At 34.0% G+C, this 144,179-nt stretch overlaps 1 protein-coding gene and 1 non-coding gene across 2 annotated transcripts; both read left to right on the top strand.

Annotated features, from left to right (window-relative positions):
- Nucleotides 1-34,160: 34,160 nt before the first annotated feature.
- sli (slit guidance ligand) lies at nt 34,161-143,949 on the top strand (the record flags this gene model as incomplete). Its single annotated transcript, XM_074173140.1, has 31 exons — nt 34,161-34,174; nt 107,185-107,256; nt 109,339-109,410; nt 109,468-109,539; nt 113,306-113,377; nt 114,427-114,498; nt 118,491-118,726; nt 120,425-120,569; nt 122,686-122,757; nt 122,815-122,886; nt 122,944-123,015; nt 123,073-123,144; nt 123,196-123,267; nt 123,318-123,481; nt 125,528-125,678; nt 125,732-125,878; nt 125,929-126,072; nt 126,133-126,296; nt 126,349-126,553; nt 126,610-126,753; nt 127,498-127,569; nt 127,632-127,795; nt 127,874-128,090; nt 131,455-131,764; nt 131,956-132,163; nt 133,358-133,592; nt 133,660-133,883; nt 138,428-138,715; nt 138,953-139,092; nt 139,503-139,870; nt 141,386-143,949. Coding segments are annotated over 30 exons (4,179 nt in total), but the record flags the coding sequence as incomplete, so codon positions are not given.
- LOC111511410 (U11 spliceosomal RNA) lies at nt 120,759-120,888 on the top strand. The gene has a single exon (XR_002722921.2). It is a non-coding gene; the product is annotated as a U11 spliceosomal RNA (small nuclear RNA).
- Nucleotides 143,950-144,179: the final 230 nt, after the last annotated feature.

Here is a 144,179-nt window from a genome sequence, read left to right as displayed (position 1 = left end):
TTTTAAGATATCAATTTTTCGTTTGAAAATCAAACAATAATTGGCAAGATTCTCAAACAAAAGTTGTGATAAGGTTTTATTGTTGAATAATAATTTTCGAAATGTTTCATATTGTCAAATAATTGAACATTAATTCAAATGACTATGGTTATATGTCGCGTTGAAATATCACTCTCCAGAAAAGAGTTTAACGAAGTAAAACTGTATTCAAAACTTCATACTAATTTTTTAATATTCGTCGGAAACTCTTTGAAATCCATTCAGCTGGCATCTGTCCGACTAGCAATTAAAATTCAAGAACCTAATTAAATTAGCGCAGCGTTCATGAATTAGCTCGAGTTTTAGACATAATTATAATTGGCATAGGATGACCGTTGGTTGCACAGGAGGCCATGCGCTGGCGCTTCGTGACATTCGAAACACGGCAATTAACAAGAGATAAAGTGATTACAAACGGCGGCTTACAGCATCCGGACCATTGCCACACCGAGATGTGCAACAGTGCGCCGAAACCGCAATCTAACAGACTGCATGTCTAATTTCCTGCATTTCCCGTCTCCATAAGCGAGAAATGGGGCAGGTTCTAGCAACAATGAGGTAAGGTATCTGCATAAAAAATACATATCAGGTAACTAGATCAATAAACCAGAATCAATTGTCAACCATTTGAAAAACTTTAAGATTAATCATGGATCTTTCATAGATCTTTATGATGGATCAATAAAAAATAATTTGTCATGTCATTTTCGAGAATGTTAAAAAAATATCTGCTCTTCATATAATAATTGTCCCAAAACATTCCTTCATATTTTTCCTATTAGAAGTTATTTTGAGTAGGTACGCAACATATTTCTTGTTTAGGTTAGGTTAGATGCAAACTGAGTGTATCTGTTCGACCTTTCACCGAAATCCCAGAGAGATTATCATGGCTCCCGTCATTTCGGTTAATAATATTTCAGGTTAGATATCAGTGAAACTCTGGCAAATGCTGACGGTGGGCATGAATGACAGTAGGCCTGTTAGACAACGAAGGTCAATTCTGCTATTTGGTGACAGCAGGTATTCAGTCTAAAATGATGCCAATAACTACTTGCAGCACTCTTCTTTGCAAGGGATTCAGTAGTTTCTTGGTAGTATGACCAGGAATACATATCAGAAACAATTTTTAGGTCTTCCTGTTGAGGAGAGTCCGTTTTGATTTCCACCTGGAATATGACCACATAGGCAAGTATATATATATTTCTGTCCTACACCTACACCTTAAGGTGTTTTTGATCCATGTATAAACCAACAGCTTCCTTCTGTTAGTAGTTTCGTCTCCCGCCGGAGTTCTTCCCACTCGGGATTAAGACTGTATAAAACAGGTCGTAGTTGATGTTTGGAGACTTCAAGTCAGAGCTCATTCTTTTAATGACAATTACTTTTAGTGTTTGACGAGTGCACCGTGTACTATTCAGAATGTATAAAGACATTTGTGGTCCAACCTTAATATCTTCATAAAAACGTTCAATGCTTATTGAATTCGATATTAAATGCAACCTAACTTCTCTTTACGTTAGCTCAAAACCTGTTAGTTTCAGATATGAAACGATTTACAGACGACGACGTTTTATAGAATCAAGACGTATACAGATGATACATTCTGAATATTTAACTGCTATTGAAAGTTATGGTTTAGCAGAGGCAATTTAGGATTACAATTCTATATGATGAGTTCATAGGTGATTGGATTCCTAATTATCAGATATCTGATGAAAAAATTTAGGATTCATCACAAGAGTATCATAAAGATACCGATGGAAATTTATTCAAAAACTGGTTCACAAGAAAACTGATTTTGAATATACCGACCAATGATGTCATAGTCGATAGTTATCAAGAGTCCCTGACGTTTGAAGTTCTAACACAGAAATTGGAATTAAGAATCTATTGTTGACCAATGGTGATATATTTTCCGAATAGCTAATTGAAATAGTAACAACTTTCGATTGTCAGAAGGATGTTTTGTGATAATTCAGCAGCAGAACAGGAACATGTGGTAGTAAGGCTTCATCTATAGTATTGTATATTTTATGCAATTAAGTTCCTCACTATAATCTATATCAATTTAGCCTCGAAGATGAGCCCCGAAGTGGTTCACAATCAGTAATTCAGAACGAGGATTTGAGGACCCTGGTGGAGACTGACCCATCACCAACGGTGCATGGAATGGCGGAAGAACTGGGCGTTAGCTCCCATGCGGTTTTTGATATTTTGAAACGTATTGGAAAAGTAAAAAAACTCGAAGAGTGGGTGACCTATCATTCGAACAGTCGACAGTGTTTGTCAAGTTTCGAGGTCTATTGGGCAACCAAAACGATATTTTTTGGGTCGGATCGTCACATGTGATGAACAGTGGATCCTCTACGACAACAGAAGACGTCCAGGACAGTGATTAGACACCAAGTAACCACCCAGGCACTTCCCAAAGACGAAAACTCATCAAAAAAAGACCATGGTTACTGTATGGTTGTCAGCGGTTGGTGTGATCCACTACAACTTTCTGCAACCGGGCCATACCATCACAGCAGACGCCTATTGTGAAGAAATCGACGAAATTTACCGAAATTCATTGCAGCCCATACTAGCGAATAGAAGAGGTCCGATCCTGCTTCACGACAACACCCGTCCGCACGTTTCACAAATCACCGTCCGAAAATTAAACGAATTGGGCGTCGACGTTCTGCTCGCCAACGTTCTTCTCGCCAACCGACTACCATCTTTTCGGGCGCTTCGATAACTTTCTCACCTTCGCCAATCAGAACCAGGCCAAAACAGACTTCAACGAATCCCGAGCACTCGACTTTTTTGCTGACGGAATTGATTGACTTGTGTTACGTTGGCAAAAGTGCACTAATTCAAATGGCGCTCATTTTGATTATTGAATGAGTATTCACTAATATATTACAGTTTGAATACATTAAAACGGACAAAACTTTTGAAACAACCTTATACCAAACGTTTCGTCTGTCACAGAGGCACTACAGTTTGTACCAAAAGAACTCAATTGCATTAAAAATACCAAAGTAATGGGAAAAGTTTGTTATGCAGTTGAATTAACACCATAATGAAACTTCTAACAATTGATAGTCTGTTCTGTTTCTGTTTAGAATCTGTTTTTCCGTTAATCAGCTGTCGCCCACATACGAACGACAACTCTCAGAAGTTGAGAAACTCGTGCAAGCTAAGGACTAACGAGGTCTTACCTTTTTACGTGTGATCCCTAACACGTTCGAAGTAAGTGTTCACTTACTTCGAAAAATTTATCTTTGATCAACATAAAATTCTAAATTTCTCTTTTCGTGCTTGAAATGCCAGAAACTGTTGCTAATTGTCGACTGTGGTGAGGAGCATTATCTTTAACTATGACACTAATATTAAGATCAATATTTTTACTTGCAAAGCCATTCAAAATCCGAAATAATATGTACAAATGTCAACCTAGGCAGGGCGTACCTACACCTTCTTCTACAAATTGTCTAACAATTATCTACTCCAATCACTGTTGAGTATCCACTAGCTACTTTTACTATTCATGTTTGAATTACCAATTAAGTATATCTCTGAAAACGTTTTACCCTTCAAAACATACCACAAATACCTCATTCTGAATTATGTTCGTTCTTATCCTCTTTTCGCATGAACGTAGATAGTCGCAGCACGAATACTCAGCAATATAATAATACCAAAACAAAAAACTAGCGGCAAAAAGGGTTTCGACGTCATCGCGGTCACACGTGAATTTTTGGCACGCAACCGAACAACACGTGACATGATTAAAAACGACTCAAAAGTGTGTTCGGAGCAATAAAATTCCGTAACTATGGCGAATATGAGCGTTTCAGAAACCCTTTTCATGTTAATTCAGATCGAATGGGCGTTCAGTGTAATTTATGGTACGTTTGATTGTATTTGCGCGAGCTATGGTGTTTTTCTTTAAGGAGAGTGGTTTGAATTTGAATTGACTCTTCGGTAATATAAAATTTTATGGTTTCTCATAGAGGATTGTGGTTTTCTCACAAGTCTCTATTTAATTTCACGTATAAATTCTTTGAATGGAACGTTAAGTTTATGATTATTTAGTATTCATTGATATTTTCAGTCAGACTTCAAATACATGATTAGGTTGTTTCAAAAGTTTTATCCGTTTAAATGTCAAGTGTTTTTGTAGCTCCATATCTCCATGAATACTTATTCTACTGGGCCGTGATATATACTGATTGATAAAGAATTTTGTGTTGTACTCTATACATTGATGATATTCATTTTTTCCAAAATTTGGATTGCTACAGTATATGGCGGTATCACTTCTAGGGTCTTTGATCCATTTGGGGTTACTCCCAGTCAATGATTTGTTTGGTTCTTGCACCAGTATGATATCGATTTCCTTTTCAACCATCGTTTTTTGTAGAAGGTGGTGTGCTTGCCTTCTCCTGTCTGTATTTAATTGTAGGACTTTCATGGCCATGAATTCGGTTTCAGTTACGGTATTGAGCTCATCCCTGAGCCTGTAGTGTCATCTTGGACTACTGTAATTTTTGGTGTTTTTGCCTCTGACAGGGAAGTGATTCCTACCATTTGAGCTATAATCTACGATGAGGTTTCCTCTACGCCATAGTCCTCTTCTTTTTCCTTTTCCATGTCGACTTCTCCTTTTTCTTCAGAGCGTTTTTTAATATGGTTCCTAGAGTGCTGTTGCCTTTGAAATTTCCTATGACTCTTTCTCTTTGCCTTGCCATCATGTGCTTGTGCTTCCTTGAATTCGCGGCATTTGGCTGACCCCATATTATGCCCTTGTTCTTCGCAGATTGGACAGTACTTCTCCCCTCTACATTCACTTTGGTTGTGGTTGGTCTCTCCACATTTGAAGCAGTTTGTTCTCCTGTTCGGTCCATCGCATTTGCTTACATTGTGTTTGTGCGACCAGCATTTCGGAAAACTTAACCTAACCTAAACTAACATCACTTTCCCATTATGGTACACGACGTTTTTACACGCTTTATATTAGCTTCACCTGTATGTTTATTTGTATGTATGTGTGTTTGTAACTCTCTAGCTCGGGATCTTGATATTGCTTGATCAATTGATCGGGATATTACTTGATCAATTCGCAGGCAGATGACGCTGTACGTAACTTAGTTGATCTGTTTGCGGGCAGATGGTTGCTGTACGTAAATATCAATTATTGCTTGAGCTATTCGCGGGCAGATGCCGCTATAAGTAACCTCCTTGATAGGTTGTTCAAAAGAAAATGAAAATGAAAAACATTTCAAGAATTATAAGTATTAGCGAAATTTTCTACTACAGATGAAATATTCAAAAATATTTATAATTACCCGTGATTCAGTACAAAAAAGTATTGAACAAACGGAAGGCCTTAGAAATATCTAGGGCAACAGCTCTTGATTCTTCATGTTTCTCGATTTCGTTATTCCAAAAGTGGGTGACATACGATAGAAGTTCGCCTGTTGAACTTTGTTTCCGAAAGCCATATTGATGATCGCTCAAGATGTTGAAGTCTTCCAAATATTCGAGGATATGATGGTTTACGGCTTTCTCCATGATTTTTGATATCATTGATAGCAAAGCGACTGGTCTATAGTTATTTGGAAGATTTTTCTTGTCCTTTTTGGAAATAGGCTGAACTCGAGCAATATTCGAACAAGAAGGAAACACTCCTTTCTTTAAGAAAAGTCTGCAAAATACTGGTACTAGTTCATTTGCGCACTTCTTATGTATGATGACGGGCACTTCAACAGGGCCGGACGCCTTTTTGATATCAAGCTGTTTCAAAATTCCCCTGACGAAACGCTGTCGAAGAGTAATTTCCGGCATTGTGGATTCCAGAGTGGGAATAGTGGGTAGTGCCTTTCCCAGAAAATCGACCATGGAGTGGGACGCAAATTGTTCAGCTAGTAGATTTGCTTTTTCTATGGCTATCGTTGCAATTGAACTATCCGCTTGTGTTAGTTGTGGAATTCTGGATTTTGTAAAAATCTGATTAACAGATCGTTGGGATTGGCAATCAGTTTATCCCTAATTCTCTTTCTAATTCTTTGCTTCCATTCATACTATGTTCGCAGCTGTTGCGGGCATTAACAAACCTAGCTTGGTTTTCGGCAGTGGGATTTTAGAGCCACTGCCGGTAGGCGAGATTTTTGGAGGCGACAGCTTGCTAGCAATTTTTCTTGCCGTTATGAACAAAATCAAAGAATATCACCTTGCGAGCCGCTACATTTATATTTTCTTTTGATTGTATGACTCTCAAAACCCTCAGATGAAACATAGAGAATTAAAAAACTAGAATTTTGGTTTTTCCAAAATTGTTACAGGTATATGAATGAACTGCGATCTCAACATTTTATAAATACTTGAAATGGAAGAAATCACAAAACATTATGCTCATCACCAATATGTAGTTGAAGAGATGATATTCCCGTGCAAACATATTCTTTCATAAGAAAATTAATTTTTCTGGGATACAAACTAGACGATCCCAAGGTATGTGTCTAATATATAATTTAAATCGTACAGTATTCATTCTTGTTGAATTTTCATCTCACGAGAGATCCATTTCAGAGCTGACTCTTTGCAAAATATTTCAAGGATATGGAAAAAAGATAGAAATTCAGACAACCTCAAGCTGCAAAACCATTCATGGCGTCCTAAGGATTTTTCAGATTCTATCATTACTCATTGCACTGTTTGGAAGTGTTGATATAATGATTTTCTTAAAGTGCGTTATAGGAAGTTATATGATATTTTTTGAAGTTTGAAGTCATGTAATTTTGCTCTTTCTTTGAAGAGAATCCCATGGACTATATGGTGCCCTATAAAAGTACCACCTTGTCGAAAACGAAAAAAGTATCAATGAAAATATGTGCCATTAGGAGACTTCCTAACTATACTAAAATATCAGTAGGTCAGAAGTATCTTATTCCATCACAAAATTGGTAGAATTATCAATATCACGACCTAATGTGATATTTTCTGAATGTGTCCTGAAAATCTAGAGAAGAAAATTGGATTGGATGATTTAGGAAACACTTGTTACATGAATAGCATTTTACAAGTGTTGTTCATGACGAAGACTTTCAAGAACGAAGTTTTAATGATGAACGAGAACGGGAATGTTTCCTGCTTATTCATCAAACTCAAACAACTGTTCATGCAGCTGCAGTTTCGTAAGAAGGTATCATCTTTCCCTCCAACCGATTTCCTGGAGTCTTTGAAGTCCACTAGATACTCGTTAGGACAACAAGAGGATTGTTCCGAATTCTTGGGGTTCTTGTTGAATACTCTTCGTGAGCAAAACAATAGCAAAATCAATACTCCCAGCCGCTCTGGACTGAATGATTCCGTACAACCCATCTCGTCTTGTGTTTGTAAATCTTTTGCTGGAAAAATCCTCACTTGTTTACTTTGTGGTAAATGTTCAAGAAGTACTGAAAACTTATGTGAATTTCTGGAACTTCATCTAGCTTTTCCTAATACGACTAATTACCAGTCCGTGCAAAGCTTATTGTTAAATCATCTGAAAATGGAATTTTTAACAGGTGATGATCGACTATATTGTCATACATGCGCCAAACTAACTGACTGTTATAAGGAAACAAGTATATCTGAGGCACCAGTCAATCTAATAATAACACTGATGATTTTCAAACAAGACTCAACCTCTAACGGAAGCAAGAAACACTTTGGAAGGTTCGAAATAGATGAACATTTCAACCTAGCAGACCACTGTTATAATATTCATGCAGTCATTGTTCACTGTGGTTCTGGCGTTGAATGTGGTCATTATTACGCCTTGGTCAAAGAAGAAACGGACTGGTTTAAGTTTGACGATAGTCGTGTCACGAAGTGTTCTGGCGATGCATTGAATTTATTGGAGCCTCTGGAGACACCCTACATTTTGTTTTATGAGAGAGAGGACATTGTTAGATCAAGATCTTCAAATGATGTGGTGCTGCAGGTTTTTCCGGGTTTTCCTGCAGCTGAAAAAGCAAATGCGCCACTGGAATCAATGAAGTCGCCCCGGAGCGCCAATTAATTTTTATTGTTGTATTTATTTTATTTTTATCGTTGTTTTAACACATTGTAAAATTTATTGTTTCTTATTTCTTATAATTGCATTATTTTCGTTATAGTTGCATAATTTGCTTGAAATTATAATCAGAAATATCCGGTAAAGAAATAATCATAGTAAATTATTCATGAAAGAAGACATTTATCTTATCTTCCCCACCTACAAACATGGCAGGTAAGAAATGAGCGGCTATTCAAATTTGTTTTTCATACATAAAATTTTCAAAACGTCAGCTGCTCGTTCATCAAAATAAAACAATACCCATTTAGCAAACAAGTCGTCCTCATACATACTAATTGATAATTATGCAGATTTATCCCGCCTCCAAAATAACTCTTTGAGTGAAATATTGCGACACTTCCCAAAAATCTATTAATTATCGCAGAGGCAATTCTTGAGTATGAAGGTACGTTATTCAGCCGATGTCAGCGGTCGTATAAAACAATTTTAATTTCATCCGATGGCGACATGGGCGTAAATTGGCCATAGAAATTTTATCTTTGCCATCTTTTCTTTCATAATTGGACTGCAACTGGTTTTATCTATCTCTTTATTGATCTTCGAGATGAGAAATTACATGGTTTTGCTTGTTTTATAACAAGTTTATAGTTAAGTGGCATTATATTGTGTGTATCTTCTTCATCTGTGGGCTGGACGTTGTCTTAAGGCCATGCACGGTCCGGTGGCATGTAAACTACAATTACGAAATGACTAGCAGTAATAATAATTGATATCTTATTATTCCTACCCGTTTCAAATGTACTAGGTATCACATTAAATTCAGATAATTTGTATATATTTCCCATAACTGCAGAGTATTTTAAACTAGGAGAGTGTGGAAGTCATAATCTAGACTGATAAGATGATCGAACTTGATGATGAAGAGCTTAGCTACTCAAAAATATTCATCCCCACAGCCGTGGTATAATAATCATCCTAATGTTGAGTACATTTCATCTAGTAGTAGGTTTCTTTTGATGACTATTGAAAAATGTGTCAATTATATGAAAAGTTTCTTGTTGGGTAATGAACTCTATACTCTGTCAACAGGAGCTAACCGCACATTTGTGGTGACACCGTGCATATGTGAAGTTTTTCATTTGTATACATGTTAACTTTTACGTCAATTTATATCTTCAATTTATTGTTTTTCACTCATTTTTACTGTAAGTATGATTTGAAATGTTATTCAAAGGCGAAAATATTCAGAAATCATTAAATTATAGGCCCTGAAGAAGCTTCCCATTAGAAGCGAAAGCTTGGCAAAGTAAAACAGAGTTTGATTTCTGATTTTTTGATATATATATATATATATATATATATATATATATATATATATATATATATATATGCCCAATAGGCTGAAACAGATGTATATATATATATATATATATATATATATATATATATATATATATATATATATATATATATATATATATATATATATATATATATATACTATACTATATATATATATACTATACTTTATCCATGACGAATAAAAATTTTTGTTGAAGTTTTTTTGATGGAAAATTTTGTTACATCACATACATATTTTTAGAAATACTTTTATTTTATTGTAATGAACTCTATACTCTGTCAACAGGAGCTAACCGCACATTTGTGGTGACACCGTGCATATGTGAAGTTTTTCATTTGTATACATGTTAACTTTTACGTCAATTTATATCTTCAATTTATTGTTTTTCACTCATTTTTACTGTAAGTATGATTTGAAATGTTATTCAAAGGCGAAAATATTCAGAAATCATTAAATTATAGGCCCTGAAGAAGCTTCCCATTAGAAGCGAAAGCTTGGCAAAGTAAAACAGAGTTTGATTTCTGATTTTTTGATATATATATATATATATATATATATATATATATATATATATATATATATATATATATATATATATATACATTATATATATATATATATATATATATATATATATATATATATATATATATATATATATATATATATATATGCCCAATAGGCTGAAACAGATGTATATATATATATATATATATACTATACTATATATATATACTATACTTTATCCATGACGAATAAAAATTTTTGTTGAAGTTTTTTTGATGGAAAATTTTGTTACATCACATACATATTTTTAGAAATACTTTTATTTTATTGTAACAAATATGGAAAATTTTGTTACATCACATACATATTTTTAGAAATACTTTTATTTTATTGTAACAAATATTTCATACAATACATTATTGGTTATCTATACACAGTATATAGTTATCAAAAATTATAATAATCAAATTAATCGAGCTTAAATTACAGATTGTAATGAAATAAGTATGTGAAAGATTTACTCAAAATCTTACCTTTATTGCTAGGAATTTGTCATCAGATGCTTTAGGTAAAAAGTTATTGATATCTTTGCTAAAAAAAATGTTCGTTTTTTTAGTTCGAAAACCTAATTATTGTTTTAGTAATGCTGGTAATTTTTTATAATTTTCTTAATTTGTACCTTGATGTAAGGTGATCGTACTTCTAAACATGGAATAAAAGGTCCATATTGTTGAAGATTAATATTTTGTGGATAATGCAGTGAAGTATACTAACAAAGTCGACTCAGAAAATGAAGAGGTTTTCTTTCCCTTTTCCCAGCCAAAAAAGATTCATAGGCCATATTATATACTTTTTCGGCAATACATTTCTGGTGGTGTTGAAGAAAAGTCATTTTCATTTTCTATATCCATTTTTAGTTCGTTTTTCAACACAATTTAACACAGAATATCAAAACACCGAGAAATCTACGCACACAAACAATAATGATGACAGGTTTGATTCAAATTTGTTTTGTTTCAAAAAGCTATTTGGATGTATAAAATGTTTCGAAAAACATGGTATGTTAATAAACAGATATGACACGAATATTCAAAGTCGTTGATAGTTCAGTGTACGTGTTCGAACCACGGTTCCTAGTATAGGAAAATTCACTTCTTCAATTTTTTTCATTTGTAGGTACAGAACTGAATTGAAAATATTTGGTGGTTTACAAATGATATTTTAAAAACCGATTGTTTGTAGCAAAACAATGTAATATTTTAGCTTAATCAAGGAAACACGTGACAGCAGTGATTGACTCAATAATCACTACCGTGATTAATGGGTATTATCAAGGTTGAGCAAACAGACGTATAATTGGTACATTTTACAATAGTCGTCGATAAAAGAACTTTATGGTACCTTCAACAATGTTCTTGTAAATATAGAATGTATAGTTAATTAACATACATGAGACGTCGTACTTAAGCCGTTTCTGGAATAATTAGGTACTACATAGCTCCATGGTTCATAAGATAAGATTGCAGGCTTTTGAATTACAAATTGACTGGTTTGCCAGTTTCTCAGATGGACTAGAAATGACATTTCAAAGATATACTATACGTTCAAGCAATCGTCACGACTTTCTGGGATTTGAAGTTGAAACCATCAAAATATTCGTCAACAATCTAAATTTTTCTCACTATATTTATATTTTATCCCTTGGAAAATTAGGGACTTCCTTTGATGAAGTACCATTTCAGATAGATATACCTACACAGATATATTTCTGTTCATCAAGTCTGAAATATCACTGGAGATTTACCTTCACACCGTAGAAAGAGACAGTTACTGAAATAGTGACTAATGATGTGCTGGCTTCACATTTCAACGATCTCATTCTGCGACAGTGGCAATACGTCCTTATAACGGATTTTCACCCACTTCAACCCCCAAGATCCGCTAATAACCAAGTTGGGAACAACAAAAGGCTACCTATCTGTAACTCACGTACAATCCGTCTCCGCAACTTCCGAGGTGATAAACGTCTCTCAAATCATACCTCACCAGTTTCATTCGAGTAAATCCATTGTCTCGGCTCGTGAATGAAACGAGACAAATAAGACACCAGGCAAATATTTGACGACATTTGTAAGTTTGAATCCTTACAAAGGCGGGTAAGAGTGAGTGCAAAGGACGAGGTCGACCCCAGGGCTTCGTTTCCAAACCACAATAAGCAATCAAAGATCCCTCGTCCTCCTCAGTTCGTAATAAGACCTCAAAAGAGGATTAATAAAGCTATGTTGGAAGTTCTGCGCGATCGATACGGTGGGACTTTAACAAGTTCATGACGGGAGAATTCTTCGGGGAATATAATTGTACATTGGAAATATTTCAGAAACATAAAGGATGAGATGAAGGAATATGGCGTAGCTTTCACACCGATTCGAAATTGCATTTCATCAGTTTATAATAGAATGGCGGTTGCCAGCGGCATTAATTTAGTTTCAAGTTCAAGATATCGAACATCGGTTTAAAAAAGCAATAGAGGTGAGAAAGAAAAATTACATGCAGATAGACTCAACGAAAAATATTCCTCTGATAAAACTTTGATCTAAACTTTGAGAGTGTTAATACTCTCAGCGAAAACGTTAAAAAATGAACCAAATTATATTGAAACTTAGGTTTGAAGATGTTATGTAGCTTTTGGTCCTTATGAAACCATGAAAGAATGAAAAAAATAGTTATTAACATCAAAATAAAATTAAACTACCATCCGACATAAAAAAGCAGGGAACTTCTATTGAAGAAATTACGGAATGATAATATCGACTTTCTAGTTATCATAATATTGTTACTTTTTTCCCGTGGATTGACCAATAATACACTACACTGAACAAACTCTTCAACTAAAACTTCAACTATCATTCGAATGTCTGTCACCTTACTAGATTACTTCGCGTACCGCACTGTAACTTCCACTTGACTGTCTCGATATGCTCGTGGCTAGCGTTTATATATTGTAGTCGAATGCAGAAGAAATTCCGCCGGAATTCCATCGAAATCGGTAGTATTATTCTCGCTACATCTAGAGCGACAGCGAACATCGTACATTCGTGCGCTCTTAGATACGTCACAATTGGTTTACGACTAGCATTGATTAACTTTTTTAAACCTTCCCAAGACAAACAGCAAAACTTTTCCTGGATGGATTTTTCCTGGCAATACTTACTCTCTTTCGTACCACCTCAATGAACATAAATCATTCATATGTATTCCACGTAAATGCGATAGAACGGGAATAGTGGAAAGCTAATTGAATCAACCTGTAATGAAGTTCGTAGCGAAATAATGCTTTATGAAATATGACCCAGCTGACGTACAGTTATATTTATTCGAATGCGGTGTCCAGTAGTGGAAAATTAATATTATATGATGTAGGTGGAGTTATTGCTCATTAATAACTGCACAAATCTGTCTGCGTCCTCGCATAATTCAATCACAATAAACAAAACGCACCAAACGAATCCGTATAGATTGTCACATTTAGTCGGCCACGTCGGTGTATAATTAACCGCCTATTGTGCGTCTAGATGAACATATTTTATGGTCTGGTGAGAATATATCATGGAGGTACCTCAAAAAGTTTTCTCATATATAAATGACCAACCTTTTAACTGGATGCATATTATCACCTCGAATGTGTAATGTATGTTCAACAAATTGTTTAGTGATTAAATGTTTGTCAGTTCAATTTGCTAACTAAAACTTTTGGCAGGTCCCCAAGTAGATAATTTTATTGAAAACTTTACATTATGAGTAACCTTGTCTAATAAAAGGTCATTCATAACAGCTATTCGTGAAGAGAAAGAGAGAGAGAGAGAGAGAGAGAAGAATTTAGTTTACAGGTGAATAGCAAATGGAAGAAGAGACAAATAAAATCATTACCATTTTATACATTAGCTGAAATTACTGAGGCACTTTTTACCAAATGAAATTTCTACTTTTAAGAGATCATATGAAAGCTCTTAACGAGTTAGGAAGGAAGAATTGCTTATCTGGGTAATATGTCAGGACAGGATTTTGAAGAAATCATCTTTTCATGATTTTTTTTTTCGAAGTAGGCTTATTCGAAAAGTCAAAAAAATGTGGGAAAGACAGGACGAATGAAATAGCTACAATCGAAACACTTTATATGGAGATATGAAGATGTGTATGATATTCATACCTTTATAGTTTTCATTTGTAGTTATTTTCTTTCCTCCTTTCTTTTGAAACTTCCCATATTTTTTTGTTTAATGATGGAGATGTAGAAATCCGGGAAGTTTTTTTTCCAAAAAAACTCATTTCTACAGGATTTTTTTTCAATTTGATTGAAATGACAATTGTTGAAATCTACAATAGATATTTATTCAAAATCAAGGGGTTTATTTTAATGAGAAGTGTTTTTTTGGCCTTCTACTTCTCCACACAATACAAACAATTTGGGAATCTTCTAAAAAAAGAAAGTAATCAATCAATTGCAAAAATTAACTCTATACAAAGATGTATAGATCATGCAAAGATGTAACTTTCTGACACAAACTGGAAAAAAATACCCTCTCGAAACAGCTATTTTCATATAAACATTGAGTTACACGAAAGAAAAATACTTTTGGAACAAATACTTTTATATGAACGCTGAATAATAACTTTTCACTATTCCTTTTGTATATTCCAAACATCAGTAATGGAATCGAATCAGATATCATTTATAGGATTCCTACACAATATTAATAATGAAAGACGTAAAATTTCACTTACATAGACAATATCATCGTCGCTTCTAGACATCTGATATTTCGCCGTAAGACACTTGCCTTATCGGCTCTTCAGCAGCAAATATAGATTATAAGAAAAAACACTCGATTCGTTCATAATTGAGACTTTTCGTCATGGAATGGGTTAAATCCACCCATGTATTCGATGACAGTACGTAAATAACATTCATTCGCTTATTTGATTAAATCCCAGCCATAGGAATCTTGTTTAAATTGAAAGGGTACATTTCTAGAAGGGATTGATTTTTGAGAAATAAAGTTTTTAGCCTTCTACTTCTCCATCTTGATACATACTTACTAGGATTTATGATGGTAGCGCGGAATATGTTGAGTCGGAAAAATCATGCAAAAAACAAACCATTTGTCCCAAATGATTAATCTGATAATCACCCATATTCAAAGGAAGAAAAAATCCATACCGTAATATGCAAGAAAATCGAGACAAAAAAAAAATTATGAAACGACAAAAAATCATTAAGTTATATTCATTTATATGATATTCATACCCATTTTTAATTTTTTTTTTATTTTCAGGTAAGTTATCTATTGATCCCATGTTTGTAGTTGGTAAGTTCAATGAAATTTTCAAATCCGTGTTTGTGAGTCTTATAAGTTTGGAATTTTGATATGTGATGTGAAACACTACACCTGATGATGTACTATCAGATCTAACGATATTTTATGTACATTTCAGTGAAAGAACTTTTTTCTCTAGAACATCAAAAAAAGGTTTCAGCTTTCTTCATTTTTCACCGACCTAGCTCCACACGGGTGGCAGAACATATATGTCTACATGTATCTTATCAGCTCGTCCATGAAGAAAGTTCTCGTTTTTACCTTAAGGTCGTGCTTTGACGATATAAGGGCTGGAAGATTCGACCTCTAGAAAGTTCTAAAACATTCCAGAAAATTCGAGCATCCGACATAATATGACAGGCAATACTTGAAAATGTTTTTTTTTTATTTTCCTGTTATGCACATTTCATTCTTTATTCGATTTGCATTTTATTTTGATTAACATTATTTGCATATTATTGACATTTCACTTGACATTATTCATCTCATTCATCAGTTCGTTTCAACTCGAGGTCACAATCTGCTTCCTCTACAAATATTATTGTGATATCTTTCAAATTCATATTCATTGTTGTTTTTTCACATTTTTCTACACATGAATATTTCGGTTCTGGTTTTTCAATATTTTAAAGTTTGGAATCATTTTCATTTCATTTTCCTGCTCATAGATTCCGGAACTATTAACAACTTATTAGGCAATGAAATAATCCATAAATTATTCACAAATCTTCATCATATTAGAAATGGTAGATACTTCAATCGGAGGAGTAGATAATATCTGCTTCCAATTTTTTCAAAGAACCAGAAATGATTGCTTTGATAATATTTCTGTAAATAAATCGAGTTCACTGATTTTTTTCATAAAAATCATAGGGCTGAATTGTGATGTTCTGAAGGGGTCAGTCATTTATATTCAGTTCAGCAAATTCCCTTTATGTTTTAACAATAATTGCTGATGTCCCGCCAATGGTCTAATTTCGGAAATTATTCGAGCGCATCAAAATCAAACATAAACGCGAATGAAATCCGTGTTCATTTAAACAACGTTAATTTTTTTAATTCCATTACAAAGCATCGCCCGCATATAAATTCAGGAAGGACGACGCCCAATACAAAACGAATCGTTCACATGCATATTAATATCTTTTAATATTCCATATGGCATAACGAAAATGGATATAGGCACGCATTTTGTTCAGAGACATAATGAATACAAAATGGATAATGCCCAATATAACCAGAGGTATTTGTAAATGGTCGAACACGGGGCCTTTGAAAATTATTGTTCGGGATCGCTCTTGTGTGATAAATCCCGGCCTGTAAAACATTCCGAACATTATGTAAAGTCTGGTGGAGATGAAAGTGGAATACAAACTCTGAATAGTGGAAATTTTCAATAATTTAAATTATATTTAAATATAAAGTTCAAATATGGTATTCATTAAAGGGTATTACAATTTCCTGAGAGCGCTCGCTATATGCTTCGGGGCCAAAAAGTCATAGGTAAATTTTCTTCTACAGTTTCTACTTCTTTATCTATGTATAAAGAGAGGAAACTTTTAAAAATAGTAAAAAACAAAAATTATCAGTATCATTGAAATATTCTCAAAGATGTATACTTCATGCACAAAAGTTTCTTTCATATACAAACTGGAAGAGAAAAATTCATCTGAAAAGACTGCTTTCGTTTATGAACATTTAATTTCTCAGAAATTGATTTTTCTTTAATCATCATTTTATAATGGAACTGGTACAGATATATATTTTTCAAATAATATGAAATTAATAATACCTAAATATAAAAAAGTTATACAAATTATGAAATTATAAAACTGCAACAAAAATTAAATGGTGCTCCGAGGCGGCTTGATTGATTCCAGTGGCGCATTTGGTTTTACAGCTGCAGGAAAACCCGAAAAAACCTGCATCATCACATCATCTGATGATCTTGATCTGCCAATGTCCTCTCTTGCATAAAATAAAATGTAGGGTGTCTCCAGAGGCTCCAATGAATTTAATATATCGCCAGAATATTTGGTGACAAGACTATCGCCAAACCTAAACCAATCCGTTTCGTCTATATATAAATCAAAAGGGAAACTTTGTGGACAGAACACTCAAAAAAGGGGCAAACCGCGGACACGTGTTTCTGGCTATTGGCCTCATCAGCGCGGTGCAGCCAATTGCAAAGATGGACAACAACTGCACGGTATCATACATATATCGGTATCATACACACTCAATTACATCTTTATCTCTGTATTTATATCCTGGACCCGGAAGTCACGCAGGTAGCTATAGCTGCCTACGTGGTGATGTTAGATGATGCCTGGGAATGCTAGGTCTTCTAATTGAAACCACAAATGTACGGTTAGCTCCTATTGGTGACACCGTGTATATGTGAAGTTAAATTTCACAAAAAGATTTGAAGCTTTATATCTTCTATTGATTTATCTGCGAGCGCTTTCGACAGCTGGTCGCACTGTCATCTTCTAGGCACTCCTCCAACTGAACTTTTCATCCTGTCGTCTGCCTCTTTATACGGTCCGAACGTCTCAACTCAGGTATTTCAGGTACTTTAGGTAAATTTGCCTGTATTTGTACTGCATCAGGTACTATTCTCTGTGTTAGATCTTCTCTAGGAATGTGTATGGTTTTGTTTAATATATTGAATGTGAGGACTTGTTGTGTTTTGATTTGTACTTGTTCCTCGATAAGTGATTTATGACTGTTAAATTTATGAATGTTCAAGTTTTCCCAAATGTCCATGCGGTTTCCCTTGTTGACTTGTTTCATGAGTTTTATGTTTTCTGGTGGGGGGAAATTATGTTTATTTTGTATGACGTGTGTTGCGCTTTGATTTATATACTATTGGATTTATGTATGCCTTTTTGTGCTCATTGTACCTTTGGATCAGTTTTTTCTTGGTTTGGCCGATATAGAATTTGTTGCAGTCCGAGCATTGTATACTGTATATCCCGTTTTGGTCTTTGTCTTCTTCTTTTTCATAAATGTTTATTTTCTGATTAACGGAAAAACAGATTTTAAACAGATTTTTTTGTGTTATCTTCGTGTTTGGCTTGTATGTGATGTTGATTTTCAGTGGTTTGAAGACGTTTGTTAGTTTTTTGGTTTGGTGTCCTACGTACGTAAATGCTGTCCATCGTTGTGTTGTTTTGTCTGTTGGGGTGGCTTGATACTTGTTCTGTATTTTTTGTTTGATTCTGTTTTCTAGTTGTTGGGTGTATCCGTTTTCGTTCGCTATTTGGTATATGACTTTCCGTTCTTTGTATCGGGCTTCATTACTGAGTGGTATCCTTAACATTCTATATACGAATGCGTTATAGGCAGCCATTTTGTGTGATTGTGAATGGTTTGAACTTGCGGGTATGGTGGAGCTTGTTTGTGTAGGTTTCCTGTATATTGCCATTTGTATATTGCCACAACAAAACACAATTTCATTATGTTTCATTATGTTAGTGTCCTTTAAATGGAAAACTGTTAGGCAAAGAACTATTATTATTATTAGAGTAATAAAAATTTTGAAAACTGGACGATATGAAAAAATCATAATCAATAATTAAAGCACAGACCACCTTCCATGATTTCAAAGTTTGAAAATTTCTCTTAGGGGCCATTGGAATTCGGATTCGTCTTACGTAATATGAAACGCATAAATTGAAACGTCCATTCCTAAATCGTCCTTAAAATTATCATTTGTGAAAATACCAGAGGCGGCTTCAAATTAGTGAATTGGGTTCTGTCTATTGATTACAAAGCGGCGCGTTGAGTTTTGCCTCTAGCGCCGACATTAAAAGTTTAATTTCTGCTGTGTAGGCCTACCGAAAATTCAACGAATAAAGGTATACTCAGTAACTATTAGTTACTGAGTATATAGGTAGGCAGTAATAAATGAGCCTCTCATGGTATGTAATATATTTGTTATCACCACACTAATTGAATCGAAGAATACCAAAGTTGATGAGACAAAATTTTGGGAAAATTCAGAAACATGTGCACTGTTTAATAAATAAGTCACAAAACTATGTTCAGCCGTCTGTAGTAAGCGGTTGAATATTGGACTTATTTTTGTTCGTGGTATAAAGAAAAATGATTTAAACATATGCAAAAACCTTTTAGTTTACTTGGAAGTTTTTTAGTGAAAATTGATGTTTTAAATAGTTCTATTGAAAAATTTGTTAAACAAGGGTAGTATTACAAAAAATGAAGAAAGTTTTATGAAAACTCAATCACGGAAATGGAAATTGAGTTCTTCTGGGTTTGAACATAACAAAAGTGAAGTATGAAGCTTGTAAAAACATAGCTAACAAAAAGTTTTTCATTCAATATCATATTCCCCTTCACCATTACGTACGTCACCAGTTGGCCATTCCATCAAGGCATTATACATAAGTCTAATAACTCTTTCCCAAATGGGTTCTTTGTGGCTACCGTTTAGCTTAATTTTTATTTACCTGGCACTACTAATTGATGGATCTACCATTTTTATTCTATTTTTTCCAAATTATAGAACAGTAATTAATTCTCAAAAACAAATACTGACTCTTGTCACAATAAAAACAAAGATACAACATGTCAACAAAACAAAAACAGTCAATGCCAGTAATTCGGAAGGTTTTTGTTGTTTCACAGATTGGCGGGTTACTCAAAACCTATTCAGGGACTACGGACTTGAAAGGTTTTTGTCTCTAACTGCATCCAAATAATGTCGCAACTCAGTACTCGCTTAGCTTATTAACGAGAGGATTTTATTCGCTGTTTCACCCATCCATCATTCATCCAGATAATGAAAGAATTCATTCAAAAACTTAATTAAATATTTATTGTAAAGAAACGGAGAAAATACTTCAGGAATGAACTCACACTGAAATGTTGATCAAAAATACAATAAACATTATACTGCCACCCAGAAGGATCGAAGGAAAGAAGATGTGCTGCATTGCTGGAACCTTGTCTGAAGATCAATAGATACTGAATAAATTTCTCAATACCGCCTGTCTTTGATCTTGACCCTTCAATATTTATGAAGATTTATACGCTGACATTGCAACTTTCATTCGGTCACTGTACTAAGGTAAAATGCTCAGTATGCAATCTGTCCAGAGTTTGCGTATTTGGAGATTGTTTTATATTTCTATATCCTGTGATCGTATCAATTTTGATATCTATGAACTTGGAATATTAACATATGGAATTCTGAATAGTGAGTGTTTTTGTTTTAGAATATTGAAGTTGAGGTTGGAACATCTTTCAATTCATGTATTCGCTTGAATGAATTTTAAATTATTTCATGATTATTTTCCATATTTGACAATAATAAATTGAGAAAAACAGCAAACTTTTGTTAGAGTAACCCTCAACTCTCAGAGAAAAACTAACCCTCAGAGAAAAAGAATCGATATGGTTAAATCTAGTCTTGTGAATAACCCAATGAAAAAAATAATCAATAGGCTTGAATATGGTGATCTTAATGGCCATTCAATGGGTTCTCGTCTGCTAATCTACCGATTAGGAAATATTTGACCGAGGTATTCCCGAGCAAAAGCATAATATGATTGCAGGATGTAGTTTTGTGATATGGTAGACTTTGCTAGAAAAGTAAATAATTCTTCTCTCTCAAAGCTCAGATATTTTTTATCTTTTAGTGTTCCGTCGAATAATCATGCTCCAATAATTCTAGTAGGCACTAAACCAGCCCTCACATTAAGATTTTGAAAACGGTACCACATTAATGATGGAATCATTGAACCAATAATAGTACAGTCAAATGAAACAATTCTTCTTCGCAAATTCTGATGTTTCTGAAACACACATTCATGGTTTTCCATATTTTGAGTTTTTTTGGTATATTATTAATTTTTAAATATGAAAATGATGCGATGAAAGTGAGTGAATATCTCCGAATATTTTCCTGAAGAGTTTTCGTCAACAATTTCGTAAACTTGACCGTTACTTCTGAGTATACTGGTGATTGTAAATTATTTTTTATTTTGTGTTGAGCTTACGCGGCCACAGTCCATTTACGTTACTTGTGTTGCGTTTGAAGGCCGTCGTATTGTGAAATTTTTTCCTGACGTTCCTGACAGTTCAGATGTGTCCGTATTCAACATTTGAAGTGGAGGTTCCTGAAAATTCCAGCCACTCGCGCCTTCAAACTCGAAACAAGTTTTCAAAAGAATGTTATTGAATAATTCACTTGTTATTCAATTTCTAGAATTCAATTTGAATCAAATATATTCCAAAATTTATCACTATAGCATCAGCCAGTAAATGTAACGGTTAATGGAATGTATGTCTAAGTAAGAAAAATTACTTGCATGATTAAAAGTGTAAGATAATCTGTGAGGTCTATTACCAAGAAAAATCATAATTGAACCAATACATAACCGTCAAAACCAACACTTTGTATCGTTCAGAATCCAGAGTGCGGTCATTTATAATGTTTAATTGGTTATATGTTGAAAATAGTTGCTAGCGGCAGCGAATTATGTAATACAGGGGCCTACATTTGCTTCCTGAATAGCAGTTTTAATTTGTTTACGCATGTCAATTTCAAGAACGTTCCTTTTGTAGTCAGTATAAAAAATATCAGTGTAATTGCAACTCGTCCATTTTCAGGTTCAATGGATTGCTGCTATCTTGTTCACTTCAAAACTATTCGAAAAAGACTTCTTTCAATTTTTTTGGTCACGTAATTGTGTAACCTCCTGGAATTTATTCCGAATCCTTATACAAGTTTATAAATGTTTATAATGTTTATAAACATAGACATAACAAACATTTTACTCATTCACTAGCTTTTAATCGCGGCTTCGCTCGCATTTATGCCATTAAATAAGTGTCAGTACAATAGAAATGAATCAGTATGAGAACTATATTTTAATGCTTGGCTGGGATTATCAATTTTTTTAAATTATTACATACGATGAAGTTTCGAAAATTTAAAATATGCTTTATTGAATTGCAACACCAAATGTTAAAATATATTTCACTGTAACAAAAATAAAAAAATTTGTATTTTTACAATTTAAAAAGATAAAATGAATATTATTAATTCAGGATGTTTTTTTAGATTATGTTAAAAGTTTTTCTTAACCTAACCTAACCTAATCTAACCTAACCTGAAGCAGCGTTTCAGCTGCTCTCACAGCACTTTGTCGTGTGCTTGCTGTTGTCTTCTCAGCTCACCTTCTAACCTAACCTAATCTAACCTAACCTAACATAGCATAACCTAACCTAACCTAACCTAAAAATGACAAGAAAATAACAATAAATATAGAAAAATTTCAAACAGGTGCAACTATAGTCAATTGGATGGATTGGATTGGATTGGATATTGTCGTGACTGTAAATTATACAGTGTGACGGTATTACGGTACTAAGGGTTGGAACTTCATTACTGGAATGCCTCCTTTTTCATTACTTGGCACAATATTTCGGCAAGACATGAAGTTTTCTTTTTAGTCTATATATATAAAAATGGATGTTTGTTGGTTAGTTGGTAAGTGATAAACTTCTACATCGCTCAACCAATCGTGATGAAACTTGACATGTATTAGTAATTTTTCATGGACAAAGTTTTTAGACTATCAATTTTTCTGTAACTCGCTGTCACTAGATGGCGCTGTAGAACAATTTTTTGAAAGCACTGTTCTATAACGCTGTGCTCGCCTAAGTTCGTTGAATCTGATTCTGTCAAAACATTGGAACAGCAACGATACAGCAACATAGTACTAGTAATTTAAAAAATGTACCTATTTTTCATCTATTCTCAAAAATGTACATTGTCACTGCGTTTTTCCACCCACCATTTATTCGAAACAGAGATTTTTGAACATATATTCATAAGAACTTTCTGCCATAAAAATATCACAAGTAATCGTTTCCTGGAATTAATGACAGTACTCGAGAAACACCCTGTAAGTTTACAAATCACACCCACAAAACATGGGCGTACCAATTCAATTAACGTCAAAAAATCTGCTCTAATACATCTTTTCGCCTGAAACATCAACCAAAATTATATGGCGTGACATATTTTTCGACGTTTACAAATGATTTCGCTTTCAGAAATAAACACTCCACATTTACATTCATGTTCAACATGAGAGGTTCGAAAAACAAAAAAGACACAAAAATTATTGCTACGTGAGTGCATGGTCTGGCGCGTCACTGATTGTCATTTTTTTAATGAGAAAGGCTCGGTCAGGTCATAATTATAAATTTAATGTTGAATGAGATTCAAATGGATGTCGCCCGCGTACAGTGACGTAACCAGGGAACGGTCTAGAAAGTCATTTTCGATATACAATTACATGTATATATTTTCGGAATATCAATGGTCATCTGTACATATTTGTTGTGTTATCAACTAGATAAGTGCCTGTCATATATTTTTCTTGTTTCTTATATTATAGCACCATCCATGATAACAATTTAACAATTTTTTTATATTCTAGACGCGTTTCGCTAATACCGTAACTTTCTCGGTAGAAATTTTACCAAGGAAGTTATCAGCTATAATATCCCAAGGACATTGATAACTAACGAAATAATTTTATCACAGTTTTCGAAAGCACGTTATTTGGTAACATCCCGACGCCGAAGGCGGAGGGATGTTACCTAAAATAACGTGCTTGAGGAAGTTGTGATAAAATTATGAGTTATTTATCAATGTTCGAGGGATATTCGGTGAGAAAATTTTTTGCAATTCGAACAAAATTATTTATTGAACACACAGTTATTAAAAGAACAATTCGTATAATGATATTCCGTTGATATTGCTGTATTTGCCTCGGTTACTGCATAGGTGTTTCCACGCATACTTTTGATTATTTGGTTATGATGTTCCTGATCAATATTCAAATAAGGTTTTATGGAATTTCCATTATTGTGCCCAGTAATTTTCAACAATTGCTGTTCTTGAACTCCACTCTTAGCTAGTTGACTGAGTGCAGTTGCTCTATTAGAGTGATTGGTTATTTTCCTCTGTTTCGTATCCAAGCCAATTGATTCAGCAGAAGATTTCGTCCATCCGTTGATTATATTTCTACCCAGAGGCATATTGTCATACCAGTTATCGCTTCCTGTCTTCCAGTGACGATTTGGCCTTAAAAATAGTCTATTTGTCTTGATATTTGTGCCTCGTTTTGATAATAATTTAATGAATAATCTGACAGGACAAGCATTGTTATCACTATTTTGAACTAACCATTTGCTAGAGGCGCAGTTCTTTGAACCCCCTTGGCAGGTTTTACTGAAAATTGGATTATATTCTATCCTATTAGTTGGAGATCCATTGTTGTCCTTTTCGATATGAAAATAATCAACTAAGCAAGCAGCACCTTCACCACCTCTCCAAGCCAATTCCACCGCTGCTATGTGATAAAATTTGCGTAGGGGTCCTATAGGGGTATTTTCATCCCAAAAGTTTATAATTTTACTCATTTCATTTGAAGTCAATGGTACTGAGCTTGTTTTGCGTTTAGTGGGATCTGTTTGTAAATTTCTTCGTGCTGCGTCGCGTGCATTCCGCGCTTGGGTAAATTTTCGTTATGTGGACACCCGGCGATTTTGAAAAAATTTTTGACTGTACTTACGTATTTTGATGCGTAGATTACAAATCCGAAAGAAAAAAGCGGCGCTCTCCCTTATTTAAAAAGTTACGGCCCTTCAAAGTTCAGAAAAGGGCAACTTTTCAGCCTTCTTTTTCACTAAATAAACTATTTAAAAACACAAGCATTTATTCACTAGGTCACCTTTATACCTTATTCCTCCTTCTTCAACACTTTTCACTTCAATAATCAACATTTTTCTTATAAAAAACTTAATTTAAAAACGAATGCTTCTCCTGGTGACATTATTCTATTTTTAGGTTAGTTACTAGTAACATTTCAGAAAAAAGCGGTTGGTATTTGCCGTCGCCTACTATTTCAAATTCGTAATAGACCACCAAAAACCAATTTACGATCTAAAGAATGAAGGTAAAAAACATTTGAATCACTTCAGGAATATGGACTGCATCAGTCGTACCAACCATATCATTAACCTTAAAAACGTAAAATACAGTGATATGTAACCAAAAAGCAGCTCCGTACATTTTTTAACATTTTTATAAGAAAAATGTTGATTATTGAAGTGGAAAGTGTTAAAGAAGGAAGAATAAGGTGTAAAGGTGACCTAGTGAATAGATGCTTGTGTTTTTAAATAGTTCATTTAGTGAAAAAGAAGGCTGAAAAGTTGCCCTTTTCAGAACTTTGAAGGGCCGTAACTTTTTAAATAAGGGAGAGCGCCGCTTTTTTCTTTCGGATTCGTAATCTACGCATCAAAATACGTAAGTACAGTCAAAAATTTTTTCAAAATCGCCGGGTGTCCACATAACGAAAATTTACCCGCGCTTGTTTGAATGCAACACTTTTAAAGGGGTCTAGCATGATATTATACTCCTTGTAATACTTTTCTTGTAATAATTTGCTTGTTATATTCCATACGGTTTTAACAGTAGCCTCCTTAAACTCTGTGCTATCCTTTTTTCTCATATTAATCGCCCAATCCTTGAGTATTAATGCAAGCTCTTCGAGAGTACGATTTCCATCCAATTCATATTTTCTGGCGTCACAAAACTCCATAAATATTTTCCAAGTGTATTTTTTACTATTGACAGTATTTTTTGGTGTATTTCCTTCAATGATTTTGTCAATTGCCGCATCATTGTGAACACCAAAGCGAGGAAGTGACATTTTCGAAATAAATTGAATTACTGAAATGTCAAACAACTTTATTGTGTTGGTTGCTTAGCAATGTCATGACATAAGTGATAACTACCCGTGAAAACTATCCATGGGTAGTTATCAGTGTAATGATGGTTTCATTGGTTATTTCGACACACATGACTAGAAATAGACAAATTTGATAGGATAATTTTTTTGGCAAAAAATTTTCATGGCAACTATCATTAATTTTCATCAAGTAACGGGTCAGTCCATTCATAATTAACACGTGGGGGAAAAGTCCCGGGTCTGAGAAAAAAAACCGCGTTTTTTTTGTCAAAATTGGCTTTATCCATCAAAGTTATCTTCATCAAGAGCCACACAATCATTCCCAAATAATACCATTTTTGTTGAACGATTTATCTTTTGCTTCTTAAAAGAACTCAGTTTCAACAATAACCTCTTCATTCGAGCGAAATTTCTTATCGGTGTGCATTTTTTTGAGGTCTGGGAACAGCCGTAGTCGCTGGGAGCCAAATCTGGCGAATACGTTGTATGTGGGAGCAACTCGAAGTTCAATTCATGTAGTTTTGGCATTGTTTTCATTGGCCTGTGACACGGTGTGTTTGTTGTCTTGATGAAACTGATTTTTTTTCTTTGTCATATGTGGTCGTTTCTTTGCAATTTCGGCCTTCAAATGCTCCAATAACGCTAAATAATATTCACTGTTAATGGTATTTCTCTTCACAAGATAATCGATGAATATTACACCTCGCACATCCCTAAAGACTAAGACCATAACGTTTCCAGCCGATTTTTGTGCTTTCGGGTACTTTGTACGAGCTTAACCGGTTGCTTTCCACTCAGATGACGATCATTTTGATTCCGGAGTGAAGTGGATCCATGTTTCACACATCGACGCAAAAATTCCGGTTTGTTATGTTTGAACATTGCCAAACACTGCTCAGAATCATCAACACATTCTTATTTTTGGCCACCATTGAGCTCGCGTGGCACCCACTTTGAAAAAGCGTTTTCATAGTCAAATGCTCATGCAATATATATCTTTTGATATCCTTGCAATCTTTTGATATCTTTGCAATGTCAGCTAACTCATTCAAAAGGTTTTTGTAGATTTTTTTATGTTTTCTGGTGTTACGGCCTCATTTGGACGTCCACTGCGTTCTGCATCATCGGTATCTCTACGACCACGTTTGAAATCAGCAAACCAACGTTTAATTGTTGTTTCTGATGGAGCCGAGCCATTGTTTTGCTGGGACGGTATTTTTTTCCATCAAGAAGCAGTGTAAAATTAAAACACGAAATTGTTTTTGATCCTTTGTTTTGAAAATAACAAAAGTAGTATCACCTGTGAAATTTCAACAGCTTTCTTTAGAAGGTTATTACTGACTGAAAAAGTGGTGAATGCAATAATACTAGCTCCATCTATATGTTAGGCCCGAGACTTTTCGGCCCAGGTAATAGAACTAACTCCCATTTCGATTTGTTTTTTCTTTGTTCACATTAAAATCTTTTGCTTCAATATAGATGAAAGAAGAGTGGAATGTACTTTTTTATAAAACTATTAGTTATAAACTATTAGCTACCATTATTATATGTAGATAGTATTTAGGCCAACAGTGATTATTGCAGTACTTAATGGACTATGAAATACAATACAATAAATATTGAATGGTACACAACATAGATCATAAGCGCGACGAATCAACAAATACGTGTTAACCATATTACAAAAATAAAGTAATTTAGATCATTCCTGAAAAGGTCATTTTTTATTTAGAATGTGATGGAGACAATAACGAGTACTTTTCAAATATAGTCAGTGGGCATACTTGAAGACTGGCTATAAATCAAATAATCTAAATGAACAATTCGTTCAGGCCAGTCTCAACTCCCCACACTGTTGGTCAATGGACAGAAAACAACTACTCCCCTGGCTAATGCCACGAAGGGCGTTGGATTATATTCGACAGGTGTCAGTGCAGGATTCTTCACTGAAGTTATTCTTGCATATGCTTCTAGCGATACAACTGCCGGAATAGATTTTCAATTATTGGAACACACTCGCAGACCGGTTTCGAGCTGTTTGGCTACTCGTTAGTACAAGGTAGTGTCTATCATCAACATAAAGTCGATGATTTTCGATAATTGAAAATCGAATTTCTTCAGAGTATTATTCCTAGCCTGAACAAATTGTTCTTTCAGTTAATTTGATTCACAGCCAGTCTTCAAGTATGCCCACTGAATATATGTGAAGATTTTTTCCTTATATAACGAATTGGGCCAATTTTGGATAATTTTGCGGTTGGTTAGTACCTCGTTTACTAAATGGAGCGATGACAAATTTGTTGTTTGTCGTTCGCTTCAGCTTCGTTAGAGAAATGATACTCTGAACAGAATTCGTATTTTAATTATGGAATATCATCAACTTCAGGTTGATGATGGCCACTACCTTGCACTGGCGAGAGGCCAAATAGCCAGAAACCGGTCTGCAAGTGTGCCCGTTCCTATAATTGAAAATCGATTCCAGCAGTTGTATCGCCAACATCATATGCAGGAAATACTTCTGTGGAGATTTATGTACCGACATCTGTTGGATATAATCCAACGCCCTTCGTGATATTAGCCAGGGGAATAGTTGTTTTCTGATAGGTGTCAGTCCATCCATTAAGTCGAGACTAGCCTGAACAAATTGTTCTTTTAGTTTATTTTAATTTTTTCATTTTCTGAATACTTGCAAAATGATATTTGGATTGTTCCTGAAATAAATTGCTAAAAAAAATGAACTCATTTATAACCAAATACGAATAAATTTCAGATAGACAATTTGGCTTCAAAGAAAAAACATCAACCGAAGACGCGATTCTTGAACTGACAGAATTGATACATAAATCCTTGGAGAAAGGAAAACCTTCTTTATGTCTATTTATAGACCTAACGAAAGCTTTCGATACTGTCGATCATCAACTACTCCTACAAACTTTAGATAATAATCCAAACTGCCAAACTGCCAAACGCTTTTTGAAAGCTATCTTCGAAATAGAATGCAAGTTGTGCGAATTGTAGATACAATTAGCGATCAAAAACAAATAGAATGTGGAGTCCCACAAGGTATGATACTGGGTCCTCTGCTTTTCAATTTATATCAAAATTAATTATTCAATTTGGACAGCGTTGGGAAAATAATTGGATACGCAGATGATACTGCGATATTCTATGAGGCAAATACTTGGCTTGATTTGAAAAAGAACGTAGAAACAGATTTCCACTTGCTTAAAAAATGGTTTGACCAAAGGCTCCTGACAGTGAATTTGAAAAAAAAACTAATTTTCTTCCTTTTAGCTGCAATATATCCAATGATTGTCCATTTGGAACCCTTGATGTCGGCGAACAAGGAAAAACACTAAAAATAGATTCCCTGAGAAAAATCAAATACTTAGGCGTCTACATAGAGAGAAACTTAAGGTGAGACTCTCATATAAAATACATAATAAAAAAACTGCAAACAATTCTTTAAAATTCCGTTTCTTGAAAAATTACTCACCTTACAAAGAACTTAAACAATTATATACTTCCCTAGTGGAGAGCAATTTGAGATATGGTATAACAGCATGGGGATCAGTTCTGCGTGTACACCTCAATCTCTTAGAGGTATTACAAAGGAGATTCATGGAGTTGATCATGTCTAGAAATTCACGTTTCTCTTCAGATCTCCTGTATAAAGAGTGTGAAGTTATGGATATGAGACAATTATATTACTATTATACAAACGTGAAGCATAAAGCATCATCACGAAACCACGACTATAACACACGACATCGCGACTAACTAACCTATCCTACTGTTGAAACGTCAATTTCACAAAGAGCATATTTTTTCATGACAACTAAATTATATAACACTGAACAAAATAAAAAATTCTTATTCCAAACCAATATTCAAAAAACAGATAAGAAAACATATTCTCGAAAAAGATAGACAATTAAAAAAAATCTATTAGAGTGAAATAAATTAGTCGTAGTTAAATTTATCCCAAAGTTGTGTCATACTTAATTGTAAGTAGCGTTATTGTATCTATATTGCCTAAGATTTTATCTATTTGTACATTAATATTTTATTCTTATAGAACATGTAATATTTGTCCAAAGTTTTATCTATTTTTCTTATTTTTTGTTTGTCTAGTATTTAATCGGCATATTTCACCTCAAGCCGGAATATAGTGTGTTTAACTATTACAGCAAATTCACAAAATGTAATATAATGTTTTGTAGTTTCTACTCTATGAACGCAATACTTTCTTTTATGCAAATATGTATAAACTTACATATTCTTTATAACTTCTTGCGAAACAAGAGCTCTGCTCTTATCGCCAAACCTAACCTAACCTGAGCAAACGCGGCACCCAACGCACGGACAGCTTTCTCATGCATAAATGTTGATTTATCATGTGACAAACACGTTCTTTTGGTATGTTCGTAATCTCTGCTATCTCTCTCACTTAAATTTGGCGGTCGTCTAGCACCATTTGGTGTATTTCGGCGATGTTTTCGTCGGTAGTTGCAGTTTTTGGACGTTCCGAACGATAATCGTCTCCCAAGCTCTTACGCCCACGTTTGAATTCAGCTGCCCAAAATTTCACTGTGGTGAATGATGGTGCAGAGTCCTCATACACAGAATCCAACTCGTATTTGATTTGCGAAGGCGTGCTGCCTTTCAAAAACAAATATTTATTGACAGCTCGATACTTGATTTTGTCCATTATCGTAAAAACACTCACATCAACCCACTCAAACGACTGTTACACAACAACTGCTCGTCTAAAATGTCTGAAACTTTGGTGAGTAACTGTCAACAGATGAACAACGAAATTCACTAGCTTGTATTTACAAGTGCTGCTATCTTCATATTGAGTTCGTAAACTTTTCAGATCACCCTCGTAGTTATTTTGAAAATGCATTTGCAATATTCACTTACGTGAATGAATATCATGCAGTGTGACTATCACCTTTCTCTCTCTCCTCAAATTCTATTGATCATTAAGCACTCAAAGATATGCAGAGCATTTTGGACGCGTTAAAAGAACCCCGAAGAGCTGCACTCCAGAAACAAAAGTGCATCATCACAAATTTCATATTCATTCGTTCCATCTAGACCCTTTCATTCCGAAAGAGCTCGCATCATCGAGTTCTAATACCCATCACGGATAATCCATCTCCTCCAAAACCATATTGATTGTTTGTATCATGCAGATAAGATCTCGGGGTAATTATAGTACTATGGGAGAACGAAAAGGGTCAATGAAACGAAATGTGATTAAAAGGACCAGTAGAATTTCATTTCAAGGGTGACCACACACCCTTCTAATTTATGTCTGATTATATGGCGTGGTAGATAGTGTGTATATAATTTGAACAAGTGGACCGAGAATAACTTGTATGTATGATGTAAATTTGTTTTGGAGTAACTAGTTGTATACTAAGGGTTGCCTGTTCGAGGTTTTTGGTGGATGGTGTTTGGATTCAGAAATGGATCAAATAACAGTTCACGTAAAAGTGTAGGTGAACAATGTTTTGGTTGGTTTCCGGATTTTTGCCGTAGTCTTCTTTGGTTACAATATCCAAACGTTTCAACTGCAACTGTCATCTTCAGTGGCCTGGTCGAAGTACTCTTCTTGACTTATCAACAAAAATTTCAGACTGTCGTAGTTGCAGTTGAAACGTTTTGGGATTATAACTGAAGAAGACAATGGCAAAACACGGAATTCAAACCACGAAAGCAGTGAAAGCCTACATTCCTATATGTAGGTATACAGCACGTGGAGATCCAAATTTCCATCGTTTCAACATTACGAAAATTTTGTTTCAATCTCCTCAGTTTTTCACTGTTTTACCACTAAATCCGCTTATTGGTACAACCTCACGTTTGATATTTTATATATTTTTTTTTAACCCTGATAACCAGTAAATTTTTGTGTTTTATTGAAAACTCACAGGTTCTAGGGCAGATTGTGTATGAAAGCGCCAGGCTTTGAAAGAGTCGATTTGATTTTCTACCACCTACCAAAATCCTACCATGATTTATAATGATGATAATAATAATAATAATACCAGTTTATTTTAATCAATAAGGTTGTACACAATGATACAAATAGGTTTAATGTACACTATGACAAAATTATTGTGAAAGACGTCAATAGGCGCATTACATAACATATTATATATAGCTGTATATACACAAAAAGTAATAAATAAATGATGTACAAACAGTCACACAGATTTAAAAAAAACTTTAAAATCTAGTTGAGGAATTCTTCAAAAATGTAACAATTTTTTTGTAATATGAATTGTTTTGTCATTTTTTAAACACATATATGTTTTTACAATTTTTCACAGTCACGGGTGAAATATTAAAAAATTTGCATCCATTCACTTCATAACTTTTGTGAAAAAGAGCAATACGATGACGTACTGGTAGTAGCAACTGTTTTCCTCTAGTGTTATAGTTATGTAAACGTTCAGCCATATTGCTAGACTTTTTTTTAAAAACGTGAACACAGGCTTCTAGGATATATGTCCCTGCCACTGTTAAAATATTTAATTCTTTAAAAAAATGTCTGCACGAATTTCCAGAGCCTAGTTTTGCTAGTATTCGTATGGCATATTTCTGAAGAGTAAACACTCCATTTACAGAGGAACAATTTCCTCAGTTTAAAATGCCATATTTCAGGTGGGAGTGGAAATTAGCATGATACAGGATCAGCAGCATCTCTTCACTACAATGATTTGTCATAAACCTCAAGGAGTAGCACGATTTTAATGTTTGTATGGCAACACTGAGTAGCTGTCATCCACAAAATTTGACAATTTTGCGAAAACGATTGGCGTCGGTACACCACATCAAAGATTTTAGTACCATAAAGTATGTTTGTTTGCGTTTACTCAATTTGTGTTACAAAGAAAATGCATCTTGAATTGATAAAATTGATATGTTGTATTGTTACGCATATACTTAGCATTATTTTACGATAACATTGATATCATAAGGTTTAAGCGAAATAGCTGTATTTTGAGGTTACAACTTGAATGACAAAATGTTTTGAAAGAACCACTTGTGGATGCTTTGAAAGAGCCGGCTCTTTCATGGCACGAAAATTGACTCTTTCAATACATTATAAACTACAAAATTGCACACTTTTTTAGAAATGCTCATTTAGCAGCTTTCAACTTAAAAAATGTTACTCAAGAATTCATCAAAACTGGCATATCCCTTAAATTCTAACATATTTTCTGACGATGCGTTCCTTGCATCATATGTGACTGACAGACCTAATCCAGCTTCAGAAAAGAATAAAACGAGGATAAAGAGACGAAAAAAACCTAGAAAAGTTGGTGATAAGAAACAAAACAAAATTTAAAAAACGAAGTTCCAAGGCACATGACGAGTCCTGTGATTCCAGCGCCAACATATCTTTGCACAATGGTTCCTCATTAACAAGCTCAGATGATGAAGTTAATATTTTGGAATCGAAAACCAAGCAGATTACTTCACAGCAAGATGAAAATTATTGTATTGTGTGTATTGGTGATTATTCTAAGAGCAAAGTATAATGGTACCAGTGTAAGATTTGTGATGATTGGGCACATGAGTCTTGTGGCATTGAAGGTGTTACAAATTTATTTTGCCAAAAATGTTTCTAGTTAATCATTTCATAAGGAGACTTATTTGAAAAACAAATATAATTGTATTAAGATGCTCAAGAATATTGTAAGATTTGAAACTGATGATTTTAATAGAAATGAGCAATGTTCAAGTCTGATTAGGGTTTTTATAAGAGATGAATAGTTTAAAAGATTGTTATTGCTAAAAGACTGTTTTTTGTGAAGAGGAGCCTTGTGGCATTACAAAATTTTTAGTTAATCAATTATTTCATAATGGAGACTGAGTAGTGAAAAAATATAAATTATATTGCTTGAGATTGTTGGAAGATTGTGATTTGAGACTGATTTTCACAGAAATAAGCAATTTCACAGTTTGATTGAATTTATATAACATATACATAGTTTAAGTAATTTTTATTTGCTGAAAGACTGTTTTTTTTGTAAAGAGGAACCCGGCTCTTTCATAGCACATGCCCAGCTCTTTCATACACATGTTGCTTTGAAAGAACAGATTTCCCGTCTTTTTTTAAAGTTGCCATTTTACTAATTTTTGTCATTGTATATCATTTTAATATTGAAAGGGATAACCATGACTATTAAACTAATTATTTACAATAACCATCACCTGACGTCAACTTTTGTTATCTTTTTCGAAACTGGCTCTTTCATACACACTCTCTCCTACTTCATCTCTATTTCAGGAGAACTTTTAGAAATATTTCTTCATTTTCATTGAACGGTCGGTATTCCTTTCTGCAGCAGCTGCGATAATTCGATCCTACCTCTAGTTGGCAAATAATCTACCCAAAGGTCGTGAACGTAATTGAAATTCATACTGAACTACAGTTTTTTGAGAAAAGAATACAAAAAAAATCAAAATTTTGCTAAAAATGTTTCTTTTATGATTGAGGCCACTGGCATCAAAAAGAATAGATGTAGTTCAATGATAATACATTGGATTGATCGAGGCAATCTTATCGACTCACCCTGTAGCATTTTTTTTTAAAACGGAGTGTAAACGAACATTTTATATATCTAGAGTTTCTTCAATTGTGAAGCCATTTTGTTCTGATTTTTTTATTCAGTAATACATTCTCGATCAGCTACATACACCCATTCATTTTCCAAAACCCCGCGTGGTCGTAACTTCAACGACATTTTCGACAAAGTTAAAACTCCCGACCACGCACCGTCTTGTTCTTCTATCCGTCGTTAATAAAGAAATAATTCAGAGTGACAGGGCATTGTTAAAATACAAAATCCGGGATCGAAATCCGCCGAGACAATATGTAATAAATAAAATGAGATCAAGTCGGGCCACCTTCGCGATCAGCCAACTTTCAAAATAATGTAATAAATCCACCGCGGTGTGACTTACCTGCGCGGATTCCTCTAGCGGCGGAATCTGAGCGGACTGGAGGTGTGAAATATAGCAGTATTCACACCTGTTACGAGGTACACGCTCGATTTTGGTAAATCGGGCGGTATTTTTATCATTATTAGCAGTTTTACCGGAGCGTAAGCGTCGGCGAATAAGCACAGTTATTTTATTCGATTTTTAGAATCGATGTTTTATGGTCAGAAACAAAATTTATAATAATAGTATTGTATGTGATGGAATTAGTCCATATTTGATGAAAATCCTTAACGTATTCAAGTAACACATTATTATTAAATGAAGTTTGAATACTCTGTCGTTCTGGTAAGTGCCTGCCGGAAAACAACTTCCCTGGCTAATACCACGCTGAATATTGAATTATATCCGACAGACATTTATGCATGATACCTTACAGAGGTTATATGATGTAATCGGCCGATACTTGATGAAAATCCATAACTAACGTATTCTAAAAACACTTTATTGTGTGATTTTCACTAGACAGTTTTACAAAAACGCAACATGTGTTTCGCCATACAATGGCTTCCTCTGGCGTATCTTAATAACTAATTATACACATGCATATATATATATATATATATATATATATATATATATATATATATATATATATATAGTGTCACCATTAAAGTGCGCACCATATGGAAAACTTTTTTTTCGAAAAGTTTCAATGAAGTTTAACTTCGGCACTTGTTTGTGCTTTAAATTTAACTTAAAATGATGCGGCCAACTGCGACCCACTGACGTTCAGTGTTTGTCAAATTCAACTTTTTTTGAAAAAAATTGAAAAAGTGCATTTCTAGATCGAATTTAACAAAAAATTACTACGGCAATTTTATATCCATATGCCAAATTTTATGCAACAAGGATAAAGTTAACGTTTTGCTTATTTTTGACAGATATCCCCTTTATTTCAAAAAACAATTTCGGTTAATTGTCATCAATTCATGTATACATAACAAACTCATCATGGAGTTTAACTTTTCTGATACATTTTTACTTATACGGACATTTTTAGAGAGAAATTAAAAATTTGCTATAAAAATTTTAACATGACTGGTACAAAGTTTCAATCACTTGGCTATTTTCTTGAACAAACCTTTGATTTCAGAAAAGCAGAGGCAACAAAAAAAAATGCAAATAATTTCGATAGAACTATTATTATTATTATTATAAATTTTAAACAACAATAATATTATAGAAAATACAAATGGGTACGAAAAATTACTTATTGATCTAAATGAAGTTATCAAACACTTATAACCTACATTTCAGTATGTCGTCCTTCACGTTCAATATAAATTATAGTCCTTCTACTGACATCTGCAACTGCATTTTTAATAAATCGGGGATTTATATTTGCACAGCACTCGCGAATGGTATTTTCCAGATGTTATATGTCAGTGAATGGTCTACTTCGGTACACTTTTTGTTCAGGTATCCCTACAAGAAAAAGTCTAAAGGCGTCAAGTCGGGTGATCTAGGTGGCCAATAATGTTCCCAGTTACGTCCAATAACTTTGCCTCTGAACATTTGTTGGAGAGACTGTTTTACAGCAACCGTGTGATGTATTGGTGCGCCATCAAGCTGATACCATAGGTCGTATTAATTATTCAAAGGCATATTATGTAAAACTTCACTAACCTCATTATTTAAAAGGTTGAGATAACCGACGGATGATAAATTTTTCCTAAAGAAAAATGGACCAATTATTTGGTCGTTAAGTATCCCACACCATACATTAGTTTTAAAGGAATACTGATCACTACATTCAACTGTGAAATTGGGATTTTCTTGGGCCCACCATCGGCAATTTTGAGAACTTACCGTTCCATTTGAAGAGAACGTTGCCTCATCTGTCCATAAAATTTTATTCAGAAACTTTACATTTTCTTCTCTCTCTCCTTGAAACCAGAATGAAAACCCCAAACGGACATCAAAATCTCTTTCTTTTAATGTGTTAATAAATTTTGGCTTGTATGGCCAAAATTTATTCTTTAATAAAATTTTTCCAACAATTTCTCTCTTGTAACCGGTATTTTTTATAATATCGGTTATGCTCGTTTGCCCGTGTTCAATAACTTTTAAACAAATGTTAAGTTGGGCCTCCTCATCATATTTACTTGGAGTGTGCTTTTTCTTAAATTGGTTTGCTACGGATCCTGTTTCTTGTGTTATTTTCAATTACAAGTAAACCATGAGTGTATATCTACCACAAACATAATAAATAAATATATAGTTTGTGAAATGATAATAGTTTGAAACTCAAATATTTCCTTATTGAATCAATAAGTATAAAATTTTGGGGTGTAGTTGGTAGAACGGGCGACTTTTATAACAGAGGTCTGGGTTAAAAGCTCACTGATGGACAAGGTATTTTTAAACAATTTGAATTTGAATATTATATCAATAATAGAAAATATTTTTGAGTACTTCCAAAATACAAATCATGAAATTATAAAACAACAAAAATTAATTGGCGCTCCGTGACGACTTCATCATTGATTAAAGTGGCGTATTTGCTTTTTCAGCTGCAGGAAAACCCAGAAAAACCAGCAGCACTACATCATATGAAATATTTCTGATATAAGTCATAGAAAACTTCAGTATTCTACTGGAGAGTGGATGATGTGTAAACGAGTAATCATTCATTCATTTCATTATTTTGCAAATTTGTATATTTTAAATATTTAATTTCGTTGATGTTGTTAACATTTCTTTTCACAATATATATTTGTCATTTTCACTTCATTCCTATATTAACTCATCCTAATATTTTCTTTATAATTAAAATCACATTCAATTTTCTACTCTTAGATTTCAAATCTAGTACCATATTTAGTCAAGGAAGTTTTCAAAGAAAGTATAAATGAATAAAACATCAATTGTTAGTTAGAAATTATATCACTCAATGAAAGCTTACACTCATCATCATTCTCTCTAGTCTTCATTCAATTTAACCAAGATTCAAAAACATTGGCGCATTCGACCATTTCTCTTCAATACGTTCAACACTCGACAAAAATGATTCTTTTCAATACGTTCAACACATTAACTGTGATTGAAATAAAATTGTTCAACAATAAACTGCATTACAATATTTATAGCATACACGTAATACTGAATCTCGACTTTTATTAAAGATTTAACTGGCATTTTGTATCCGACGATATGAAATTGAATAGGAATTGAATCCGAATTTTTGACGGCGTTAGAGTTTACTGCAAACTCTTTCCTTTACAACCTTATAACTTTTCTATATAACTAGCTCAATTTTACGCCTGAATACGAATTTATTGCAGAATATTTTTACGCCAATAAGAGTAACGTTATGTAACAAGAATTATCATTCTGGATCATTCCTACACGTAACATGAAGTCTTTCAAGTATTTATATTAAAAGCATTTTCATCATATGATCCATATTTGTTGGAGAGTTTATGACTTTCTGAACTGTGTGCTTCGAATATATCTTTATCAATATTTCCAGATACGTGCTTTCCAGGTTTTCAATATGTGAAGTATAACAAAAGTACTTGTCCTATTGAGAACAATTCAACATCCAGCTGAAGCGTTATTTGTGAAATTTGTCAATAAATTGACACAATTCCTCAGTAATACCAAAATTGAATATATTGAATTGTTTGTATATTTACTGGTTACCTGATCTTTATACTTTGCATCAAAAACATTTCTTGATATTTTTAGAGCACAATATCAATTTTCAATAATAATGAATTAGGTTTTAATCATTTTCACAATTGTTTTCGATAGGCAAAATTAAATACAAGTTACTGATAAATGTAAAAGTTTTCATTGTGAAAAGGATTTTCAATTTACGCAGTAACTTATCCAAATTTGGAAGGTGAAAAAATCCAAAAAAGGTCGATAAAGAACTCTGGTTTCCTGTACAAAAAATGACTTGAGTTCAATATTCGATTTAAATTTGAATTGGAAGGTGTATATTTTCTTTTGGAAAGAAACTTTTTGGCTTTCACTTCTCCATCTTTGTGGAAAAAATTGTGAAGAATTATTTACAAAGATGTGTCAAATAGATTCAAATTATTGTTTTATAATTTCTCAAATTATCCAAAATAATCTTCAGAAAATCAATGAGTTTGTTCCAATACCTATTTTATTTCGATGTTTCTTGATTTGATATTATTGAATATTAAGTTCTTGTTACAATACTGCATTTTGAGTAATTATTGTTTTACATCGGCTGAAAATTTATTTTTCGGCTCGATTTTTAGAACAACTCTAAATATTCGGTTCCAAGTACATGATAACGTTCAAAATTGGTATACAAGGAAATGACAAATTTTCTGTTGAGAAAATAATTTATTATTTGTTTAGAATAGCTTCAATTCTTTTTTTAAATATTGAAAAACTAAACATATTCATGATAGTATTCTAGTTATTACTAGTAGTTCCTTAGCAATATTAATTTTCAACTTCCAAAGTTTAAAAGAATATAATTTTTTCAATACTGCATCCACATTATCAGTCCAAGTGAGAAAATTTTTCATTAAAATTATCAAGGTTTGAATAGTATGTCAGGTTTATATCTACTCAAAACGACAATTTTATTTTCACAAAAAATATAAAGGAAACAATTGCATCATTGCCGAATGCTGTTACATTACATAATGATATGAAAACGAGTGTACAATTTACAACTGAACAAGGTACTTTCAATTATGAAGAAGACAAAAAGTGGAAGGTTTCCCAGTGCCTCTTTTTCATAATAATAATTATAATAATAATAAAGAGGAGGAAAAACGGATCAAATATCGAGATTTTCTCTTCGAACTCCGCAGATTCTATCCAGATCACTCGTCAAAATGGTTGTTCTGATTATTAGAATCGTTGGTGGAATGATGCTCTACCTACTCTCAAATCTTAAAATTATACCGGCTTGCCGCAGTGAGGCAGAAATCTTAGCCGGACAGATGCAGAAGACTGCCATTCTGGGCTCACTGCGCTTTCTCAGAGCACATGATTTTCGGACCCAATGATCACTTACCCCACGGTGTGGGGAGTGATCGTTGGTTGATAATGCTGGCGCGCCCTCCTGAATGTATCGGGGCTTCGGGGGATAGGGCCTGACCAGCGCACACTACGGTGATAAAACCCTATATTGGTTTCAAAGACAAACAAGTCAAACAAGTCAAAAGAAATTTGAACATATAAAAGGCAAACAATACATGTACGTATCTACGAAGATAAGAACTCGCCCTTTTTCAGTAAGCGTTTTTCTGAATTTGAAGTAAGATACCTCCAGATCGATTTTTGTCAATACGTGGTTGTAAACCCTAATTTTATTGGAAACAGAGCCATACAGGTATGTTCAACTGATATTTTGGTGTGTAAATATGATGACTGAATCATGTTGCCTAATTGTGGATGTCATTATGACAGAGAATTTTGTTTCTGTTTTTATGTATATAACAGGAAACTTCCCAATATATACAAGCAGAAAAGTGGGAGTATATTGATTTTTTTTAAGAGATTTGAATGATTCTCTCTGATTTTCGTTTTACATTGGACGTATGCATTTTTTTTTGTACTAGGAATTGTTTTTGTGCTGAAGACGACATGCCTCATAATAGAATTCTATATGATAGTCGGAAAATGTGCAAAACCATTTTTTTACCTAGGAAGTGTGGTTGCAAACTAATCGTGATTCAAAAAGTACTCAATCAATGAGCTTATAACCATATTTATTCTGTAAACTGGATCAATAATTTCAGACTGCCTCGAAATAAAGAATTGAATTATTGCACTTCAGATTCGCCTATAAGCCAATAAACATTTTTAGCTGATAATTTAAATTTTTACGTGATAATTTAAATTTTTGACAAAGCTCTTTCCAACAAATCCTTCGCCAAAATGATAATTGTTCAGTACAAAGCATTCGCCAGAATATGTTATTGTATACCTGAAAAAATATATTTATTCGACAATAGACCAGAACTTTTTTCAAACAGTTTTATTTAGCTTGCCCTCTTTGTTTGTTTTTTGGCTCAAATTTAGTAATTGAAGTTTGACGCCCTTCCTGTTGACAGCTTTATCTGATATTTGATGACAATACAATTTAATAAATTCAGTATCATTGTAAATCAAAAATGGTGGCAGCTACAAAATGGCGGATTACATTATATTTTACAACTACCTCTATATGGGTATCAAATGATAGGGCTTGACTTGTGGAATAGTAGAACACTTTGAAAAAGATGCAAATTCAAGATGTCCGCAGCTACAAAATGGTGTATTACATATTACCTGGTAATACTGAAGCACTAAATGAACTGAACAGAATAAGATGAATTGAGTAACAAAATCAGAAACTAAAAATTTGAAAATGAAATAAGTGAAAAAAAAAATTCATGTTGAATGGTTTTATAAAAAAACAGACAATAGTGATTAGATAATGTATTGAAAATTTAAAAATAATTCGGAAGGTCCTAGGTAGCAGCTATCACACCACTCTCCTCAGCAATCTTCGGTATTGATCAGATAGAATAATTTTAAAAAATGGTTTACATATTCACTCAGATTACCCAACGCCCAACAATTTTATTATTTATTCACCTGATCAATATCGTAGAGTGGTATGATGACTGCTACCTAGGACCTTCCAAACATTTTTTTAGATTCAGTACATAATCTACATCATTATTATCTTTTTTTTTTAATAAAAACATTCAACATATTTTTTTAAATTATTTTTTTCTTGAACTACTATTCATATTGATGAGTCGAATACTACATATTGACTTAAATTTTTCATTTCCTAGTATTCAGAAAATTATCAATTACTTGCTATGAGGTTGACTTTATTTTACTTTAGTTAGATCTCAGATCACATCAAATTCGTTTATATAAATGTTCTACTTTGTTGACTGAATAATCGGAATAGAAATATGTAAATACAAAAACATGTTGTTATACTTCTCTCAGTCTGGTGATTAAACTCGACCTTTTTTTTGAAATTATTGATACAATTATGAGTTTTAACCTTTTCTGGGTTCATATTTTCTATATATCTATTATCACTGTGTAGCTGATTGATGTCCTGTTTTTTCTTTTTGCTCTATCTGTGTGAATTTCTTGGATAATACTTCCATTTCAAAAAATTACTAGCTTCTATAACTAGTGGGTAGTAGTTGAGACAAAGCATCTCCTGAGGACGCTAACTTGGTTAGCGAAACGCGCGTCGAGAGACGTAATTTTGTTCTGGTGTTGAGAAAGTGTTACAAAATTTCACTTATAGGAAACACTCTCATGATGATATGAGTAATTTTTTTTTCCAGTGACACGGAGTCGTAGTGTTATGAATGAAAGGATTGCTTCGTCTTTAAATGTCATCCAAAAGCATATTCATAGTTTATTATCGATTCATTGTTGATATGTTCATTAAATTTCATAAAACTGTATAAACATTAAAATTTCATTCCAAAGTAATTACAGGTTTTATTATTATCTAAGCATCTCGCCAATCGATAACGGTCCTTATAATTACATGTGAGTGGTAAATTCCTTAATATCCTCAAATCATCGAATCAATATTTTATATATGGACGTTATTACTTGCTGAAAACATATAATTTATGGCTAAGAGGCGATTAGACGAGTAGTTCTATGAAATATTGGGCACAATTATACTCAAGTAGCAACGTTAAAAGTTAATCAAGAAAATAACATGGTTGTTTCTAGTCAATTTCGTTAAGTGTTCTATCGGTTTACCTAATTAGCTATATTACTGTTGAAATTGTGTAATTACCAAGGGTGTGGAAAGTGGTAGTAGGTGGAGGTTATATTATTGTATGACCTAATCTTTAAACCTTATTACAAACATTATGATTGAGAATATGTTATACGGCTGCGGTTTATATAATATATACATACTACATAACAACTTGAAAACTTGCAGTCAAGTTCAATTCCAGAGCGATAATATCAACAAATCAAAGAAATAGGGAGATTTCCATGAAAAAATCATTCTGCACAAATTTTGATTCATATTTTGTCAGTACCTCAACTAAAACTTGCATGAGAATAATAGATTCAGTAATACCACATATTGATACCATCAACTTCTAGAGTCCATGTTTTTCTGTTTAGCAGGGTTACTTCCGTAACTTTCGGAAAAATAAAAGATAAGGGTACCTCACCATGAATCAGTTAGATGAAATTCAACGTGAAAGCAAAGACTTCAAAGTTATTTGTTTACTTATTGATTTTCAAAGAAAAAAAGATTCCAGAGTAAGGATTTCAATTGTACACATAATGGTCCCTCTCTCGAATAAAAATCGATTTGAATCTGTTACAATATTTCAAATTGACACAAGGTATAGTCTGATGTAAGATGAACAGTTGTATTTCTTTGCAAATTTTTCATTGAGAATACCTCACAGATAATGAATTATGAGTTTATCATATTATTTGATTCAACAGAGACATTTTGAGCCAAGTCCTCACATATTGGCTTTTTACTTATGAAAAATGAGTTATCTCTCGTTTTTTGTTTCTGCCAGTTATTTAAAGTTAGTGAATGATTCGTAAAATACATAATTAAATAGCAAAAGCCTCAATTCTGAAAAAAACTCAAGTTTTATTTGTAATGGAATTGTAGTTCTGACTGCAAATATTTTCTACCTCCAATTTGAATATTTCTTTCAATTATAAGACGAACCATATTTCTTTGATGAAGAAACTGATATTGTACATTATAAATTATTTATCATCTATCAGGTACTATCTATTACTATCGTACCTTTATATCTGGTTCATCAAGTCGAGATTACATAAATCACTTCAGGATATCTTATTTACTTTCGTATAAGTGAACATTTCTCATAGTCTTACCGGAAGAGATATTGCTGGACACCAGTTTAATTTATCACTATCATTTTTTTCATTGGTCAATTCCTACATTGCGTGATCTGTTGATATTAAGTGAATATAGAAATGATGAGAGAGATCTCAAAAAATATTCAATTGTCTTTTATCAATAGAAACAAAATAAAATTTAATTATAATTATATTCCAGTGAGATAGCGAAAGCAAAACTTGTCTGTAATTTATTCTTTTCATTTTATTTGGGATATCTTTCAAATAAGGTGTCGCTCGACTATTATTCTCATTTGAAACTTTTGAAATGAGGGTTGTTGTGGGATAAGGGTGGCTGAAAAGGGATTTATTTTGTATAGTCAAAGAATGTGTAGTGACTTATTCAGGTTGGATCGTTTCAACTGAAATGCACTGTATATAAAAATTTCTTCGCAAGAAACTTCATTTTCACGTATAATTAGTTCTTTTTTAGTTCCATATTATAAAAATTATTGTGAAATATCTTATTTTCTATTACAATTCCTGAATATTACTGGAGTTTAATCCCAATACCAAACCGTTATTTTAACACCTCGACACGTGTTTCGATCACCGAGTGATCATCTTCAAGAGGAAGAGGAAATTAAACAGTTCAATCTTCTTCTTGAAGATGATCACTTGGTGATCGAAACACGTGTCGAGGTGTTAAAATACCGGTTTGGTGTTGGGATGAAACTCCAGTAATATTCATTTTTACACACCTGAGGTTCCAAATAGTGCATCACAAGTATTAGAATTCATATTTGTTCTAAATCATTTCGATATATTATTCAATGTATTATAACCTTAAAAATGGTTGATACCACAAACAATAAATAAACTTTCAACTAGATAATTCCACAACATATCAGTAAGAGAGGCTAGGTATTGGTTTGGAACAATTTGACATAGTCTTTGTTTTTGAAAAGAATATTTATATGAATAATTGACATTGCCTTCAGAAATAATACTGAGGTCACAAATGCTTCTAGTTTTCATAAATAATGTGCCAAATTTCGCAGACTGAATAAGATTATTAAATTTGGTTTACCTCTATGATTTTGAAGCAGCCAATTCACAACATTACCCAGCCTTAGTCATCTTTGGCATGTGAATATTGATGTAACTGTGTTCGAGATCCGTGTTTTTTCAATATTTTTCCTGCTGACTCTTGACTTATCTGCAGTTCTCGACTAATTTCTCTAAAAAAAATTGTTTCATCAACCTCAACCATGAAAGTAACGTTAATCTCAGTCTCTTTATTTATAATAGACTTCTGTTTCTCCTCTTGATTTCTTTCGTGTCTGAAATGATTTTCAGCACACAGAAACACTAATGGGCTGGATGTTCAATAACATATTCACTTTTACATTATAAGTATACATTATTTTCACAAATTGAGAAGAAATTAAACAAAAATTAAAAACACCAACTGTCTGCTCACTGTTATTATACCGGAGTGAGTGTTTTGTTCTCCAAAGAAGATAAAAATTACAGCAAAATGCTTTTCATCATAGCTATCCATGGCACAATATTATAATCTGGTATTTTCCTTAGAAATATTCAATGTATGTTTCGATGATGACTTCTGAAATTGTGTAGGGTTTTCCTACAATTATTTAGTTTAGACAAATTTTATTTCTTTATTGATTTTTATTTTGTATTATAAATTTTTCTTAGAAAATTACCTTTTCATAACTTCACTATCGAGCAGATGTCCAAAATATCCATTTGCTTGGATCTTTAAGTTAATTTTTTTATTTTAATTTCTACTTACCATTTCCATATTTTCTCATGGCATATTATTGAAATGCTCTCTTCTCTGTAAACAAAAGTTTATTGCCGAAAAACGGATGAATATTTAGAACGACACCACTTGGGATGTTTTGAGTAGGTACACTTTTATGGATTAAGATAAAGAATTCGGGCCCAAATTGTTGATCCTTTTTGACTATATTTAAGACCCCCACCATTTGTCAATGATAATTGAGTTACTTTGAACGCATTTCTTAGCCGATGCTTTCATTCAGTTCTGGAAGTTCGGCCAAGAACTATTTCTTATTCTGGGGTTTCCGCCGAGAACTAAACCCGCTCTAGAGTCTCCTCGCTGATCAAGAAAAAACTTAGCGTTAGTTCTTCGAGGTTACCCTGTTTGTCGTTGTGTTTTCTTGTTAATGAAGTTCATTGTTGATAAACGCTGTGTTGGTCTAAATAATAATTCACCTATCATCAGTCCCGACAATTGTAACAACCAAAACTAAAACAAAATGTTCGGGTTTCTCTCTGGCCAATGTATAAGCTGGACTGACAACTGCATTAAATCGGTTATACCACGGTTGTATACGAAACTTCGAGCATATAAACCTGTATACTCTTTAGTTACATTATTACGTTTGAGTCAGATGCTTAGAAAACTGATTTTCGCTAAAGATCGTTAGCGTTGTCACCTCATGCTGCTCTTCTCCGATAAGCGTACTTCTAATTACGTCTTTAATAAATATTTGTTCGACAAACAGCGACCTCGATCTAATATGCATCTGGAGGACTATCGAACGTTGCAGGGACGCCGAGGGAGCGATCTATCGATTGAGAATGTCATCTCAGTTGATATTGGCGACATATATCACTGTCGCCACTAATACAAGGGGTGGCGTACCACCCACCGACCGACGTTCTGCATCCCCTCCGACGCTTGTTTGTAATTATGAGGGTGAGTGTGTGTTAAATGAAACACGTTTTTTCCGCCGATGTTTTGTTTGCGCGATCTATCACGTTTGATGAGACAGTCGAATAAGTTTCGAGATTGATGGGCGCCTTTCGGAATTTGGTTTTTGGGGTTTTGCTAGGGGAATGATTTAGTTTTTTGTTATGGCTAACTTATTCCGATTTGCATACGATAAATATTGATTGGTTTAATATCTTGTGTTTTTTCATTTTTCTTATTTCTTGGACGACACCTTCATAATATGGAACCATGGGAATGCAGAATTAGACACTTTCCTGAAGCACATCAACAACGTAAGTCCTTCCATCACTTTCACAATGGAGAAGGAAGTCCACAACGAATAGCCATTCTTAGACGTACCAGTACTTGACAACCAGTATTGTACTTCCCTACATCAGCGGATTGTCGGAAAGGATAAGAAGGATTGGGTCCAAGTATAACATCAGAACTTGCTTCAGATCTGGGAACACTATCCGTAGCAGCCTCACGAAAACCATGCCACCAAACGCGGACTGTGATTCTAAGAATTGCATTTACCGGATACCCTGCGAGTGCGGAGAATCATACATCGGTGAAACTAAGAGGTCATTGAATGTTCGCATTGCCGAACACAAAAAACACACACAGTGAGGAGAAACCAGCAAATCCGGAATAGCAGAGCATGTTTCGACTCATCAACATAACATAAAGTGGACTCAAGCTGAAATCATCCACAAGGAGGAACACTGGTTTAGGGGAAAATTCAAAGAAGCCGCATATATATTATCCAACAACGCATTCAGTCAAGCTAGCGTAGAGATAAGTAACATATGGAAACCTCTAATCAAGTGGAACACTACCAACTCCCGCCAATGGGTCAGTTCCCGTTAAAAACCAATGAAGCGGAGAGAGGAAAGAGTCAGATCTCGAAGGAATGAGTCCAGTTATCACCCGAAGACGATTGTGGATACTAACAATCGAAACGTGAAATAACTTGGTTTGGAATCTTTTAATTTTATATTTTTAATTTTCATTTCTTATTAATAATTTTTTCAGCTCGTGTTAATAGTTCAATTTTTTTGTTTTTTTTGGTTGTTGCTTGTATGTTATTTCATTGTATTTTCAGTTTTTTGCTCAATACAATTATTTTTCAGCTAATCGTCCGAACTGATGAACTGTAATGAAAACCTTTATACAAATGTCGAAAGGACAAACTTATCAGTATACTTCGATAAGTTACTGCGTAAATTCAAAGTATTTTTCACAATATGCAATAATTTTGCACATCAAAAAAAGAGCTAAGAAATTATACAGTACATGTCTTAACGTTTCAGAGGCCAAAATCTACCTCGGTCTTCAGAAATTAACAAAATTTAAGTCTGTACCTAGCTCTTTCTTTGCTAATTATATTTATTTCTGAATTTCTTCAACCGTATCACGAAGATTGAGGTTAACGATATTTTCATGGTTGAGGTTGAGAAAACGGTTTTTTTAGAGAATTTTTTCGAGAACTGCAGATAAGTCACGAGTCAACAAGAAGAATATTGAAAACACAGATATCGAGCACAGTTACACTTGTATGCCAAAGATGAGTATGAATGGATAGTGTTTTGTAAACTAGCTGTTTCGAAATAAAATTACATCTTTGACATATGTCTAAGAAGTTGAGAAATAAAAATAATCAGCAAAGAGAAAGCTCCGTATTGACTTTGATTTTGTCCATTCCTGAAGACGGAGGCAGATTTTGGCCTCCGAAACGTTAGTATAAGTACTGTATAATTTCTTAGTTCTTTGTTTAAGTTAAATTATTGAATACGACAAATCACTGATAATTAGAACATTTTTCTTTGTGAAAAATACTTTGAGTTTAGCCAGTAACTTATTGGGATAAGCTAAAAAGTTCGTCCTTTCTTCACTTGTATAAAGTTTTCTATTGATATTTTAATAATTTTCAGATTGGTCTAGGTGAAAATACACAAAGAAGGTCGATAAAGAACTAATTTTTCCCCATAAAAAATTACTTTCCTTCAATACCGTAATAATTTTGCATTCAGTTACCTTTTACTTAAAAATTTAACTTTATAGTTCGTAGTAGAACAAATTTAGTTGAAATTAATGTATCAGATTTTCAACTCCTTTATTAGTAATGGTTTAAAAATGGCTGATGATGAATCATATGAAATGTAAATATATGTCAACTCATTCATGTACTTAACTCAAATGAATTAGCTTATACATGAGGTAAAGTAACTGCATATATTGTTTAATGCATAGATTTTTCATTCTCTTTCAATATATTTCAATTGTTCCGGAGAATATAATTCCTAATCCTGTCGAAAAATATAGATTTTCTGGAAAAATTTGTCTTGAAATTCAACAAATTTATGTGACTGAATTGCTTCAACTACAGAAAATATTGAAGATAATAAATCGATAAACATTTGGAACTTGTATGAATGTTTCAAATGAGGAGTATTGTGAAGTTTGGGTAGATATTATGTGTGGTTCTAGTTTTGCTTTGAGATTTTTCAATAGATAATTCTTCGAGTATAATCAGACATCAAATAATTTAAAAGCACTGTAGAGTTTCAATGCAGATATACCAATATCTTTCATGGAATTTGACAAGTATTAGGTTCTTTCAGAAGTTTTGTTGTCCGTTTTAATGTCATGTGTTTTTGTAGTTCTAATTTGTGGTGAGTTTACGGAATTTCCTTTTGTAGATTTCAGCCTCGAATATGAGCCCCGAAGTGGTCAACCTACAGTAATCCAGGACGAGAATTTGGGGACCCTGGTGGAAACTGACCCATCACAAACGGTGCGTGGCATGCGGAACAACTGGGCGTCAGCTCCCATACGGTTTTTGATGGTTCAAAACAGTTTGGAAAGGTCAGAAAGCTCGAAAAATGGGTGTCCCACATGATTTAAACAACAAGCGATAGTAATTGTCACGTTCCGAGGTCTGTTGTACAACCAAAAAGGCCTTCTTTTGGATCGGATCGTCACTTGTGATGAAAAGTGGATCCTCTACGACAACAGGAGACGTTCAGGATGATGGTTGGACAACGATGAGTCATCCAGGCCCTTCACAAAGACGAAAACCCATCAAAAAAGACCATGATTACTGTATGGTGGTTAGCGGTTGGTGGGATTCAATTTAATTTTTTGCAACCGGGTCAAACCATCACAACACCGGACAGTACAGCACAGTACAAAAAATGGCGCCAGCACCAGCCGACACGGTTCAATAGAAGCGGCCCGATCCTACTTCACGACAACGCCCGTCCGCTCGTTTCACAAATCTCCGTCCGGAATTCTAACGAATTGAGCGTCGAAATTCTGCCTCACCCACCATACTACCTAGATCTCCCGACAACCGAGTACAGTTTTTACAAGCACTTCGAAAACTTTCTCACCGGTTGAACCTCCACCAATCAGGACCAGGCAAAAACGGCCTTTGTGACATCATCGAATCCCAAGCACACAATTTTTATGTTGGCGGAATTAATGAACTTGTGTTACGTTGATAAAAGTGCACTGGTTCTAATGGCACTTATTTCGATTAAATTGAATACGTTTTAGCCGCGATATTACAGTTTGAAGCAGACTCATAAAAACGGACAAATTTTTTTGAACAACCTAATATTTAAATAAACTATAATGGAACTCCTTGTTAAATATTATATTGAAGATGAAAAATCTCTTGATGACTCTGCTTTGAGCAATGATACAAATAATGAATAGAACATAATAGAATCGAAAAATAAAGGACATACCATCAGAAGGATCGACTTCACCCGTACACTCGGGGTTCAATTAAAGTCGAGCATTCATCGTAACGGGGACCAAATTACTGAGAATATCCAGCCTTTTCTCACCCTGCCACTCAACATAGAGAAAGTGAAGACTGTCAGAAAAGCGCTCAAGGTTGAAGCGTGGGAACAAATTATGCTCTGCAAACTTCCTGTTATCCTCATTTTGCATCTGAAGTTTTTCGAATACAGCCACGACCTTTGCACGAAGATTATCAAGGCTTTGGATTTTGATTTCGACTTGAAGATTGATTCGACATTGGTCTCCAACAGAGAAGCAATACAAGCTATTCGCCATAAGCATCGGTTACAATGCCAACATTGGACACTACGTGACCGATGCCTTCCACGTCGACTACAACTACTGGATAAGGTACGACGATTCTTCAGTCGAAACCATACAGGAAGAATACGTAGTGAAACCCCAGAAAACGCGAGTTCCTTATTTGCTTTTCTACAGGAAAAGCGATATAATCCGATCTAAATAACTCCCCTCCAGGGGGATGAGGTTGCTGCTTTTTCATGTAGTTCAGGGTCTGGAATCTTACGGAATTTCTCTTTTGAGTTTTTATAATTTGATTTTTTGTTGGTTTTGAATATTTTATTCTTTCATTTTGTTGTAATGTGAAAAATGTAACGATTTCCGTTTAAAAACTGTTATTTGAAACTAGAAAAAAAAATAAATTCAATGTTCACTCCCTGACAAACATTTGAATATATATATATATATATATATATATATATATATATATATATATATATATATATATAGTTCACATATTCTTTCAATTTTTCCTTTTACATCTACGAGAACAATATTGTTTATTTTACGTATCACTATTTTTTTTATATATCAAAAAGTATAGTATAAACTGTTTTTCTTTCAACTTGGATAGTACTAAAAAAACAGGTATAGGTTTGTTATTTCCAAACGAAACTTTCATCAAATTCGATATAGTTTAGGAAATAAAAGAACTTTATATTTTACGTTTTGTGTTTTATCAGAAAAATAGACAATATTAAACGAAGTTCAATACTTTTTATAGAAATCATTTGAATTATAAATATAAATATATATATATATATATATATATATATATATATAAATATATATATATATATATATATATATATATATATATATATATATAAAAACTTATATTTAATGAAAAAGTCATCAACAAAATATTTATATTATTGAATATTTTCATATTGGTGAAGATTTTCAAAACACAGTTATCGTGAAGACTAGAAAATAACGCATATCGATGAAAATTGTGTTTTTTAAGGCTGGAAAGCATTTCATCAGCATTAAATCTAATATTAGCCAATGAATAGTTGAATTCACTCAATACTATAGCTTGAGACGTGTTTTCAATTGGAGTTAGAGATAATATCATAAATATATATCAATACAACGTAATGTAGTTGTCCCCCTTTCAACATTCCTGGTGTCATCTTCAGAATGCCGAAGAGAGAAGTACAACTCGAGCATTGTTAATGGCATGTAATCCAAAGATTAAGATAGGTCCTTTCTAAGTGATTATTCATACATTCAAAAGAAATATTTGAGTGCTGCACTCGTCAGAAAGATTTAATGTTCCTGTCAAAACAGAGTGGTTGCTTATGAACGTCCGTACATTCTTGTCGTTTGACTGATATGATTTCGAGCCGAGAAATTCGGAAATATTGCTTAGAATATAATGTCTTCATTTCCGTCTACAAGAGAAAACTGTTAACGCAAGTTATAAAGTGGGTAAAGACTTCATAAACTTCTCACGAATCGCTTTAATGTGCATTAGAACTGAAGCTATGAAGGTGATATTATAAATAAATAGCTCCCCACTTAAAAGTGGAATATTTATTATGATATAACTGAACGGGACAGAAAGCATTTGTATTTTAATATTTTTTCTTTCCCAAGTTGGTGTAAAAATGCATCTAATAACAATTGCAATAATTTCGAAATTTCTTAAGCCCATATACATCAGGGCTAGCCTGACCCATGAACTCCCTTCCTATGCAAGGATCTGAGGCTAGACCTGACGTACTATTCAGTATATCCAGTAAATGAACAGCTCTCAGATAAAATTCATTGTATTGAAAACTGATTGTCATGGAAACTTCATTTGAATGATATCGAATATTATTCAAATCAAACCGTTATTTTCAACACCTCGACCAAGTTTCAGTCACCGAGTGATCATCTTCAAGTGGAAGATTAAACTTCATCTTCAAGAGGCAGTTTTATCTTCCCAGCTGTTCCCCGCCGTTTAACCCGCGCTACCGTGGGAACCTACCCTATGTGTTATTCCAAGGTCATGATCTATCTATATACCAATTTCCATTTGAAATCGTTGAGCTCCTTAGGCGCGAAAAAGTAAAAAACATAAATACATACATTACATTCATCCATCCTCACAAGCTTTACGTATTTATAATATTTGAAGGTGTAGGATTGCCAATGTATTTCATTCTAATCCGTCCAGTTTTTATTATTGATTCACTTTTATCAGCTTCACCTGTATGTATGTATGTATGTGTTTTTTGTTTGTAATATCAAGCTCGGGATCTGTATTTGACAGAATTATCGACATTATTGTTTGATCTATTCGCGTGCAGATGCCGCTGTACGTAACGTCTTTGGTATTTCGACATTACTGCTTGATCTATTGGCGGGCAGATGGCGCTGTACGTAACCTCTTTATTATAATTCAAACTCACTTTACATGTATTTCTTTATTAGAAAAAAGTATTTTTTTATTACCACGCGCGCCTGCTGCCTTATTTGTAACCCTTCTTGGAGCCACTGCCGCCTTGGACTTGGTAGCTGATTTTCAGGCTCTCTCTCCAGAATCAGAAAATGTCAATGGTCATTTTTCTAAACAATTTACGGCTGATTGATATCAAAGTTTAGATAAAATAAACATAGTTTTAAAAGACTAAAACATACGCTTTTATAACAAGCGAAACTAAAAAATTAAGAATAAATATAGTTTAAACTAAAAAACAAGCTTTCAAAGAACATCGAACCAAAAAGTTGAAAATATTTTTTTAATAAGCTTAAAACAATATCGAACGAAAAATACTAGTATTATTGTGAAAAAAACGTGAGCGCTTCGTACCATATTTTTTGTATATCAAGCGCCCGTCGCTTTTTTCACAATAATGCTAGTATTTTTCGTTCGTTATTGTTTTACGCCTATTTAAAAAAATATTTTCAACTTTTTAATTCGATGTTCTTAAAAAGTGTGTTCTTTAGTTTTTCATACTATATTTATTTTTGTTGACGCTATTCAATATTGTATAAGTAGGTACCTATTCATTGACTGACACTTTAAATATGCAGGTAGGTTCTTTGTATAGCGTAAATAAGCATCAAGAAAAAGAATTAGGAATTTCCACCCCCAAGGGAAGATAAGGGTTTGAAGATTGTATTGGAGTTGGTCAGTTTTTGAGTTGAAAACTTGAAGTTTTGGGTTAATGGAAAAATATTGTAACTATATGTTTAAAATTGTCTGTCACAATACTTAACTTGACAAACCAAATTCTACTCAAGCAAAGCTGCGGGCAACAACTAGTTCAATATATTTTTGTTTCTTCTGCTTTCGACATAACATCATACCTAAGATGGCCCTGAGATGAAAAACAGAGGTTGCATCTTTCGGTGCAACCAACTGAATGGGAATAAAGACCTATTATTATTATTTCTCAAAATACTGTTGTTGAACTTCAAAAGTAATTCCAGTTACTTTATAGCTCTACGATATTGATATTTACACAAGATATGTTACATTGTATTTTTATTTGGATAAATGAAAACAAAACTGGTAATCAAGCTATCATATTGCTTTTTATTCATTCCTCAATGGCTCAAAACAATTTTTTGAAATTATTTCTCATTGCTGACTTTCCGTTGCAGTCCGTCACATTGAGCGAAATAGTTAATTCTTGTATCTTGTGACTTGCTCGAAAAACAGTTGCATTTCTCTTTGATATATTTCCAGGCATTCATCAAGTGGCGATGCGCCAGACTAATGTTTGCGACGTGACTTTAAATATGAAAAAACTCTCGTCGGTGACGGTGGGAGGTCGACCGTACAATCCAAAACTATACGAGTTCCCTTCTCCTTTTTCTGAAAAACTTCCCAAAACGTGTCGTATGAGTCCAGATCGTTTTTCATATTGTCAGCTGGTATTTCGGTTGACGGTTCTCATAGATCATCTTACCGTATATTAAAGGGTTGAAATATGAGTTCGATTGAAATGAAATTCTTTTCTTAGAAGGTGGCTGCTATTAAGCAGTACTTTCTTTTTCGAAATTTCGAGTTGAGATAGGTATGAAAGATTAACAAAACATATGTTTACAATAAACTTTCTTTTTATAAATAGTATGCGGGTCTAGAAACTTCTAACAACACTTGCGTTTTATTTATGATAAGTTGCAAAATGTAATTCCATCCATACGATTCTTATTCTCTAATTCCAACGACTACAAAAATTCAAAATGTGCTATACAGTTTTAGGTTGAATTTAAAGGGGTACATTTTCAGAGGAGATTATTTTTTGGAAAAGAAAAGTGTTGACTTTCTACTTCTCCATCTTTATACGAAAAATGTGGGAAACTTTGGAAAGCAATGGATTTCAAAATAAATTCTTCAAAGAGATGTGTAGATCATGCAGACACAAACTGGAATAAAAAGCCTCTCAAAACAACTGCTTTCATATAAATAATGAATGTTGTATTCCAAACATTCTTTATGGAATTGATTCATATATAATTCACAGGACTGCTACACCAAACAGTATATGGGAGAAATAAAATTTCATGTTTTGGAATAAGATATTTATCTCATTGCCTCTTCAGCACTTATTTGATTCAACTCCAGCCATATGAATCTTGTTTAAATTAATAAGAGTGAATTTTTATGAGAGGTTTTTTTGGTAAAGGAAGGTGTTCATGGTAGTTTGTTATATAGCTAGTCACAATAGTACTATTTCTTGGAATGAACCAAACCAAAACTGTTTTCGATATATATGAATAAACAATGCGTAAAGAAACACCAGCCAGTTGGGAGTCTATTTCGGTTGAAGGTAAAAACAGTAGTCTGTTGGATAAATAGATAGTGAGTGAACGATTCAACTTGGCATATAAATGAACAATTGAAAATTTTCACCAATATTTCAGTTCGCATTTCTTCATTAATTGATTAACAAACATTTATTTCAGTATTTTTTGTTTTTTTTTCATTCCTTCACCAGAGGTTATTTTAAATAATGGTTGGAAATTTCTACTCACAACTGTTATGTCAGATACACCTTTGAAAGTTTATTAATTCGACATGAAAAACAAAAATGTATAAAAATCTCTCGAAAATTCCAAAGAGACTGAAATTCCTGAAACTAGAAAAAATATTCATAGCGGTTGATACATTTCATAATAAATAATAATTTTATAGGATTATAGTAAGTGCTAGGAGTCACACGTTAAAAGGTAAGACCTACTTAGTCCTTAGCTGGCACAAGTTTCCATTTTTGAGAGTTGTGGTTCGTAGGGGTGCGACGTCCGGTTAACGGAAAAATAGATTTTAGATTTTTTTTAGATGGATATATACTATATAACAACTTAAAAACTTGCGGCCAAGTTTAATTCTAGAACGATAATATCAACAAATCAAACAAACAAGAAATAGCGCGATTTCCATTTCGAAAAAAAATCATTCTACACAAATTTTGATTCATATTTTGTCAGTACTTCAAATAAAATTTGCATAAGGATAATATGATGATTTTAAAACATAATTTAGCCAAAATCAGTTTGAATCCAGTACTGTTGTAAATCATGCCCTAAAGAAAGTAACACCGGCCGCCGCTGGTAGCAATAATTCAATTGTGACGAGACGTGGCGTCGCATCGAGAATAATGCTCCCGATGTTTCGCGGATGTTCGATGTTCGCGCCGCTTCCATAGAATTCCAACGAATTTTCCAGTGCCTTCAATTGCCAAATATAAACGCCATCCACTCGCCTATCGACAAAGTGAAGTGGAAGTTACAGTGCAGTACGCAGAGCGATCTAGTAAGGCGATAAACATTCGAATAATAGTTGAAGTTTTAGTTGAAGTGTTTGTTATATTTAAAAAACGGGAAAAACGTAACAAAACATTATGAATCTTTCGTCACTGAAGCTAAAAGTTTGATTATTTAAAGCCTAACTTTGATTGGTTCATTTCAAATAATAATTCATAATCATTTCTAGTATTCAAAGCATGTAAAGAAAAAACAAATGATAATTTCAACGTGCCCGAAAAATGCTATTTTGAAGCTAGAGGTTCATGACCATGAAATATGTCCAAGTTTGAACTACAGGATTGAATACATATTTTTGGGTATCACACATGTATAAAGAGACTCAATTACCTTTTCATAATTCCAGTTTCCCCGTATAAGGCCATATATTTTTTATTTTTCAAAATTGTTGTTGTCTGCTCCCGTATTCATCGTATATGAACCGGAACCCCTGCAGTAATACGAATTACCTATGCAGCTTGGCAACAACGACTAGAATGATTGCATTTCAACGCGATTACTTTCCATCAATCCCGGTTCGCATTGTACAGACAATTCCTGCCGCACATTTGACCATCAAGCTGGCGTACGTATTTGCATTCGACAACTAAAAATTGAAACGCAATGTTTGCATAAAAATGAGAACGGTTTTTGTGCGACGCATTCAGAACATATTAGATTTAACGCTGTCCGAACCTTTGAAGTATCCAACCCTCTACAGGCAAAAAATAAACAGACGTACGCGATTGTTGAGCCAATTATTTCTCTTATGATTTATCATACGTGAATGGTCAGTAATTAATTCTTGGATGCTGGGTAGGGTTATATATGAGGGCCATCAGGGCTACACGAGGGTTTTTGATTTTTTCTAGCTAACCCTTTCATGTACTTTTTATAGGATTAAATTTGAACGCTGGGATTAGTCAAAACTGAACCCGACCCAAGGATATGTTCGTCAATCGAATATAAAAAAATAGTTTTGTGATTATTCGTACAGTGATCGCAGATATTACCTTCCATCTGTCAACTTGGAATAAAGGAAATGTTAACATTGACCACAAGTTAAATCTTAATGCTTTTTATTATGACTACCTACCCAATCGACAGCTCTGAAGCTAAGATTCATACCACTATTCTGAGCAAGAACAAGGACCTAAGTAAGTGAACGCGATGACATCTCCACTTACGAAGACGCCATCTATAGTTCCGATAGAAAACTCAATCCACGAATATCAAATATAGGCTGGTACTCAAGTACAGTTGAGTCTAGCAATGCATTTATTGTTTAGCCTACCACCACTGATGAAACCTACAGCTAGTCGAAATAATGCTGTCTGGTGTTGGATCACGAATACTTTGATCTCATCAACAATGACCAACAAATCATCATTAATGCTGAAAATGACTGATGTTGACATGGAGCAGGTATAATGTATTATTAGCAGTAATATCTCATATGATGAACTTTTCTGCTGCTGTCTTGATATTTCTATTCTTGATTCTGCAACTTCATAGTCTTATTTTAATCTTCCTTCATTTCATGCTACCCAATTCAACAATTCAGTACTAGTTTGTATATGTTCTTGGATGTTTGCATTTCATCTTTTGTGATTCTAGTGCCTCATATTCGCACAAAAGCTGTCTCATATTCACAGCACTAGTTGTCTTGGTTGCTTTGCTGCATTTTATGCAGCTCAGATCTCCATTACGCAACAATATCTAGTGATTGTCACTGTTTTTCGAGTTCGAAAGCCGTAGGTTTTTGGAATTTCTCCCTGACGTTTTGCTGGCGCGAGTGGCTAGCTTCTTCAGAAGTGTAACCATCATGGCTTCGTAAAGCGTATTTATGCCTTGACAGGTAATCAGTTATATTGGTACCTACCTGCATTTGTATCTGTGCTCGTACCTGCACTTGTACCTGTACTTGAACCTGGAAAATCAACAATCTTGCTGTCTGTTGTCATTATGTTCGTTATTCTCAAATTCCTTAAAATGGGGTTCCATATTCGATTGAGGTTCACCGCTTCTTCTTTTCTGTTGAAATTCTCCGTGTGTTTGTAGATCTCTATTGCCCTCCGTACCGGTCGGCTATGATATCCCTGGTTGGGGGCAATTAGTTTTGTGTTTTCAGACAAAATTATGTGGTCTCCTTCACTAAGCGCGTGTTCTGCCACAGCTGGCTTGTCCGCTTTGCCTAGTATCCCTGTTGGGGGCAATTAGTTTTGCGTTTTCAAACAAAATTATGTGGTCTCCTTCACTAAGCGCGTGTTCTGCCACACCTGGCTTGTCCGCTTGGCCTAGTCTGCATTTCCTTTCATGCTTTTTCAGGGATAAACGCATATATACCGTTTATCCCTAGGGCCACGGACAGAATTGGAAAACTATTGGATAAACACGACATCGAAACAGTCTTTAATCCCACGAGGAAGATACAACAAAGCCTCAGGTCGGCTAAAGACAAAAGAGATCTATTATCAGCAGCAGGGGTCTATCGCATACCGTGCACTTGTGGGAAGGTGTATATCGGAACCACCAAACAATCCATGGGAACAAGACTGAAAGAGCATAAAAGAAACTGCAGACTAGGCCAAGCGGACAAGCCAGCTGTGGCAGAACACGCGCTTAGTGAAGAGGACCACATAATTTTGTTTGAAAACACAGAACTAATTGCCCCCAACCAGGGATACTATAGCTGACTGGTACGGGAGGCAATAGAGATCTACAAACACACGGAGAATTTCAACAGAAAAGAAGAAGCGATGAACCTCAATCGAATATGGAACCCCATTTTAAGGAATTCGAGAATAACGAACAGAATGACAATAGACAGCAAGATTGTTAACGTTCCAGGTTCAAGTACAGGTACAGGTACGAGTACAGATACAAATACAGGTACCAATACAACTGATTACCTGACAAGGCATAAATCCGCTTTACGAAGCCTAAAAGTTAGTCATCGGATAGCAAGACATGATGGTTAAACCTCTGAAGAAGCTAGCCACTCGCGCCAGCGAAACGTCAGGAAGAAATTCCAAAAACCACGGCTTTCAAACTCGAAAAACAGTGACAATGAAAACCTCAGCCGCGAAAGTCTAAACCATTTTTTCAGTATCTAGTGAGTTGTCTAATAATTAGACTGAGTCGATAACTTTTCTGTTGAATCATTTCTTCGGTTCTTTTCTAAAACGGTTCCTTCATAAAGGTTCTCATGTATATTTGATAAGGAACTTCACAAAAACTTGGCTTCCTTTTCACTTCTAAAATTCTAAAATACTATTTTCAATGTAGAATAACACCTAAACCGAAACTGACTCTATAGTCACTTGTCAAGTTGATTAACCACACGCGAATCTAGATTGGTTTGAACACACGTGAATCAATAAAAATATTCTCGGAGCCATGCGGCTCTGGAAGCACTTGGCTCCTTACGGACAATGTTAAAGTTGGTAGGCATAAAAAACTCTCCTCAGTAGGAATACTCAACAAATTGTCTTTGGCCGGATTCCTGACCGCATTGGCCTGGAGGTAATGAAGTTGCTAACTTCCTTTATTAGAATCAGTTTCATCAGACCAGAATCTGTCATTGGTATCTCTTAAGCTTCACCAAGCAAATACTACATATCTAGACTGCAGAAAAGTTTCATCCTTTAAAGTACTCGTATGTCACCAAACAACTTTCATAGCAGGTATGTCCTAAGTTATCTAATAATCCCTTTTACAGATCATCTAAATGATCATGATATGAAGAGATTTGGACTGACTGAAGTCTGTGCCTACCGTCTCTGGTTGGAAGATGATGAAACATCAAATAACATGTTTCGTGCCTGCCTCGTCGTGGACCCAATCATGTTTTCAGTGCTTGGTTGAATTTCATACTTGCCATTTGACCTTTGAAACCATTCATCAAATGAACTAATCGCCGTCGTTGAGAAAATGGACATATTGGCAGATGAGAGTAGAATATGGATCCACCCTCTTTGGACCTACCTGAATCTTTAATCAAGCCGTGAAAAAAGTGAAAAAATTATATTCCGTCTTCATCCATAAACCCAATCAACACGTATCCCAGACACATCTCCTGTGGTGTTTCATTTGATGATTCCATTTCCCTGTTGCACATGTCGGGCCCGAATTTCCATACAACGTAGCCGCAACGTACAATATCATTTGAAAATTCCATCTCGGTTGATTGAGTGATATGAGGATGCCAATATTGATGTATAATTCATGACTTGAATGAATATGAATGAGAAAAGGCGTACGTACGGTATGAGACGCCGCGACGTCAACCAAATGACGGAGGTGTATTGTGACAGACTGCATTCTGTCGGATCACATAAGGAATATTAAATGATGCATTTGTAGTAGGTTGTGCGATCCTACAGAGGGAAGGGAAAATAGGGTTATTAGTTTTGGTGCGTGCATTATACGTTTGGCATTATTAATGTTAGAAGCAGAGGCGTGTTATAATACTACAAACTTCGAAATTCTCATACCTTAACTTTTATATTTGATTTGAAATATTTGATAAAATAATTATCTCGAAAGTTCTGCCTTGAAAACTTATGTTACTGTAACACCAACAATCCACAAATAAATAATCATTGTTTGAGAGAAGTTTTTCCAAGTGATTTTAATAACATGAAACTCTCCTCCTTTCGAAAACCCTTGTTTTAATTTATGAATATTATTTTTTTTAACCGTAATTTGCGCTGATCAGGCCCTATCCCCCGAAGCCTCGATACATTCCGTGGGCGCGCCACACCGTGGGGTAAGTGATCGTTGGGTCCAAGAATCATGTGCCCTGAGCAAGCGCAGTGAGCCAAGAATGACAACCTTCTGCATCTGTCCGGCTGAGATTTCTGCCTTATTGCGGCAAGCCGATGTGATTTCGAGAGTGGAGAGGGCATCATTCCACCAAGGACTTCAATAATCAGAATAACCATCTTGACAGAGTGGTCTGGATAGAGTCTGCGGAGTTCGAAGAGAAAATCTCGATATTTTATCCGTTTTTCCTCCTCTTCTTGGACGATATTCGTGTCGCCAGGAGCTGAAAACTCCACGACAAAAATCGTCTTGCTATCGTGGTCGAGAAGGACTACATCAGGCTTCTGTATCTGTAGAGTAGGGATGGTGAGTGTAAGCCCACGCACTTAGGCCACATGTGACCCATTGTACATCCTCCCGAGGAGTTGTCCTCCTAGGTCATCGTCCATCCTGTCCTTTCCAGGAAGGTGGACAGGTCGCCGGAAGACATCTCCTTTATATCGGCAGGTGTAGGCCAAGACTCGCCGAACACACACTCTCTTATTGACGATAACTCCGGGCACTCGCACAGGACATGACAGTCTCATCTTCCTGTTCACACATCCTGCATAGAGGTGTGTCCACTAGCCCCATATTATGTAGGTGTTTCTTTAGCTGATAGTGGCCAGTCTGTAAGGCGTAGATTTTTCCGGTCATCGCCAGATATTTCTTCGGCGCCAGCTTCCCAGAGTCGTCCAAGGTGATCCTGGCAAGGTTACATCCTTTGATTTCATCCCATCTCTTTAAAGATTGAGCATGGGTGTAACATTTGACTAGTTCCGCAATTGTCGAAGTCATCAGGCCGTGGGTGCCACTGGGTCCTAAAATTCTTAGTCCAGCCGCTTCCTTGGCTAAAGAGTCGGCAATGCGATTACCTTTACTCTTGTCGTTCCCTTTAACCCACCTCAGGATAATGTTATTATCTACCGAGGCTTTGGCTAAATCTTGGTGGCACTCTAGTACTAGCCTTGAGGTAACACGCTGTCTGTTCAAGGCTAATAGTGCTTGTCTGCTATCATTGCAGATTGTTATGTTTCTGCCAGAAATTCCTTTCTTGGTTATTTCTTTTGTGGCGATTGAGATACCAGCCAGTTCTGTTTTGACCACGCTGGTATTTCTTCCCATTCCCCACTTAATCCTTAGGCTTAGTGACCTGGAGTACACTCCACATCCTGAGCCTTCTTTGGTTTTTGAGCCGTCTGTATAAATCCGTATTGCATTTGTAGCATCTGACTCTGTGTTCTGCTCAATTTGTATTTTGTAGGGTTTATTAAACACAAACCTGGGTTCAATTGCATCACTTGTTGCCTACAGCAGAGGTCACGCAGTGAGCGCTTCCCGCCATAGGCCCAGCCTCAATTGACCCATTCCTACTTCGAGGTTTACACCAACCGTGCGCAATCGTACCATGGCCATTAACGCAACCTCCTTAACGTACAGATCCAGAGGGGTCAGACCCGTGATTAATTCCATTGCCGCGGTTGGTGTTGTTTTCATGGCTCCTGTGATGTTTGAACAAGCCTGTCGCTGTATTTGATATAATACATCAGGCTTATTAACATGTATGAGCCTGAGGGTAGGAACGAATAATTCCAATACATTCGGAACTTCTCGTTCCCCACAACGGATTCAATATCCCCCGGAGCGTAGGGCAACACCGATGTCTCGTCTATACCGTAAGAGTGCCGTAGATGGTAATATAACACTCTTAGGGCCGCGTTATGTCGATGAATATAGGCCAAGACCATATATGCTGGACATGCTGATAACAAGTATATTAGGATCTCGGATGTCTTGCGGCAGGCCCTGCACCTTGTGTCAGGAACCTCTATACCCATCACGCAACTGCGGTAAACTAAGGTTTTGAAGCAAGCCATGATGAACCCTTCAGTTTCCGACTTCAGCCCACTTGACCTGAGGAAAACGAAAGTCAGGCGCTTTGATAAGCCAAGGTCTTCAATGTTATTGAAGAATATCCAATGCATTTTGGCTTATCCTTGTATTTTCGCATAAGTGAGGTGATCTCTGCGGCTTTTATATGAACTTTTTGCTGAACGGGTTCCAACTCGGTGACAGAGTTGTGGTCATCTCGTTCAGTGTCGAAAACTATACCGGGCAGTTGCCCCAATTCCTGCTCTCTCACGCTCACGGGCCATGCAGAGAAGGGGATCCGAACTCCTGACGACTTTACAGGCTGTATCCAGTACCATTCTGTCATGTAGACACTCCAAACTCAAAAGTTCACGGCCTCCCTGTTGTCGGGGGAAGTACAACCGTGGAACAGACGATTTGGGATGCAAGCTTCTATAGAGTCGGGTCTTTACGTCGAGTTGATACAGCTCCTCCCGAGTCCATTTCACTACTCCAAACGAGTAGAGTAAGATTGGAACGGCAAGCATATTTGTTGTAGCAACTTTGTTCTTCCCCGACAGTTCCGATGACCAGATCTGTCGAAGTTTGTGCTGATACTTGCCGCGGAGAGAGTATTTCACTGCTGTTACCTCTTGTGAGTGGCGTTGTTCCACCCTGAGGTAAATATACGTCTCCCGACATCCAGATGGTGTAGGATGCTTCCACCTACGAGCTGCACATCCTCTCCGTAGTCATCCTCTTTTGAGATGGACCATTGCACATTTGTCTATCCTGAATTTCATACCGATAGCATGTGTGTACTCTTCCACCACCCTCAAGGACTATTTTTTTTCACCGTAGCGTGCGCTGGTCAGGCCCTATTCCCCGAAGCCCCGATACATTTGGGAGGACGCGCCAGCATTATCAACCAATTATTATTATTATCAAGATATAAAATAAAAATTGACATGATGATAATTGAAGAGTTTTTACTAACATTTTTTATTTCTGGACGCGTCTCGCTAACACCGTAGCTTCCACGTACCAGATATTAATCTTTCAACAGATTTGAAATAATAAAAAATAAGTTGTGATTGATATTGTAACTGGATAACACCAGACCGTGCAGTTTCAACCCGCCATAGGTCTGTTCAATGTTACCACCCACCATGCCTCCCACGAGGTTGAATTTCACACACTGTTTCTGTGTGCAGAAGCTAAAATCTCATTCGTCCACCCCCACCCACCTCCGGGTGTTCCTCAACCTGAACATGAAGTCAGATTGAAATCTGACTTCATGTTGTCGGAAGTCAACCTTTAGTGCTTTTACTCCCTTATGTCTGCTTATTCTTAAAACCTGACTACTGTATGTAGTGTGCGCATAGTGGTCTCCTGAACCTAGCTGGAGAAGAGTGTTGTGTGTCGCGGACTGATGTGTATGTTAGAATCGGATTGTTTGTGTGTGTATCTGTAAGTTGGTGGTCTCTGATTCTGCTTTGTTCCTCTCGCAGAATCTGGGGTCTTCTCTTTCCATTGGGTCTTGAAGATCACACCAGCGCTGGGTTGGGGTATATCTGGATACGCTCGAAGATCTTTTCGGCATGGTTTCTCATGAGTGGGTACTAAGACCCAGGTCCCGAGACTCAAATGTCCTCAAAGGACAAATCTGAGTGGGGGTGATGATATCTTTCCACCTATGGGATCAACAGAGAAATCGATCCTCAAATATCAAAAGGCCTGTTCTGGTTCACTGCCTGCACTGTTCCTATAAATCAGAAAACAGTCAGCCAACTAAATTCTGAACATGTCGCATAACCTCTTCGGTCCAAAATAGACTCAGTGATTTTGCACGATTCGGACCAGTAAAAACTGAGAACCAAAACAAACTTATAGATAAACGAAGCTTCCCTAGGCTCTCATCGCCCTCACTTACTCAAGCTAGTCCTTTAATGACATCAATGCATTTGTGGTTCAGCCTAGCATCACTGATGAGACCTATGGTGGGTTGAATCATAAATGCATTGTGTTTGGGCTCTGATTCATAGCTGATTGAGAGTGGAAGTGAAGTAATTTTCAGTATGTATTCATAATATAAATTTTAAGATTCAAATTTTGTAATTTCCATACGAATGGTTTTTTTTGCTGAAAGGGTATACTGAAAAATGAAATACAGTGTAATATAATAAGCTATTCAACTTTCTTGAATACTGGAAGATGATGCACATCAGTATGTGGGAATATTTAGAGTTATCATTGATTTAAAAATGAATTTGCAAACCAGAGTCAGACGAAAAGCTTTGGTATTAAAAATACCTGTACATAGTTCGATGGTATTGAGGTATCATGCAAACATTTTTAGTGAATATATACATATATGTATATATATACATATATACATATATGTATACTGTAAATTGAAAGATTTTTTTCAGATTGAATTTTCTAGATAGAAAATAGCAATTTATTGAAAAAATATGTGTAGCTTCTGAAATGATACCTTTTATGTGGAGGAAGTTTTGATAAAGCACAGCTTTAGAATAATTAGTTTGCAACTCATTCGGAAACATATATCAAATATAAATCTCAGTAGTATCTTCTAAACAACAACATCCTTATACGAAAAATGTTTTTTTCCGAATTATCGGTGTTCCATTCAAATAAAATTTTATACGTAATTCGTGTATAATTGGTATATAGTATACCAATCCTGTGAATGATATCTGATTCAATTCCATAACGAAAGTTTGTAGTACAAACTGGATAGAAGAAAATGTTTCATTTCTATATGTTCATATGAAAGTAGTTGAATCAGAAGTATTTCTCATTTCATGTACTTCAATGTTTATATGAGAGTAATTATTTTGAGAGAGCTTTTTCACCCTGTTTGTGTTTGAAACTTACTTCTTTGCATGATCTACACATCTATATTGTGAGTTCATTTCGAAATTCATTACTTTATTCCTTTCTTCAAAAGTTACCCACATTTTTTGTATGAAGATGAAGAGATAGATAGCCAAACCCTTTCTTTCCCAAAAATACATCTTTCAATTCTATTGAGAATTATTTCGCTATAAAAAATAATCATTTAACAATTCAAAATTATGCTATGAATTGCTACCTGACTGAATAGTGTGCAATTGATACAAACTTTCTCTGTATGAACTCTAAAGGTGAGATTTTCATCCAGTTATATATTTTCTTTGTGGAAATCTTTGGTACGCTACTGGTGGCATTTCTTCTAGTTTCAGCAAAGAGAACGTCTGAGCGAGCTTTCGGTTGAAAACGCGAATAAAATATGCTAAAAGGGGTGAGATTACATCTTGAAAGTGTCTAACAGAAAAATAAATTTCTCAGACGCGATTGTGGTAGTGAAAATGGGCCATGAAGGAATAATTCTAGAATATTGTAGGGCTTATGATTTATGTTTCGAATACGTTCATTCGGGAAATATGATCGTGCGAAATGACTAGCAAAAGCCACTGCATAATTATATCGATAATCGGGATAACAAATTGAAACAATTTCTACAAATTTCAAATAGGTAAAGTTTTCTTGGTGTCTAGGATGTGTTGGAAAAAATTTCCTAATTAAATTGTTCGAAAAATGTTTATAGCTATAATGATAGTCTGATTTGTTTTTCACCGTCAACAAGTCATGAGCAGTTCAAAAATAAAACAAAGATTGAAAGAGATATATTTTTCAGAAGAGATTAATTTTTGGTAAAAGAAAGATTTTGGCTTTCTAGTTCTCCATCTTTATACAAAAAATAGAATCTTCCGAAGAAAGGAAGAAAGCAATTAATTTCAAAATAAACTCTGCAAAGAAGTAACTTTCGGACACAAAATGAAAGACAACGGCCTCTCAAAACAACTACTTTCATAAAAACATTCACTCAAACGGGAAAAAAATACTTTCAAAACAGCTACTTTTGTATAAATATTGAATTATAAAAAACACTTTTGCCTATTCAGTTTGTACTTGAAACATTCGTTATGGAATCATTCCCAGGATTGCTACACAATATAGTATATAAAAGAGGTAAAATTTCACTTATATGTAGATCATACAGAGAAGTAACTTTCAGACACAAACTCTCTAAACAACGCAAAAACTATTCTTTCCCAAAAACAAAGATCTAGTTGTCTGAAGTAATAAGAAGTAACAAATATAATAAAAGTCTTTCTACCCTTCATATTCGAATGAAAAAATAAGTTATAACTTCAAAATAAATTGCGTTTCAAGCTGAAAGTTGTGAAAAATATACATATAGCGCGTATTGTTGTTTATAGTTATAACTTTAACTCGTTCTGTTGGTGGAGTTTTTTAACTCCTGCATGGCCCGTAAAATATAATTTATAAAACAATGAAAAACACCTGTGCAATAAAGATCCACCAGTGGCGCTGATGAAATATGTGTATAGTGTTCATAAAAATAAATTTACTAACTTTTAGAATCAAATAATTGAAAATTTCAATAAAACCACAGTAAATTTTTTTACATACTTATTCATTAGTTTAACCAAGTTGCTCGATAATAATCTAGGAGTGACCATTCAGTGTTAGATATAACCATTTAGAACAAAATTTGACAACATAAAATTTTGAGATAAAAAGAAGTTTGAGTGGATGATATGGTATTATTTCAATTTTTTTTTTCGAAAGCAATTGAAAAAACCTAGTTTTTTCTTAAAAATGAATTAAGATTATTTCATTTTATCATAAAAAAGACCATGATAAATAGTCGAAGTTCAAGTAAAAGTAAGTCTCTTTCGTTCAAGAGATTTTCTCTAAATGTCAATTCATCCAAATCTGCGAATTTTTGTTGTGTTTTGCCGATTAATTAATTTAACTTCTTATTATAAGATGTATCAAATAACTCATCAGTGGACAGAGAAAGGAAGCAACTTTGATGACGGTTAACAAACATATTTATTGTGGAGCATAAATTATGTAACAATTTCGCCATAATAATATTGATAAATGAAAAATATTATCATTACCGTGAACAAATATACTCTAGTTCACAAGTTGAAATGCGTATTTAATAAACATAGAGCTGCTAGAAATATATGGGTAATAGTTTATTGGATTCAGAATGATGCGTATAAAAATAGGTTTGATGATTTTACTGCACAGAAAAAATTGCAATTGTAACTAAAAAAATGAAATTTAAAAATTAGTATTCAGGTTTTCGTCAATATCTCAAAAACTATCAATACTCAAGAGAAAGATTTTTCAAAGAGAGGGAAATGTACAATGAAAAAGACCTGGACTCTACATCTATTGATATAACTAGTTGTTGACCGCGGATACGCCCGTGTAGAATTTGGTTTGTTACATTAAGTTTCGTGACAGACCATTTTGAACAAATAGTTACAATATTTTTTCAATAATCCAAAATTTCAGGTTTCCAACTTCAAAACTGACAAAATTCAATAAAATCTTCAAACCCCTATTTTCCCCCTTGAAGGAGGAAATTCCTGATACCCTTTCTTAATGCTGATTTACGCTATACAAAGAACCTACCTGCATATTTTGAGATTCTAGGTTCAGTAGCTTCAGCTGTACGTTAATATAAGAGTGGCAGTCAATCAATAGGCACCCAATTATACACTATTGAATAGCATCAGGAAAAAAACTGATAGGATCTGAATAAAATACATTGGTAATCCTACTAATCCTACTTCTACTAATATTATTAATGCGTGAGGATGGGTGAATATCATGTATGTATTTACGTATTTACTTTTTCACGCCCAAACAGCTCAACGGATTCAAATGTACGTTGGCATATAGATCATGATCTGAAATAACACATAGGGTAGGTTCCCACGGTAACGCGGGTAAACCAGCGGGGAACAGCTAGTATTGTATAAGTGGGTACCTATTGATTGACTGACACTCTTATATTAACCTACAGCTACTGAATCTAGAATCTTTGAAATATGTAGGTAGGTTCTTTGTATAGCGTAAATACGCATCAATAAAAAGAATCAGGAATTTGTTTAAAGTGATCTGTCACGAAACTTGATGTAACAAACCAAATTATACGCAGGCAACACCAAGTAATTTATTTTTTTACTTTAAAAATACAGAAACTAAAAGAATATGCCAACTGCACTAAGAACCTAATGAATAGCTTCGAGAATCGAATTATGTTAGGTACCTATAAAGACTTTTCGCAAAACTAACACAACCCTCAACGACGTCTGCCCTCAGGCATCTGACCGCGTTCGGGTCGGGTTCTCGGCGATGGCGCTTCATTGCTTAGACCGCCCCTCTACCCCCACGCGTCCACCGCCGACGTCTTAAGTAAACGTGACGCCCAATGGCTTAATGCGTTGTGTCAAGTTAATCTTATCGTGATAACTTTTAAACGATTCGTCCAAATTTTTTAGTGTAAAAGAAAAAGTTCATCTATATTAAATACTTAAAATGACAATTTTTCTAACAATTTGACAGGTATTCTAAAATGTGCATTGTAAAAAAGTATTCAATATAATTGTATTTAAGGCTCAGTATTTTGCATATAATGGCTACCACATAATAGGTAGATATATGCTATTGTGGACTTTCATTTGGAACTATTTAATATAAAAAATCTTACGGTACATTCTCTGTATGTAACTCCAACGGTATAGGCAGTGCACACACTTAATACTTATCATTATATGATGACCAAAATTACACAAAACTTTTTTAAATTGTAGCCTATATGTTATTCTGATGTATAAGCTGTACTCATGTAAAGTTTCATCTAAATCCGTTCAGTCGTTTAAGCGTGAAAGAGCCACAAACATACATACATACATACATTTATCCATCCTCACAAACTTTCACATTTATAATATTGGTAATAGTATAGATTTCAACTTAACATCTAAATTAGTCCGTTATGGACTGAAGACCGTATATAATTTTTCATACAATCATTTTAAAAATTTGAATGAATTACTGTATCGTCGAAATTTCCGTCCCGTTGTGGAAAAATGTTTATCTTGGCCTTTCAAAAAGTTATACAATTGTTAACCAACCATCTTTTCCGACCTTCGTTTTTATGAGTGGCGACGTAAAACTTTGAATAATAGGCTTAAAAAATGTGCTGCTTCTTGTAACCTAAGAAATAAAAGTGAAAGATTTTGAAAGAGGAGGAAAGTCACAATGAAAAAGTTCCAACGCCAAATTAAATAAACAAAACATTTTTGATAAACTCTTAAAGATATATACTATGTGTAACTACAAATTATCGCAAGTTTTCAGAATTCCTTAATGAACCGGCGGTGAATTTTCCAGAGTATAGTGCATTACAGAAGTCCCTATGAACGCTTCATTTACCACAACAAATTTTCTGCTATCTTGTATATGAAAGTCAACTTCCGCGACATTTTCAATAACCGATAAAAACCCAATTAGCGGCTTTCAATTTACGGCGAATTTCAACCGAGCCTTTCAGATTAATAATCTTCGCTCGATGTAAAAAAAGTCTCCAATCTAATTATCCGGCCGAACGACTTTTGAAAAGGGTTGACGTATCGAAAACAAAAAACCGGGTTAATTATCAATAATATTAATTTCGTAGAAAATTCGCGTTTCATTAATTTTCAATTAGTTCGGATTCATTCGTAGATCGCTGTAGAGCCTGTAAACATCGGTTAAGTTTAATTAAAGTTGCGTAACTGTAATTTGTAGATGGAATTTTGGGGGTGATAGTCTGGGCGTCTTCGCAACAGTATACGTTTGACAAATGAAAAGTCATTCCATTTTTTTAATTCACTCGGGTATTTTGATGTCAAAAAAATTTCAAAATCAATTCAATTTTCGAATTCTAAAAGTGTTTCTAAGTTTGTCTCTTTTTTCCGCTTCTTCTCGAAGAATTGTCACAAAAAAAAGAGGATTGAATACAACGGTGAGTATTTTTTTATTTCAAAAAATTGCGTAGGCACCTACTTTCTTGCAATCGTTTTTGTTCATAATAAAACTGACAAGGAGAAGTGTTTTCTTGTCAAAAATTTTGATTTTATTTATTTTTGACCTTTGTACGGTTTGCCGCATATCTGTTAACGCTTTGTTTACAGGAAACAAAACTGAATCATTCTTTTCAGATTCATTTGATGTGAAATATATTGATATATTAAATATATTGAACTGATAAACCAAAGTTGACTTCTGTGGGTTTGATGCCAATGAAAATTGAAAAAGAAAGAAACGATTTTGATCAAATTGAGTAGGTAGATACCTGTACTTCCAAAGTAACTAGATACAAAAGATCAATGAATGAAGCAAACAAATAAAGAGAACACCATCACTCCTCGAAAAAAAATAGAGAATAAACAGTTATATTTTTGTTGATCCATTTCTCACTCAGAATGTCTTTTTTTGAATTTCACAATATTTTCAGGAAATTCCTAAATGTTTTTCGGTATTGATAGGAGAATGACCAAGTATAATTAATGAAAATTTGTTTAAGTATAATTAAAATATACATTTGATTTTCTTTGTAGTTTGTTTTGAATATTGCTTTGACAAATAATTCATTGGGTATTTTTTCGTGTTATAAATACTCACCAGAATAATTCATTAGGATATTCGCTGTTTATTATATACTTATTAAAAAGGCAAATGTTTCAGCTCATCAAACCATACCATAAAATTAGTTTGAGATAATAACTTGTAGTGACTTTACTAGATTCTTAAATAATATTTCACGAACCCTCACCACATGTTTCACTATAAAATTTTTTTAGACATGTCCGATTCAGTGGATAACTTTTTATTTCTTATAACCTTTAATTGACGGTTGGCAAGACGATTTCCGGTCAGGTTGACGTGAGTGCTTTGCTCCACTTACTCAATCGCCGCTGTGTGAATCGGTGGTTCAAGCCGCAGGCCGGACGACCGATTTTCACTTGGTATCGTCAAACCCGTGTTAGGAATCATACGTTAAGAGGTAATGCCTCGTCCTTAGCTCGCACAATCTCCACTTTTGAGAGTTGTTTTTCGAATAGGGGCGACAGTTGGTTTACGGAAAAACATATTTCATCAGATTTTTTAAATTACGATCCTGAAATGTTATCTATTGACTGCAATAGCTATTCATAGATCTTGAGAAGAGGAGCATATAGTTGCAAACAACGAAAATGGTGTCGAGAAATTGTGTATTACGAAATATTTTGTTATTCCAAAATGCCAAAACTGTGTTTCTGGAAACGTCAAGTTCCTCATCAATAAATAATAACAGAGTAATATATAATAAGGGTCGTAGAAATAATCGAATGAATGCAAGATGTATATCAACAACAGTCTCGAAAATAATAATATTGAAGTAAAAAGGTAAAATGGCTAGGCTTTCAACTTGTTGAAGCTGTTATAATTCATGCCCTAATGTGAGTATACATTGTTTATCAAACGTATATTTATAGCTGAATATTTAGAAACAAAAATCAAATTGCAAAACTGCAGACTTGGCAGACTTATTGAAACAATCTGGAAGTACTTCATTTCCTTCAACTGCCATAAATAATGGCGATTAATTTAGTACCGGATCATGAATGCAATATTCTTAAGCTCTGGTATTGTCTGGTGGCCATAAATATCCGAAAATATCTGGAAGATGGTACCTTTTCGAGTAAACAAAAATTGCAAATTTCCGACAACGGCCATATTACTATTCTTACTGTTATTTTTCCGTAACTAAAGAGAAAAAATGTCAACAATTACGAAAAATCGAAAGATAAATGAAACTAGGGGCTATAAAAAGTAAAAAAAATGAAAAATGAATGGCTCAAATGTTCCGAAGCAATTAACAACACGTCTCTTTGGAAATCGATATTTATATTTGATAGTCAACCGAGAAAAGGAATATTTTTATGATTGACATCATGGTGAAGATAATCCAAACAGTACCTTTCAAATATTTCCCGATTAATCAAAATCATGCTCAGATGTGAGCAAGAGTTGACTTCCAAATTCCATCAAATCATCGCTTCAGCCCATGGGCTATTATTAGTTATGTGAAATCGAGAATATCGGGACTGAGATAACTGAAAGGAAATGTAACACAAACCCAGTGAAGAGTCGATTTCAGGCCCCTTTTCTCCAGATTACATCTTGAGGAAAACATATTTGTTTTCGCCCAAGTTATTACGACGTGAACGGCATAACTTTGTTGTTTTATTGAAATTAACTGCTCTCGGGGATACACTGCAAAAAGTTCTGGATTTGTATTTTCTCATTATTCATTATTTTGCGAAGGCAGCAGGCGGGTTTCTATATGTAACTCAATATAACATTTTCTGTACCTTTCCGGCATTTTTGACTTGAGAGTTCCGTTTCTTCACTCCAGTCTGTATTAAGCTCCTTAAAAGCCAAATTACTCGATTCATCGTGTTTCGTGTTCACTAGATGAAACTTGGGGTGAACAATTATTTTTTTAATATACACGAACACAAAAAAATATTTAGAATGAATCCCCAGAGAAGTGCTACTTCTTGAAGAATTATGTGAAACAGTAATTTTACTCAAGAAGCAATTGTGCAGCAGCGTACATATCCCTAATTTGCGAAAGTCTCGCGGTGAATTCAATAATTTTGAACATTACCAGCATACGCGGACCGGCTATTGAATAACGAGACTGCACGCCTAAAGGGAGCCCTAGAGGGATGATTGCCGAAGCTTTAAACGCCGATAAAGAAACGGCTAGGAAAATTTTACTCGAGGAATTACATATGACAAAAGTCTGCGAAGTTGGTGCCAAAAAACCTGACTCCTGACCAAAAGCTCTCGCGTCAACAGGTCTGCTCAGATTTCTTTGAAAGATCAGAACGAAGATCCCAGACTGATGAAAAACATTATTACTTGCATTATTACATTATTTTTAGTCAGTGGGCTATGCTTGAAGACTGGCAGTCAACAAATCTAATAGCACAGCCCACTGACTAATAAGAAAGTTTTTCTTCCTTATTCAGAGGAATCGGGCAAACTACGGATATGCAGTTGGTTAGTACCTCGTCCACTAGATGGAGTGACATTTTGTGATGTTCGCTCCAACTTCGGAAGAGGAATGAAATACTCTGAAAGAATTCCGATTTTCAATTCTGGAATATCATTGACTTTAGGTCGATGATGGTCACTATCTTGCACTGACGAGTGGCTAATGAGCCCGAAACCGGTCTGCAAGTGTGCCCGTTCCAAAATTGAGGGTCGACTCTTTCAGTTGTATTGCCAATTGCATATGCAGGACATTTTCTGTGAAGATTCCTGCACTGATGCCTGTCGGATATAATCCATCGCCCTTCGTGGTATTAGCCAGGGGAGTAGTTGTTTTCTGATAGGCGTCAGTCCATTAAACCTACTGCGTAGGTATATAGAGACTGGCCTGAACGTTTAAAGTTCTGCTTTAGAATTATTACATTGATATTACTATTATTTTCAATACGATGTTGAAACAAAGCGACAACCGATGCATTGGAAGACACCTGAATTGCCTAGAATCGAAAAAGCAAGGATGTCCAAATCAAAATTCAAGGCAATGTTGATCGTTTTTTTTTTCGACATTAACGGTATCTTGATGACTAAATGGGTTCCAGAGGGTCAGACTGTCAACCAGATTTGAGTTGTCAGTTTTGGCAACACTGCGAGAACGAGTTCGTAAGAAACGGCTCGAGTTGTGGAAGAACAACTCGTGATTTTTACACAAGAACAACGCACCTGGACATAACGCGCTATATGTGACTCGGTATTTGGGCGATATACGCACCCCAGTGCTCAAACACGCGCCGTAATAGCCAGATTTGGCAACGTGCGACTTTTTTTTGTTTCCCGATTTGAGTCGATGGAAGCGGTAAAGCAAAAAACGGCAGCACTCCTAAAGGCCCTCACCAAAGAAGACTTCCAGCACTGCTTCGATCAATGAAAGAAACGTATGGAAAGGTGTGTGGCGAGAGAAGGGGAGTATATTGAAGGAAAGCATTCGAATGTAGAAAAAATTTTATAATAAAACCCTTTTTCATAACCAATCTCATTATTTAATAGCCGGACCTCGTATTCGCTGTTTTTAAACAATTATATTTTGAATGAGAGATAATGTTTCATTTATTCAACTTTATATTTGTGAATATTTCCTTATAAGCTATTATTTGCACGCTAGCTGTGAAAGCTTCAATGAGAGACAGGAAGTGATAACTTTTTTCAGAAATTATATTTCTGGTTATTCAAACGTTAATTGAAAAATTCAAATTAATTAGTTTGAAGAAGACTTAAGAAGAATATGATCATCAACGAATACATATAAGTGAGATCAATCATATATTAACTTGTTTGGACTCTATTTTCAACTGTGGTATCTCAATTCAATCGAAATGAGCGCCATTTGAATCAGTGCATTTTTTCCACAAATAGAGTGGAAATGATAATTAGGAACTTCACAAAAATATGTAGTTGTAAACACTATATTTGCTAGATTGACGAAAACTAAGATTATAATAATAACCATATATACAATTAATATAAAAGTAACTAACTATACACATACTCAAATACTCTTCAACCAACCCTACTGAATGAAAAAAGTCGTTTTTAATAATATTGAACTTAACTGAAATTAATAATTTTTATTTTATCTGGACCTTTATTGATTGACACAGTTCAGGTACATTTTGTTATAAAATAAATTCATCTACCAACTTCCCCTCCTCATGACCATTTTTTATATATTTTGCTCAACTGAAATCGGTACCAATATTTCAAACTGCAAAATGAAATTTGTACTTTGACTTATTCACAAACTATTTTGTTGACAATGAAGTAAAAATCATACGGTACATGTCCGTAAGGTGTTATAACTCAACTCGTTTATATTCCGGAAAACAACTCGTAGTATAATGAGTAACCTACCGGACTTATATTCTATTCTATATTTCTATTTAAAAAAAAGCTTCGAGAAAAAATATTTTCTGTAAACCAGTGTTATTTTATTTTTCGTTTCAAGGAATTATCGTCTTCACATCAATAATCTTTGCTCCTCATCGCTGTTCAACCTGGTGCAGTCACTTTTTCACTATCGCTTATCTTCACATTCTAAGAGCGATTTTAGTGTTCGCAAAGGAAGATAAAACGGCCGACCGATCGTAAATGCCGTAAAAACTCAGTCTTTTTCTGTCGTCGTCCGCCACCATTCCAATATACCTCGATAGGTAATCTATCTCCATCGACACCTCCGAGAGACCGTAAATAATGGTTCGGGGGTCGGCAGTGAAAGAGTTTTCGACATATGTAGCGGAATTCCGGCTCCATTATTCAGAAAATATGATGGTATGAATGCCGAATAAAAAGTGCTTTAAAAGGTCCGCGTTGGGCTTGTACTAGGTTTGGTGGGAACCGTGATTTATGACGGACTGCATTTCCAGTGCTTTTCGGGAAATCGTTTTGAATTGTGCGCTTTTTAAACCACCTCGCGGTCGATTGATCTGGGAAGCGGTTTTTTGTCCCGGGTGATAACTTTAAGAGTAAGTGGAATCACGTTCATAAATTTATTAAAAATTATCGTTTTGGATAATGACTCTAAATTCTTGTTAGCATATTGTGACAAATTAATGAATTAACTGTCTTAAACAAATTTATTTCCAGCAATATTTCAATAATCACAAACTAATTTATTTACTACAAAACTTCGCAACTAACACTTAATCTATTTCCACTATTTGAATTTCTTGTTTGGCCGCTCGATTCACTTTCTGAACTGCCCTCTTGGGTCGGAAAGATGGACTCATATCGGTAAAGGTCCTTTCTAGAATTCTGTAGTCGATTCGGTACTAGACTAGAGTTTTACCGGCGGTTGCATTCTTTCGCGGTGAGGTCATGTGTTTTTTTGATGAGCCGGCTGGCGTATCGGCCAGGGGCGGCTTCAGATTCGTTAAATATGAATACAAAAAATGTTTTATAGACCTTTTTGTGAATTTTCATCTTTTGGAATCTATATAATCATAATAAAAATATGGAGAATTTTATACAGGAACGAAGAGAAAATCTTCTAGTTCATACCGATAATTTTCTCGACAGATGTCAAAAGAGATAAATGAGTACTATAATGGTCACAATCACCAAATACAAGTTTCTCATAAAGAGCAAATTTTTCTATGTAAAAAATATATCAACATTTGCGTACAATAACTTATCAGAATTAACTATAATTTTGCCTTTTCTACACATGTATCAAGTTCTTCCTTCATTTCTTTCAAGTTGTAGATGGTAATATTTCCCAAAAAAGTTAATAAAACACTTCGATTTCCGTCGCAATCATCGCTTTTAATAAATTCAATAAAGTCATAATTTTCTTATTGGTAGGAAAATGTTACGGAATCTATTTCGAATTTTGTACCAAACCACCCTGTAATATTTTTTCATATTGAAAAAACTATTTCTGTCAAGGGAGTTCTCAATTTTTGCCAATAAGGCGAATGCCCTAACCATTTTGTCATTTAATCTTTCCAATATTATCGCTCTCGGTCACGCAGATAAAATACTGTATAATAATATAACAACAATATATTGAAAATATCTGTTTTTCTGTATTTCGGACAGAATAACGTCCGCCTTGGTATAAGCCATGGAAATAGTTATTTTCTAGCAGCCATTTGTCGGATCTTACGTTGAAGAAACTTTGAGAGAGGTGAATTCCAATTCCAAATATGCAAAAATATGATACAACTGACCGATACTTGATGAAAATTCATTATAACGTATGTCAAAAACACACTTCAATGTGAAATTTCCACTTGAAAATTTATCAAACGGCGACACGTGTTTCGCTTTACGATATCATCTTCGGGCATCACAATACTTATATAGTGAAGCCAAAATCTCTTTGAAATATATATTTGAGCTCTTGATACGGTAAATTATCAATTTGATATCACTTATTGAATTTAACACCACTATCAAAGTAATATATAATTATTTTCACATTGAAACGACACTGATTTTGGCATTTACGGCTGTATTTTATCAGTTGTGAATGAACAGCTCCAATAAACACCGTAATATAACTAAGTCATCAATCGAAACAACTAAAATAATCCCACTTCCCCCTAACTCCATGAATAGACAGAATGGTATTTCTTAAAAAAATCCACATTCAAAATAGTTTTCAATAAAAGCCAACTCCCATCTCCTTCGCCAAAATCAAAACGGTTTTCATTTGTAGGGATACTTTCTTTTGACGATCTTTTTCAAAAAACATATTTAGAAATCCTCGAGGTTCCTCAATCTACGAGTGAAACTACATTAAATAGGAGAGGAGTTCATGAGATTTAGGACATTGAGATACAGTGTTAAAAAAATCTACGAGCGACAATTCTCAAAATTTGGAACGTGTGCGAGGTAAGGACTAACGATGTCTTGACCTTTTAACGTTTAAAACATAAAAACTCAAAGTCGTCTCCACAATTTATCATCACCCTTAGATGTTAGAACGGTAAAACCATCAATCAGTACATGATTCGAACCTATATAGGTTCATCATCAGCTAGTTATTTAAAATTCTACAATAAAAGAAGAACAACATAACAATAGTTAATACAATGAAGTATAAAATACCTACATGCAGAAAAAAAATTATAATGATTTTATAATAGAGAAAAGAGAATTATCACATGATACTAATGAATAAATGGTCACAATGACATGTTAATAGTAATGATTTTTTTTAATATTCAATAAAACGATGGAAGTTCATAAACTTCCAAAGTTTTACTTTATAAAACAATGTTCAAACCAGTGGTTATGTACGCCTTAGTAGTATGGGACCAAACAACAAACAAACAATTTGAAATCCTGGAACGGGTCCAGAATAAAATCCTAATGATGGTAACAAAAGCTCCGTCATACGGGCGTAACGTATGACGGACGTAACTTGTCTAACATACGGCAGGCTATACAGACCCAAAATCGTGGAGTGTTCGAACCTGACGAAAATCTCTTAAGCGGCGTTCCCACGAGGCGTAAATCACGACAGTTAACCACGCTAGTCAACTTTCGTTCGTGACACTCACGAAAGTGTGAATTTATAAAACGTTCACACGGTTGGGGGGTTCGTGCCGTTCACGCCTCGCGTTTCGACTAGTCACAATCAAACCAAAATACTTTTGGCTTGTATATGTCATCTGTACCTTTTCCAGACCTTGCACTGTCTGATATTTTTTTTAACTCTTGACAGAAAGAGCTTCTTAAATTTTTGAATTTTGCTACAACTTATTTTGGTCCAAAGCCAGGAATATTTAATTCATGACTTATTCTCTTAGCTGCGGCGGCTCGTAAATCTCTATCACGGTATTCCTCCAAACTTGGATCATATAACACCTTTTCCATCGAATATAACTCCAAAAAACGCGTAGTTTCACTGTCGTTAAACTTAATAATGCCACGTTGCTGTGACGACATCTTGGCTTCACGAACGGTATATCACGACTGAAAATCAAACAGGTTTGATCTATCCACGCTTGAGTCGTGCGCCGTTCCTCACGAAAGCAAGTTTAACGACTATGCGTTCACACAGAAGTGTATTTCACGAAAGCGTGGTTCACTGTCGTGATTAACGCCTCGTGGGAACGCCGCTTTAGTCAGGGCAGCGGTAAACTACGCTATCGACGACCCATCGCGCTTCAAAAGTCCTCGCATATCCGCGAGGTGAGGTTACTGAGTAACTTCTGAAGCTCCAGAGATGAGCTAAGTTTTCATCAACGACTCCAGCGCAGCGGCGAGAACCCGGATTCTCGACCATTAAACACACCACTTAAAGTCGCAACAAGGCATAGATTTGAAAAAATCAAGTGGCTGCAACTTGTCTGATCAGAAGGCGACGCTGTCCCTGTCAGTCGTTACTGAAACTCCAAGACACTACCTTCGTCCCTGCAGTGAACACATATTCCACCCCTGCCGTAGGAGCCTATTTGATGATTTGCAGGAAAAATAAAAAAAACACGTCAACCATAGTATACAGCGGGACACATTTTGACAGTTTGTTCTACCAGAATGGAGCTGCTGCCCATATGTTCAATGATAATCATTCATTGAAAAAATTTATGGAAACTGGATCTGTTAACAATAAAAAACATAACCGTTCAGGAGTTGTCAACGATGAAGCTATTTGTACTGCAATTTTAGGGCACGTTGGACTAATGGAAAATTCGCAATCTCTCACTAGGTTCTCTCGAGAATCAAATGTTTTCAGGATCCTGTATCGAGTTTTGTAAAAGTGTCACTGAACGGATCAACTTTCATCAGAATTTCTGATATAAAATTTGTTTTTAGGATGAATGTACATTTAGTTTGAATGGAGAGGTGAATCGGCACAATTGTCGATATTGGAGTGATACGAATCCTCATTTATACCGTCAAGTTCATACCCAACGATGATAAATTTGACTAGTGATGAATATTTGGATATAATGGAGAATCGAATAATACCTTGCAATTGAGGAAGACATAAATTTATTCGAAAATGAAATAGTTTTTCAGCAGGATGGTGCACCTCCTCATTATGCAGCCCCAGTGCGACAATTTTTTGGCAGAAGAGGTCCTACAGAATGGCCACCAAGGTCTCTGGATCTCACTCCTGTATATTTCTTTCTATAGGGTCATTTAAGGTTTAAAGTGTATGAGATAGAATCAACAACATTAGAAGATTTGAGAGAAAATATCATGAGGCATTACAGAGAAATAACTCCCGAGATTCTCAACCATGTGAGGGCGGCAATGAAAGATATTTTGTACCATTGTATGGGAGTTGGTGGATACGTTTTCGAACATTTACTATAGAAAATGTTTTTCTTCTCATTGCCCAGTCATCAGATTTTGATTCAAGAATTAATAAAAAATCTCTTCTGATTTATTGCTTCCATATTTGTCTCTAGAACGAATATTTCAAAATGTGGCCTCCTGTATAATTATTGAACTATTTTTTTATTTTTCCTACATATCATTGTTTCAAAAGTTATTCAGGGTAGCTCGTTTTCAACTCAAATAATTTGTTGATCCCGAACCATACGCTTCAAACCATATGTTTTATACTTTGTTGAAATCTGCTCATCATGGAGCATCTGATAATGCGAAACAATATAGGGTGATCCATTTAAAAAAATTGGTGACATGACCTCGGAGTGCGATAGGGGAAGTAACATCAAATGTGAATATGTCAAAATGTGTCCCCCTGTATATTATTGTTGAGGTGCTTTTTAATTTTTTCTGAAAATCATTGAATCAAAAGTTGCTCGTTTTAAATGGAATGCACTGTATAGTAAAACTATTGGTAACTCTGAACGGTTGAATATAAAATTTAACATGAATATTTTGTACTCGCTGCATTTTTTTAATGCACATTGAGAATATAATTCTTGGAATGATTTATATACATTCGAAATATAATTTCTAACCTCTATTTCACGAAATTAACAGATTATGGAACGGTTACTTGGGGTGTAACATGGCATCTAATTACGTTATCATACTCTGCTCCATCGCTACTAGTACTGAATGGTTAACGAAAGCAAAGACTCGAAGCACTTAGCATTGATGAGTTACATCAAAGTTGCCGATCCGATTTCAAAAAATCCCAGAAAATCAGTACCTGGCATGGCGAAGCATCAAAGCCGAAGCACTTAATACCTAATTGCAGACATTTCCTCTAACAATTCAATTCCGTGAAAGATGAGTGCGAACATATTTCTGGGCAAAGCAATATCGACGGTAGCGCATACGGCAAGGATGTAGCAGATAATTTGGTGTTTTGAGAGAGAAACGGGCCGTGAGATGAGAGCGGCACAGATTCTTTGAATGGGCCAGACGCCGAGCCCAAAGTGCGCTATTACTCCTTATAATAGGTTGCGGGGTTCGTGACCGCTACAAGTTAGGTTATGCCGGTTAATGGACAATTACTGGATCCTCTTGTATTTTCTTTGTTCGAAGACATCTTCCCATTTGGAAAATAGCTGTAGATGGCGTGTGGCAGCCGTTGAATAGTGGAAAGCATGGGCGGAGGTCATCAACGAAGAGTCAGATCTTCCTTCACCAACAAATTTTAAGTATAAAGAGTTCAGTTCAACTACAATTTTTCACAAAACTATGACTCACTATTCTCGATAAACATTTTTCTAAGTTGGTTGGAAATATTAGAAAACTATCAAATTTTAGTGTAACTTAATAATAATAATAGAGTCTCGCTTAAGGTACGGTATACCTTTTTGGAGTGTGTGTAGCCTTAATTTGCTGGAGTCTGTATTTGTATTACAGAAGAGAGCTATACGATACTTGTGCAAAGCTAAACCTCGTGACTGATGCAGCCAACTGTTTATAGATAAAAAATTTTTGACGGTTGTAGCTCTCTTTATTCTGGAGACAGTGTGTTTGATTAAGAAACGTCTTGTGAAACATGAGGTTACCACCCATCACTATACAACTCGTCAGAGCGTACAAAAAAATTTAAAATTACCTATTCTGTCCTAATCCAATTTTCTTCTCAAGATTTTTAGGACAACTCTCTACTGATTCATAAGGAAGAACATGTTTCACATAATCTGCATAATAACCATTTCTCAAGCTGCGATTGATCCTTCTAAGAGATGAGGGATCGATTCGGCTCTTGTTTCATGAAGCTCTTCCACTGAAAGGGAACCAGAACCACTAGGACTGCAACTCAAATTGAGGGGTCAAGAATGATCTGAGTCCATTGACCGCACTGAAAAAAAACGGTGGGCCAATTACATGCGAATTAACCTTGATAGGAGACTGATGAATATCCACATATCTCGGCTTGTTTCGAAGAGATTTTAGTTCTGTACTGAAATGAGGGCAATGCATGATCTCATCAAAATTATGTGAAGGAGGAATAGTTCCAAGGACCGAAGCAGCATTACCACGTTGAATAGCAATACTAATTATTTCTATCAAAAAAGAAGTAGAACGGTGATCTTTCGTTACTTGGCCTATTTCTCTTCCGAGTTCATGCACGAATAACAGAGACTCCGGGCCATAAACACCAAAAGTTTTCAACCGCTACTGGATGGAACAAATAGTTTTTACCAAGATTTTGGTATTTTTTTGGTTTCAATTTTTCGCCAGACAATGCTGCGGTTCCAGAAGACTTCGAACTTTCGGCTAGATGGGAAGCCGCGAGCGTGTCAACGCAAGTGAAGTTGGAATTTGGAATATTATTTTCTTGTTTTAGAGCCTAACTGAACGAGTTTATCAGAAATATTGAAATGGTTCCTGATTGAAATAAAATATTGTTCACTTACGAGCGGACTCATCTCGTTATTACTTTTATTTTTAACTAGATGACACGACGAACTTCTTACCGCCTTAGAATTAATAAATGATGGTAGAAATGGTAGAAAATATTTTTTTATAGTTACATACTATATACATGGTAATTTTCACTATGTATTGTTATTTGATAATTATTATCGAAGGTAAACTCAGCCAATAGAAATTTTTAACTGTCGATAGACCAAAAACACGAGTTCCACTGCCAATACAGTAGACCTGGCACCACTGAACATAGCACTCCTCTCGTGTGATTTTGTCTTCATCAGCAGTGAATTGATTCGCAATATTCCGAAGTTTTTTACATTGTGATAGTGTGGATCTTCTCGCTTGAGGCATTGTAAATAAAACTGTGATAGATATTACTGACTTTGTTTCTATTGTGATATAACAAATATTCACGCGCTCATAGATACAAATATCATAACCATAACCTCAATTGTCTTTGCAGGCCCGGTGACAACTATCATAACCTAACAAACCGAACGTTGTCAATTTGTTTAATCCTTGAGTTTCTTCGTAATTTTCAAAACGTTTTAACAGTTATTCTACAATTTCTGTCCAGCCGTTCTTTTATTAAAAATGGTATTACTTCTTATTATTAGTAATTTGATGGATGTATCCGTTACTACGTGGTAGGAAATCATAATGAAGAAAAGGCAATTGAAACTTTCTATGTTTCTTAACACTTCCATGTAAAGTGGTAAAAAACATAGAAAGTTTCGATTCTCTTTTCTTCATTCTTATTATTAGATTCACATAGATAACAGAAGGAAAATATACGAAAAAACCTCACTGCGCTGTCAGCAGAGTAGAGGAGATATTGACGTCTGTCTACTCGGCTGATGCAGCATATTTAGTTATAGTGCGTGTAAATCTCTGCCACCATATTTCTCTCTCGAGCCAAGAAAAATGATATTCATTGAAAGTGACAAGTGAGAACCGGGATTGCGCAAGCGAAAACTGAAATAGGAAGCGACGCGAACGTGCGAGATGGCGTTAATAAAGAATCCTGTCAGGATAATATTTCGCACTCCATCAAACGGATACCGCCCGGCCAGCTAGAAGTCCGAACCGGACAACATCTTCCGAAAATAGCTCTGAAAAAGTGTCGAGAAGGAGGACGGGAAACGTCAGATCATTTTTTATGCGAATAATGAGTGGGCGGCTGATTTGGCTGTTAGAACAGAAAAAAATGGGCGGGCGTTGAACCCTCCAATTCATAAGTAAGGAGAGAGAAGGGTAATGTATTATGAGAGGTCAAAAAAGTGGATTAGAATGTCCGGAGCTTCACTTCCATTTTAGGTCATCTGAAAGAAAATATTTCTGTGATACGAGTAGACACATTCAACGTATATAAAGGACTGATTGGAATAGATCATAAAGTAGATCAAAAAATTGTCATGGGGTTTTATCGTTGACAATAAAATTTAAGAGTGATGGAAGTTTTCGTAGATTCACACATATTGTGGTAACATGTCTAATGACTGAATATTCATATTTATTTTAAAAAAAAATTCAGATTGAAAGGGCACCGTATGTTCAGATTTGAATATCATTCTGAAGAATGGTTGGCTGAGTAACAGGATCAATTTTTTCTTCAAGAAACGATTGTTTTCTTGCCAAAGTTTCGAATTTAATCAAATTCTTCTTCAGGGCTCTGTAAAAATGAATTTTCATAAACATATCTTCCACAAAACTTATACAATTATTGTCGTTTCAATTCTACAATATATATCATTTCGCTCATATCCTCAAATGCGATAGTGTTGATACTAGAAGAGATGAATAAGACCTTAATACTGCATATTTCAATTTGATAAGTAAAATACCTATATAATTTACTCTTTTTTCATTTTTTTTCTTTCTGTCATTGATTAAAAAACAAACACCACCTTATTAGAATCACAGATAAAGCCATTCGTTTGTTTCATGTCGTTTTATGTTGTCTCCGAAGTTATTATGTTGCAATATCTTTTATTTTATTTTTTTATATGTATCTAATGTTTCTGATGGTGTTTAAAATAATTATATTATCAAGACGAAAGAACTACTTTTCGGTAAGTAATTTAATTAGGAACTCATTATTTCTTGTAGAATTGAAACGATAATAATCGTACGAGTTTTCTGGGAGATATGTTTATGAAAATTTATTGTTACAGAGCCCTGAAGAAGAATTTAATTGAATTCGAAACGTCGGCAAGAAAACAATTGATTTTTAAAGAAAAATCATTGGATCACTAAACTAGTTAACTGAATTTTAATTCGTATCATATATTTCCAATATGAACAAAAATGCCCCCTCGACAAGCGTTTCGCTAACCAAATTAGCATCATCAGGAAATGGCTAAGTAAGAGTCACTGCTACTACTACTACTACTACTACTATAGATTAAAAATGCATTTATAGGGTGTTCCATGATATAATGCTGATCGTTAAGGGTGTGAATCTTTAGGCGATTTCAAAAATCAAAGTACAAATGAATGTATTTCCTAAATATCCTAATTTCAATAACATTCTAGATATGTTCATGAAATTCAGCAGAAATTTTTTGTTGTAGATTTTTTGAAGATGTTTAACCAGTAGCGTCCGTACTGGGATGTAGACTAGATATTTTCATAAAAATATTATGTACGCTACTACTTTTTCTTGAAATAAAAACGGTTTTTAGAAACCCCATTCATTTTAAGGCATATTTGATTTCCTGACTTTTATCGTACGGCATGTAACTTCCACGTGAGGAAATAAAACTGTTTTATTCATGATCAGCTTATCAATGAATAATTTTTTTTTTAATAATATTATTTTTGAATATCTTTTTTTTTGTTGATGTGACCTCTTAATAAATATTCTTTCGTTCTACGAACGGTTTTATGTGAAATAAATAAGAAGCATTCAATACGTTATATGCTCGTGACTTCTGAAAAAGGGGACTCTGACCTTTGTTGTTAATATAAAAATGATGATCTTAACAGTTTTGATTTTTCCCTAGCTTTTTTTAATAAGACACTGGTTGGCAGCACCCCTGTATATACTGAAAAAAAGTTGAGGAACTACATAATATCATCTGCTTGTGACACTGTCGAAAATACTACGGTAATTTTTCAAACGGTGCCAAACGCAAAAAAAGATCTGCTAAAGCATAGCCAAGTAGTGACAACTCTCAACAGCTATTCTGAATTATTTTCATTATTGTTCACGTGATTTAGTTCTTTCAATTCATTGGTTTATTGAATATTTAAAAAATTTTTAGCAATCAATTGGCAATGCATGAAAACGATTTCATTTTTTTAAGCAAAAATTGTATGTAAGAAAAAAAAAGGCAAAAAACCAAATTTGCCGTAAGATGAATGAATATCATAAAAATATTTTTCATTTCACAAAAAGCAGTGGTGATATTTTCACAAAAATATCTAGCCCACATTCCTGTACGGTCGCCATACAGAAATGTCTATTGAGCTGTTAATGCCTAGAAAGCGTTTGCTAAATTTTATAAACATATCCAGGGTGTTATTAAAATTATGATTAAAAACAATATTTTCTCAAAATTTCAACAAGTTTTTTTCTTGAAATAATATGAGGATTCACACCCTTAAGAATCAACATCTTATTCTGAAACATACTGTATAACTAACTATATAAGCAAAATAGACAATGGCTAGATCCTTCGCCATAACTTAAAACCCCAATATTTATTTTTCAATTATACTTTAGACCCAACAATCATAATTATTTCACAGTTTCACCTTTCATTTGGTAATTATCGCTCACGTACCTGGACTAAACTGATCCCCAGATGTCTTTGTTTAATAGACGAATCGAAGCCAATAATTTCTTTCAATTGCATCCACCATATTTTCCAGAATATTCTTGAAACCCGATCGGTAAACATTTTATGATCAATAAGATCGAACTTGAACATTTGCTCAATTGCAATACATGCGTTTAGATACAATCGCAGATCGAAGTTGAACTTGACTGTTCGTAACACTAATAGTAAAACGTCTGTGGAAAATGTGTAGGTTTACCAAAATGATTTTTTTCTTGTGCAAAAAATAATATGAGTATTGTTGTATATTGAGTTCAGGCAAGAAAGCTCCTAATCAATAGGCCAGAAAACATTTGAATACATTCGCAAATATTTTTATTTACATTTTTATTTTCGTTATTTTGTTAGCAAATGAACTTTTTCAATATTTTCCGAAGTAAGCACCTCATTTGTTTCCTTCGCCAAAATTTGCAATATTTCAAAATCGAATTAAGACTTTTGTGACTCCTACTGAGGAGAGGTACGAAGTGAGAAATATAAGCAGAAGAGTTTTAGAAAAGACTAACTCTAATGAAATGAACGATAGAAAATTATATACTCCTATTGTATCCCTAAAAATATATGCCTATAATACGTAAGGAAATTGGCCGATGCTTGATGAAAATTCATGATTAAGTATTTAACACTTCATTTTCACTTAACTGATTACAAAACCGCGACACGTGTTTTACGATACGATAGCTTCTTCAGGCGTGTTCATACTGAATTAATTATACTTAGTTGGTGCTTTATATACATTATTGATTTGGATTATATATCTTTAATCAAGTGACACTTCATTCTTCAACACGTGTTTCGCTGTGTTCTCAGCTATATGAAACTGTTGTTTAATGAAACACGTGTCGCTGATTCGTAAACTGTAAAGAAATTGAATGGATATTACTTGAGTTTAATTCCAACACCAAACCGTTATTATTAACACCTCGACACGTGTTTCAATGACCAAGTGATCATCTTCCAGAGAAATATTAATCTTCCTAAAATTCATTACTATACCAAAGTTTCCAAACAGTACATCACATGTAAAGAAATTATTCAAAATTTGAAGCTTGTTTTTTGAGATTTACCGTCATATTTCAAACAGTGGCAATCAACTCCTCTTTAGTAGCTATAATTGTAGACTTATTGTCCAACAGTTAACCATTTACAGGACAGAGGTATACTCACAATTTTAAGAAAAAAAAGCAATGTCAATCCTCATTGTCTTAATTGAATATCAATCAGCGACTTTGAAGATATGATTCAGATTCGTTAAGGATATACCACAATAGGAAGAAATGTCATTGAATTTTGACACATAATATATGTTTAATGGAGAATCAAGCATTATGTTTTTTTCTTACTCTGAGAGCTCTAAAAGTGAAATAATCCCGTGAGAAAACCGTGATACGTTTTAAAATTTATTCGTTTCAAAATTGTAATCTACCTCATTATTTACTCATTTCAATACAAATATAAGCGATTCATAATTTCTGCGGTATTTCAAACTATAAAGGTATCCTGTATTTCAGTTATCAAAAATGTAGAAAATGTCCTCTGTACTCTTTCAATATTCACGGCTTCCGAGTCTCAACGAATGGACTCTAAAAATACTCGTATATTGAAGTCTCCATCGTACATAGCTATAATACGAAAATCTAAAATTCCTGCAATTTCTAAAAATGAAACCATAAGACTAAAGGATTGCAGAAACTTTATGTGGAATATGTCAGTGATATTGAAGATTTACATAGACACTCATATGATTAATTCTGTGTTAGGAATCACACGTCAAAAGATATAACCTCGTTAGTTCTTAGCTCGCACAAGTTTCTCAACTTCTGAGAGTTGTCGTTCGTATGGGGGCGACAGCTGATTAACGGAAAACAGACGGATAACTTTAAGTCATCTACAAAATATAGTCGTTCACATTTGAAGCTTTTACATCAGCCCTGAGAAGCACCAGAAACAACTAGATATGCTCTGGAATCGTAACTGTAAAAAAGACCTGCTTTCATCGTGATAGAACTGGGACTGAATGATTTGACTGGCAGTACTTGAAAAATCAAAACCCATTAGATGAGTAAAATACCATGATCAATTCAATCAAACGCCTTCGAGAAGTCTGTACTTGAGTATATTACATCAACTTGACTATTGTCACAATAGAGCTACTAGTAACAAAGTCATAGTGATGTGATATCAGACCTTAAACATATTATATAAAATAATCTCAAAGACCTCTGAAAACATTCACAAAATTCATATGGGTTTATATATACAGGAAACACTTCAAGTAATTTTGAAATACCCGGAAATGTTCTAGACAACAGATATCAGTTGAATATGTTTGCTAAAGTTTTTACTAATACTCCTAACTCCTAACCAATTATTCAGTAGAAATTATGGAATCTGGATCTGATATCATTTTGTTTTTCAGTTTCTTCATAGCCATTACAACTCCATTTCCCTGAATAGGATAAAAGTGAATATAGACATGATCTTTCTGTATATAAATGAATCAGGAGCATATTTCAAGGGAAAAACAGAGAAAGCATTAACAATATCTTGTGGATTGTCATTTATTTTTCCTTGGTAATTCAGTGATCCAGGAATCCTTGAGCTATTATTTTTGCAGTGAATGTATGATCAGAATCTACTAGGATTATTTTACCAGTATGCTGGTCACATAATTATCATAGACTAATTATATTTGGTATTTTATCGAAGTTCGTCAACGCTGGAGTTCTATTCCACCAGCTTCATGACCAAATTTCTGAATTTTATTTCTAAGGTTAGCCTATTGTTTACTATTCAATGATGAAAATCAAGAAGAAATATAGAAGTCAAGAGGTTTTTTTTAAATTTCAATCACAAATCGATATAATTTCACCAATATGAGCTCGCACGTTTCCAGTTTTTATTGTGCTGTATTCCATCGATAAAAATCCCGTTGCCAAATTGTCGACAGGATATGATTTTCACGCCACAAAAAACCTAACAACGACCGTATTTTTGCAGAGATATTTGTCGCTTATCGACCTGTAAAAATTCGAACTGATTCTTTCGGTCCCATTCACAAAAGCGAACATTCATTCGTCGAACCGTTAATAATTCCGTTGGATTTTTGTTCGGATGAATCGGATAATTAGTGAGGGATTTCAAAAATTATCTGCTGGAAATAGTGATGATATGAAGTTGTTTGTTTATTTGAAACGCTTACTGAATGCATTATTATATATTGAATTATTCAATGTTCGATGTTGAATTTTCATATTTTGTTGAACTATTCTTTGGAAACAATGTTTCAAAATGGATAAAAGCATGAACGAGAAAGAAATGAATTGAATAGTTTCATGAACTGGGTCCAGTTTTATAATTTTATAATACAGCCGGTTCTTTTATCATTTGGTAACATTGCTATATTTTAAACCGTAACAGATACGAAGACGATTAAATGGGAAAAAAGGTAATTGTCATCGGGAACAATACAATAATCAAAAAAATTCAGGAGGAACTCTCGGCCTTCTCGAGTTATACGGGGAAAACCAAAAATGCTGTTTTTCGTTTTCTTCGAATGGAATTGTTATTTCGGAGAATATAAAAAAATGGAAAAGGAAAATGTTATTATATTCGAAGTGTACTATGACGATAAAACGTTTTCTGTCAAATGGTCACCATCAACTTTTTTTCAAATACGGACCTGTCTTTTTTATTTTTATTATTATTTTATTAAAAGTTGATGGTAGCCATGTTGACACGAAACGTTTTATCGAATATTTATTATTACATCGTCATTGTACACTTCGAATACAATATTTTCCTTTTCCATTTTTTGATATTCTCCGAATAACAATTCCATTCGAAAAAAAAACGAAAAAGAGCATTTTTGGTTTCCCCTGTATAACTCAAAAAGGGCGAGAGTCCCCGTAAATTTTCTTCGACCATTGTATTGTTCCCGATGCCAGTTACCTTTTTTCCCATTTGATCGTCTTCGTATCTGTTACGGTTTAAAATATATCAATGTTACCACATGATAAAAGAAACAGCCTGTATTTATTTTTTCAGTAAGTCTTCAATATTAGGATCTCATACTGACATATAACTGACAAATAAACATTCGAAAATTTTCCAATCTGAGATTTTCGCAAAATAGTTTACGATACCTCAACACGATATTCACTAGCACACAATAGCGTTCTTCAGGCGTGTCTAAAACTAAAGGGTTTTCCAACAGGGTTTTCCGAACTTTGACAATCGATGACGGCCATCTTGTTGAAGCTGTATCTGTCAAATTAGTTGTCATTTATTCAGTCTTTTTTGCTAAATCACTATAGTCGGATACAGCATTCAACAACACGTACAAATAATGAAATTGTTTTATCAAAATGAGTGTTCTGTTCGGGCAACGTACCGTGCGCTCCGCCCATTTCACAGTCGTCAAAATCGTCCTACCGGCAGGATTATTCGCAATCTAATGGATAAATTTAAGTCCACTGGTTCAGTAAATGATCGATCAACACCCGTACGTCGACAAAACGCAAGATCTACCAAAAACATCGCCGCTGTCTGTGAGAGTATGCAGGAGAATCCGTGACATCCCATTTCGCGTCGCTCACAAGAATTTGGCCTTTCGCAGAACACAACTTGGCGAATTTTGCATCCTGACTTTAGCTTGCACCCGTAAAAAATACAACTGATCCAGGAACTGAAGGTAAACGACCATAGACAACGGTGTGTGTTCGCTAAATGGGCTCTGGAGCAGTTGGCAACTGACCCTAATTTTCATCGAAAAATCATCTTCAGCGATGAGGCCCATTTCTGGATGAATGGGTACGTGAACAAACAAATTTGTCGAATTTGGAACGATACCAATCCACATGTGATCCAATGCATCCCGAAAAAGTCACTGTTTGGTGTGGATTTTGGACCGGTGGCGTCATCGGTCCATATTTTTTTGAGAGCGGCGTTCACCACGCCATCACTGTCAACGGCGAGCACTATAGGTTGATGATTACTAACTTCTTTTGGCCTGAATAGGATGATCTGGACACCAACAACACGTGGTTCAGCGCTACGTGCCATACAGCTCATGCCACATTTGATATGCTGTACGAGCGATTTGAGGGCATGGTCATTTCACGTAGAGGCGATGTGGCCACCGAGATCGTGCGATTTGACCTCGTTAGAGTTTTTCTTGTGGGGTTTACTTAAGTCGCAGGTGTGTGCGGCAGCGCTCCTCAAAGCCAACTTAAGCCATGCCATAGGTCTAATTCAGCCTGATTTATGCGCCAGAGTCAAACTTTGTTTTATTCAAATTTGAAATTAGGGAGCGTTTAATCAAAGACCGTGTTGAATAAAGATTTTTATCAGTTTCATCTTCAAACTACTGTCAATTCAAATTATTTTCCTATTTCGAAAAAAAGTCCTGAGTTTTTAATGGAAAATTATATACCACTACTTATTTGGAAAAAAACATTTAGACAACCAATAAAACTTATAAATTATCACTACACATTATGAAACAAAGTTACCCGCCGTACTTTTATGTCTGTCTGCTTGATCGCGATAAAGACTATACTGAATGTATATTCATACGGTTTTCACCAATGCACGTAGTGATTCTAGTGGAAGGTTTACTTCAGTTTGTGTGATTTGGTTAAAATATGACGATTGTATCCATAAAAATTCGGAATGGTCGTGCTACCCTGCAATCTTTCATCAAAAACGCTTCTTAATCCTTTCAAGATATAACAAAACAATTCAGTATTCAGTATACCAATATGGTTCGTTTTCCTTATTTCGAAAAAAAATGCGCAGTTGCCGAACTATATAATTTGTACCAGTATTTACAAACTTCGAACGATACGGAACACATATTGTTTATCTTTCATAGGTCTACAAAATAATCCGCAGTGGCATATGTCTATCTTTTAAGGATACTACACTCTTTTAGTATTTAAAAAATGTTAACACACAATGTCCTTGCCATCTCAACACCAAATTCAATCAGCGAGACTACTTGTTATAGGTAAATAAAGTAATTACACCAAATTGGGTCCTAACAACATGAAATCAGCTCTAGGTATGATTGTTTTATAAAAGTTCATTATTCGATTGTTGTAGAAAAAGTTTTCAGTCAAAGAGGCTAAACAAACAATATTTCAAAATATTTTCTTCCTTTCATCGAAAGTTTCCCAGTTCCTATATAATGTCAAAAAAATGTTTTTTTCACAAAAAATATAGTATTTATGTTATTACAGATCTAATATGTCTTGAACGAAGTAATACTTATGATATATGTACATTTATGTCGTAAGTAAATGAAATATTCACTTATTGCGAAGTTTTAATTAACTTTGATATTTTCAAAAACTACACTTCACGATTTGATCTCCACAAGTTTGTGGAGATCAAATCGTGAGCTGTAGTTTTTGAAATTACTATGGATCTTCATCAAGTAACGGCCGAATCAATCAGAAAAATAACTTTGACATTATGGTCTGTCAAAGTATACTGAAAATATCTCTAATGCAAGATGAAGAGTCGTATATAATATGTTATTGATTGTGCGAGTCACTAGAGGTTATCTACGAAAAAATGAAGAAACACTCTTGAATCTGATGGAAGTAGATGCTTGATGATTTTTCCGAAGTATTTAGTCTACATAAGTATCCTCTGATCGATTGCAAAGAGATGATGTTCAAGTTATATTCTAATGCCTCGTGATTGTATAGAGTTTCTACGGAATGCTTTTATTTTCGAAATTATTTTTTCTGAAAGACATTTCTATCCTATTATTTCTATACTGAAGCATTGTTTGACTTAATTTCTGAGATTACTCTTGAGGTATATGTGATTAAAAATGATTCAAGCATATGACATTATAAATTCGTAAATTACTTACCCTAAGTTTACAGGAAAAGAATCTTTCAATTTTGAGTTTTCTTTTCGAACCTTCTTAGGAATATGTTTCATTGTAGTGTCTATAACTCCTTTTTTTATCTATGCATTACAAAATTAATTTTTAGTGACTTGATTTCGAGTGAATGCCATGTCTGGCAATGACGGTACCATTAAAAATATACATATTTAAACACATTCAGTATAAATATTTGTTCAAGATCATAGTAAAGATCTTATGTTCAGGAAAAAGTAGATAAAATTGAAATAATTGAGAAACAAACATGATTGCAATGACGACCCAATACCACACTCAATATTTTCCGATTATCGGTTACATTATTTTATCAATAAAAGTAAACCTTGAAAGCGGACTGGATTTCTTGTCTCCATAAATGGCATGGCAGAAATGTTAATCCTCGACAAGTAGTTGAAATACATAAACGCCGCCATGGCACTCTCGATTTCGAAGGTGATAAGAATCCTTTTAGGGGAATAATTCGATGTAAAAATTGAGTCGTCGCTTTGGTTCAAGTTTCGTGCAAAATAATCATTTGTGTTGGTTTTAATGTTTATGTAAATCCGTTTGAAAAGTTTTTAGAAAGCACGCGACGCGCAAAGCTTGGGAAAGTTCGTTTCGTTGTACGTGCTTTCATTAATTAGTTTTCAGGATGGCCAACTTCCGAATTAGATAGATATAGATACGGGTTTGAATCTTGAGGCGTGAATTTATTACTGATTATTTTCCTCAATGCCTAAAAACAATGAGAAAGTTTAAGACTAGGCAGCTTTACAGCGACCAATTGCACGGGACCTGTTTGACCAATTACAGTGAACATAAATCAGTTCTGTCCATTTCAATATTTTTGACAGGTAATTATAATTCCCAGAACTCAATTTCGAATTCTAGAACTGCGTTTTCATTGACATTATTACTTCCTTTTTCTGGAAACGATCCCAACATATATGTATCACTCGTAAATCGAGCCCAATTAATAAAAATGGGTGCCATTCCATGGTTTTCAAAATGCTTCTTTTGAGAGGACTATTTAACAAATAATAATTCGAGACCTAGGATTAATGACCTTGACCGACGATCACAGAATTTCATCGCTTTATTTCACACTCAAGTCATTCGCTTATCAAAGTTTTGAAAATTATCGATTTGCAAATACTTAGGTACTGGGTTTTGAAAATATTACAATGAACTATATTACTCAAGTACGATTTTTCATCTTTTCAAGAGGTATGGTTATGCAAACTGCTACTTTCAACATACATTTCGTGAAGAACTATGAATAGTTAACAATTTGATTTCAATAAAATCAAAATTTTGTTTTGATAATTTTTTTTCTTTTCGTGAACAACACGCTCTTCAATGTCTTTAAAGGTCACTTTTATTCAGTTGCTCAACTATTCAGGTGGTATTTGTAATAACCAAGAAATTTTGACTTCAAAGCAGAGACATCACAGTTTTATCAGTATGGACAAATTTTATTACTCAAGAGTTCATAGCTGAGTATTTAAGATGTCAAATTTAAAATTATGATGTTTTATTCGTTGAAATTTTCCACATTACTACTATCTCTATAGCTTTATAGCGGATTTCTCTATAGCGGATTTCTACTCTTCTTTTTATTTTGAACCTATAGTTTTTCGAAATTTTGCTAACAATTTTTTCAGAAAGATTTAGGTAAGGATGTCTTTTATTGAATAGCTTGGCAACCTGATTCTCACATTCATTATTTCCAAAAACAGATCAATCATTTTTCTGTTTCTGGTGACTGATAAATTTGAAGGATTAAAATTTACACACAAGCTAGACGGACGAATCTACTCTTATATATAATTTTCTTGATATTTGAACCACTCAATGAACATTGAAATCGTTTCCGTGTTCATATACTGTTGATATGGCCTGGATATATAAAATGAGTTGTGTCTTGTAGAACGGACATATATTAAATAATAAATATAGTTTAAATAAGTGAAAAACATGCTTTTAAAGAACATCGAACTAAAAAGTTGAAAATATTTTTTTACCCACCCTTTTTTCACAATAATACTAGTATTTTTCGTTCGTTATTGTTTTGAGCGTATTTAAAAATAATTATTTTCAACTTTTTCGTTCGATGTTCTTCAAAAGCATGTTTTTTATCTTTTTAAACTATATTTATTTTTCATTTTTTAGTTTCATATGCTATAAAAGCGTGTTTTTACTCTTTCTAAACTATATTTATTTTATCTAAACTTTGGTATCAATCAGCCGTATATTGTTTAGAAAAATGACCCTTGATATTTTCTGATTCCGGAGAGGGAGCCTGAAAATCAACTACAAAGCCCCAGGAAGGCAGCAGGCCCGCAAAGGAGAGTTACAAATAATGCAGCAGGCGCGCGTGTTAATAAAAAAAAATACTTTTTTCAAATGAAGAAATACATATAAAGTGACTTCGAATTATATCGAGGTTACATCCAGCGCCATCTGCCCGCGAATAGATCAAGCAATAATGTTGATATATCAAGGAGGTTACGTACAGCGCCATCTGCCCATGAATGGATCAAGCAATAATGTCGATAATTCTGTCAAATACAGATCCTGAGCTTGATAGTTACAAACAAATACACATACATACAGGTGAAACTAATATAAAGCGTGTAATAAAACAGTCCATTATTTACCTTCATATGAATGGCGCTGTTAAAAATGTATAAGGTTGTTTCGAAAGTTTTATTCGTTTCAATGTTTAGTGTTTTAGTAATTCAGTAAATATATAGTTCACTGTGTCGTGATATATAGGGTCTTCCAACGAATATTCAACCCACTGTAAGTCAGAAACGGACATGTAATCGAACGTCAATTTCCATTTCTAGGGGTACTAATTCTGGTATGAAAATCATACCCGAAACTTCACCTCCTGCGGTCAGCAACTACCCCTTCTATATTTTGCAATGGCATGGGAGGTCGAGTGATACATCATTTGAAAGGTCTTCTGTCCCTCTATTACTTCTGTAATTTTGATCAATAGTTTATTCGTCATTGAGAAATTGAATGCTGAACGTTTCATTTAGGAAAAAACAGAAAACTCTCTGTCACTCATTCTATTGAGGAAATCAAGAAAAGTAATATCAATGGCAACACAATCAACGGATAAAGTGTTCAAAATGACCTCCATCTAGTTTCATACAATAATACAGTCTACTTTCGAAAGCGTTCCTTACATTATTGAAGATGAGTCAGAAATCGGCATTCTCGAACAATTCTCTATCGCAGGTCTTCTAGATTTGTAGTTTGTAGAATGTATTTAATTAGTAGTAAGTGTTTTGAAGTGGACGACACTGTTAGTTTTTTCTGCACGAATTATTATTCTGTCATCCTTGTTCACTACTGAACTGAAGAAATAATATAAATTGCTGCAACCTATCATCGAAATAATGAATGTGTTAACGCTGCTGCAAGAATTTATAATACGAATCTTCCAGATCAAAACGTGAGCCAGTTGATGGATAAGTTTTGAACTTCAGCTTCTGTTCACAACAGAAAACATGAAGTATACCGTTCTGTCAGAAATGACGGAGTTGAAGTTGCAGTTTTAGGACATGTACAAATGGATAATCGACAATCTATCAGACAAGTAGCTAGAGCGTCTGGTGTATCAGCTATTGCTGTTTTTCGAATTTTGAAAGCCTACAAATTCCATCCTTTCAAAATTAGGCTAGTTCAGGAATTAAACTAAGATGATCCTGATCGTCCCCTTCAGTTTTGTGAGGTGTTCAGCGAGAAATTGACCAATAACCCAAACCTATTATACAATACATGTTTTTCAGACGAAAGTTCTTTCATGTTGAATCGTGAAGTGAATAGACGTAATTGTCGTTACATTTGGTGATGGAAACTCATTCACAAACTCCACAAAAATTGAATGTCTGGTCCGGCATTCTTGGTAATCATATTATTGGACCATTCTTCATTGAAGATAATCTCAATGGGGACACAAACTCAAATCTATTACAAGACTGTGTAGATTCTATGATTACACAAATTTTAGAAAATGATGGCAATTTAGTAGAAAATGAAATAACATTTCAGCAGGATGATGCACCCCCACATTTTCATGTTCGGGTGAGACAGTTTTTGGACGAACCTTTTCCAATGCGTTGGATCGGACGATAACCCGAAGACGATTGTGGGTACTAAACAATCGAAACGTCGTGAAGTAACTTGTTTGGAATCTATTAATTTTATATTTTTAATTTTCTTTTCTTGTCAATAATCTTTATTTTTTTTCACCTCGTGTTAATGTTTTGGTTGTTTCGGTTGTTGCTTGTATGTTATTTCATTGTAATTTAAGTTTTTGGCTTAATAAAATTGATTTTTTCAGCTTATCAATTTTCACAGATTCTTTCAGGGATTTCAAATCAATTTATATCATATTAGACAATGGAACTCCGAACTGATGAAATGCACCAAGAAACATTGTCAACCACCTTCAAACAAAAAAGACCATGGTTACTGTTTGGTAGTCATCGGCTAGTGTGATTCACTATAACTATCTGCACCCGGACTGCCGGTTCAACCTTCGTCAATCAAGATGGGGCAAAAACGGCCTTCATCGACTTCATCGAATCCCGAGCACACAATTTGTTTGCTGAAGGAAATTGTCGACTTGTGTTACGTTGGTAAAAGTGCAACTGATGCAAACAGTGCTCATTTCGATTTAATTGAATAAGAAGTATTCACTGAGATATTGCAGTTTGAAGTAGAATCATGAAAACGGTCAAGGTATTGAAAAACCTAATACCTTCAGTGTCACTATTTTTCGAGTTCGAAGACCGTCGTTTTTTTTGGAATTTCTTCAGAGTCAACATAAATACGCTTCACGAAGTCGTGATATCCAGTCATCAGAGATTAACTCAGAATGTATAAACCTCTGGAGAAGCTAGCCACTCACACAAGCGAAACTTCAGGAAAAAATACAAAAAATAATAAACTCGAATCATAGTGACACTGAAAACCTCGGTCGCGGGAGCTTCAACCATTTTGAAAATCTAATACCTTGTTAGATATAAGGTTCGTTCCAACCAGCGTCAGAAACAGTTTCTGACAGTCAGAATTCTGCGCAGTAATGTGATTGCGTTCCAACGTGAGTTTCCAACCATTAGTAAACTATCAGTTTTCTGTTCCATCCAAGATTCAAACCTGTTCGAAATCTATCAGAATGGTTTGAGGATTATCTTCTAACCATCAATCTGACGCATGCGTATTCCGTATTACTGTTTCTGTTTTATGTTCATGCAACTTACAAACAACATAACCTGCAAAAATTGTTATAAAGTAAATTATGTATTTGCTGGCGCAGGAAAAATTGGGAATTCTTTAAGTGAACCTATAATTTGATCATCTTTAATTACACAAATTAATTATTGCGGTGACCTCTCAGTTCCATGTTGATAAGTAAATAGAATAGAGATATAAAATACTGCAACCTTCTTTTACTCTCCAGAAATACACTTGATTAGATTTATTTTTAAAGAATTGAAGGGGTTATATTTTTAGGAGTGACATTCGTTGTGGAATGTTTGAAATACAAACTGAGTAGAGAAAAGTATATTCTGTATAATTCAGTGTTCATATAGAAGTATTTGTTTCGAAAAAAAATTTTACTCTTTCGTGTAATTCAATGTTTATATGAAAGTAGCTGTTTCAGGAGGACATTCTTTCGGTTTGTGTCTGAAAGTTACTTCTTTGCATTATCTACACATCCATGTATAGAGTTACTTATTTTCAAATTGATTACTTCCTTCCTTTCTTTGGAAGATTCCCTCATCCCCTTTTTTTGTATTAAGATGGAGTAGTAGAAAGCCAAAAACTTTCTTTCCCAAATTATTTTTAAAGGTTATGTTGAAATTCCATGCCAAACTTCAGTTGAACTATCAGCTGTTCCAATCAGAAATTTCAAATTAATCAGAAACCAATATTTACCAGACATGCGCGTTGACAACGATTTACAAACAGTTGGAAATCTGTTTGTGACTCAAGGTTGGAACGAACCTATAAATAGAGTCCAGTTTTGAAATTAGGAATTAGTACACTTCATCTCCTGAAGACTCCTGAAGACTGTATTTGGGAACAGTGCTTGTTTTGGATTTATTTCACGCCAAAGGTTCCAGTTCTACATTTAAGTTACTGAAGAAATTTATTTCGTGTGCAACTTTTCAATAAGTCATATGAATCCTCGATGTCAATAAAAAAAATAAATAACTGATCTTGAAAAAGTGACTGAGATAAGCTGAATGACGAATGTTGATGTCGAGCTTTCGTCTTCTCATCAAAATTCCTGGAAGGATGTCGATAACTAATTTATTACGTGTTGTTGTTCATGACGAGACAGACTTTTTATTTCGTTTGATCGCACCGTACAGCCGAATGACACGGGCGAACAATGACGAATGTAGAATCTTTCAGCGCTGCGCGGGATCTGCCCGGTATTTTATTGTTTTGTTTCACGGACTCTGCAGACAGACAATAGATGTAATTTCATAAATCACTATCAAAATGGGTTTGATTGGGGGTTATAATTCAATCAGGCCGCCGCCTACCCTACGCCGTCTTCGCAAGCTTTGAGAGCGTATTCTGAATGTTAATTAACATGGTGGCGGCGGGAACGAAGGGGCATGTATACGAGGTGGGTCGTGTTTTCATTTTCAGAATATAAAATAAATGTTGATAAGCGAAATGTTGAATGCTAGATATAATGGCAACTGTTAAGTTTAAGGGTTATATTACGAGTGTACCCAGTTTAAATGTGTGCAAATACGTAATTTTCGAAATTTTGCTGTACATGATAATTTGATAACATTGCGAGACAGTATGTCGCGGAACTTTATCTTCATTTATTGAATGAGAAAGCGTTTGAATAAAAGCAAACGAAAGATTTATTTTCAGATAGTATAAACTAAAAATAAATTATATTGACGTTGACAGCTTTTATAATGAGTATCGATTTATGTTCATTTCAGTTCTAGGACATTTGATCACTGTCTTATAAATGTCTAAAATCATATTTTGAAAGAAGTTCCTAATGAAATATGCTCTAATTGCATACTTTTTTAACCTCCATAACCAGGTTAGGGAGGTCGTCTTAATACGGATGGCGTTGAAACCTGAATCGTTCGATTATTTTTGGTCTTCAGTTAACGAATCATAGAACGCTGCTCTGTTCGTAATTTTTAAGTCATGTGACTTTCAATGAATACGGAATGGATATGTTCAAATTTCTGGAGTATTCTGAACTTCAGTGATTCATTGGAGTCTCTCATCTAACGGTTCAGTTGGAACTGAAAGTTTGTAGAAAATACCAGACAGTTGGTCACTTTGAAGCATCCGATCGACTCTTTTTGGGGTTCTAACGCCCACGACGTAGAAGAACTGAAAATTTGCTGTGAGAGAATGGAGTGCAATCGAAGCATCTAACCTTTTATGTGTAAACACTACAGTTTCAAGTGTACGTTTTTAGCCCGCTTTTCTCAACTTCTCAACTATGCGGTTCACGGGGGGAAGGCACACAATGAAGTGATATCACGAAAAATAATTATTACAGTTTATTGTATGATTTTCACTATCAAGGGTTTTTAAAAAATCGCGACACGTGTTTTGCTATACAATAGCTTTCTCAAGCGTAAACTCTTTTCGCTTTTTCAGCTGCAGGAAAACCCGGGAAAACCTGCAGCACCTGAAGATCTTAATCTGCCAATGTCCTCTCTTTCATAGAATGAAATGTAGGGTGTCTCCAGAGGCTCCAATAAATTCAAGATATTGCCAGAATATTTAGTGACACGACTATCGTCAAACTTAAACCAGCCCGTGTTTCTCTTTGACCAATGCATAATAATGACCAGATTCAATGCCAGAACCACAGTGAACAATAACTATATGAAGATTATAATAGTGGTCTGCTAGATTGAAGTTTTCATCTATTTCGAACCTTCGTAAGAGTTTGGTGCTTCCGTCAGTGGTTGAGTGATGTTTGAAGATCATCAGTGTTATTATTAGATTGACTGGTGCCTCAGCTATACTTGATGGCTTATAATAGTCAGTTAGTTTTTGGCACATATTTGGCAATATAGTTGAATCATCACCCGTTAAAAGTTCTATTCTCAGATGATTCAACATATTAGGAAACGCTAGTTGAAGTTCTAGAAAGTCACATACGTTTTTGCTACCTCTTGAACATGTACTACAAAGTAAACTAGTTAGGATTTTTTCAGCAGAAAATCTACAAACACAAGACGAGATAGACTGTACGATATCATTCAATCCAGAGCGGTCAAGAGTATCATTCAATCCAGAGCGGTCAGGAGTATTGATTTTGCTATTGTTTTGCTCTGTTTTGCTCACGAAGAGTATTGAACAAGAACCCCAAGAATTTGGCTGTACGGAATCAATTAATCCATAGCGGTCAGGAGTATTGACTCTGCTATTTTCCTACTCACGAAGAGTATTCAACAAGAACCCCAAGAATTTGGAATAATCCTCTTGTCCTAACGAGTATCTAGTTGACTTCAAAGACTCTAGGTAATCGGTTGATGGAAAAAATGATACATTCTTGATGGAAAAAATGATACATTCTTACGAAACTGCAGCTGTATGAACAGGTGTTTAAGTTTGGTGAATAAGTAGGAAACATTATCTTTCTCGTTCATCGTTGAAACCTTGTTCTTGAAATTCTTCGCCATGAATAACACTTGTAAAATGCTATTCATGTAGCAAGTCTTTCCTAAATTATCTAATCTAATTTTCTTCGCAAGATTTTCAGGACAGCTGTCTACTGATTCTTAAGGAAGAACATGTTCCACAGATTCTGCATCAGAACCATTTCTCAAGCTGCAAACGATCCTTCCAAGTGATGAAGCGTTTCGTAGAGGAATAGATTCAACTCTTGATCCATGATTTTTGAAATTCCTTCACTTATAGAAAGCTACATTGTCGGCGACTGACATAAGGTGTATTTCAAAATTAGAGATCCTTACGAAAATTACAATGATTTTACCTAAAGTATTATCATGTTCAAATAATTATTTCAGTTCTCTTTTCTCAATTGACCGTGTAATTTCAACATCACTGTATTTTTTTACTCGAATGAATGTCTAATGAATGAATGTTCATATTTGCAACCGTATATGTACCGGGTAACAACATCAGTGATCCTCACAAGCCACTCCACCCTTCGGAACCATAATCTCAAAAAACTTACAAACTTATTTATCGCCAGTGGATATCCACCCAAATTAATCAACAGTTTAATCTTCAGTCGTTCCACCACTCTTACTGAACCCAGTGGGGTTGATGCTCCCCTTCCCATACACAATGCTGTGACTTCCAAATATTTTTCCATTCCTCACATCGAAGGATTAGCTTATAAAATTAAAAACATTTTCAAACCTTTCCAAAACATTACAATTTCATTAAAAAATACAGTGATAGTAAAAAACATTTTTTCTAAATTGAAAGATAAAACTCCAACTCTACACAATTCAGGCATAGTTTATGGAATTCCTTGTGCAGAATGTAACCAAATATACATAGGCCAAACTGGCAGACTCCTCAAAGATAGAATCACAGCCCACAAAAGTGATATAAAAAACAACAAAATTAGTTGCACTTTGGCCACACATTCCATCAACCATGACCACAAAATTGCATATGACAATGTCAAAATATTAGACCAATCCAACAACGTACACAAAAGAATGTTCCTAGAAATGACAAACATTTTCAAAAATCCTCTCAGTATGAATTCTAGAAGAGACATAGAAGGACTTAGTATAATCTATACTTACCTACTTCACTTAGACAATCAAAACAGATGCACCAACCATCCTGCTACCAACCCAATATAATAAAAGTCAATCTGCACATCATAATGATTGGAACTATCAGTCAATAAACCTCTTTCAAACTCTTTTAACTTAATCAAAAAATAAAATTACATTCAACCATTCATCTATCAATTTCAATATGTGCTGTAAATGACAAGACAACTGTTCACTCTTCCAAGATGTTAACCAAAACAAAATTCTATTCAATTTATTTTTGAAAATTCATCACAAATTTCAATTGCACTTTATTCCTGTCTGATGATAAACTTAGTCACTTACTTAGCCACAGACATGGATTTTTTCTCCTTTTCCAATATTTTAGAAAATAATTTTTGACAAGACAATTGACAGTTGACTTGGACATGTCCCTTTCACAAGATGTATAAAAAAATTTAAAAAATTTTATTTTACAACAATCTAATGTTATTAGTGCCATCCACATTTTATTATAATGTTCTCAGTTTTAACCAGTTATCCAGTATCATGAGTGTTCATAAATCATCACATTTTCAAAGTGTTTTAAGAAAACAATTCTTCTCATGCTTGCTTCATATACATAACCTCAACTTTCGTAAGTAATGTACAACAAATTTTGACAATTGTTAATTTTCATCTTATCATCTAGAGTTCCTGAAGAAGAGTCAATAAAGTCTCGAAAGCTTGAACAGAAAAAAGAGTTCTCATTTTTCTCTGTCTCCGACTACACACCCGTTTCAATCCCCGAGCTATATATATATATATATATATATATATATATATATATATATATATATATATATATATTAAACAATTTGTGATATAGTGAGAAACAAACAGTTTTTTATGTTTTTTAACACCATTCATATTCCTCTACAATCTTGATAGAAAATGTTATTTTCCTAACTTTGCTATTATTACTCTTGTACAATGGCACAGAAAAATGAAAAAAAATGCGTGGTATTTTAGATAATTTTTCATAGTGAAGGAGGTGTACTTCAAGTTTAAAAATACCATCAATTGGTGAACAATTTAAATTCTCGATTTTTTACCAAAAAATAAGCAAACTTCATCTTTTGTTCCCAAGTTGTTTGACAATATTGTCATAGATGACATCATAGTGTCATCATATTGAATTTGGAGGCGTCATTTTGGATAGAAATGGTCACTTGTGTTATATCGTTGGGTTCTGCAGGGTTCTCTTCAAAATTCAATTTCCGGTTAAAGCGGAAGGAATTATCAATTGTTTATCACTAGAAATGTTGAAAAATTGATCAGGTATTTGGCAATAATAGTGTTAATGCACTGTTCTACTTTAGTTCTTGTTGCTTCAAAACCAGTAATCACTTTTAACTATATCTAATATATTTTAAAGTGGTCTCATGAAAGTAGACTCATAACAACCAATAAATTTTAAACTTGTTTCCTTTGTTAGCTTGTTTCATTCCCTGACTATGAGAAATCACAAATGAAAATGATCTTTCCATACAGCTCGAAATTCCACTCTGTATTCAATACATGCCCGAATAAATTTCCAAACGCGATAGAGTTCACTTCGGAAAGGATCGGTCTTCTCTCCGCAACTACCGCTTTTAATTCAATTTAATTCTGTCGAATTTATTTAATTGAACGAAATGGCTTTTAAATGCGTTTTCAATTGAGTTTTTTAATTGTAGACTTGCCTTGTGGTAATAAGCGCTGCGTTTGGAATAACAATTTCTTTTTTCTTCGAATGTCTCGCTTTGGGCGAACTTGCAGCAGTTTGGTGATCAGGAACGGACGATTTGTTTCGTTAATTATTTGATCTCTATGAGAGATCAGGTAAAAAATTGAAATAAAGTTTGATTTATTCTTCTTGAAACATTTTTAGGAACTATCCCGCGAATAGTTTGTTGAAGGACTGAAAAATAGCGACCTGAATTTCTATTTGAGGAAATTGAACAAGATATCGCATTTCAACAACTTTCACCTCGTCTTTTAACATTTTCATAAAATTATATATAGGTGTGGCAAAGGCAGGTTTTAACTTTGGAAGATCTTGCGCGCATATCAAAAAAACACTCGAAGTTCATGAACAAGCCTAGTATTATTTCCATTTAAGACTCGAGGATAATTATATATTTGTTCACCTTGATATAGTATTATATAGTATTTCTGAGAATAATTGCGTTCGTTCTAAGATAGAGACTTGTTTTTGATAGACTTTATCCTGGAACCATTGTTTCGAGAGTTCTTTCTCGCCTTTGCCTCTGAACTTCAATTATAATATAGTTGATGCGATTATAGAGATATATTTATATCATTCACTAATTTCTTTTATTTGAACTAACATATAGTTCGACAAGCGAGCAAATTGGATTTAGTGATTCTAGTTTTAAAAGAGGTATATGTTTTATTTTATTGTAAATCACTTGGCGCTCTCGTATACAATTTTTTGGTAGCCAAGCGGTTCGGCGTGGGTGCTTTATTCACTCACTCGAATTGACTGCCGTGTTGGTCGGTGGTTCAAGCCCTAGTCTGAACGATCGATCTTCACTTGCTAGCGTCCAACCAGTGTTAGAAATCACACGTTAAAAGGTAAGACCTCGTTAATCCTTAGCTCGCACAAGTTTCGACTTCTGAGGGTTGTCGTTCGTAGGGGTGCGACAGCTGGTTAACGGAAAAAAATATATTTTTTTTAAACACCCGACTCCACTAAGATATTAGTCTGTGCATACACCTGAACTGTTATATGGTATACTTAGAGAAGCCAAAAATTACGTAACGTGTTCTTTGTTCAAACACATCAACATTTCTGGGTAAAGTAAATAATAATAATACCCCACGGTGTGGGGAGTATCGGGGTTTCGGGGATAGGGCCCAACCAGTGCAACCTTAGGGCGAAAAATAAAAATAATAATTATCAAGAACGGTTAAACAAAATTTTCTTCTATTGGTTCGATAGTTTTTTGTAAGATTCTCAGTTCATTGCTGAACTTTCCCACAAAATGTCAACAAATATCACTGAGTACATGTGGCCCATATTTTAACAGATTTTTCTTTTTTTTTCAGAGACCTACAAGGAAACAATATCAGCATCATCTATGAAACCGATCTTCAGGAATTGGTGAAACTTAAAATTTTGTAAGTATATATAATTCAACAGATATTTCATCAGATGAAACTTATTAGAGGATTTCGATGCATCAAATCCAAACTCAGCAAATACAAAGGCAGTTTTTTCATCTCATTCACATCGAATTATACGAAAACCGTTACTTTGCCAGAAAAAAAAAAATCAAATCTAAATCCTAAACTTTTGGTATTCCTACAAACTCGCCCATTACATTCAAAGCTTTGAAACAGATGAAAGTTGATTTCATCTTTCGTCATTCAATGAGGAAATATCTCATGATCATCTCCAAACAGTAGAATTTTACAGTATACGATTAGACCGATATCATTCACAATATTATATAGAGCTCTCGGATTCTTTTTAAGAACAAAACACAAGCACTACAGAAAAATCATCAAGGCGTTCTCAGAGCGGTGCCTGTGCGAAAGTAGCGATTCATATTGAATTTGAATCGCTGTTGAGTTGAACCTCAAAACGATGAGTAGCTACAGTCCACTTGAACACTTCCCGTAAAAGTATCTATATAGAAGAGAGACAAATCTCCAACCTTTCTTCGATGTTCCAGGCTATCAAAGTTGCACTTGATGTTATCGTCTCCAATCAGGCGGATGGCTCTTTTCTGGATGGAATCCAGAAATTCCAGGGTATGTTTGGGAGCATAGCTCCATACCAGGGAACAATACTCCAAAGAAGGTCTGATCTGAGCTTTATGAAGCATCAAAAGTTGCTGAGGTGTGTAGTTTTCTGGTTCGGAACAGTGTTTCAAGCTTTTGAGAAGCAGCCTTTGCAATTCCAGCGACATGATTGTGCCAAGACATATTGGTGTCTACTTTAACCTCCAACAAACTTATCGAAGCAGAAAGCGGAATTGTCTGACCTGACATTATTATATCCGGTTGGGAGACATTTATCTTTTGGAGAAAACCGATGCCTGGGTTTTTGTGACTATAAATTGAACATGGTTACTTTCGCTCCTATTCGAAATCACTTCTAGATCGTCATTAATATTTGCAACCTCCTGCTGCTGGTGAAGATATGACTCCGTAGCTAATGTCCTAGGATCCAAATGTCGTCAGCAAAGCAATATATTGGATTCTTGGTTTTTTCCAATAAGTCGATGATATACAATAAAAAGCGGGTTGGAGACAATATGGATCCCTGGGGAACACCAGCGTTGATGGTGAAAGTATTCGAGAGATATGCATTGACGGCCACTTACAGGGAACGTTCTCTCAGAAAGCTGAAGAGCCATACACAGAAATGATCTGACAAACCATAGCATCGAAGTTTGGCCAGCAAATACTAATAATCGACAAACCTAAAACCAAGAAATGAAACGCATTGTTTTCTACAGAGGAGGAGAAAGTAGTTAATCGAAAAGAATATCGTGAACGAACATGCAGAAAAATTTGGCTAAATCAATTCAGAATTCTTCCACTTGGATTCATTGGGAATAAACATCTACTTCACAAAATATAAACTGAGAAATTCGGGATTTTCAGAAATCTGACGTGGGGACGTATGACTTTATATAAAACTAGCATGTCTTCAGTAGTTTCCGAAATGGTCAAACCTGGAATGACTGAAGTACAAATATTCATATCATTTAATCGATCAAATACAGCATTGATTTATCTCCCTATTTATTTCTTGATTGTAATTATTACTTTGAAATAGCAACATCTAAACATTTTTCGTAGCAGAAATATCTTTTAAAAATAAATACCGCCCATGTTATTCGTTTCAAATTTAGGGTGAAGGGTGATGAAGTAATTTCTTGAAGTTGTTGCTCTTTTCGAACAAATAATCAAACAAATCTTTCATCTTCATGATATTAGTGTAGATTTCGAAGAAAGAAAGGATAAAATCAGATGAATTCGCTATAAATAAAATCCATTATGCAACCTACCTTCACATAACATACAAATATAGGTACCGAATTTCACCATTCCAGTGTATTCTCATCCATTATTTCTTCTTTGAAATGTTACCCGAATATGTTTCCATTACTACAAGTATGTTGTGTATGTAAACCCTTTCTCCTGCCATTGTTAGCCATTGTCTCTAAAAGCAGCAATTGTTTTCCGCAGGCAGTTGACAGATAACGAAATACATACTATAGAAAGGGATGCGTTTCAAGACCTAATAAATTTAGAGCGATTGTAAGTAAGAATTAAAGAAGAGAGTAAGTCAGCTATTACTCCTCGTTTTTTTTCTAGAAGACTTAATGGCAACAGTATACGACACATCCCGGAAAATTTATTTTCAGCCGTCCCCAATTTATTTCGTTTGTAAGTAATTATTTTGGTCAGAGGAAAAGTACAACACTTGTAGCTTTGAGAAAAATATTTCAAAACAGAAACGTTTAATGTCATTGCGAATTACACAAGTTAAATGTCTATTTTTATATAACTGTTTCTACATATACGAGTAAATCAATTAAATTTGAAGAAAAAACTAATCTATACAGTTTATTGTATGATTTTCACTATAAGGGTTTTACAAAACCCGCGACACGTGTTTCGCTAGACAATAGCTTCTTCAAGCATAAACTGAGAGTTTCTTCTAAATTAAACCATTTTATACTCTAACCTAGTAAGTAGGTACCTATTCGTCTACCTAAATAATTAATCTACCTTAAAACGTCAGGTATGAATTCATCAACAATACCAATACATTTTTCGAAAGTATACCTGTAAATATACCTGACTATTTTTATATAGTTTTCAGAATGGAGAAATAAATTCCACATATGCCAGTCATTTAATCTCAGAGGGACATGAGTTCGACCATGAATACAAACCCCTCCATTTCCAGAAGAAAGGTTTGAAACCTAACCTGTTGGAGAGTATGGAAATAAACAAATTCAAAAACTCTCAACATCTTATGAACGATCAAACTGAGTTGAATAATTCGCCATTATTGAATCTGTTTATTCGCAGGTAAAAATATTTAGGTATATTTACAGGTATACTTTTGAAAAATGTATTAATATTGTTAACGAATACATACCTGACCTTTTCAGGTAGATTTATTATTTAGGTAGACGATTAGAGTATAGAATGGTTTAATTTAGAAGTAACTCTCAGTTTATGCTTGAAGAAGCTATTGTATAGCGAAACACGTATCGCAGTTTTTGTAAAACCCTTATAGTGAAAATCATACAATAAACTGTATTGATTAGTTTTTCAGTATAGATTTTCATCAAGTATCGGCCAGTTCTATTTAATTCAATTTGAAGAAATTTCGGAGCCATGCAGAACTTTTTATGATAAACCAGAAGTTTTTTATTTACTGTATTCAGGCCAGTCAGCCTAGATATGATCTATGAAAAATGTGATCATTGCAAAAGTTTTAAAACTAAGTAAGTAGTTCATTATAGCATCGCTAATTTTTACAGGGTATTTCCTAATTTTGGTGAGAAATGTAAGAGCGTGTTCAGGAGCTAATTTTATGAAAAAATACCATGTAAACATAGATTCGGAAATGCATGGTTTTCAAGATACAGGGTGTTAAAAAATTATTAATTGTATCAATACTGTATATCCGGATTTGGTGGAATATGGCAAAGTTTCAATCAGATACAAATTATTGCATCCAATAGCGGCTTGGCACATTTTAGTCAACAGTATTGTTGAGTAAATTGTGACATTCAATTTTGTGTTGGGTGAAACATCCAAAAGTAAAACTTTTTTATTCCTTGATTTGTTTTCGTAGCTGGCTATGCGCTATGCATTGAAAAAGCAACAACTATGTCAGTGGAGGCGGAGGCCTCCGCTCATATGAACCAAGTAATTAGTCAGTAAATTGTCATATTTATAAGTTTTGACTATGAATAAAATGGATCATTTATTTCGTGTGTAGAAATATCCTGACAAAATTTCTGACTAATTAGACTCTACAAAAGTTTTGCAGCTTTGCAGTTCAGAATATTACTCCTTCATAAATTAAATTGTATTAAAACCCCTTTGCAAATATGTGGAGGCAAATGCAGATGTTCGTTTCAAGCAAATGCTACGCACATGCGGAGGTGGAGGTAAGGTTCCATTACAACCCTAAATATTGAAAATATACATACAAAAAAGGCTTTTTTTAGGCACACAACACCCTGTATCTGAGAAAAGTATATTTCCGGACCCACGCCACCTTTACATGAACCCTTACATTCTTTCACCACAATTAGAAGACACCCTGTATTTTGCTATGATTTCCTTTCTATATGTTATTATAGGAGTTTCTCGAGGATTATTATTCATTTATTGAATATTTAGCAAGTGACAGATGGTACAATAAAAAACTTTAATACCGGATAGTTAGTAAATGTTAATTTAATCGCCTATATAATTTGAACTATAAAATATATAAAATGGTTTAATAATAATTTGGCAGATCTCATCGCCTAAAAAAGTTTCTGCAGGTCCATTGCCGTATTTACATTATATAATTATAAGTCATGATACAATACGAAAATGTAGTAATCAATTTCTATAAACAAATTGCTATTACAACTAATCAACAACAAATAGCTATAAACTTGGTCTTTAACTTAACTAATTTCAAGGCCTAATTGATCCTTCATGAAAACGAATGTCTATCATCGTATCTCTTATAGTTTAAAAGTTGAAAAACTTATTTTCAACAAATCAAGCAGCTGCTTATGAACACTTTTGAAAAATCTTCATTTCTTGTTTCCGGAATATTATTAAATTATATTAGTATTTTTTCATTACCCTATTGAGAAATATCGATGAAGGTTTTTGAAGATAAAATAATTATTTTTATCCTCATATTATTATTCAAACAATAGACAAATAAAAAATCAATATTTCGTGAAAAATGTTTTTTTCACGAATCATTATTTTGTCATGTCAATGAAATGGTGAAACGTTTTCATAACTAGACTTAATGGGTCTATTACTGGGTTTGTTAGTTATGAAAACATAATTATATAACATTTGTGAAAATACATTTTTCAACATCAAAACTTTCATCACATGATATTTCCGAGTATACATATACATTATATACTTACTCCAAGTAGCAATTCTCAAAAACTATTATTTAAATTTTTATAACGCCACTTGTAGAAACAGAAAAATTTTGTTAGTTGACGATTTTATAACTTTTTGAAAAATCAAGATAAATACATTTTTTCCGATGAGACTTTATTCTTTGAAGTGAATGAATTCAAAATTTTTTGGAATTTCTCCATTTTGCATTTTCGCGTCAAATATAAAGTTTAGATTTTCATTCCAACTTGCTTTCTTCAAAATGTAATGGTTGCAAATTCAATTTTTTCTATTTATAATTAAAAACTTTTGATTTTTTATTCTACTAAAAAAAAGCTAATTTACAAATGGTGCCGACAACTTAGTGTATCGATTAATGGCGATTTGTGAATTTCAAATTGATTTTTTTCAAAAGAAACAATAAAATCTACTTTATTCCTAGTGTTGTACTGACCTCTCAGGTGTTAGGGTTCTTTCTACATTCTTTATCTTCCGCCTGAAGAATCAGTATAAAAAATATTTAATTGAAACACACAAAAATCGTTATTAGTTTCAGAGAAAATATCAAAGATTGAACAAAATCAATTCAATGTGTGAAAGAGATTGAATCCTCGTCTAATATAATAAACTTGGGTTGATATATTATTCATTACAATATTGATACTGAAATTATTACCTGATTGAATTCAATTTTACTTCATTATTACCAATAGCTCAAAATGTCCCGCCATCTCAGTAAATACTCTGCTGTGTAAGTAAAAAAAAATATTTTTTTCTACTGATTCAATCATTGGCTACTCTCATCTTCATATTTTTTCATTTCTCATTCTCAACTATAACATTTGCAACTGAAACATAAACTAAAACCCTCATCAAGGCAGTATGTAATACAATAAACATATTCCTGCCCCAATAACTTTCCAGGTGTTCAGTATGTAGTTAGCAAATTAATTGTATAAAATAATCAGCATTAACTACTAGTTATCAATATTTTCAATAATCACGTGATATACTAATGAAATTGACTAATTTTTCATGTATTTTCCAGGGATCTCAGTCATAACTTAATATCGGTGATTGGACGAAAAACTTTCCGAGGTGCCACAGCGATCAAAAATCTGTAAGTTTGCCATATTTAAATGTTGATAAATAGCATTAGTGTCATACATGAATTCTGTTAAAAAAATAAGGTGATTTTTCTCGAAAAATATTCATTTATTCATCAATTTCTTTTTTGGCCCCAAAGTACTCTCCCTCAGCGTGTCAACGTTTTTTTTTTCAATCCTCGAAGCAATTCTGATATACATTTTGTGGTATGTACTTGAGCCCTCTCAACCCTTTTCAAGGGTCTCTTCAATCTTGGGAACAGAAAAAAATCGCAGGGGGCCAAATCTGGTGAATTTGGTGGCTGAGGCATGATTACGGTGTTGTTTCTGGCAAAAAAATGACGAGTAAGCAATGACGAGTGAGCACGTATATTATCGTGATGCAAAAACTATGAATTGTTTTTCCATAATGCATTTTCTTCGTATTGCTTCTCGCAAGCAAGTTGTGACCCCTTTAAGTAAATCTGGATCGCCGTTGACGTTATTCAACAATTCCTGAGCGATGCTCATACGACGATTTTTTGGTAAAATTCAGCAATTTTGGAACGAACTTCGGAGCCACACGCTTCATGCTGAAAATTTACGAAATAATTGCATTGTATGGGCCAACCGATATGCCGACATCCTCAGAAATTTCTCTAATAGCGATTTGACGATTTTCCATAATTTTTTTTTTCACTTTTTCAACATTTTCATCGGTTGTTGATGTGCTGGGGCGACCTGAGATATATATATATATATATATATATATATATATATATATATATATATATATATATATATATATATATATATATATATATATTGGCATGATCAATTGAAACAACAGATCCATAATCGAATTCAAGATTCAACCCTTTGACAGGAAGGTCATATTTACATAAAGATTTCAAAGTGAAAACATCTGTCGAGCAATATTTATAAAAACTTGTTCTGTTTAAATAAATTTTGAGATTTGTAGTCGTTCTTTGCATGTAGAAAACTGATTCATAATACCATTGTTAAAATAAAAAAAAACTCAAAAAATTCAATAAATGCATTTATTTTAAAATTTCATTTTCAGGCAACTGGATAATAATAAAATCACGTGCATTGATGATAACGCACTAAGAAGTATGAAGGACTTGGAAATTCTGTAAGTATCAAAATATTATTATTCTATTAGGTAAATATAGGTTGTATGTACCTTGTATCAACTTACATTAATAAATATAATTTTTCATTAATGATTTATAGTCGAATAATCTCGCGTCAAAACTTATTTGACACAAAAGTTAATTGATTGTTTCAGATCGGCACCAACAAAATAATTTATATGAGTCTCGATTCGAATACAAAAATGTAAATTAATTCATATACGATTATAGTATTGTATACGATAATAGGTATACTGTTCTTATTTTTTGTACAGACTACGCGAAACGATTCTTTGTACGCCACTGTCTATATGAAAACATTAGCTGTTCTCTTGAAGAAGAAGCTCTGTTTACGGTATGCTATTTTCGGTGGAATTTCACGTTTGGTTCTTGATAAAGAAATTCAAAATATTTTTTAGTTTATTAATTCGCAACGTATTATTATTGAGAACAAAATTTATAGTGATTTTTGAATAAACTGACTGGAATAATCATGCGATTGTTTTTTTTTAGTTTAATTCATTGATATTGATATTTCAACAAGAAAATTAATTTTTTTGAATTCATTCAATAATTGAATCTGCATAAGAAATAGTAAAAATTGGAGATCTTTAGTGGTTTGAAATTTTAACAGCACCATATATTCTTTGTTTATTCTATTTGTTACGTTTTCCAGTTTTTATAAACGACCGAGTCAAAAATGTTCTCTTAGTTATTAATCATCATCATTTGTCTTTTCGATTTTGAGATAGTTATATCTCCAAACACATCGGTACCTAATTATGGTCACCATGTCCAAATCATTGATTGAAAATTACTTTTCTAAACAACTGTTGTCAATAATTATAGTTAATGAGACCTAGATAACGAGGGCAAGAATTGGGAAATAAAAGAGATATAAAAAAAGTTGAATTAGGAAAAAACTGTGCATTTGAGAGCCACCAAAATTGCTAACTTATGACATAATAAATTCAAACTGGAGTTTCACACATTTCTACTAGTACCGTCACAACCCAATACGACTTTGAGGAGTAACGTTAGAACGAGTAGACTAGAAAACTTCCACATTGAAAACTTTGATCTGTAACCTTATAGTCCATTAGTCTTGGCCGCCGCGCCGTAGGTTCCAGACCTAAGTTTCCTTTATGAAAGTTTCCTAGTGTTTGGTCTGAAACCAAATGATCCATTAATCATTGGACCCCATAGGTTTCAGACCAAAGTTTCCTCTGTGGAAGTATCCTAGTCTTTGGTCTTTGATCTGAAACCTAATGGTCCATTAATCATTGGACTTCATAGGTTTCAGACCATAATTTCCTCAGTGGAAGTTTCCTAGTCTTTGGTCAAAAACCTAATGGTCCATTAGTCATTGGACCCCATAGGTTTCCGACCAAAGTTTCCTTCATGGAAGTTTCCTAGTCTTTGGTCGGAAACCAAATGGTCCATTAGTCATTGGACCCCATAGGTTTCAGACCAAAGTTTTCTCTGTGGAAGTTTCCTAGTCTTTGGCCTGAAACCTAATGGTCCATTAGTCATTGGACCCCATAGGTTTCAGACTAAAGTTTCATCTTTGGAAGTTTCCCAGGCTACTTGTTCGAACATTAACTCTCACAGTTGTAGGGGGTTATGAGAGAACTGGTAATAATGTGTGAAACTATGAATTCAGAGATGAAACTAAAGTTTGAGATATATGAATGGAAGAAAAGGGTTCCCAAAACCATTTGTAAGAGTAGGGTGGAGTCGTCCTAAAACTCTCACGTATGTCACGTTATTCGGAGACGGGACGTCGGATTAAAAATTTGTAAATGCCATCTTGTACATCTTAGAAAGTGTCAGTGACAAAGTATTTTTTAGTTTTTCACCGTCTATTAAAATAACGTCAGAAAAAAATTAAAACGAAATTTGTAACTACTTTAGTTTTTTCGAATATCTCCGGAACTAAGCTAAATTCAAAAAAGTCATTAAAATAATCTCTAAAATAATCAACTTTTTGATAACTTAACCGATTTTGGATCTCTCACGGTTTCCGATTTTTCCGTGCTGGATGTATTCATATACAGAGTATATAATGACACAAATATCACTCTGAATACGAATATGAAAGGTTTGAGTCATCTTCGAGGGGGTGGCATGTACTGCCGAGGGGAAAGAACCTGTTGCTTTCAAAACGTAAATCAATATCCCGGATATCCACGAGATCGCGAGAATAACGTTACCAGCACATTATTATCGTGAAGATATAATGGAGTCACGTGTTGTGTTACCTTGACGTGCCGTTAATAATGAACCAATTACGTTATCCGTACTGATAAATAGTCTCAGGCTCCGTTTATTCAATTAGTATTTTTGAAGAGAGGAGTTAACGTAATGAAGTTGTTTTGGTTTTGACGATCAGTGTAGCGTTGTATTAATTATAAAATTATGCTGTTCCGTTGTCGATGAAACTGATTATGTAAAAGAATTGAAGAATGATAAAACGAACTACAAGTCTTCAATGAGCTTATTGATCATCATTTTTAAATGATGTATCTCATTGGTATCTTCTCGAAGAAGTACATTTTAGGCAACGAATCAATCAATATCTAATGCGAAGGAACACAAACTTTAAAAAAGCATTCTTTTCTTCTGCTAGTGAACAATAAAAACAAAACCGTTAACGTCAAAGTTCAAAATCGGAAATTGATGACGTATCACTAACGTTTTGCAGTTTAATGTTGCTCATTGTACCTATTTTCAATGATTTAAGTATTTTATACTTCTCAAATACTTGTTTTCATTACTAATGAACTGCGGACGTTCTGAATTTCAATCACGAATGGGGAATAACTCTGTCTAATGTTCCGGTTACTGGAATATTTAAATTGCTAGATAATAGCGTATAAAATACGAGTTTAAAATATATGATTTTTTTATGAGTATTTTCACTTTTCACAATTTGAATGATATAAAAAAATGGAAAGTTATCCACTTTATAGAAAGGGCAAAATTTTTAATTCACCCAATATCAACATTTTCACTACACACCATTGTGTAAATCTTTACCAAACCTTGAAAATAGGCTTTTACAGCAACCGGAGTAGTGATTAAAGAGAACAAAATTCGGGCTTGAAGGCCGTTGTCGAATGGAACCTGAAGTACCGAACGTTTCGGCTGCTACTAAGGCAGGCATCATCAGTCGCATGTTCGATGACTGCGAGGACGAAGATTATGTCTCGAAGTGACGGTCGTTGCTGTAATTTTGAGATATAACCTTGGTTTTTGCTGGACAGATTTTCATGATTTTTGATTTGTTGGTTTTGCCATCCCCAAAAAAGCAGAATGACTATTGAAACATCTGAAAACGAAGATCAAATAAATTGACGACGTTCGGTTTATGTTAGACAAATGAAGTTATGATATTATTGTTAGTCATAAAAGAAGCAAAGTCAGTAATACCCATCACAGTGTTGTGAATATTGCGAATCAATACACTGCAGATGAAAAAGAAGGTGCACGAGAGGAGCACCTTTGTTCGGTATTGCCAAAAAATTTTGTTTAACTGTGAAAGATTAACTACAATTGTTCATGATAAAATTTTTGGTTCGATCTTTACCGTGTATTTAATTTTGTTCCTCCGATAGACTTGAATATGGATCCAAAATATATTTGAGGCCATTTTTGAAGTAAGAACACAAATAACATATACATATATTTTTTTTTTATCTTGGTGTCATCGGCATCGACCGCATTGGTCATTAGCCTCGTGTCCTGGGTAGGCAATGTTAATAACTTCCTGAGCCACCTATGTAACGTTGCAGAATCATCCTAACTTCAACTAGATAAATTCTCTCGAGAAAAATATCTAGTCGAATTTGGGATCGAACTCACGACCTTCCAGTCGTGAGTCGGAACATATAATATTATAGTCTTATATAAGACAAGCAATGTAAAGTTACTAGCAACATGTATACAGTTCATTTCGATGTATTCTGAATATATTCGTGCTTTTTTTTAGGACTCTCAACAATAACAATCTCACATGGTTGGGCAAAGACATGTTCAGCAATATGTTTAGGCTGCGGACTCTTCGACTCAGCGAGAATCTTTTCCATTGCGACTGTCAACTTTCTTGGCTGGCCAGGTACCTAAGGCATTCTCCTAGGTTAGCCCAGTATACGAGATGCTACTCTCCGACACACCTGAAAGGACAAGCTCTGGTGGATCTCCAGGATCAAGAGTTCAAGTGTTCAGGTAAATTTTTTTAAACGACATTTTTTGTGGAGGACTCCATATTTTATAGTGTTTTTTTTGGGTTTATAACCTTCCACAATTTGACTTGTGTCAAAAGAAATTAGAACTATCACTTTTATTTTTTCAGGTGAATTATAATGAATTATTCATTCATTTAGATTTAATGGCCTTGATAGCAATAAAATTATGGGGTTCCAATTTTAAAATAGTGAGATATAAATTGGAATCTAGAATTTTTTCTTTCTTTTCTTTCAATCTTCTTCAGACTTGCACATATTTCCTTCAATCGTCTACCTTTATACTTTATAAAATCCATTGTAAATGCATCATTAATTTCTCCTTTATTTCATCTGCATCTTGTTTTCAAATTTTCAAGCTGCTAATTTCACTATCTCTTAAATTTTGTACTGTGTTTTCTTCACCTATTTATGTGCTCAGTATCTTTTCTATAATATTCATTTTGCTGTTATTTTTTACTATTTTTGTATGTTTTCCGTAATTGTTTGTTTTTTTCTTCTTTTTTTGCTTGTTTTCCAATATTTCTAATATCCATTTACAATTTCTGTATCTATTAATCCTCTCTTGTTTTGAATTTCTATATATTTCACTACAAAGTAATTCTTGATTATTTCAGTCTATTTATTTACCTGATTTTTGGAAAAAATTATTTCAGTTGCAATTCACACTGCTCTTACTTTGGATTGTTTTTCCGTCAAAAAAAATTGACACTTCTGTATTGTTTTCTATGTAATAACTGGGGTACCTACTCTTAAACATTGGTATTTTTTCTATTTTTCATAAAATGTATTTGTCGAGCAAAACATCTTGCACATTACCGAATATATCCAAAAAACAGAAAGGAGTTCATTAATTTCAAAGATATGCTGAACCTTATATCTATGCTTATTCAATTTGGATCATTTCCGAACAATATCTTTTCAATAAAAGTAGTTTTGTGATATTTTAGGCATGTTATACTTATATTAGGTTTTTGGAAGTTTTTACTACTGCACTGTCAAAAATGTTTCATTCGGATTCGGAAAAACTTCGCAGTTACTATTATGTTCCAAATTATGAAGCTGGTTCATATAAATATCTCCACTGAAAGTTAGGCAGCCAACCATGCGTTCATGTAAAGATACTTGCTAATTCCCCTTTGCTCTTCACTTGTGGCTTAGATTATTTGGTCATATTTTTATCGCCTCTACTTGTACGAAACCTTGCTCATGGCAATGAGATTATTTATCAAAAAGTGAATCTCATTTCTTTCATTCATGATGATATTTACACAATTATTAGTGTGACAATTGTGTAATAATTATTATTATAGATAGTGTTATTAATTTTCATCAAGTAACGGGTCATCAGTGTATTCATAATCTAATTTCTTTGGACCACATTATTAACTCGATCAAAATCGTCAAAACAATTACAATTGTTACTTGTATTTGAGCTTGAGCCGGGAACACAGATCATATAGTATTTTATCAAACTAATCTAACTTATACAACTGTTCATATGTTTTGATCAATATTCAGTATAAAAATTAAAACTCCTGTTAATTCTTATAATACTCGATGTAATTATCAATTAATAATTATTTGTTACCCAAAAACATTTCCTCAAATAAAACGCTGATAATATAAAAAAACATATGTCCAATAACTAAATATCAAAATTGAAATTTTATTTTTCCAGGACTGGTGGAACGTCCCATAAACGGAGAATGTATCAGTGAACCTCAATGCCCTCATCCCTGTAGATGTGCCGACGGAATAGTCGATTGCCGTGAAAAAGGACTCATAATCGTTCCCGATCATCTTCCCGAAGGAATAACCGAATTGTAAGTTTCGCTCAAAGTAAAAATCAGTCCAGTTAACCGATTCACCTCACCTTCAGTCCAATTAACAACCGGCAACTAACTGTCTGGATATGTGAGTTTACAAAGTTGTCCCTAGAGGGCGGTATATGCAAGTCGCAATCGACTGCTGGCAGTAAGGGTTTATATCGAACCGAGTTTTGCTAAACATTTAAAAAGGGTGCTTGTTACTGGATAGCACACGAGTCCTATGGATTCGTGGGGTATGGGAATCAAGACATACCCAGCACGCAATTTTTGTACGCGTGGGGCTGTTTCTTGGCACTGTCTCAGAGACGCCCCTTAATTAAATGTAAGAATAATTTAATTGTTGAAAAGTAGTTACACTACTTAAGGGTGAAAAATGTATTAAATAGTATTTTCTAATTTTCTTACATACTTGTTTAATCAGTCAAGAGCAAATTATTTACGTTGCTTGTAATTTATGTGTAACATCACTTTTTAATTAAAAGCATCGAAATTATTAATTTTTCGTGACACTTTGTATTTTTTGGGTATGTATAAAGAAATATAGAAATATAGGTTTAAGTTTAAAAAGTAAAACCTGGGAAAACTATAGAAATTACTATTTTCAGTGTTGATTTCGTTTTTTTAGATATTTATTGTTATGTGGGTTACACAAATATTAATTGAAGGTTTTTCAAAGTGAATTTTGAAAAAAACGACTCCCAAAACTAACAATAAATTTGAGAATCGAATTAAAAATCACACTCTTAAGTAATAAATAATTTTGTTCGCAACTTACAATTTTCAAATACTTGAGTACCCAATAAGAAATCGAGGGGTTATCAAAAAATAGCTCCAAAGCTTTTAAGAACTAATGATAAATCGTTGACAGTCATTGAATTCAGTGTTTTTTTATTTATTTTTTTGTCTAAAATATTGAATATTGCAGCTCAGTGTATTACAACTTCTTACCAGACTATAATAAACACGAACTTCAACGTATACAAAATGCTTGTATGAGATTTGTGTGCTGCATAAACTACCGTAATCATGTAACTCCATATTTATTGAAATTAGATCAGCTGAATATTGAGTTTAGAATTCGTTATCTCATATCTGTATTCTTATATAAACTATTGGAAAGCAAAACTCCTAATTACTTGTTCAGATTACTTAGTAAGCGATCTGATAATCATTCTATCAATTTAAGAAAAGATACATTTACCATTCCATATCATGTTACCACCAAATTTGAGGGATGTTTTTCTTACTTTGCACCAAAGTATCTAAATAATTTATTACCGTATATGCATTTGTCTATATATCAATTCAAAAGTACTTTGAAAATTAATTTCTTAGATGTTCAAAAACGATTGTAATCTTTTATGTTATCTTTATAATCTCATAATAGTTTGTTTTATATTATTTTTGTGTCTATTGTAATTGTTATTGTTATAGGTAGTCTTTCTTACTGTATGCTTATTTTTTTTCCTAATTATGGGACGGGTGGAAGATAGCCTCCGGCTAACCCTTTTCCCTTTGTGTATAAAACCTGTTTTTGCACAATAAACATAATTATTATTATTATTATTATTATTATTAAAACCGTTTCCCAAATCTATTTTTCATATCTCTCTACTTCAAATAAATCAAAATTCCATCTTCAAAAAATAAATTCATTCTTGTTTTTTGAAAGTGTTGTTTGATGAGTTTTTTGTTTGGAATGCCAACGACTATAATGAACTAAGCGTTTTTGAGGACATTTCCCAACGTTAGAAGCAATTTTTATATTAATACAGCTTGAAATAATTTTCAAAATGATTATAATCTTTTCGGATGATTTTTGTGGCAAGTTCAACATTTTTCAATAAAAAAAGTCACTGAATTAAAGTAATATATAAACATTTCAAATGATCCTTTTTCAAAAGTTTGTTCTTGCTTCAAGTCATGAAAATAGTAGTTATATTTCCAAATAAAGCAAAAAATACACGATTTTCAGACAAGTAAAATATGTATATAAGGAAAAAGTTGAGGTATAAGTTGGGAGTAGTGTACAAGAATGCATATTATACATGTTTTTGATTTAACACAGCTTAGAAAATAGACCTCTCAACATACCTTTTCTGATTTTCAGGCGATTCGAACAAAACGAAATTATCGAAATCCCAACCAAAGCATTTGTTGCACACAAACGCCTAAGAAGAATGTGAGTAAATTGTCGTGAGTCTAATATACTTAAACAATAATGTTAATTTTGTTCCAGTGATTTAAGTAACAACAAAATAGCAAAAATAGCCTCAGATGCATTTCAAGGCCTCAAAGCTTTAACTTCTCTGTGAGTTCAGTCTTTCCAATGAACAATATTCTATAATAACATTCATTTACTTTACAGAGTTTTATATGGCAACAAAATCAAAGATCTTCCTGCTGGGATATTTCAAGGCCTAGTGTCCCTCCAGCTTTTGTGAGTTTTTCTAAAATTGTTGTTTGTAGTTTATTCAATAATCTGTTGATTTTTCAGATTACTGAATGCCAACGAAATTTCCTGCATAAGAAAAGATACCTTTCAAGACTTACACAGCCTGAGTTTACTGTAAGTGTCCCACTGAAATTTATATTTTGAATAATTCGTCAATTTTTACAGGTCTCTTTATGATAACAACATACAATCCTTAGCTAACGGCAGTTTCGACTCCCTTCGAAGCATCCAGACTCTGTAAGTTCTTTAAAATGTTCCAGTTCCAGTCTCATTTCAATTTTTTTCAGACACCTTGCTAGGAACCCGTTCATTTGCGACTGCAACTTAAAATGGCTGGCAGAATACTTGCATCGAAATCCCATAGAGACTTCAGGCGCAAGATGCGAAACGCCGAAACGAATGCAGAGGAGAAGGATCGAATCTCTGAAGGATGAAAAGTTCAAATGTAAGGGTAAGCACCTTTCCACTTTGATCAGTGGTTATGGTGTCTCATTTAACATTCATCATTTCTAATAATGCTGTTCATAAAGCTTCTTTTATTTATTTGATATTTGGTTTCATCTCATTTTCATTATGTTGTGTTCGTAGCTAGGGCAGATTCTATTTCATTTTCAAATTCTTAATATTACTCTGCATAGAGTACTCATATATTTGTATAATTTCTAGGACAATATTAATATCTGCAACAAATTTTTTATTGTATTTCAACAAAGTCAAAGAGATCAATAATACACAATAAACTCTAAGGAGTGTACTGCAGAGAAAAGGACTGTGAGGAGTAAGGGCTTATTAACAATTTGTATTATTTTATTTTCTGGTAATTATAAAGAACAGTTCTAACCTTAAATCTTGAGTGAAGTCGATAATAATGAATGTTATTTTATATATTTGAATATGTCAAAACAACATATCTACTGAAAAAATTGTTCAAATTTGTGTTAAGTAAACCAATTGACAGCAATTGAAAGAAATTTGTTTTGAGAATTACAGGCCCATCACTTTGCTGAAATTTTTATAAAATTCAGAAGTTGATCACTAAAACACACTGAAACTTTGTATATTCTATTAGTAAAAAGTATAGATACAGCCATATCAATCATTTTAGGGTACCCTATTTTTTTGCATCTTGTAAAAATACTGCAGCCTCTTGAACTTGATATTTTCTCCTATCTCTACGTGCAATCTTGTTTCCTGTTTAGTTGGTCTTTGTTAGATGTTTGTTATATTCTTCTGGACTTAGTTTTGGTTATGGATAAATTGCCAATACCTCATATTCTTCTTTGTTGCATTGCAAGCAGCTAAGATCTGTTGTTCAGATATCATCTAAACGAATAGTGTATTTGCTCTGTTGAAGCAGTTATTTGGTTTTTTCTCATGGGGTAGAATAATATTATTATCGAGTTATCCACAAATTTTTTCACGTGATATTCTACTAAAAATCATTATGGGACCACTTTTCTTCACTACATACTTTAAAGATTCATTGACTTACCATACTAAGTTAATTCATTCATAGATAACATCATAGTTCTTCATAAGACAGAAAATTGGATAAAGCTCAGTGGATTCAACATTATTACAAAATATTTTGTTTAAATTGACTTCACAAAATATGCTTGTGAAAAATTAACATTTTAATAAAAAAGCTCTTTGAGGATTATCATTAATCGATATTACCCATTTGAACACATACCTAAAAAGCTAATTTTTGCACCCAAACTCTAGTTCTAAAAATGGTTTATTTTCATTAATGTAAACTCAAGTCAGTTGTAGCATTTTGGATTGGGTTTATGGATCAAAATCTGTCAATATTTCAGATGAGGAGACATGCTGAAAGAGCTAAAAATTCTTCCATCTAAAGTTCTAAAATTAATTTTTGAGCATCACTCTGCAAAACATGATCTATTTTTATCAATTCAAGATTGGTTTTGCCACTGCCTGCCGTGAGGACCCTCGTTTATCTTTGAAATTAATATCATTTTGGAGCCTGTTTACAGTGAAAGTTGCAGAAAGATAGAAGACAGAAAGAGGTTCCTCATATGGTGGTCGATTTTTAAGCTTGGCTTTGCAAGAGACTGCTGTGGAGCAGTTTGAATTTTCTATCGGTCCTACAGATGGTGTCTTTCTTGACTTTCTGAAGGACTTTCTGCTGTCAAGTGGCGTATTGTATTTTATTTCAAAAGTCGTATGCTAATATTTTTTCAATATAAATACTCTACAATGAGTTTTGCTAGCATTATTGATAATTAAGTTACTTGAAGAATAATTATGAGAAGCACTGCTCTGCTCAGGAATGTTACTCAACTGAATTATTGTTTCCAATTCACTGTGACCAGTTTAAAAGCATGGGCCCCTTTGTACTTCAATACCTATATCTAAGTTTGGAATAGATTACATTTATGTTGCTAGTATAGATATGTTTGTCGTCTGTTATGAATTTTTTGTTTCTGCTGTTAACAGTAGACTTTGAAATTGATTTAATAAGTTTCAACAACAGGTCAGGAAGAGTTTAGGACTCGGTATGCAGGGGAATGCCTGATTGATAACGCTTGTCCTTCTGGATGTTCTTGCGAAGGTACCATTGTGGACTGTTCTGGTCGTAACCTCAAAGAAATACCTAGAGACATTCCACTTTACACCACAGAATTGTAAGCAAAGCCTTTGAGAGAAATAAGCTTGTTTTATCAAAATTATTTTTTAGACTATTACATGACAATGATTTAGGGAGAATAAAATCTGATGGCTTATTCGGAAGATTACCAAATTTGGTAAAGTTGGACATGAGAAGGAATCAGATTACTGGTATTGAGGAGAACTCTTTTGAGGGAGCTTCGAGGATATCTGAATTGTAAGAGTAATTTTTGTTGTTATTACATATATTTCTAATATTTCTTGTAGATTGCTGTCTGAGAACAAACTACTAGAAATCCACAACAAAATGTTCCTTGGACTTCACCACTTGAAAGTTTTGTCATTGAATAACAACCAGATAACTTGTGTGATGCCCGGATCTTTTGATTTTCTCCAATCTCTCCATACACTGTGAGTACCAAATAAAATATAATCAAGATTGTGTTATTTGATGCCATTCTTGTTTTGAAGGAACCTTGTACAGAACCCTTTCATGTGTAACTGTCACTTGGCATGGTTCTCAGAATGGCTAAAAAATAAAGGACTTAGTGGTTCTGCTCCAAGATGTGCAGGACCAGATCGAGTGAAAGATGTTCTGATTAGAGAACTTCCCAAAACCGAATTTAAATGTACAAGTAAGTATTTTTTATTATATACAACATTTAGCAAGTTTACCACTTTGTTTAGGTGAAAATGACCAAGGTTGTTTGGGAGAAAACTACTGTCCACCTATGTGCTCTTGCACTGGTACAGTGGTCCGTTGTTCCAGAGCCAAACTCAAAGAGGTACCAAGAGGCATACCACCTGAAACTTCAGAGCTATATCTAGATTTTAACGATATCGACAGAATTCAAGCAGACAGAATAAGTCATCTGAAGTCCTTGACAAGACTGTGAGTGGTGTAAAATTGTAATATAATTTGTTATAATAGTGACTCCTAATTTTCAGAGATCTGAGTAACAACAGAATAGGAATGTTGTCGAATGATACATTTACCAATCTCTCAAAATTATCTACACTCATAATAAGTTACAACAAATTGCAATGTGTTCAGAGGGATTCTCTACAAGGATTAACATCACTGAGAATTTTGTAAGTAATAGAAAATTATTAAAGAATAGAATAGAATAGAATTTATTCATCATTAAAATATCATACATATATAACATATACATTACTGGTACAACATTTATCAGACTAGTCAAGACAAACAGAAGAAACCAGAATAAAAAGGCAGCTTATACTTTCAAGTCTCTAAAAATGTCAACTGCATTTGATAAGAATGTATCTGGTTTATTTCTTTCGGAATTCATCCAAAATGGTTCTAGTTGAAAAATTTAAGAATGCCTACTTCCAAAACAAGCACTTTTCCCAATCACCAGAAATGCAATACTTGTCTCGATGTGAGTTTCACCAACCAAATTGGCATCTTCATGTTCTGAAAACACCAATTTGGTTGGTAAAACGATTTATTCTACACCAGAGGTTCCAGTTTCAATTTGTATTGGGAATACCTGCTTCTCATTTAATTAGCAGAATGCTTCTATTGAATTTTATCTCTACGCAGAATGATATATCTATAGATGTTTGTGAAATTAATAAAATTTTAATCTGATAGGAAACTATAGGGGGTGATAAATTGAATGAGGATTTCGGGATCAGGTTCTATTATGTGCATTGCTTTTTGGGGTTAGGTGAATTTCTGAACATTTCCTTAACATGACGGTCATCAATCTCAAAATGCAGTAATTATAATTGTAAAAGCCAACAAGGTTTCGCATGAAACAGTATCGACCACCTTTTTATGATCGTTTTCAAATATAATGGTTTTTGTAGATCTCTCCACGGAAATCAAATCTCTCTAATTCCTGAAGGAACTTTTGCCAACTTGAAATCCATCAGTCATATGTGAGTAATTTCTAAAAATATATGTTAAGATTGATGAACTTATTCTTTTCCTTTTTTTTAAGAGCTCTAGGTTCCAATCCATTGTACTGTGACTGTTCTCTGAGGTGGCTCTCTGAGTGGGTAAAAGTCGACTATGTCGAACCAGGAATAGCTCATTGTGGTGAACCTCCTAATATGAAGGATAAATCCATATTGTCCACTCCATCTACAGCATTCATTTGCAAAGGTAGAGTCTATGAAAAATTTGATTTGAACCATTTATATTCATAAGTGTGAACATAAATAAAATTGTTTCTTTCTTCAGGAAAAATTGGTAATGATATTTTGGCAAAATGTGATGCTTGTTACACTTTCCCCTGCAAAAATAATGGAAAATGTGTTACAATGCCTGAAAGAGATTATCAATGCAAATGTGCGCCTGGATATCATGGAAAAAACTGTGAATTCATGATTGATGCTTGCTATGGGAACCCTTGTAGGAACCAGGGTACTTGCAAAGTTCTGGAAGAAGGAAGATTCAGGTGAGAAATATGTAAAAATATTAATTGAACCTCTTGTTTTTTTTTGTGTTGTACTTCTGCATTAAATGATATTATCAGGTATTTGTATATATGAGTCTAGATGTTCCAAATAAAAAAAGACTTAGTGGTGATAAATAGCTTTGTTGGAAAGAAGAAAGCTAATGGTAGTATATTATCTCCTGAGGGAAAAGGTTTACAGTAATCTTGAACTTTAATTTTGCACATATATCTCAGAGCAGTTTTTTGAAGAAAGGAAACAGGATTTATTGATGTTTGAGAACTTGCCTCCTAGAAGCACATTCTATAAAGCAGGTGTGATTCACAAACGGCGAAGTAGGCATTTCTTGTGAATGATAGCTGAATCAGATTTTTAGGCAAATATACTGAAGATAAATTTTTACATAATTACCTAGTATGGGACCCAAAGTTCAATTTAATGTCGAATAAAGTTCTTAGAATTTATTCTGTTGTGAAATTTGCTCGTCAAGAAAAAATTATCTAAAGTGAATTTATTTTTTTTTTGGGATACCTATATTGAATGACAATATGCATCACATCATTGTTTCACTTTTTCCAAGCCATTTTTTATTCAATAGAAGTTTATCAACATTATTAGTATGCCAAAGTAGAGGCGAATCATCAACAAATACCGTGAATTTATCTCTACAGAAATAAACAGCCAGGTCATTAATAAAAAAGGGCAAACGGTCCAGGATAGATCCCTGAGGTACCCCAAATTTTCTTCTAATTTCATATTTTTGAAGTTTACTTTCTGAATACGGTATGATGAATATGAATGGAACTATGATAAAACATTACTCCTAAATCCATAGATTATGTTTTCTAGCGAAATGTCATGATGTACTCTGTTGGATGCCTTTGTCAAGTATCGATACATAGCTGCTGCAGTCTCGTCATCACGTAATTGAAGATAAACTTATCTTGAGAGGAAAATATGAAAAATAAAGAATCACTCATTCAGAAAGTGACTTGTTGATATGAAATAAAAAAATATATAAAAATTTCACCTATCCCAATGCTTCACTTCAGACACAACCATTTTATAAAGGTGTTTCGTTCCAGAACTCCTCAGTATAATTTCGATATAGCTCAAGGCCGACATTCCTTTTATTCTATTCATCAACAAATATGTTGACAAATTCTACTATCTCTGAGAGTAGCTGCTACAGCTTTATTGAATATTCTCACAAATTTCAAATGAATCTGGTACTTCAAGTTGTCAAAAGCCCTGCTCTTATAATTTTATTATTCCAGTGCTGTTGTTGCAAAAGTTTATTGAGCCTTAACATTTTTTTCTCTCAAAATTGTCATTGTCACCTTCAATAAACACAACGATGTGATATAATCAAGAATGGTCCAAAATAAGTTATTATTTATTTATTTATTTATTTATTCAACGGCAAAGCCAATTTACAAAAACATATTTAACAAAGTGTGAAGAACTACAAAGTACTTTTGAATGCTCATGTCTGATATCTACATTACAATTCACGATTTTACAAAACATTTAGAGAAGTGTGAAATACCAAATATTAATAAATCCTCACGTCTAGTGACTACATTACTAAAAGATAAAACAATTCTGGTACTCACAAGGAAAAAGATGTAACAAATCTGGTACAATTGATTTTAAAGACCTGATGTCAGGATTTCTCGTATATTTTTGTTTGATATGAAAAGTTATTAGTTAAAGTAGTTCTGGGCACTTTATCTCACTATTTATTAATTTGAAGAGCAAACTCAAGTTCATAGAAATTCTCGTATCTTCCAATGATTTTATATTTAACTTGGTTAAGAGTTGACTGTACTATTCATTTCGTTGAATACCAAAGTGAAAAGCACAATTCCTTAAGAATTTCTTTCGAACATTCTCAATCAAATCAATATTTACATTATAGTATGGATCTCATATAACCGAACAATATATTCAAGATTACGAATACAATTTTTTTTTTTTTGGGAAAGAAAGTAAGAAAGTTTTTGGCTTTCTACTACTCCATCTTGATACAAAAAAAAAGGATGAGGGAATCTTCCAAGGAAAGGAAGGAAGTAATCAATTTTAGAATAAGTAACTCTATACATGGATGTGTAGATCATGCAAAGAAGTAACTTTCAGACACAAACTGAAAGGAAGTCATCCTGAAACAGCTACTTTCATATAAACATTGAATTACATGAAAGAAAAAATTCTTTCGAAACAAATACTTCTATATGAACAGTGAATTATACAGAAGACACTTTTCAAACATTCGTTGTGGAATAAAAATCAGATATCATTCACGTGAGTTCTACTCTAAATGAATGGTAATAAATTGCACTTACGTGGAATACTGTCACCCTCACTGGTATACACCGATGTTTCGCCTTAAGACACTTGCCACAAGGCTCTTCAGTACCAAATTGGATAACATTATAGAAAATACACACAGTTCATTCGTGAATTACGATTTTTTAATGTCACGGAATAAGCTTGATCTGCTTATGTCATCGATGACATCGTAATGTCATTCATTCACCTATTCGATTTAATCCCAGTAGTAGAAAGCCAAAAACTTTCTTTCCCAAAAATTAAGCACTCCTAAAAATATAACCCCTTCAATTCATTTTTTTTTTGTTTTAATAGAAAAGTCAGTAGAAATTCTCATCACAAAACCTAGCATTTTGAGACTTTTTGCCACAATTTCTGATACTTGAAGATTAATATTAATTTTGCTATCAAATTTAACTCCCAGATCGCGAATAAACGTTTCTCTTTTAAGAGGTATATTATTCAATGTGTATTTGAAAAATATAGGAGATCTATTTTTAGCGAACGTAATGATTTGACATGTGTCGATGTTTACAAATTATTTCTACATCACATGGAAAAAGTTTCGAGATCTTTTCGAACTAATTCAGCATCTTCCCGGCAAGTAATTGCTCGATAAAGTTTGAGATCATCCGCAAACATAGAATATTTGAAAACAAACTCTGTGTCCGATACAAACAAGTTGAACAGCAGTGGGCCCATATGGGATTCCTGCGGTACCCCTAATGGAACCTGAATGGGCGTAGATGCTGTATCTCCGTATTTTACAGAAAATATAATTGAAGCATTGGGTTAAAAAAAGAATTTCATTTGGACCAAGTCAATTATTTTATAATTTTTTACTTGAAAAAAAAATATATATCAAATAATTTCTAAAAAATACTAAAAAAAAAATTGAATATACAAAACGATTACAAACAATTGTTTTTCCAAAGAAAAAAAGTATCTCATTATAGTCTTGAAATTATTCCAAACATACTAGTTCTTTATCTGAAAGAATAATCTGTTATGATCTACATGTTTTCTGTCTTCCAGCTGTGAGTGTCAACCGGGATTCACCGGTTTGCGCTGCGAGCATAATATTGACGACTGCCTTGGAAACAAATGCCAAAACAATGCTACCTGCTTGGATTTAGTCGACTCGTACCAGTGCAAGTGCCCCGCTGGATTTATGGGCGACTATTGTGAGCGGAAAATTCCCTTTTGTACAGAGCAATATAATCCTTGTAAAAATAATGCTCGTTGCGTTGATCACGATACTTATTACAACTGCGAGTGTTTACCTGGTTTTAAGGGCGAGAACTGCACCACAAATATTGACGACTGCGAGAACCACATGTGCCAGGTAAATATTGATTCAAAAAAATATTAATTTCATGTAACTACACAGTAAGATAATGATACAAAATCAATGAGCTTTTAAAGGTTGGCACTAGATGGCGCCAGATCAAATACTTTACATTTCTCAACATATAACAAGCACTTGCAACCGTAATGGAAATATAATTCACTCTACTGTTTTTCTTTATTTTGTAGAACGGCGCCAGTTGTGTAGATGGTATTAACGAGTACTTCTGCAAATGTACTGGCGAATATACTGGTAAATTCTGTGAAATAACACCCTTTGTGGCCATGATGTACCCCCAGACTTCGCCTTGCCAGCATCATGATTGTGTCCACGGAGTATGTTTCCAGCCATCGGGATCTAATGACTATGTCTGCAAGTGTGCTCCCGGATACTCAGGTACTACTTTCTTTGAATTCTGGTCCAAGAAAAAAAGAACATCTGAAAACGATACAGGGGTGTATTCAACAATAATTATAATACTTGTGATGCACTGTTTGGAACTTTTGGTGTAGTAATGGATATTACTGGAGTTTTATCCCAACACCAAACCGTTATTTTTTAACACCTCGACACGTGTTCTGATCACCAAGTGATCATCTTCAACAGGAATATTAAGCTGAATATGATCACTTGGTGATCAAAACACTTGTCAAGAGGTTAAAAATAACGGTTTGGTGTTGGGATAAAAATCCAGTAATATTCAATATTTATAATATTGAAAATAAAAAACACACGAAATGTATTGATGAAAAACCTTTCAAAATAAAAAATATATACAAAGAAATAGGTGAGAACAGGAAACTTCTCAGAAAATGTATGACTGAGGATTCAATTTTACAAATATTAAATGTCTACAGTTGACGTTGATGTGTCCATGTTGTGAAAACATTTTTAATAGTTGTAGTGGGTTTGTAATCGTAATGGAGATCATGCAACTGGAGAGTTTTGAAGTGATAATAACCGTTATCCTACGAATTTCTTGAACTATGATAAGAATTCTCTTCTTCGGCGGATTCCTCAAACTTATGTGTAATTCATAGTTTTCTTGATGACTTTTAATAATAATACTTCAAATATGAAAAGTATAAAGTTATACTGCTTTGAATTTATTTAACCAACCAATATGATCGACATTCGTTGATTGGTTGTGACCTCCATTGTTTTAATAAGGAGACAACTGATTTGAAATCCATGAAAAAAAAACGTCTCATATCAGCGATGAAGAGAAAACCATCAATATTCTACCTGCAGATAAATTTTTGTTGATTTTTTATTTTTGTTCACCCCATTTATTAATACATTTCCATTTCAGGACACAATCATTTGTTTTCTTTACAAACTAGCGTCCTTACATTTGGAAATTTTATACTTATTGTTTGATTGTTTGTTTTTTCTCATTTTTTGGTACCATTTCTTTTTTTAACTAATTCATCTGAATATTTCGGTGTTGGTGTTTTCATAGTTTTCAGATTATCACTGGTATCTTCTTCAATAATTAGGAATACTGCTTACTACTACACTTTTCATTAGTTGCTCACTCAATAATGAGTATATAAACAGTATAGGTACTTATTTCAACAATTATTTCAGGGAAACGTTGTGAATACTTGACAAGTCTCAGTTTTATCCATAACACGTCATATGTAGAACTGGAACCCCTGAGAACAAAACCTGAAGCCAATGTTACTATAGTTTTTGCAACAACCCAAGAAAATGGTGTATTAATGTACGATGGACATCAAGAACATTTAGCTGTTGAGTTATTCAATGGAAGGATTAGAGTGAGTTATGATATTGGAAACTACCCTGTTTCAACCATGTACAGGTAAGATTCAGAAAAGCTATAAGCGGTAGAGTTGACAATTTCTATAAAATCATTACTTTATTTTCAGTTTTGAAATGGTCTCTGACGGGCAGTATCACATTGCTGAATTAATTGCAGTCAAGAAAAATTTTACTTTACGTGTAGATAGAGGATTGGCAAGGAGCATAATCAACGAAGGATCTAAGGAATACTTGAGGTTGACAACTCCCATGTATTTGGGAGGTATTCCTCCGGAACCTGGTCTAGAGGCTTTCACACAATGGCATTTGCGTAACTTGACTAGTTTTTATGGTAAGTGTCAATATACGTGCTTATTCATTAAAAAAGACAAAAACATTGTTCTTCAAATGGAAAGAATCTTATGAAACTTCATTGAATAAGTTTTTCAATACTCTATCCACTACTGGTGTATTTTTTTATTAGACCAAGCGATACTGTTTTTTATATATATATATATATATATATATATATATATATATATATATATATATATATATATATATATATATATATATATATATATATATATATATATACGGAAAAGTCTAGGGATATTTTTATAACATACTAAATATCATAAAAATAAATGCATGAGGTCGTTTAATTTCGATTAAATTGGTACACTCGACCACCCTGTAGATTTCTATGGGTTGAACAAAGCCTGCAAAACGGTAACTAATCTTTTATCAAGTTTTTTACAAACTGTAGGTTTTCGGCTAAAATGAATAATCTGAAAGTGTTGAGTTTGTACATTCTATGCAGTTCTTGCTCAGCAATTAAACTGGAAATATTGTGCTTTAACATGGAACGCCATCACTTACCATTGGCTGAGATGAATAGAGCTGTAGGGCTTCTTCAAGGTGGCATGCGACAAAATGATGTAGCTCTTCGTTTGGGGGTCTCCCAAAGTGTTATCAGTCGATTGTGGCGGCGTTTCCGTGAAACTGGCAGTCCAGCCGAACAACATCCAGGGCGAGGACGCGCTACAACTGCAGTTCAAGACCGATTTTTGGTCTTAACCGCAAGAAGACAACCAACAATCTCAGCACCTGAGTTGGTTAACGTGTTGCAGCAGACGCACCAGGTAACCATTGGTCGTGATACTGTCAGAAATCGACTGCATGAAGCAGATCTCCACAACAGAAGGCCACTTAGATTTCCACCTTTGTCGAGAGGCAATCGCGGTAGAAGATTAGAGTGGTGTCAAGAACATCAAAACTGGGATGCAAATGATTGGGCCACAGTTTTGTTTACAGACGAATCCAGATTTGGATTTCATCCAGATTCTCGTCGAGTAAGACTGTGGAGACGACCTGGAAATAATGAACGTTTGAGACACGTCCAGGAAGTCCACACATACAGAGGTGGTACAGTAATGCTATGGGGCGGAATCATAATCGGCGGCAGAACCGATCTCGTTTTTCCAAATCGCTCCCTCACAGCTCGACAGTACCTCGACACCATTCTTCTACCTATCGTCCGTCCGTTTGCTGGTGCTGTTGGTGAAAACTTCCACCTAATGCACGATAATGCTCGTCCACATGTCGCGCGTCTAGTGACTGACTGGCTCACCAACGAAGGAGTTGATGTATTGCCATGGCCAGCACAATCACCGGACCTGAATCCCATCGAGCATGTGTGGGACATGCTTCAACGAAGAATTACTCCGCATATGGGGAACAATCACACAACGTTTCAATTGAGAGAGCTTTTAATCGCTGAATGGGCAAATGTTCCTCAACAAGACATTGACAATCTCATTTTGTCGATGCACGATAGATGTAGGGCCGTAATAAACCAGCGTGGAGGCCATACTTTGTACTGATTCCAATTTTTTTTGTATTATGATTTTTTTTCGGGGTGCCAAAGAAGAGCCATTCTTTTTTTTAGTTTTGCTTATATGCGCACTCAGTATTTTTGACCATTTAATAAATTTTGTTGTAAGTTACATTCGTTTAATAATCACCCGTCAACTTTTTTTCCCTAAAGCGATCTAAAAAAAATTATTGCCATTTTTAAAAATATCCCTAGACTTTTCTGATGTATATATATATATATATATATATATATATATATATATATACATATCACAATGTCAAAAAAAAATCATTCAACTCACTCCACTTTATCCTAATGAATATTCAAAATGTCCACTATTCACTTCCTGGCAAATTCATTTCTCACATTATGGAATGTTTTTGTGGTAATTTCATTGCAAACCCCTCTTTTTCTATCCATAAGTTCTGGAATAGACATACATATATCAGGTCATTCTTAGGAACCACATCTGCCTATCCAACAGTTTGGATAATTCTCATCCAGCCATGCTGCAACCAACCTGTCATAATGAGGGACGCACCATCTTTCTGAAACATAATATCAGTTAAAAACTCATTTGGGTTTGCATGAACTATTTTTCAGGTGCAAATCCTATTTATTAAATGTTCCAATGGAATATAGACAAAATTACTAGAGAAACACTCCAAAATGGGAGAAATAAATTCGTAAATCAACTTCATTTTTGTCGGGAACTGAATAGCAACATTCTGAACATTTACAGGGATATGGCTGGTCTGACTTCCAAAAATGAACCAGTGTTGGATAGAAAATTGAAAAACTTATGAAACGAGATCCTTTTCCATTCACAAAAGGTTTGATAGAGCCTCTCGGCGACTAGTAACATCAAATTGTTCTCTTCACTATAAAGTATTAAAAATAATGCCCTTTAATGGAAATTTTATCTGACCTTGATATCTCATTTAAAAGTTAGCAAAAGGAGAGAATTTTTACTGTACAGAAAACAAGGATCTCACTGTCCTAAAATAATGAAAATATGATTCTTTTAATTTATGATCAGACTATGTTTTCAATTTGTCAATGATGTAGCTAGAAGAAGCTTGAACTTTTTAAATATGAGCAAGTCAAGTTTAAATAACTTTGCATTGTAGTCATTAGCATTCAGAGTATCTGATTCATGGAATAAAATTTGATTTCACAAAATAACATATAATGTGGAAGAGTCAAATGGATTAAATTCTTGACTTCAGTTATTGAACATATTTATAGAATTTTATATTTTAAAATTTCATCTATTTGTTTGACACGACAGGTCCATGCGAAAATACATAACACCAAATGCACATATGCTTTTTGGACACATATTCAGAGGCAGTCTATTCATCATTCACCAGTTTGGAGGTATAATACTGGTTCCGAAGATATTGCATGATCAAAATACAGTATCTACTCCTTTCTTCACCTTTTTAGCTTGTTTGACAAATCATCAATTTTTCACATACTATGTTTTGGCATGGAACATCTGAACACACTTAGAGTTGCAACCTCTAAATTTTCAAATGAGGATAAATAGAGACTGTCTGTAAAAAAATTGAACCCAAATTTAATCACCGTTCGTCATAATTGTGAAAAATCCCACGTGCTAACTTAATCTTATGCTATTAGACTTCAAATCAGGTATTGTGCCATACAAAATTAAATCAACTCGAATTGCCTGAAGAATAATACTTGTGATTAGTTAGATAGATAATAGATTTTTCCACACAGTATGTGTAAATAATGACTTGAAAAGGATTTGGTAATGGTAATTTGAGACACTTTGGTGATGGATGTCCTTTCCTCAGCTACTAATGGATCTCTTTATGGACCAGGAAGTAACCAAGGAATCCGATCCTGAGTCTAAGAAGGAGATGAACGCCGGCTAAAAGACCATGATTTTCCTCCCTGTAACATCATACCAAGAGCAAGAGCTTCTCAGTTCTCCATCTTTGACCCTGGTAACAAACATAGAAAGCTAAGAGACCTATAGCCTCCTCGAAAGTCAATCAATCAATCTGCCTTGCACCAAATTCTTGAGTAGCAGAAATATAATCTGCATTAAGAGGGGAATCAAGTCCCTTCAGCAGATTAGGAAACACTTACTCAAAATATGATTCACACGGAAAAGACCTGTATAGTTGAATCTAGTGTATATTCAGATAAAGCCCTCATATTTGAAGGTTGCTGGGGTCATTATGGTGGAAATCTTGCGCCTTGAACATTCGATAATGTCGACCAAACAACTGGAATCTATTCAGTCTGTCTTTGTGGCTGCCTAGAGAATTTAAAGAAGATGGAAGCTAAATATTCCGGCTTGGATAGATACAGGTTACGTGTGAGGATCAAGACATTGTCTTCAGTCTGGTGGGTGAAGTTAGTACTCAGTAGCTATCAAAGGTCCCCCTCCCTGAAATACGCCAGATCGCCGATCCGGTCCTCACTAGATTGAAGATGTACCATGCCAACCTTGGACTGGATAATTCTTCACAATAAAATTCAGGACCTATGTTGTGATCTGTCCTGCCCCTCCGCGGAAAGGATCAGGTTTTCAGCACTTAGCAGTGTCCCACCCTTGCAAGATTATTTGAAATATCACTCACCAAATAAAGTAATTGCCTTCGTTAAAAAGTTGGAATGAGATTGGTCTCATTCCAACTTGCACAATACGAGGCACAATAAACTCTCGTGAGTTGCAGTAGACCCGACTTACCGACATACCGAACTTCCTAGAGATACGTTAAAATGAAAACATGTATGATCAGTATACATGACAGATCTTCATTAACATTAGAAGAAAATTTTGTTTTTGTCTTTTTTTTATAATTTCCAGAACTGAGACCAGTACTACCTATTAGGATCCAATTTAGCGATTTTCTATTTTTATGAGATATGATGAATTATTTTCTTATTAACGAATGTACGTTTCAAGATGGAAATTATAGTTTCCTTCTTCAAAAGAGATAAAATTTTCTCAATTACAGCCAATTATTTTTTCATAGGTTGTATGAAAGAAGTGTGGATTAACCACAAACCTGTAGACTTTGGGAACGCCAAAATTCAGCAGAAAGTACAACCTGGTTGTGGCATGATAGACGCTGACAGAGAAGATGAAGAACAAGAAGATGAAATGGATGAAATGGTGGAAGAGGCAGCAAGTCCACCCGATCCCTGTCTTGGCAATCACTGCAAACACGACAGCAAGTGTATTGCAACGCGCAACGGAGAGTATGCTTGCAAATGCAGGCCCGGCTTCAGGGGCAAATACTGCGAGCAAGGTGAGGAGGAGTGTAAGTATGCCGACTCACATTACTAATTTTCTGCTTCAGCTGAGCATTATAATCGGTGGAGGGAGATTAACCATAAAAGCCTATAAAAAATCATGGTTATATCTGACATTAATGGCGAATAGGCAAATGCTTCATTCAATACTACTGAAAACGTAAATCTTTAATCGTTTTGTATTCACTGATTTTTCTTAAATGAATATGTTTACCTAGCAGTGTTCATTTATTTGTTATTTGCAGCACCAACTTGCCGAAAAGAGCAAGTTCGTGAACATTACTCAGAAAATGGATGCAGATCAAGAAAGCCCTTGAAAATGGCAAGGTGCGTTGGCACTTGTGGATCAAGTTGCTGCCATGCCAGAAAAAGTAAAAGGCGAAAGGTAAAAAAAAATATTATTGATAACAAAATCATTTTGATAGTCACAAATGAGTATGCATTCATCGCTCTGAAGTTAGAGAATGTTTGTAGAAAAAAGAATCTATTATTGTAGTCTCCAAAATTGCAACTTACATACTAGAATCGAACGGATCTTTGGGCCTACCAATTTTATTTTAGCAGTTTCCTTTTTGACCAGTAATGACTATTTCGACAATTGAAAATGTTCTACTTCTAAATTCATGTACACTTAATATTATTTCTTAGGATCTAATATCTATTATAACCAAAATATTGATTTGTTTTGGAGTTCAAGTACCTACCAAAATTTGAAAACACTTTTTTAAAAATTTACAATTTGAAAAACTAACTCGCGATTATAATACCAAAAAATTTTAATTTTTTTAATTGCAGGTACGACTTTTATGCAACGATGGCACCAGGTACACCAAAGACATCGACATCGTGCGTAAATGTGCTTGCACGAAGAAATGTTACTGACTGACAGACGCCGCTAATCACAATTCTAACACGCAATCTCTGCAAGAGACTGTGAAACTCAATGAAAGCGAGACTGACCTACTCGCCCCCGTACACGCCCCAATGACCCAGGAACTCAACTTAGAACCCACAAGCCCACCGTACAAGTTGACTTTCTATTATGAAAATGATAAAAAAGCAAGGAACTTGCACCAGACTGATTCCCATGATTCTCAAGGCAACTATGATGGACTCGTAGTGCAGAGCTATGACAACTCTGTTGAAGCAAATAAGGCAGCAAGGTATTAATTATATTCCAATTTCTTTAATTCATAATGGCATGCCAGTGAGAGTGGCAATAAAGTGCTTGATATTTCTCTGGGGTTTTTATTGAGGATTATAAAAAAGGCATTACATTGAGTTTGAGTATTTGAGCAATTACTTTTTTGTATTTTGGATAACATGTGACATCCATTTCTTCCAAGTCTCTGAAAATCGCTGAAACTTCATGAGCTACTGCGACTATTAGCAATTCATTATATCCTCATTTTCATGACCATGAAGATAATACATATATGCCATCTCATGAAGCAGGAGCAGGACCATATATGTATATAAATGTATGGGTTTACGAAAGTGGGTGTGTATAGTATAGTTGCAGTCACGACTTACCTCCATTGTCTAGTTAACACAGTGTTTGCTGCCATCACAGTCGATAAGGCTACTATTTTCTTAGATGTGCAGTGTACGGATGCCCAAGAAAGTAGCTCTATTTCTGCTATCTTCTAGGAACGCCATATTCAAAAAGTTAACTAGACTGGGAACCTAGAAAAAGTGTACTTCACTCTATCAATCTATTGGGCAGAAAAACTACAAAGACTATACATTCATTACAGCACAGATTGCCAATTGTTTCATCAAAAATTTTTAATTTTTATTCTGAATATAAATGTATTCAATGTACTTCCATTTAAAGGCATCAAATTTACAATTTCCACATACAGAAATGTTAGCAGATATTACTTTCATCGGTATATTTATAAGGAATTAATGAAAAATACTTGAAAGATGTATCAAAAAAATTGTTCACCTAGCTATGATCTCGAAATTATAATCATTCCATATTTGAAAAAGTAATAGGGAACTTAGTGAATATATTTTATTTACAAATCCCCTAACTACAATATTATTCATTTGAATACCACTGACTAAAAAATGAAAAAGCTTTAGAATCATTCAATGCATTACATGTCTGAAATAGTTGTTTTCTCTCAAATTATTTTCAAATTTCTACTATCTAGATATATGAACTACTGGAAGGTATCAAAAGGTTCCTAGGTTTATAACAAATTTCTTCAAATAAAACAATAAAAATTAAATCAGGAACCTGTATCTCAATTCTAATCCTCAAAGTTCAAAGTCTGATTGTGTATTTTATATAATTATTTAGAGTCTGAACTCTTACCATCTGACCTGAAAGACCACTCACAATACAAACTAATCAGCTTCGTTAAGAAGCTGGGTTTATTTGGTCGAGTGTGAATAAGTGCGAGCCACAATAAACCCTTGCGGGTTGCGGTGAACCTAACCTAACCTAGAGTCTGAACTCAGCTCACTTGATTAAATTTATAATTTTTGTCTATATTGAACATTAATATTTGTATTTTTGATGAATTTATATATTTCTGTGAACTTCAGTTTATTTTATAGTATAATATCTAATGAAATCAATTTTGACCCTCCCGCCAATTTCTACATTTAGCAAACTATAATAATATTAAAACATTATATCATAAAAACATACTTTTAATTTTCAGGTATGCAAAGGATTTGAAAGAGCACGGCACAGGATGTATTCTTTCAGCATTTCTCTACTTCATCACCATAACATCATTTGTCTACCTAGCGGTATTATGGATCAAGCAACGTATGCACATGCATGTCGAACAGATGCAGTGGTGGTAACCCTCGACGTATTCGTTATTTAGAATATATAAATTTTATAAAATTCAACGGCTCCTTCGAAATGATTGTATATCATGGGTTATGTCCTAGGTAGTTATGAAATTTTTTCCAAAAATGTCTTGAAATTGATAAAGGAACAGAATTTTGGTCTGCAATATTACTTAACATATTGACTTTTCAAGTGAAGGATGGTGTAAATAACCAAATATGAGATTGAAAATAAGAATTAAATACTAGTTTGGCCACTGAGAATAAGTTTCTTATAAACCACAATTTTTTTTTCATTTCACCTATGACATAACTCATTTGATTATCAACTATACAATGAATATTTATATATTGCTATTTATACAATTATCAAAACTGCATGATTAGATCCAAAAAAAACATCTGTAACTGCATGAGATCCATATATCGAGCCTAACTAGTATTATTTTCACCAAGATGTGTATTATTATCATTTAAAAATGTTTGAAAATACCCGATTTTCGACAAACAAATTCCCGAACAGACTGTATTAATGAAACCCGAAAATGTTAGAATTGTGACTAGCGGCGTTATCTCTTGATCTTACAAGGAAACAAGGTTAAAAATTAGGTTAGTTTTTATCGTGTGAAACACAACGTTTATAGGGTAGTCGTAAGAAAATTTGTGCTCTTCTTCAATGAAACGACGATGTATGGTAAAATATGCAGGATTTTAATTTGAACACTTCCCACATCAAAATCTTCCATTAAATTATTTTGAAATATACTTAATTTTTGTTGTTTAGTGGGAGACGTTAAACAAAAATTTGCAGTTTTTCTGTTTCAACCCCCTAGGAGGCTCATTTACAGATATCATAGGAGATAAAGAGCATAAGAGTTTTGAAGTCTTCACAGAAATGATGAAATATAAAATAAAATGACGTGAATTTGTTACAACAAAAGATTATACATTCAAATATGAAGAAGTGTATAGGAAAATTCCAAAAAAAAAGTACATTTTCAATGAAATATATTAAGCAATAGTTTAAAATATGTTCTCGTAATAAATGTTTGAAATTCCTCAGAATACCTGTCAAGATTTTGTTTGTGTTTTATATGACTGTATCATCATCAAACAAATTTTTTGTGCGCGAACCTATTATGTAGTTGAAGTCGTTTAGATAAATTGTAAATAACAATGGCCCCAACACGCTTTCTTGTGGCATACCAAAATTTACAATCAGAAAAGACACTGTTAATTCTTGTGGCTTGATTTCTATAAGTCTAGTAGTTATGTAACCACATTTGACCTATAATTTTAACATAATTTAGTTTTTCAACTAAAATATTTCCATAGATATACTACAAATTGATTTCATCACCAGATCTCTGCTTACAATAAACAACATTGTCATGAGGTTGTGACTATAACTGCTGTTTTCGATGTGAAAGTCAATCATAATTATAATTTATTCTCGACACTTCTCATCGAACATGACCATTCTAAGAACAATGTTGAAATTCGAGCGCACATTCTCAATACAAGGAGTCAAAAATAGATTTTCGAATATCACTGATCGAATATAATAAGTCATAATATTAAAAAAAAATTAAATGAGCTCAAAATTTAACTTCTTTTCTCTTAAAAATACACCTAAAGTGACTGATTAAACAGGGCTGCAAATATTTTCAAGTCTTTGTCTTGAAAATAATATTGGTGTATTTTTTCACTTTCAATCATTATTTTGTTGAAGAAAGATATTGATAGCAAGAAGTTTTCAAAGTAACACTCTGTAGCAAGGAAAGTTTATTTTAATACTTGCATTACTAGGCAGACTGCGAGAAAGAGAAACATCCTCTATCAGAACTTCATAATTAGAGAGTAACAAAATTTTCTTAGACCGCTCAGTATTAATGTTCCCGTACATGAAAGTATTTCATTTATACGATTCAATAAACATCACTATAGTAAGGATAGAATAAAACATTTTATAATTGTATATAAGTATGCAAGATAATTGAAATGGGACATATTTATTACCGATATAATTTATTCAAATTGATTCCTTCTTGTTGTTACCATTTACTCAACAAACTTTTTCAATTGTCTTGAATACAAGTAGATTAAGGAATTCATAAATACATTCTTATACTCTGCGCTCACAAAAACGTGTAATCCTACTTCTCGATTTATTTATTTTCATATAGATTCCTCAGTGAGTGTAAGAATAAATTTTAAAAAAAGATTGTAAAGTATATTTAGTTTTTAAGAAAGTACTATCTGTTGTAACTAGATTTCTCAATTCTGTTCCATTTTCAATAATTCCATAAAAATAAAAAGTATACATTTACATCAAGTTTTTTACCTACAAATTGGATACTGATTCGCCTAATAATTGTAATTTATATCCAACCCAACTTGTGTATAAAATATATTGAATTTATCGTAATTAAGTTTTTTATTCACTGAAAACCCAATATTCTATTAGAATATTCGTCTAAGAAAAGACGAATGTGAATAGCAATCAATTTTTGTTGAATGTGCATTTTAAATAGTGCCTTAAAAAATATTAATTTTCATGTCTCCCTCAAGGTCAAGTGATTTTATTTCATAATATTATTTGGGAGCTATCAGAAATGACAATTTATGTTTACATTATCAGCTATAACTATGTAAACG

This window comes from Leptinotarsa decemlineata, unplaced genomic scaffold (assembly GCF_025532065.1).
Source record: "Leptinotarsa decemlineata unplaced genomic scaffold, Ldec_3_MD MMD2_tig00000199_RagTag_RagTag, whole genome shotgun sequence".
Taxonomy (NCBI): Eukaryota; Metazoa; Arthropoda; class Insecta; order Coleoptera; family Chrysomelidae; genus Leptinotarsa; species Leptinotarsa decemlineata.
This window is presented reverse-complemented; position numbering and strand designations above follow the sequence as displayed.